Here is a 144,179-nt window from a genome sequence, read left to right as displayed (position 1 = left end):
TTCGCGGCCCCGGATGGAAGAGGGGTGAAGAATGGACACTTGCTGCTAGCGAGAAAGACTGGGACATCGCGGGCTTCTCCTGCAGGTGTCACATAATGGGGTACTGTGCGATGCATGGTAGCCCGTTATGCTTTACCTTTGCAGGGAAACAAAGAGGAAGTAAAACCCATCAGGGTTTACTTCCTCTTTAACCCCAAAAAAGGTTAATTAAATTCACAAGGGATTTTTTTACCACTACTATTCCTTTATATTGGCTTTTAAAAATGTACAAATGCAGCAATTTAGAAATTGGATGAAAGGTTTAGCGCTGGGAAACACTTTTTGAAAGATAAAAAGTGCATTTTATATACATCTATATGGATCAGACCAAAATGAGGGACAAATGAGAGGGAAAGTGGGACAGAGGGACATTGCTCCAAATCAGGGACAGTCCCTCGAAATCAGGGACAGTTGGGAGCTATGGCCTGGTGAGCGGCTCGTCACAGTGCCCACACCAGATCCAGGCATTGACCACTGAGGTTGTTTTTCTGCATGTAGGACACAGCACCAACAGTCCCTCTGTCCCTCTGTCCCCTCAATCATACTTAGGGTGAATCCCCCAGGATGCTCGAACCAGATGCTGATCAGGCAACTACGATGCTGACAAGCAGGCCTTCTCCCACGTGCTCTGCTGTAACTCTTTGCTCATTGTACTGAAGTTTGAAGGCACAATAAAGATGATGATGACACATACACTGGCACTTGCAGAACTTTCCCAGACATGCTGCTCAGCACCGACTGTGCCCAAACAACTGGGAGCAGGTGGCAGCAGGCATTTACTGTGGTTGCCTTTAGTAACAGCAACATCTGTGGCACATATCTCACTGTAGTTAGCAGGTTTAGGACAGTCCTTCCCATCAGCCATGGTTGGACAACTGGCAAACTCCTCTCTGAAGGCACCCACTAGCTTACTCTGATCACCATGGGCAACAGCAGACATCTCTGTGCACACTTTACTGTCTTTAGCAGGATTTTGAAGCATAGAGTCACTTTTTCCAGCTTTTATCAAATCGCTGGAAAAATTTGTAATCCATTGTCATGATCGCCCGATGTGGTTGCCATGGGTAACGATGCACATGTTGTAATCCAAGAGCGTGGTAAAAAGGTTTTTCCTGCACTACCATGTAGAAAACGACAAGTGGAAAGGCTGCATGTACCGGATAGGGTCAAACCAAACCCCAAAAAAATGCAATAGAAATGGGTGTATATATAAATAGTAAAGTGCACAGTGCAAACATAAAACCAAAAGAGATTAATCCAAGATGTGCTAAATATAGATGTGCAACAATGCAAAAAACGTGTAGTACAATCAAATGTGCAAAGTTCTGCAATAAATAGAAATTCATGTGCCAAGTGCAGAAATAAATAAATAAATGATACACCGTAGCGTGTGCCGTACACACAGCACATACACCGCAATGCAAACCTGCCAGCTGAAAAATATATATAACAAAAAGTTCAAATCATTCCTTGGTGTGCAAATGCTGCAAAACAATAGTGAATAATTCCGATGTGTAGATATCAAAGTGGGATGCTTGAGTAAAGGAGGGGTGGTGACTCCTCTTCGTGCAAAAGATCACACACTAGTAAGCAGTGGTCCCTTACCTTATGGTAATGAGGTAACGGCATAGAGTAGGTGCTGGTAATGGCTGCCTCTTCTTATAGTCCTGTGTCAGAGTGTGTTCTCCAGGGACCCTGGTCCCTCAGTGGGTGCAGGGGGAGTAAGAAAAACGAAGGAGGTACCAGATAGTGTAATACTGTTTAGAATACCGATAAGTTTTATTTAAACAGCAAAGGGGTACTCATATAAATAGCAAGGTAAAGAAGCATTTGTCTCCAACGAGCGACGAGCTCATAAGCCTATGTCAGTATCGAGTGCCTGTCCTGTCCCTACGCATGATGTCACACACACACGTGACTTCTTCAGTGGAGCAACGGCTCTTGGCTTTAAACAAACAGTCTCAGGTTGACAGAGCACATAAATCTTTTCCCCGGTTTTCAACCCCTGTACTGGTCCTGGAACAAAGTGCAGTTTCTGGCTTGTTGACAACTCCGGTTGCTAGGGACAACGGCTGTGCAGGTTACCATGGACTATATCCCAGACGAGCCCCCAAATGTAGCGCACCCCCTAGGGAGCTGCAAGTAGAAACGGATTTCCCACCCTGCACAGCCAGGCACACCGCATTTTCACAGCACACTCGAGGCAAGGAACATTCTAGTGCTTTGTTTTGTATTTTTATTAGGGGGTTTAACTTGGACAGGGAGAAGGGTAATATGGGATGCCTAGTTGACTTTAGTAGAACTTTCAGGGAAAACTTCTGTACAGTTATTTACACTCCTTAGCTTCCTCCAGCTCAATACTTGCTTCAAGCACTACAACACCCAGGACCAGCTGGCACTGTTGGATTGGTAGCAAATGCCCTTAACAGGCATGGACCACGGGCACCTTGTTTGTATGTCAAAGTCCTAGTGCCCACCTGTCCTTCTGTGGCTACTGATCCCAGCACCATCTCTTCAGGCACTGCCTGCCCACCTTGCTGCAGCTGCCCCTTTCTTCAGCTTTTTTGGCTAAACTTCCACAGTCCTCCCAGACTGACTCTGCATCCATCTCTGACAGCTTTCATCAAGTCTTCTCAGGCTGCCTCTCAGTTGTCCCCAACTAACACTCACAAGCCCACCTGGTTGTCTTCCTCCCTGGAGATTTGCCCGACAGTGTTCTCCTCTTATTGTCCTTCTCCTGTGCTTCCGATTAGGACACCTCTGTGTGTCATGAAGAGGGTCTCTTCCGCACCCAAGCTCCCAGAACCAAAGTTACCGCCCCAATACTAGGGGGTTACCCTCAAGGGTCTCCGACAGCCTCCTAACACTCTATCTCCAGCTTCCACCCGAACTTCACTGCCCCAGCTGGGCTGACCCTAAGTATCTGAGGGGGCTGCCCCCTGCCAATCCATCTGTCGGGATTGGTCAGGGCCTTCATAAGTACTCCAGGCAGCTCTTCCTCACCTCCACTCCCATTCTTCTGGAAATTTCTCACAAGTTCCAGAAGTAGGGGGAGGTCTCAAAAATGCTGCCTTTGAGTCATTCAGCCCTCCCTGAGTCACTTACCCTGACCCAGAAAAAAACACAGGCTTGACTGCCAGCCAAGCCTAAACAATTTTTTTACACTAACAAAAAAAATATTCTAGCACACTAGAGGATGCTACACACTAGTAGAATTTCATCTGAAAATTTTTGTTTTTAGAACATTTGTTCGAGTTTGTAATTATTAATGGGTCAAATCAACATCCATTTTCAGTCAAAGTGACAAGAAAATTTGAAAGAATAGGAAACAAAATATTGATGTACTTTCAAACAACATTCATCAGGTCATCAAATTACTGATCAGAATTTTTATATGAATGTTCGTACGATGGTCAGTCTGAAATCTACTAGTGTATGTACAGCTTTAGACTTCCCTGCAGATGGACCGTTTTTTTGTCTCATCAAGCACTTTTCCCCTAAATAAAATGTACATGTATACTTTCTATATTTCTATAATGGATACTAAATTGGTATCTGATTAGAAAATGACAATATTTAAAAAAAAAACTTAGAAGTATTTATGCTCTTTTGAACAGTTAGACTATTAATATGCATAACGCATGACTTTTCTGCACAGAATGAGTTAAGATTTCCACAGACATATAAATAGCTCTGTGTGGGGAAGCTAGTTTATAAAAATGAATCAGAGACAGAGGCAGAAGAAAATAAAATGAAATCTAAACTGGTTTTGGAAGTCACAGCAGACGCCTCCCTCGGTCAGAGAGGAACACGAAACCAGCGATAAAGCAACATTAGAGGCTCACCGCAGGAAGGGGAAAAATGTATCTGAAATGTGCGGAAATGGCACAACACACACACAAAAAAAGGGGAATGGAAAAAGAGACGCTAATTCTAATCTAACGGGTTCATAGGTAGGAGCAGCTGTTTGCTCTGAATTACACATACCAAGACAGGTCTGGATGCTACCAAGTTTTCAGGAGATATTTTGGAAGAACATTTAAATATAATTTGAATACAAGAGCCATGTGTATTCTTACCTAAATCTTGGTGTCCCCTTGCATATTTCTTTCAAATCAGAGCCGCAATCCAGTTTAAAATAATTTCTACCCTTTGCAACTGTGCAAAAAAAAGACCAATCAATGGCGCTGTCTCTCTTTTGTACAGGTGGATTGGTCTTGTTCACCACCCCTGTCGTTTTGTACAGGCTGACTATAGAGGGAGGCCCTTTCTGAACTGTTCTTTTGGCTCTGCTCTGTGCAAAGGCTGAGGTATAACAACTTGTAAAAGGTAATACCTATGTTTGCAAAGGCATTTGATATGCAAAAGTTTAAGATATAAATCTGCCTGAAGTGCATGTTTAAAATAGTCCAAATGTTCAAATCCCAATTGTCTTACTTGGGCCCCACTTCGAGTTTGATATAATTGAAACAGCTTCATTTGGAGATTACAAGGGGCACATTAAATGTTTAAACCACAGTGGTAGAAACACCAGAAGATTGCCAGTAAAGGAAATTCCACCATTATTGAGAGCTCAGCAAGCCCTATACAGGAAACTCATGTTTGCCACATGTACTGCATGCACAGCTCAATCTACATTATAAAGATGATTGCAAACCGTTTGTAGTATTGCAGTAGAGCAATTGCATGTCCATACTAAGCTGATCTGACTCTCTTTGACCCCACTGGTGTCCCCTGGCTCTGGAAAATTTTTAGGAAGTGGAAGTGGTAGAAGTATGCACCATACTAAGCACATACACAACACAATATATTTGCCCATGGGACTTTATATGAGGCATATCACTGACAAACAAATGATTAATAAAAGTAAATATCAATGTATTAATCAATACATGCAAACCTCATTACATACATCAAAAACTAATAAAAAAATAAGCTGATGTAATATATTCATCATATATCAGTATAAAATACACATCATAATAGTATTAATGTGCATATTCCTTTCTAGATGTTCCTACATGACCGAATCAAAAAAACTGTATCCAGTATCTCGATATGTTTCATGAATGTCTACTCACTTTCTCAGGAGATGATATTACAAGTACAGTATCTACAGAGTAAAACTTCAAATATAAGATGCTATATGCAAACGAGAAAAGTCCGGACAGCCGCACTCCAGGAAATAATAATCCAAATTTTAAATCAGGAACATATTAAATACAGGACACCATGGACAGAGTGTACAGATGATAGGCTAACGCGTTTCGCACTTATCCAAGTGCTTACTCATAGCTATCAAATATAAGATATTTAGCAAAACTGATCATATCACATAGCATAGCGATTATATCTTAAAAAAGGTGGTATAAAACTATTTCAACCCCAATGGCCGCCATAAGGCTAGATACTTACAAATCAGCTGGAAAAAGATTAAAACATGATAACGCCTCCAAATGGTGCTCACCAGGGATGTCTGCCCCAGGGCCTGTGAAAGTATAACCGTGAGGCCCAGAAAGGCAAATGGAGGGCAGATCCAAAGCAGATAGAATTTAAGGTCAATATAGTCCATGATATCACTAAAGGTAAGTATAGAAAAAATCTATAAGAAAATATATAATGTACATGCATAAATCAAAATATTTGCTCTTCTGGGCCCTTCATTTTTTTGTCAGTGATATGCCTTATTTGAGGTCCCATGGGCAACTATATTGTGCTGTGTACTTGTTAAATAGGGATGGAGGCACACCACTATCTGCACCAGATCACAACCAAAGTTATTTTACCATACTGAGTACACACCACCACACACACCACTCTACACTAGCACACTGAGCACAGCAGTATACACCATACCCAGAGCACCAGAATTCGGGATATTGCTATTATACTTCTTCAGATTATGCAACCACACCAACCCCATTGACATTATGTCATTTTAAATCAGAGTCCACAGATGCACTGCAGTCAGGCTTGGACATAGAAGAAGGGGTAGAGGTTGTTGCATATGGATTTTGTTTTTGCTCTATTGAACCCCTTTGCAAAGGCAATAAAAAAGATATTGCTTAGGAAGCAGTGGCAGAATCACCATGTGAGCAGTATTACCTGCTTCCTAACAAGGGGGATAGTAACCTTTCCCTTTATAGAGGAAATCAATAAAATTATTGATGATGAGTGGAGAGTCAACCATAAAAACCATGCCTCAATACCTGTCTCAATAAACTGTACCTGCTAAGAGAGAGTGATGCTTCCTCTTTCGTGTCTTCACCACTCATTGATGAAATGAAAAAGTCTATATTTGTTCTGAACTACCGTAGCAGTCATATTAACAGTAGTGACAAAGGACATTATTGCTTGAACACTGAATATCAAAACTGCTATCAGAAGCAACACTGACCTGGAAAAAATAAATGGCTTTGCAGGAACTGAGGCTAGCCCAAGAGTTTGTTGTAGAGGTGTTGATAGATATAATTAGGTGGTCCTCAATTACTGCTCACAGGGCTCTTTGGCTAAAGCCATGGTCAGGCAAGTGAGCATTTAGTACTAAGTATAAAATTGATGCGCTTTAAATAAATAGTGCACAATATGCTGCTGCGACTAAGCTTAAATCCAGGAATAAAAAATGCATACATGTGAATAAAATAGATAAATAATTATGGTGCTAATACATGTGTTAAAATTGCCAAAATAAATCTTCAAATTGGTGATGTGACGGTGAATATAAATAAAATAATAATGACACTCTGAGTACAATGTCCAGGCAGAGATAAATAGTGGGGGAAAGTAAAAATAATGAAACAGTTCCTTCCCTTAATCCAGATTGATTGACTCACTGGGTTAGATCGTTTGTATCAGGATATTTCGTTTTTCTTGCATCCCACTTTAGCCATAATACTGCTGGTGATTCGGCTCTCAGGATAAAGGTTTTATGCAAAGCAAGCAAAGAAAAAATAGATCATTGTGCAGTGAACTTACTAGATAGTACATAAGCAAAACAGGGACAAGAGATACACTCACAAAAGGATCCTTGAAAAAGTCACGTGTCAGTGATGCAACGCGTGGGAGGAGCTTAGGACGTTCAGTGCTGCAATACACCTGAAGATTAACAGCAGCTGTTTCTCTATGGGAAACCTCGTCCACAGCGGCTGACTGCAAACTGCATATTTGAATGCTTCTAATAGACCGGGAGTTTGTGAGTGTATCTCTTGTCCCTGTTTTGCTTATGTACTATCTAGTAAGTTCACTGCACAATGATCTATTTTTTCTTTGCTTGCTTTGCATAAAAAGCAGCTTTAATTTACTGATTTTATCATAGCACTAACTATATTGGTATATATATATTTTTAAGCACAATTTATTTATATCACACATATCTATCCACATCAGCGCTTGGTTTTTATTCATTTTTTTTAGCAAGTGAGCATTTAACTTACACTGGTAATGTGGTGATTTTTAAGGTAACTGAAATGGTCTATCAGTTTAATCCTGATAGACCAGAGATCTGAGCTCTAGAGGTTGTCAAGAAGCATGTCCCCGAGAGATATACAGAGGTTAAGTCTTATGAATGAATCGCCTCAAGGCACTTATTGTCCAGGTAGGGACTTTAGGAGAGGTTAGAAAAGTACACAGGTATCTCTCTTTAAAGGAGCAAAACCCAAAGGGCCAGCCGACTTCATAGGAGCCACAGAAGCCCTTCTGAGGTTACACCTGCCTATATTTTTCCAGTGTGAGCAAAGCTATAGCTCTATACTGGGCAGACAGAATAAAGGACACTAGGGAAATTGCTACAACTTCCAGGAACTATCAATGGGCAGTCAAAAAAGCTCCACCTTGAGATTAATTTGTCACCAAGGTGGTATATTTGTCAGAGTAATGTTGAATATTCTGCCAATGCGTGGGGTCCCTACTTCAGAAAAATAGTGTAGTCTGTTTACAGTGAAAATATATCTCATCTTTAATAATAAATCTGTTTCAGAGACTTTGCTAAGGGAGAGGTAGCCTGATTTTTGTCTAACTGTGTTGCCAATTTAACCACTTGCCTACAGGGCACTAACACCCCCCTCCTGCCCAAGCCATTTTTCAGCTTTCAGCGCTGCCGCACTTTGAATGACAATTGCACGGTCATGCTAAACTGTACCCAAACACATTTTTTATAATTTTCTAGAATTTTCACAAATAGAGCTTTCTTTTGGTGGTATTTAATCCCTGCTTGGTTTTTTAATTTTTTTACAAAAAAAAAAAAAAGAAAAATTTTGAAAGAAAAATTTTTTTTACTTAGTTTCTGTCAGTAAATTTTGTAACTAAGTAATTTTTCTCCTTCACTGATGTGCACTGATGAGGCGGCACTTATGGGCACTGATTAGGTGGCACTGACGAGGAGGCACTAATATGCCGCACTTATGGGCACTAATAGGTAGCACTAATATGTGGCACCGATGAGCACTGATAGGCGGCACTGATGGGCACTTATGGGTGGCACTGGTGGGCACTGAGAGGTGGCACGGATAGGGGGTACTGATGGGCACTGATGGGCATTGATGGGCGGCACTGATGGGCAACACTGATGGGCACTGATCGACAGCGGTGATGGGCATTGATGGGCAGCACTGATAGGTGGCACTGATAGCCAGCACTGACTGGCATCGCTAATGGGCACTGATTGGTGACACTTGTGGGCACTGATTGCTGCCACTGGTGGGCAATGGTGGGCACTGATTGGTGACACTTTTGGCACTATATTGTAATCAGTGCACTGATGATCAGTGCCCTGATTACCTGTGTAGATGTCCCCCTGCATGGAGATGCCGCTGATCGGCTCTCCTCACCACACACTCTGTCAGTGTGAGGAGAGGAGTGCCGATTACCGGCATCTCCGTGTTTACATGTGATCGGCTGTGATTGGACATAGCTGATCACATGGTTAAAGAGCCGCGGATGCAGCTCTTTAGAGAGATCGGGGTCACTCCATGTCCTAGCAACATGGTGCTGCCGCGATTGCCGCGCTGCGCGCCTCCGCGGGCGCGCGAGAACGGCCTTTCTCATATGATGGTATCCCAGAATGAGGGCCGCCCTGCCGTCATTTGACGGTGGGTGGGTGGCAAAAAGTTAAATAATAAATGTCCCCTGGGGATTCTACGTCCTATACTAGACCTCAAGAAGTTAAAGTGGTTTATACCCTTACATATTGAATATCCATTGAAGTGACAAGCCTTAGGTAATACAGAGATTAAACAAATCCTCCTACATAAGTTGCACCTGTTTATCTGCAGCCCTCTCTTCTCTACAGCCTTTTAAAAACACACAGATCAAAGGTTTTTTCTCAGCTCCAACAGGCAGGGGGCAGGGATCTGATGTCACAAAATGCACAGCATAGAGCAGAGAGCTGAGCTTAATCTGAGACCTGAGTGGAAGGAAAGGAAACCCCCCTCTATACAGTCTCATAGGGAAACATGCACAGCTGAGAGTGTCAATCACCTTCTGTGTGCCTGGGGGGCCGTCTCCCAAGAGTGTGTGGTGTCGGAATAACCCGTCAGAAGTAACTTCTAATGCAGATAGCAAAGGGAAAAGGGATAAGACAGAAATTACACTTTGTGCTTTGAATTGAGGCTACTACACACTATAGAGGGATATGCTGTCTTAATTTTTAATTTCAGAGATCTATAACCATTTTAAACAAATGCAATTAGGTAGAATCTTTCAAAATGAAGACTACACTCAACTTTACTGTGCATTCAGCTAAAAATTTCATGCTGTCAGTAGATTTATTGGCTGTGTACTTGGACGTCCCCATTCAACAGAACGTCCAAAAGTTTATTTGGTTTGCTGTAGCGGAGAGTCACTTTTAATTTAAATGCCTCCCTCTCACACTATCAACATCATCTAGAACCTTTAGGAAAGTCCTGTTGAAATAAATAGGACTTTCGTTCTTTCAAATTTTTGGATTTTCGAATTTCCGAATTTTCTAATTGTTGAATACCGCATCTAAATGAATGGAATATAACAAATTCTAATTTTTCTGAAGTTACGAATTCATTTGAAATAACGAATTTGTATCATAACGAAAGACCTGAAAAAAAAACAAAAAAAAATTAATGAAACGAAAATGAATGAATTTTTCAGGAGTGCACATGTCTAGAACCCACCCAAGTTTTTAAGAAGTATCTGGAGTTCACCTCTAGATCAGGCATCACTAAATGGCAGACTGCTGTCCTGATCCAGACAAAGTCGATGTCTCATTTGGACTCCTAAGGTCCTGCCATTTAGGAGCCGATATGCCCACAGCCATCGCCGCCACCGCTGTCATTCTCCCAAAGCCAACAGCTTGAGTCAAGGTAGCTGTGGATGGAAGGCGAGACTGCCTGATTTAACAAGTAGGCGATTGGTTGCTAGGATGTAGAGTGGTCCTAACAACCAATCACCAGCTTGCAGCTCCGACTCTGTCTGGACCTGCTGTGCCTCCCGCTCTCGGATCTGTCTGTATAAGGTAGGACAGAAAGGAGAGCAATGTGAAGTGGTACTGATGACAATAATATGGGGAGGCTGAGAACAGTAATGGAGGGGCTGAGGACAGTAATATGGGGGGCTGAGGACAGTAATAGAGGGTCTGAGGACAGTAATGGAGGGGCTGAGACAGTAATATGGGGGGCTGAGGACAGTAACGGAAGGGCTGACTACACACAACTTTACTGTCCATTCAGCTAAAAGACTTCATGCTGTCAGTAGATTTATTGGCTGTGTATTTGGACATCCCCATTCAACAGAACGTCCAAAAGTGTATTTGGTTTGCTGTAGCGGAGAGTCACTTTTAATTTAAATGCCTCCCTTTCACACTATCAACATCATCTAGAACCTTTAGGAAAGTCCTGCTGCCCCCAATAACAGTTCTGAAATAAATAGGACTTTCGTTCTTTCAAATTTTTGGATTTTCGAATTTAGGAATTTTCGAATACCGCATCTAAACTAATGGAACATAACGAATTCAAATTTTTCTGAAGTTACGAATTCATTTGAAATAACGAATTTGTATCATAACGAATGACCTGAAAAAAAACAAAAAAAATAAATGAAACGAAAATGAATGAATTTTTCGGCAGTGCACATATCTAGAACACACCCAAGTTTTAAAGAAGTATCTGGAGTTCACCTCTAGACAGGCATCACTAAATGGTGGACCGCTGTCCGGATCCAGACCAAGTCGATGTCTCATTAGGACTCCTAAGATCCCGCCATTTAGGAGCCGATATGCTCACAGCCATCGCCACCACCGCTATCATTCTCCCAAAGCCAACAGCTTGAGTCAAGGCAGCTGTGGATGGAAGGCGAGACTGCCTGAGTTAACAAGCAGGCGATTGGTTACTAGGATGCAGAGCGGTCCTAACAACCAATCACCAGCTTGCAGCTCCGACCCTCTGTCCGGACCTGCTGTGCCTCCCGCTCTCGGATCTGTCTGTGTAAGGTAGGACAGGAAGGGGAGCAATGTGAAGTGGTGCTGATGACAATAATATGGGGAGGCTGAGAACAGTAATGGAGGGGCTGAGGACAGTAATATGGGGGGGCTGAGGACAGTAATAGAGGGCCTGAGGACAGTAATGGAGGGGCTGACACAGTAATAACGGAAGGGCTGACTACACTCAACTTTACTGTCCATTCAGCTAAAAGATTTCATGCTCTCAGTAGATTTAATAGAGGGGCTGAAGACAGTAACGGAGGGGTTGACTAGAGTAATATGGGGGGCTGAGGACAGTAATGTGAAGGTGGGAATTTTTATGTGAAGGGGAGGGAACTGTGATGTGGAGGGGGAAATGAGGATGCCGATGTAAGAATGGGATTGTGATATGAGGCTTGATTCAGATCTGTGCATGCACGTTTGCGTGTCACACATCACGGGTAGGGCGGCCCATTAAGAAACGCAGGAAAAAAAAGGACTGTCACACTGCTCCAAGCAGCATGGTGCTGCAGCACCATGTGCTTTGGCACAAGCAAAAATGTGCAGTAGGTACCTACGTGTGATGATGCCATTAGGAATGGCAGCCCCACACATCTGCTAAAGTGCAGCGTTTTTCTCTGCGATTTCATGCATGTTCCCCAGATACAGAGATGTGAACCTAGCCTGAGAGCAGAGGGGCTGGGGCCTGTAATGTGAAGGATTCTGTGTCATCGCACAAACATGTGATTCGGACCTCTGCTGGAAGAATATTTTACTGATTGGACCTCCATCCAATTTAATTCAACACCCCTGCTTTGGATCTTTGTAAAGGCTTTTTATTTTTATAATTCCACTCAGAAAAGGCCAAGAAGCAGCAGTCAGGATAATTGTTTCCTGGACTGTAATGCCCCGTACACACGGTCGGATTTTCCGATGGAAAATGTCCGATCGGAGCGTGTTGTCGGAAATGTGTGGGCTCCATCGGACATTTTCCATCGGATTTTCCGACACACAAAGTTGGAGAGCAGGAGATAAAATTTTCCGACAACAAAATCCGATCGCGTCAATTCCGACCGTGTGTGGCCTGTTCCGACGCACAAAGTGCCACGCATGCTCAGAAGAAATTCCAAGACGGAACAGATCGTTCTGGTAAACTTAGCGTTCGCAATGGATACAGCACTTTCGTCACGCTGCAATGTTAAAAATGGTTTAATACAGCGCACTCTCTTCTTCTTTATAATGTGACAAGAATGAAGTAGTTTTGCTGCTCATATTCACACACACTCCTCACAAACTTATTTCGTTACTATTTATCGTGATTCCCTCAATATATTTTGATTTCTCACATCTGACAACATATTTTTGTATATTTTTTATATATTTTTTGTCTTTAATGTAGATTCTTTTTTTGTGTTTGTCTTTTAATTTTTTTTTTTGCGATTTTGATTTGTACTCCCGAAAATGTTTGTGTGTGTTTTTCGTGACAAGTTCCCACAACACCATTGATATGTTGTTCTATTTAATCTGTAGGAGATTGTTTGGTGTTGTTGTCCCTTGTTAATTTCACATTGTATTTTAGAAATGTACCTGAATTGTCACCAACAAACTGTCCTTTTTGGATGAAAACACACACAGGAGAGTAGAATTTACCTAAAAAATTTTATTAAGGGCTCACAACTAAACAAAGAGGGAGGCAACGCTGGAGAAACAGCAGAAGTGGGTGAAGCCTTGGACCCCCAGGGCAGACATCAACTATTTTTACGCAAAATTGGTGGCCTGAGGAGTCCATATCTAAGGGAGGGCAGTCTGGTCCAGAAGTCCCTGACATCATGAACAGCAGCAGATGACATCTGTGTCCCCAGGCTGTGGTCATACGAGAGACTGCAGCTTTTGTCAGACCAGACTGAACCCAGTCATCACTCTCTTGCCTTCCTTCCACGCTTCCTTACACGCGGTGGCTCTGGAGGTGGAGTTGCGGCAGCAAGAGGGGGAGGAGGAGGATGGTCCAACTCAACCACGTCGGTCTTGGGTGTTAGTTCCCCACTCACCCCCTTACGTAGGACTTTATACAGAAGGTCCTCACAGAGCCTGCGTTGACCCTCCTGCATGCCCTGCAATTTGGTGGCAGCCATGCAGGCAAAGGCCTCTTCAGGAGTTGGTAAGGCTCGGAGGGACGCTGAATCCTGCACGGGACTCGGAGTGGCCTTCCTGGCTCGTTTATATGGCAGGCGGATGGGAGGGACCTGAGACTCAGTCAGGCTGCGACTGGTCCCTGGCTTCTCTTGGCTGACACTTAGCCCCGCCTCCTCCTGGCTGCAACTAATCCCCGCCTCCTCCTAAATGCCACATTCCACAACCTCCTCCTGGCTGAGGCCTTCCTGTGTATGAAAAAGGGACATAGTTTTAGTATTTTTTCCATCAATCACACACAATTTTCACCTCCTGACTGTTGCAAATTGAATGTTAACAAATATAACAGACTATCCTTCTGAGCCCAGCAGTTTTCATTCTTGTCCTAATTTTGGGTGCCCACTACTGTCTATTGATATGTAAAACACTTTCAATTAGTGATCAATAATAACATCTAGTAAACATCATTTCTTTATTGCCCAGAAATCTGTAGAACAATACTATACCTGGCTCCAGCTGGGCTCCTCCACTTCTTCCTGGCTGGAAGGCCCAGGTTGGACATCGGAAGCCTCAGCTGGTATGGAAGGAAGCGTGGAAGGAAGAGTGGAGAGGGATTCCCTGACTTCAGTGTGGTCTGACAGAAATCGCAGTCTCTCATAGTACCACAGCCTGGGGACATAAATGTCATCTGCTGCAGCTCCGGATCTCTGTGAATCTGTGACCTTCTTCCGCTCCCTAAGATATGTGCTCCTCAGGCCACCAATTTTGGCTTTTAAATAAGGGATGGTTGCTGTGGGGACCACCGGCTTCACCAACTCCAGCAGTTTCTCCAGCGCTGCCTGCCTCTTCTGTTTGTGATTATAGTGGGGGTGTCTCACTTGCCACAGACAGGGCAGCTCCCTGTATTTGTCAATGAACAGGGGCAGGAAATTGTGGTCGTTGAACCCATCCATTTTCTCTGCAAGACACAACACAAGACAAACCCTAATGTCAGGCAAAACTCCCCTAATCTTGTTACAATATAGGCTTCCATTTGGAAGCAGTATAGGCGCAAGTTTAGATCTTACCTTCGTTATCACGATCGGCGTCTCCGATGCTCCTTCCTCCGCTCACAGATCGTACGTAATACGCACGTGTGTTACGCTTTATACACACTGCGCATGCGTATAACTCCGCCCGCCCCTGACGTTCTTTCTAGTCTATTCCCTGCCCCTTTTCGTTCGGCGCAGTGGGAGAAGAGCACATGGCGGATAGACAGCAGGTGCGTGCTAATTGTAGCAACGAGGACGAGGAGGAGGAGGGAAGGCCGGATCCGGACACGTCCCGATCCAGAAGGAGATTTAAGGACTCAAATATGTCCTTTGGGGAGATGTTGGAGATGGTGGACATCCTGAAGAAGGCCGACTATGATGGAAAGTATGGGCCTTACCCCAACCCCAATGTCCGAAAGGCCAAGATCATGGCGAAAGTGGTCAGGAGTCTGCACCGGAATTTCGGGGTACGACGATCGAAAGATCAGCTCAGGAAGCGGTGGTCGGACCTCAAATTATGAGAACATGAGCAGTACAGAAAGATCCGGAGAGTGCTGCAAAAAAGTAAGTAGCTGTGCTGTGTTCCAATTCTTTTTGTGTTTATTACGTTTGTGCTGCTCCATGTGCTTTTAGGAACTGTTGTACAGTTTAAAATGGCAACTTTCATGTTCATGGGCACATTATTCGTTCGGATCAAACATTTTTCGTTCCAACTATAAAATACCATTGTTTAGCCCATATGCATTTGTCCACCATTTTGACGCCCTATACTTGTCTGCAAAGAATTGGGTTGTGTAGATGGCTTTGTTACTAGAATGAAATGCAAACTAGATTGTGTGTAAGGAGAGGACACTGAGCAGCTGTTTACACATCTGGACACTGGAGCACTAGTGTGGGACAAAAGAACACCATTTTTATTAGGGGGCCACACAGGTGCTCCAGTGTATACTATAGGGGGGTCTCCATTTGTGAAGCTTGTACCAAACAGGTAAAGTATTGCATGTTGACAAAGGGCACTAAAAAAGCTACATCTTGGAACTCTGCTAAAATTGACAATTGTACCCCACTTCCAAGCAATGTTTCATCTTTATAGTTCTGCCATCAAATATATGTGTGCTAAGTATACCATTTTTGTTTTACATAGGGGATAAAAGACTCGGAGGACACCCCTCATCCGAGGAGACCAGAGCCCCCCCCCCCCCCCGGAAGAAGGGGAAATCCCCCCAACACAAGAAGAGCAGGAGGAAGAAGATGTGGTGGAACTAGTCACCACAACAGGTGAGTGTCTGCAACCACAGGCTCAGATAAGAGATGGATGGCGGCATTTTTTTTAAACCTAATTTATTTTGGGGTTCCTCTCTTTTTAGGTGATCGTGAGGTTGTGGATCCAGATCCTTTCACATCCGAAAGTGCCCAGATCCTGATCAGGGAGATCATGGGGTGTAATTTACAATTGGAAATCATCAAGCAAAACATCAATGATGTTATTCCAAAAAATAAAAACATCATTGATGTTTTGGGGCGAGTTTAAAGCCCCTCCAAATCACTTTCTTCTTTTGTGTGCTACAATGTGCAAAATGTTTTTGTGATTTTTCCCAAAGCCAAATTTGGAGGATGCACACAGTGTGTCAACATGTGCTATCTGCCATCATGGGAGATCAATGGGGGCAACCCCTTCCTCAATAATAAAGTAGCTGAGAGGAAGGGCTTGCTCCCCCAAAACACATCCCTTGATCCCCCGTGATGGCAGCTAGCACATGTTGACATTGGTAAATTGGTGTGCATCTTCCAAATTTGGCTTTTCCAAGGGTGATTTCCTCCCATCTGAACGCAATATCAAACACAATTCCTAAATACTCATGTCTGATATTGCCTTCAAATTCTACCAAATGTGACGTTTCTAAGTTCAAGATTTGTGTCTTTTATTGTTGGTTTTACACATGCCTGTTTTATCTAAAATGGACATTTTGAGTTTTGATAATGCCACCACAAAAATTGGTATACCACAAACATGTTGGTTTGTTTGAAAAACCTTTGGTAAATGAACATGTGATTGTGCAGGTATTAAAAAGATTGTTAATCAAGAATGTGTGGATTATTGTTTTAACGCTACAACACTTTTGGGGTGATGTAATTGTTGTTTTCTGAGAAAATGGGGGTTATTTCCTAAGGGCAAATCCACTTTACACTACAAGTGCAGTTTCAGTGCAGTTGCAAGTGCACTTGTAGTGAAATGTGTTTTTGCATTTAGTAAATAACAGCCAACAGTGCTTTGTATAAGGTTACACAATCACGCCATTTTCTGCACTCAAAACATTTCTGTCAGGGTCAGCTAAAACAAACACAAGCAGTAAATGTCCACAAAGAATTTCTTTTTTTTTTATTATAAAAAGGCTTCACAGATTGTCTGGCATATTGATAGCCCCCCTACCCGCAAAGAACTCCAGGTAGCGTAACCGGACATCACGGGCATTCAGGGAGGGCAAGCCAGGACGGCCACTTTCATGCACCGTCAGTGTGGTTTGATGTATGATTCCGGCCTCAGGCCCAACTGAGCCAGCATAGTTGGCCGAATGTTTCCTTAAAAAGTTATGGAGAATACAGCATGCCAGTATAATATGGTTCAGTTTATACTCCGCCATATGGATGGGTGTCATAAATAGGCGGAACCGGCTGGCCAGGATTCCAAATGTGTTCTCCACCACTCTTCGGGCTCTGGCCAGCCGGTAATTAAAAAGGAACACTGGCGAGGTTCCAATCTTAGGCAAAACATATCACAAAATGAAACCCAGTGGATACATAGATTACGTACTCTTAACCCCCTGGGCCTGAATATTGAGCTAGACCTCAACTGTTTTTTATCTAACTGGTAGCTCTATTTTTTAAATATAAGTGTCTGTTGTGTGTGTAGTTTTTTGGGTCTGGGGAGGGAAGGCCCATCAATATATATATACAATGGAATATGATTTCTCCTGCTATAAATATAGTAATTAGCGGGGTATGGTTCATTATGGTAGGAGGAACTGGTTATTTTTCATTTTATATTTTTATTTTTATTTTAATTCATTTTTATTTTAACGAATTTTTAATTAAAAAATTTTATTTTTATTTGTCTATTTTATTCTATTTTTAACCTCATTTCTATTGCATATTATAAAAATGTTTTTCATTAAAGATATGTCCACTGCAAGGTATAATAAGAAAAATCAAAAAATTTAGTAATATCATGTAAGCATTTTTATTTGTTTAAATATCCTGTTGTAACATATATATCTATTTTTCTTTTGTTTGTATGCAACAATAAGCGTTAATGTGATACCCTATATAGGCTGTATAAATATGTTTATTTGTTAGCACAGGGACTGGAGGTGTTGTGTCTTCGGTCACTGATTAAAGTTTTTTCAAGTGCAACAGGATATGATGATATAGGAAGGAATGGGTGATGTTTCACCCATTGGCCGTAATGGGCTGTCACTCACTGAGCATAGTATAAATAACTCTTGGTAAGAACGGGATGTTGAGTCTTTGATAACGCCCTGGGGGAGGGGCGAAACGCGTCGACGTAACATCCTGCCCACGCTTGTAAACCTGAGAACCAGTGACATCACTTCCTGGAGTTGGTGGAACGCACGCCGCACAGCAGCGAACACCGACTAAACTATCTGAATGCCTGCTCTGCACATCGGTTCCGTGAGTAGCGCTTTTATGCGCAGGTGATCTCACGGTGTCATAGGTTTTATGCTATGTGTCTTCTCTTCTTCTTTTTTCTGATGGAATGCGAGGGTTGTGATCTCTAAAGCCTCCTCTCAAGCATTACCGGCATCAGCCTTATCTGTTATTTGGAATCTATTATTTTGAATGAATCAAGTTTGAAATCTGCAGATCGTCATCCTGTGAAGGAACGGTTTAATTTAACAGACTTTATGTTATGATTTATGACTTTTGATTCACATATTCTTTACTCTTCAGAGATTAATTTATTGTCACTCACAAATGTATGGGATTATCTCTATAACAGTCTAGTGACTTTCTAGTCGCATAGCATCCAAGAGTGAATTGATTTAGATCACAAAATTTACGTTTATTGATTTATTTTTATTCACATAGTTTGGTAGTTTTATGCACAGTTCTTGGTACATCTCCATATAATATCCACTAAATGTGGTTCTGTGCAACATCATATGGTATATATGCTTTTTGATATAAAACTCAAAATATCACTTTCTCACAATTATACACTTGGGGAGTTGCCAGCGCAGATTCTTTTTGTTTTATATATTTTCAAAGTGTTAGCACTTTTTTCATCTAGCAGCTGCAACACATGAATTAGTTTTTAATATAATTCATTTATTTGCGAGCGCTGTGTTTTTTATTTATTTATGGTAATTAAAAACCCTCTGTTCCGGGGTGAGGGTCCTCATTGGGAATGGCCGCATCAGGTGGTCCCCCAGCGCAAACGCTTCATCAGCAACGAACACAAATGGGAGTCCTTCAACATTGTCCTCTGGAGCTGGCAAGTTCAAGCTGCCATTCTGGAGACGCCTGTAGAACTCCGTCTGGGCGATGACTCCACCATCGGACATCCGGCCATTCTTCCCCACGTCCACATACAAGAAGTCGTAATTAGCCGACACCACCGCCAACATCACTATACTATTGAACCCCTTGTAATTATAATAGTACGACCCCGAGTTGGGTGGTGGGACGATGTGGACGTGTTTCCCATCAATTGCCCATCCGCAGTTAGGAAAGTCCCACCGCTGGGCAAAGTGGGAGGCCACAGTCTGCCATTCCTGTGGCGTGGAAGGAAACTGTTGAGGAAAAACAATAAACATTACTATTTTTTCACAGAAACATGGCAAGCAGATTAGACACAAACATTATGGGGCAACCTCCAGATAGCATTTAGTAAGGGGAATTTAACAAGGCCAAAGTATAAGGTACACCTATCATATTCCCCCTCCCCCCCTCTCATGGGCCATTTCTAACATTATAGGGGGTGTGTGGAAATCTTGGACAGGTAACCCTCTTCACTTCATTGAGAGATGAATGCCTAAATAATGGGTATTACTTTGAACAGACCCTCCTTAGTTACACTATTGGCAGTCCACTGGACAGGTAAGAAGTGTCATAATACAAAGATATAAATACACATTGTACACATTTGAGGACATTTGGACATTCTGCTATTACCTATCAAGATAATAATAGGATCCCAAAAATTTTAACAGTACCATTGGAAAGTATACAGGCAGGCCCTTGCACTACATGCTTTGGGGAATTCATCCATAAATCTGACCAGTAAAGAGGTGGGTATAATGTGTATGGGTTTGGCAAAGTCAGCAGATAGATGATTGAGGATAGATAGAGAATTGGGATCAGCTGACTTAGCAGTTGGGGGAGGGAGGGTTACTAAAAATTATTTGGGGACACCACAAAAAAAAGCCTCTGGCACTCTGCCTGAATTTAAAGCAAAAATAACATTTCTAAACATTTTAGGGGGTGTTTGGGGTAAAGCACTACTATGGAGCTGATAAAATACATTGTTAAGTGACTACATGAGGTGAATATAGGCCAGGAGACACCATGCTGGGGAGGTTATTGAAGGGCAAATATGTATGAAGGACCTAAAATAATAATTACATAAAAATCCAGCATGCATGAGGACAAAGGGGACATTCACAGCATATTACAATCATGGTAATTAGGGAATGAGGAAAGAAATACAATATATTAGCAAACATTCAATACAATAAAATGTGATATAAAAGGATAAAAATCTTACCTTCATATACTCCTTCTGTAGGACCTGGATGATGGCAGAACAGGTCTCTGGGATAATGATACCCAGAGCCTGGGGGGAGATGCCTGTCGAGAACTTTAAGTCCTGCAGACTTCTCCCTGTCGCCAAATACCGCAAGGTAGCGACCAACCTCTGCTCCGGAGTGATGGCTTGCCTCATGCAGGTATCCTGCCTGCTGATATAGGGGGTCAGCGAAGCCAACAGACGGTAAAACACGGGGTCCGTCATCCTGAGAAAGTTCCTGAAATCATCAGGATTATTCTCACGGATCTCACGGAGCAAAGGCAAATGACAGAACTGGTCACGCTGAAGCAACCAATTCTTGGTCCATGAACTCCTCCCCACCCTGTTCATGGACTGGACTTGTGTCAAGGTCAGGACCCCAACACCAAGCCCCCGCACAGCACGAACTCTACGAGGAGTACGCATACGAAACATGGCTAGAAAACGGTCGGCTGCTCAGAACGAAGTAACAGAACGCACTGAAGAACAGCAAGGCCTGTGAAGAGCGAACTGAAAAACAGTAACGAACGAACAAGAATACAATGACTACTTAAAGTCACGCAGAACTTGCTGCACGCACTGAAGAGCAGATACAAACCCACAAGCACAAACTGAACGGCAGAAAACAATCTGAAAGCCACGAGTCTGAAAAAGCGCGAATCGTCTCTCACTAAACTTTTACTAACACGAGATTAGCAAAAGGAGCCCAAAGGGTGCCGCGCTTGGTTCTGAACCGGCCTTTTCTAGTCTCGTCGTACGTGGTGTACGTGACCGCGTGGTTGGCGATCGGAAATTCCGACAACTTTGTGCGACCGTGTGTTTGAGCCAACATCCGTCGGAAAAAATCCTAGGATTTTGTTGTCGGAATGTCCAAACAAAGTCCGACCGTGTGTACGCCCTATAAGAATGATTCAGATGGCATATGAATTAATAGGAACCCTGTGTCCACACTACAAAAGAAATCGTTCAGTTTACCTGGAAAATACAAATAATACCTATATTTGAATAAACACCTTTCCTGACAGACTCCATGGCAGCAATGTGTGGGTAGGCTCCGCCTCCATAACTACCCCTTAGGACACCTCTCCCATAAATCTTTGCTCTGGACTACTAACCGTGTTCCTTTTTTGTCTTTCTCCGTAGGACCAAGTGTTTGGTTCTCTTACCTGAAGATGATTCCCCTACGATCAGGATTGGCCGAGCGCCAGATGGCACGTCCCTCCAATAGGCCTTGTCTGTTAAGCAGGGAATGGAGTGTATATGCAGAGTAGCGCTGAAGAGCTGGAAGCCTGGACATCGGCAGGCTAGCACGCATGGCCTGTTTGCCTAGCTGTGTGCAGGCGGCCATTATCTGCTATGAAGTCCGGTGTGTGTGTATGTTTTCCTCGGCTCAGTCAATCGTAGGTGGAATGGTGAGTTTGTTGTTCAGCATACATGGCAGCCTTATTTGTATTTGTATATTGTTTGTACCTTCTGTTCTATTTTTCTCCTTGCTGGGTGTATCTTGTCCCTGTGCATGGCGGCTGGTTCTTCCTGCGTTCCAGCCGGCACTCTCTTCCGGGTCCCGGCGTATGCTCTGCGCCTGCGTGGTCCCGGAATGAGAACAAAGCTTTGTTCACGCATGTGCACGAACGTCTCGGACCAGATGCTGTCAGTGATGTCATACGGCGCCACTTTTAAATCCGGGAGAGAGCCTGCAGAGCTCGGGAATGTTCATGGGCTTTGCGGCGACTTCCCTGAGCTCGTGGTTTGGCTCTTCCAGGTAAGCATTGTTCTACTGGACTGAGTGGGTTCTCTGCCTGGCAGCTGATCTGTATTTCTCCCTGCAGTATCCTGCTCTGACGCCATGGATCCTTCACTGCCTCCTGGTGGCCAGCCCTCTCATAGCAGGTATGTCTAAAGGTTTTTTTTTTCCCATGTTCTACCTGCTGGGGAGGGGAGAGAGTTGGGTATTAGGGCACCAGCTAAAACACCTGTCTTCTTTCTTTCTGCTCTGTTTCCACAGCCCTTCTAGGTCCGATCCACAACGTAGTTCCTGTAAGGGAAGTGGGTCCTCAAAATCACACCACCGCCACTCTTCCTCCAAGTCCGGGCATCACGGATCTCCCTCCAGATCCACTCAGCATAGTAAAGACCCTCCTCACACCCACTCATCTTGCTCCAGTAAAGGGCCAGAAAAATCAAGCTGGGGGTGCAGGGCTCCTGTCCCTGTCGGCAAATCCCTCTGTGACTACTGTTTCTCTAAAGCAGCAGATGAAAGGGAGGGTGCAGACCAGCATCTTGAATCCTTGGTGAAGCGGGTCGTAAGGGAGTCTCTGCAAGAGAGGGAAGTTTGTCAGCCTCGTGACTCATCAGCAGAGCCACCGTGCTCTCCAATGGGAGAAGGGCAGGTCCACGAAACATGGGAATCCTCCCAACCGAGCCGCCCATCCACTCCACCCTCGGAAACATCTCGAGTCAGCTCCTTTGGTGGACGCAGCTCTGATGAGACTAGTCAGATATGTAAGTCTTCCTTTGGAAGACATTGTTTCCTTTAAAGATCCCTTCGAGAGGTGGATTGACTCTGATTTGAAGAGGATCTACCTGACAGCGTCTTGTCGTAGCCTCAGTATCTAAAGCCATGGAGACCTGGGCAGACAGTGTTGATGAGACCCTAAGAGGCATCTCCAGTGATGTGGCCAGAGGTTTTCCTATCCAGGAGATTAGGCTGGCTTCCGCCTTTCTGGGGGAGGCTTCCATTAATGTCATCCGTCTGATGGCCCGAGTTAATTTGGCAGCTGTCTTGGCATGTCCTGCCTTATGGCTCCGTCTGTGGATGGCGGATACGGCTTCCAAGCAAGCTTGGTGCTGAATTCCCTTTGAGGGAACATCTCTTTTTGGCAACAAGCTTGACAGTGCCATAGGTGGTAAGTCGGGGTTCCTCCCTCAGGATCAGCGCTTACAGAGCCAAAGACGCTCCTTCCCGAGAAGACAGAACACTGACCGAGCCAGAGAGGCACGCAGTTATAGGCCTGGCTGGGAGTTTTCATGATCCTGGAAAGCCAGGCAGTCCTCTTTTTTAAAAAATCAACAAAAAGTGGTCATTCCAGGAACCAGGATTCCACTAAGTCCTTTTGAGATTGGGCCCGCTCAGGCATGCCAGGTGGGGGCTCGTCTTCTCCACTTTCATCATGTCTGGCCTCAATCCGGGACTATTGGACCGTCAAAACAGTCTCTTCAGGTCACACCTGGGTTTTCAACAGTGTTCCCAAAACTCAGATTCATTCCTTCAACTCTGCCAGGTTCAGAGGAAAAAAAATGCAGATCCTATTAGCCTATGTAAACTGTTTATTGGAGCAAGGTGCAGACATTCCTGTTCCAGTCGGCGAGCGAGCAAAGTGCATGACTTCTCCCCTATTCAAGGTGCAGAAAAAGAACGGCACTTTGAGGCCAGTCATAGACTTGACCCATCTCAACCACTTCATCCGGAAAGAAAAATTCAAGATGGAGTCCTTAATTACAATTCAGCAATCGGTTCATCCAGGAGACTGGTTGGTGTCAATCGATCTGAAAGACGCCTACTTCCACGTCCCGGTGGCAGTGGACTTCCAGCAATTCCCCTCGCTCTTACAGTTCACCTGTCTCCCCTTCGGTCTAACAACGTCACCTCGTGTCTTCTCCAAGGTTTTGTTGGCTGTTGTTGCTCTTCTTCGAGTCAAAGGGGTTCATCTTCATCACTACCTAGATGATCTACTTCTCTCAGCTCAAGACAAGGGTCAACTTTTAGAACACAGGAGTCTGGTCATCTCCACGTTTCAAGAGTTTGGGTGGCTCCTGAATCTGGAGAAGAGCCACCTGGAACCAGCACAATTCCTCGTGTTTCTCTGTGCTCTCTTCTACACTGTGGAAGGCACTATCTGGCTGCCCGAGGAGAAGATTGTAGTAGCTTGAGACAGAATTCGCTCAACCCTCGCTTCGGCTCACCTCTCCGCTCTCCAGAGGGTAAATGGCACTATGGCGGCCACCGGAATTCCTACAGCAAAAGCTAGCGCATCCACCTTACTCCAGCCATGAGAGTGTTGGTGGCTCCAAGGGAAAAATCTCCGCAATTGCCACTCGATTGTCCCCATCTCTTGGGTCACGATAACCTCAGATGCCAGCAACCGGGGCTGAGGGGGGTAATTGCTCATCAGAAGTGGCTCAGGGAAGATGGAACTCCCCTTCTCTGGGGATTGTGTCCAACATCCTGGAACTGGGAGCTGCCTTTCAGGCACTTCTTTAATTCCGCCATCTAATAGAGAACTCTTCAGTAATGCTCAGGTTGGACAATACAATCGCGGTGACCTACATAAGGAAGCAGGGTGGAACTCGCAGCTGGTCCCTACTACAGGAGGTGGAACCAATCATGAATTGGACCCAAAGGTACTTATCCAACATCTCAGCGGTCTGCATTCCTGGGATCCAGAATGTACAAGCGGATTTCCTTTCTCGTGTTCAAATGAACAACAACGAGTGGTCTCTCCACAAAGAGGTGTTCGATTGGCTCTTGACCCTGGGAGTGTCTCCAGAAGTCGACCTCTTTGCATCCCCATGCAACTACAAGCTGACCAAGTATTATTCGAGGTTCTGAGATCCCTAAGCGTATGGGATAGATGTTCTCAGAGACCAGAGGAGATTTCACAAGGCCTACACCTTTCCTCCAGTACTGTTTATACTCCAGTTCCTTCGTAGGCTCAGAACAGAGATGGTAGAAGTCATAGCGGTGACTCCTTTCTGGCCCAACAGGCCTTGGTTTCCCCTTCTAACACTCCTCAGTTATCAAGACCCAGTTCCCCTGCCTCTCAGACTGGATCTTCTGTCTCAAGGCACAATCCTGCACCCCTGTCCTTCTCACCTGCACCTCAGGGCTTGGTTCTTGAGAGGGGAATGCTCGAGGCTCTAGGTTGTCCAGAAGAAGCTATTCCAATCCTTCTTAATGCCAGAAGGAAAAGCACCAACAGGGTCTACGAACGAATATGGTCTAGGTTCACAGATCACATGGCTTCCAGGCCTAATCCTTGTAACTCTCCGACAGTCCAGGACATCCTTAGTTTTCTACAAACAGGCCTTGACCTGTCCCTATCAGTTAGTTCTCTTTGGGTACAAGTATTGGCCATCTCGGCATTCACAGGACTTTCATGGGCGAATCATTACCTGGTTCGCCAGTTTTTCAAAGGTGCGATCAGGCTTAGATCTCAAAGGAAACCGAGGTTCCCCAAATGGGATCTCCCTCTTGTTCTGGATTTCCTTTTCAGTCTTGGATCAGATCCTGATAAACCTCTCTCAGTGAAATATCTCACACTCAAGACAGCCTTCCTAGTAGTGGTTACATCAGCCAAAAGAGTGTCTGAAATCAGAAACTTGGGTTCGAAGGAGTCTTTACTAACTTTTTCTCCAGGTAGAGCAGTGTTGATTCCCATGTTGGGGTCAAACCCTAAAGTGACTACAATTTTTCATGAAAATCAAGAGATTGTGCTTCCCACCTTTAGATCCCCGAAAAATCAGGTTGTTCATCCTCTTGATGTGGGAAACACGCTGAAACAGTACCTGGAGGTCACAGCTCCGTTTAGGCAATCAGAGTTTCTTTTCATCCTTCTCCACTGGAAAAATAAAGGAATGCGGGCCTCAGTTAGATCCATTGCTGCTTGGATTGTACAGACCATTCAAAGCGCTTATATGGCAAAGGGCTTGGCTCCTCCAAAGGCAGTAACGGCTCATTCAACTCGGAGTATGACCTCTTGGGCAGCTTCTCGACATGTCGCTCCGAAATAATCTGCAGAGCGGCTTCCTGGTCCTCTATTAACACATTTGTATCTCACTACTGTGTTGAACCAGCCACCTTGTCTTCCGTTAATTTTGGTTTGCAAGTACTGTCGGTTGACAGTGTTAAATAAATATTGTTTTTCTTTGCTCAACATTTTGTCCACCCGGGTGTGTTTGGTGAGTTATTTCCCACACGTTGCTGCCAAGGAGTCTATCAGGAAAATGGAACATTTCCTATCAAATACTTACCGTAATTTTCCTTTCCTGATAGACTCCATGGCAGCAGGAGTTCCCTTCCAAATGTTTGGAGTAGGCTAGTTACGGAACACAGTTAGTAGTCCAGAGCAAAGATTTATGGGAGAGGTGTCCTATGGGGTAGTTATGGAGGCGTAGCCTACGCACACGTTTCTGCCATGGAGTCTTTCAGGAAAGGAAAATTATGGTAAATATATGATAGGAAATTTTCAATTTTTTCCCACTTACGCGTGGACCATATTTGCCTGCATAGGGATGCACGGTGTTCCATGCACCCCCATATGCATGCAGTCCCATTCATGTAAATCGGGATGCAGCAGCTGCACGGACAGCCTTGCGGGTGCACAGAGGCAAATGCTTCCATGTCTGCATCCCTGTGTGTGCAAACATGGCTCCCGAATGGACATACACTTAAGCACTTAAGGACCAGCCTCGTTTTGGATTTTAGGTGTTTACATGTTTAAAACAGGTTTTTTTGCTAGAAAATTACTTAGAACCCCCAAACATTATATATGGGTTTTTTTTCTAACACCCTAGAGAATAAAATCGTGGTTGTTGCAATACTTTTTTTTGCACCGTATTTGCGCAGCGGCCTTATAAGCGCACTTTTTTTGGAAAAAATTCACTTTTTTGAATAAAAAAAATAAGACAACAGTAAAGTTAGCCCAATTTTTTTTATGTTGTGAAATATAATGTTACACCGAGTAAATTGATACCCAACATGTCACGCTTCAAAATTGTGCCCGCTTGTGGAATGGCGTCAAACTTTTACCCTCAAAAATCTCTATAGGCGACGTTTAAAAAATTCTACAGGTTGCATGTTTTGCGTTACACAGGAGGTCTAGGGTTAGAATTATTGCTCTCGCTCTACCGGTCGCAGCGATACCTCACATGTGTGGTTTGACCACCGTTTTCATATGCGGGCGCTACTCGCGTATGCGTTCGCTTCTCGTCGGGAGGGGGGGTTTTTAAGAACATTTTTTAAATTTTTATTATTTATTTTACATTATTTTATTTATTTTTACACCGTTTAAAGAAACAAAAAAAAATTGTGTTACTTTTATTCCTATTACAAGGGATGTAAACATCCCTTGTAATAGAAAAAAGCATGACAGGACCTCTTAAATATGAGATCTGGGGTCAAAAAGACCTCAGATCTCATATTTACACTAAAATGCAATAATAAAAAAAAAAAGTCATTTAAAAAAATACATTGAAAAAAATATGCCTTTAAGAGGCGTGGACGTCGCTTCCGCCCAGCTTTGTCATGGAGACGAGTGGGTGCCATCTTAGCCTCACTCGTCTCCAAGCACAGGAGGGAGATGGACGCGATCGCCTCCACCGCTACCGACGACTCCGGTAAGCGGCGGAGGGCACCGGATCGTGGCGGGGGGCCCTCTCCTGCCACCGATAAAAGTGATCTTGCGGCGAATCCGCCCCAGGGACCACTTTTATCAGAAAGAGGACCGCCGCACGAAAACGGGGATCCCGGGGTTATTGCAGCTAGCTGCTGCCATAACAACGATATCCCCCTTCAAAGTTTGGATGTACATCCAAAGTAAGCTAATATAAGTGAGGCCTTAAAAGCAACCAATGTGATAAGTGTTCTGTATTCAAACTATGTAAAACACAGCCAATTTCTAATTTTTATTCTAAAAAATCAGCATTTAAACATTTTTTCCCAGAGAGCATCTAGTTGTACATTTTTTCCTTTAGTGCTATAAACAGAACTGAAAACATTGACCACCAGCAAAGAGCTTGAAATCTGAAAAATTACACAAATAATGTGTATAGTGGGTTACACTGAAGTAACAATAATAGAAGCTCAAATAATATTGTGTAATGTATTGTTTAACACTTACCACTAACAATACCATGTACTGTTCTGAGCCAACCTGCTAGCTTGTGTGGGTATATTCTCACACTTCAAAGACATGCTGGTAGGTTAATTGGCTCCTGTGTAAATTGGCCCTAGTAGGGGTGTGGCCTGGCTCAGGATGTGATTGGTCGTGTTCCTGTGTAGCTCCGGTCTCTCCCTATACAATCCTGCTCCATCCTGATCGACCATTGTCAGCAGTCAAATTCTTTTTTGTCTAATCCCTCTCGGTGTGTCTCCTGCATCATCGGGGGGGCATTTTGGTGGATGGGAAAGCGGCGAGTGAAGAGACAACCCCCGGTAAAGATGAGCATCGCCACCCGCTCCTGCCAAGATGGCCGCCGCAACACCGTCCATGGGCCCAGCTCATCTCCAGCCTCCACTCCAGATCTCTTTGGAGACGGCTAGGACGGGTCCCCATCGCCCTCCCCTGAGATTCCGGACCCTGCAGCCGTGCTGTTGCTATCGACCCCGGGCTCAGAGGTCGCGGATGGCGACAAGGAACCCACCCTGGCAGATGTCCTTGCCATTCTCAAGGTAAACTAGGACGCCCCCTTCCTGAAGGTCACCCCCCACGTACAGTGGTGATCCGTCTCCTTAATTACAGGGACCATGACTCCATCTTGGGGGCTGCCAGGCGGAAAGGAAGTCTCCGCATTAATAATGCTGTGGTGTCACTCTTTCCAGACTACTCTGCGACAGTCTGCAACCGTAGAGCCAGCTACCAGCGTGTCAAGCAGAAGCTCCGGGAGCAAGATATTCAGTATTCCATGCTATTCCCTGCCACCCTTCAGATCACATACCAGGGGAAAGCTCATTTCTTTCAGTCCCCGCATGATGCCATGTCCTGGTGGGAATCACTACTTCGCCCTCCTAAGCCTCCTGCCTGATGCGGATCCCCACATTTTGTTGGCTCCACTGCTGTAACAGAAGTTTCCTCCCTCCTCTGGGATCTCCCTTTTTTGCATTATATTTTTTGCTTTTTTATTCATGTGAAGTTTTGTTTTGTTGCTCAAACATGTGCTGACTTTGGAGGATCATACGATCATACTTGTCTCCGGAGGGAGAGTACCAAGTCTCGGTTTTTAACCGTGCCTGAGCTGCCTTGGGGTTCAGTCCCCTCCATTTTGTTTTGGGAATATTGCTGTTGAACACTGACTTCTTTTTTTTTTTTTTTTTTTTTGCTTTTGAACTTATTTTTTTTCTTGCCTCCTGTTCCAGGCCATGTGCCTCAGGCATGGTACAAGTTTAGGGTATAGGCCCACTCCCCTTTTTTGGAGCTGGGCAGGGAATTTATTGCCCCTGTTGGGTAATGAACATGCTAATGTATGTAGTTGTGTGGTTGTATGCATGGTGTATGTATGGATGGTTGTATGTCTAGCAATGCGGCCCTTAATTTTCTATGTGGCTATGACCAAGGGTGGGAAGCCCTCTGAGACCCCCCCTAACCCAGCACTTATAATACCAACCCCATGTCTGACGTAACCATTTGTTTGTGGAATGTCCGCGGGCTGAACTCTAAATTTAAAAGAGCATCTATCTTTGAGGCCCTGAAACATAGTAAGCCACATGTCCTATGCCTCCAGGAGACTCACTTAATGGGGTCCAAAGTGATGGCACTAAAAAAACATTGGGTGGCCAATCACTATCAATCTACCTACTCAAATTATGCCCGGGGGGTTGCTATCCTTATTCGTAAGGGGTTGCCCTTCGTGTGTCATCAAGTTGTCTAGATCCCAAGGGGCAGTATGTTATTTTACATATATCAATACATGGCACATCCCTTATTTTGGTCACGGTATATCTCCCTCCCCCGGTCACGGCTGCAATGTTCTCTGATCTTAATATTCACTTTGCTAACCTGCCTAATTGCCCTATGCTTATCCTTGGGGATTTCAACTCAGTCTTGCAACCTGATTTAGACTAAAGCCCCTACAATCTGAATCCGGGTTGTTTCGTGCGTGGCGAAATACTTATGGATATGTGGGTTTGTGGCGCTGGAAATTTCCAGAGGCCAAAGTGTACTCCTGCCAGTCTAGGTCCTATGCAGCCCTTTCTAGAATTGATTATGCTCTGGCCACGAATGATTTTTTACCTGACGTTCGATCCATAGTGTATCTCCCCCAGACGGAGTTTGACCATTCTATGATACAGGTGGGTTTGACTATGGGCCATAGACCGGCGTTCCAAACCTGGAGACTCAGCCCTCTCTGGATCTCTACACCGGAGATATCTGAGGGCATCCCGACTGACATGACTAATTACTGATCTCTTAACATGGACTCTGCTCCTGTGGGTCCTGTTTGGGATGCCTTTAAGGCTGTGGTCAGGGGTTCCTATATTTCTAGAATTAAGTGCTACAGGTCCGTCGGGCGGAGGACACAGGAGGATCTTCGAAAAGCTTTGGAGGAGGCCCGCGCCCATCATACGGGTGCCCCCTCCTCTGAAACTAGGGGCATGCTGACAGAGGCCCATCGGGCTCTGCAGTTGCACATGGTAAACTTGACCAGGAAACAGCAGTTGTACCTCTCGGCTCGTATTCACGAGCATGGGGGGAAAAATGGCAGGCTCCTTGCATATCTTGCACACGCGGACTGTCAGGAAGCCGCGATTGCCACAATTCAATTGCCAGACGGGTCGACTACATCTGACGCACTGACTATTAATCAAACTTTTGCGGATTTCTATGCCACACTGTATAGGGGCATGGATATCCCTTCAGAAACAGACTTTATGGGCTTCTTTGAATCCCTTGACCTCCCGGCGCTCAGTGACTCTCAACAATCCCTTTTAGATAAACCCATTACACTGGAGGAGGTCACCAAGGCCATATGCCTTCTACCCTCTAATAAAACTCCTGGCCTGGATGGGCTTCCTTCGGGGTGGTACCAGACACATATAGAGGTACTGGCTCCTAGGCTCCTCAAAATGTTTCAGGACATAGAAGCTTCCTGATTCTATGAATGAAGCACTCATTGTGGTTATACCCAAGCCCGGTAAGGATAGACAACAATGTGGATCCTACCGGCCTATCTCACTCCTGAATGGTGATGCAAAGATTTTAGCAAAAATACCTGCCCTCAGACTTCAGTCAGTCATCCTGTCCCTCATACCTCCGGACCAATCCGGTTTCATGCCTGGCAGGAGTGCATTTTATAATATCCGCAGATTGTACCTACATGTCCATGAGGCAGCACGTGCGAAGCGTTCTGGTTTAGTCCTGTCCCTGGACATATTGAAAGCTTTTGATACTGTGAGTTGGTCTTTCCTATGGGAGGCTATGGCACAGATGGGTATTGGGCCAAATTTTATCCACTGGGTTTGATTACTATATGCTGACCCGAAGGCTAGGGTTCGCACAAACATGGACATCTCTGCACCATTTTCTTTGAACCGGGGTACTCGGGAGGGATGCCCTCTCTCTCCTCTGCTGTTCGCAGTAGCCATTGAGCCATTAGCTCTGGCAGTGCGGCAGACGTCTGAGATTGGGGGTATCCGTTCTGGCCCGCAAGATGATGCCCTGGTATATCTGGATGGTAGGTAGAGCTCTTTTACTAAATTACTACAAGTGGTGGAGGAGTTTGGTGCGGTCTCGGGGCTCCGAGTGGGCTGGGAAAAATCCCAGGCCTTTGCTATCGATCCCCCTTCTCCTTATGATTATCTGCAGAGGTCATGTATTCAACTAACACCCTCCTTTAAGTACCTAGGTATTCAGATACATGCCGACCTCCCTAGATATGAAGAACTCAATATCGCCCCTATAGTCCATCAGATGACGGATAAATTCCGTACCTGGTCGTTACTGCCCCTCAATCTAATTGGTCGTATAAATATATTTAAAATGATTTTTCTACCGAAATTTCTCTATAGCTTTAGGGCTTCCCCGGTTTTCCTCACCAAAAAATGATTTGCAAAACTTGACTCTGCCCTGTTTACTTTTATTTGGAACGGTTGCCAACCTCGTATAGCCAAATCTTCTTTACAAGCGGCCAAGGCCGTAGGCGGCTTGGCTTGCCCGAACTTAAGAAATTATTTTCTCGCTTCCCAGCTCACCAATATCCATGATTGGCTGCATTCCGATCCCCAAACTCCTGCCACGGCTTTTCTTTTGTCATTATTTGCACCTCCTACCTCTTTAAAGGATGAATTGCATAGATCAAGGAAAACAGGTGGCTTATGGCTTGGAGGGAGGGGGGAAAGACACTGACACAATCCCAAGTGGATATTTCGCCACAGGCTCCCCTGTGGCGAAATCTGAATATTCCTAAGCTCTCTGGTCATCCGGACTCGACGTGGTGGGCCCATTTTGGAATCACACACCTCTTTCATATATTTGAGGAGAATACCTTACTGCCTTTTGAATCCATTAGACTTAAATATGGCCTTGACAACAAATTTTTCTTCAAGTACCTTCTATTACGACATGCCCTTAGGACACAATTTGGTTCATTGACCATAGAGCTCAAGGAATCCTCTATTGAGGACCTTCTGTCATTCCCAGAAATAAACAAACTAGTGACGACCTTTTATGGGCGCATCCAGGTGATGGGTGCGGATCCCTTTCAGAATTCTCAACGTAAATGGCAGATGGTTATGCCTGAGCTTTCTGAAGAGGATTGGGAAGAGGCAGTGGAAATATGTTTTCAGGATATCATCAGCACAGCTGATGTCCTGATACAATTTAAGTTTATACATCACTTACACTATACACCTGCTAGGTTGGTTACAATGGGTCTGGGTCAAGATATTGCATGTGCTAGATGTAACATGATTGCTGACGATTTTTTTCATATGTTTTGGACATGTTCTGTACTTACAACCTTCTGGAAGGATTTGTTTTCTTTTTTCAACCGTAAGCTGCATATGTTGTTGCCTCATACTCCGGAGTTTGGACTTTTGGGGGTATTAAATGATCATGTTCCTCGCACTCATGTTAGAACGTTGATATGTATATTGTTATTTTACGCACGTAAGACAATTTTGTTGCATTGGAAAGATACTGCCCACCTCTCGGCCCAAGCTTTTTTCCGTATTGTTCATGGGACCCTCCCTAAATTTAAATTAATATATCAAAGTAGGGCATGCCCTAAGAAGTTCACCAAAATATGGCAGCTGTGGCTGGACGTCTCAGGGGACTTCTGAGGGGATGTCCTCTCCTCACAGTTATCTCAGTGATGTGGTATGGTGATGTGATCCAGTAAACATTATTTGACATATGTCTATATGTAGATGGAGATTCACATATGCTCTTAAAAAAAGTTTACTCCCTTTGGGTTTCTGGAAATGTACCGCACTAATGAGGTCATGTGTGCTAGATGTGTGAATGGGTGTGAGTGTGAATGGATGTCTCTTTTATTGTTAGGGGTTTTAATGTTTTATACAGACGTCCTAATCAGTGATCTTTTTTATATCCGAATTAATGTGCTGTTTACACCATACATGTACGTACGGTCAGTCTGTATTTGTTTTTTGATTTTGTCTTTCTTTTGTTGTCTAAAAATGAAAATAAACACCTTTAAAAAAAAAAAAAAAAATTGGCCTTATATGTTCGTAAAAATTAGCTATGTGCATTTGTTATCACATTCTGCATGCTAGTCCCACGTCTAAGTGCTTGAGGAGGGTTGACAAGAGACCCAGTGACCTACCTCATAAAAAGTTAGCTAAGAAAATTCTATGGAAAAGACTTTCAGGGATATCAGACATGGTGCCTAGAAAGCTGGTCCATAGATTTGCCAAGAGTTGTATATTACTGAACAGATATATATACATACTCCACCAAATCTGCTGTGCTGGTGCTACAGTGCCTTAAAAAAGTATTCATACTCCTTAAAATTTTCCACATTTTGTCATGTTACAACCAGAAAGGTAAATTCATTTTATTGGGATTTTATGTGATAGACCAATACAACGTGGCACATAATTGTGAAGTGGAAGGAAAATGATTAATGGTTTTCAAAATATTTTACAATTAAATATGTGAAAAGTGTGGCGTGCATTTGTGCTCAGCCCCCCCTGAGTCAATACTTTGTAGAACCACCTTTCGCTGCAGTTTCAGCTGCAAGTGTTTTTGGGGTATGTCTCTACCAGCTTTGCACATCTAGAGAGTGACATTTTTTTCCAGTCTTCTTTACAAAATAGCTCAAGCTTTGTCAGATTGGATGGAGAGCATCTGTGAACAGCAATTTTCAAGTCTTGCCTCAGATTCTCAACTGGATTTAGGTCTGGACTTTGACTGGGCCATTCTAACACATGAATATACTTTGATTTAACCCATTCCATTGTAGCTCTGGTTGTATGTTTAGGGTCGTTGTCCTGTTGGAAGGTGAACCTCCGCCCCAGTCTCAAGACTTCTGCAGACTCTAACAGGTTTTCTTCTAAGATTGCCCTGTATTTGGCTTCCCTGTCCCTGCTGAAGAAAAGCATCCCCACAACATGATGCTGCCACCACCATATTTCACGGTGGGAATGGTGTGTTAAGGGTGATGTGCAGTGTTAGTTTTCTGCCACACAGCATTTTGCTTTTAGGCCAAAAAGGTAAATTTTGGTCTCATCTGACCAGAGCACCTTCTTACACATGTTTGCTGTGTCCCCAACATGGCTTCTCGCAAACTGCAAATGGGACATTTCTTTCAACAATGGCTTTTCAATTTCCACTCTTCCTAAAGGCCAGATTTGTGGAGTAAACAACTAATAGTTGTCCTGTGGACAGATTCTCCCACCTAGGCTGTGGATCTCTGCTACCATGGGCCTCCTGGCTGCTTCTCTGATTAATGCTCTCCTTGCCTGGCCTGTCAGTTTAGGTGGACGGCCATGTCTTGGTTGGTTTGCAGTTTCCATTTTCGGATGATGGGTTGAACAGTGCTCCGTGAGATGTTCAAAGCTGGGCAAGGGAAGCCTGGAGACCAGATTTAAGATGAGTACTGCTGCCCTTTCAATTATATCTAAAGTATACAGTGGTGGCGGAAAGTATTCAGACCCCCTTAAATTTTTCACTCTTTGTTATATTGCAGCCATTTGCTAAAATCATTTAAGTTCATTTTTTTCCTCATTAATGTACACACAGCACCCCATATTGACAGAAAAACACAGAATTGTTGACATTTTTGCAGATTTATTAAAAAAGAAAAACTGAAATATCACATGGTCCTAAGGATTCACACCCTTTGCTCAGTATTTAGTAGAAGCACCCTTTTGGTCTAATACAGCCATGAGTCTGAGGTCCTGAGCCCTCTGGAGAAGGTTTTCGTCCAGGCTATCCCTGTACTTGGCCGCATTCATCTTTCCCTCGATTACAACCAGTCGTCCTGTCCCTGCAGCTGAAAAACACCCCCACAGCATGATGCTGCCAACACCATGCTTCACTGTTGGGACTGTATTGGACAGGTGATGAGCAGTGCCTGGTTTTCTCCACACATACCGCTTAGAATTAAGGCCAAAAAGTTCATCAGACCAAAGAATCTTATTTCTCACCATCTTGGAGTCCTTCAGGTGTTTTTTTAGCAAACTCCATGCAGGCTTTCATGTGTCTTGCACTGAGGAGAGGCTTCCATCAGGCCACTCTGCCATAAAGCCCCGACTGGTGGAGGGCTGCAGTGATGGTTGACTTTCTACAACTTTCTTCCATCTCCCGACTGCATCTCTGGAGCTCAGCCACAGTGATCTTTGGGTTCTTCTTTACCTCTCTCACCAAGGCTCTTCTCCCCCTATAGCTCAGTTTGGCCAGACAGCCAGCTCTAGGAAGGGTTCTGGTCATCCCAAACATGTTCCATTTAACTATTATGGAGGCCACTGTGCTCTTAGGAACCTTAAGTGCAGCAGAAATTTTTTTGTAACCTTGGCCAGATCTGTGCCTTGCCACAATTCTGTCTCTGAGCTCTTCAGGCAGTTCCTTTGACCTCATGATTCTCATTTGCTCTGACATGCACTGTGAGCTGTAAGGTCTTATATAGACAGGTGTGTGGCTTTCCTAATCAAGTCCAATCAGTATAATCAAACACAGCTGGACACAAATGAAAGTGTAGAAGCATCTCAAGGATGATCAGAAGAAATGGACAGAACCTGAGTTAAATATATGAGTGTCACAGCAAAGGGTCTGAATCCTTAGGACCATGTGATATTTCAGTTTTTCTTTTTTAATAAATCTGCAAAAATGTCAACAATTCTGTGTTTTTCTGTCAATATGGGGTGCTGTGTGTACATTAATGAGGAAAAAATGAACTTAAATGATTTTAGCAAATGGCTGCAATATAACTAAGAGAGAAAAATGTAGGGGGTCTGAATACTTTCCGTCCCCACTGTATGTCTGGTATATAAGGTAAATTGAAATGGTTATATTGTTTGCAAAATTCTGACCATCGTTTTATGCATATGGGTACATTTATGTTATTTAAAAATACTGTGCTGCGCTAAACAAAGTAATTATGGTCCAAAGATTAGTGAAATACTAAGGATCTATTTAACATTAAAAAAAAAATTCAAAACATATAAAAGTGAAAAAATGTCCACTTGTAACTCAAAGTCTATGTAATGAGCCCATTCCTCGCTGAGAAATCAAATCGGTGCATTCTCCACCAGTGTGATAAACTGTCACCAAAAACGAACATATAAAGGCTTACCAAAGTTCCATGATCTCCTAAGTTAAAAAATAGAGAGGTCATAACTTGCATGGATGGAAGCTCCCTGGCACACTGTAGGACACAAAACATGATAGTAGATTAAATGCAAAGCCACCCAAAGATGTCAGATTGTTCTCACATTAGGGGTAGAGAGGACCCCCAGGGCTGGTTGACAGGACTTCCTCGGATGCCAAACTCCCTTGCAGTTACCACTCAAAAAAAGCATAAAAGGAGACAAATACTCCAAGTAGTGTGAAAGAGATACTATAACTTAATTAAAAACTAGAAACTGCACTTACACAGAAAAAGGCAGATACAGCACTGTATAATCACATTAACATGAAGGACACCTCCAGATCGTGATCAAATATGATGTTTTCAAAGGACTCACATTTATATTATCGAGCAATGCTGCCTAAGGGTCGGTTCACACATGGGCAACACGACTTTAACGCGACTTTGTACCGCGACTTCAACGCGGCTTCAGCGCGACTTTGGCACGACTTCGGCAAATTACGAGGCGACTTCAAGTCGCCTCCATGACGGGCGACTTCGCTGGCGGCCCCCCCACCATACCAGGCCGCATGCCCTCAACATGGGGGGTGCTTTGGGGCATGGGGGGCGCAGTGTGCGCCCCCCCCAAAGCACCTTGTCCCCATGTTGATGAGGACAAGGGCCTCTTCCCGACAACCCTGGCCGTTGGTTGTCGGGGTCTGCGGGCGGGGGGCTTATCGGAATCTGGGAGCCCCCTTTAATAAGGGGGCCCCCAGATCCCGGCCCCCCACCCTATGTGAATGAGTATGGGGTACATGGTACCCCTACCCATTCACCTAGGGAAAAAAAGCGTCAATAAAACTAACAGTACACAGGTTTTTAAAATAATTTATTAGGCAGCTCCGGGATCTTCTTCCGACTTCGGGGGTCCTCTTCCGACTTCGGGGGTCTCTCCGCCGTCTCCTCCCGGTGTCCGCATCTTCTGCCGGCTCCTCCGCTATCTTCTGCAGCTCAATTGCTAGCGGTGGTCCGGACTTCTGCCTTCTTCTTTTCTTCCAGAGATGTTGACACGACGCTCTCTCCAGCTGGAATGGTCTCTGAACGCTCCGCAACGGACTTATATAGGCGGTGACCCCGCCCCCTTATGAGGTCACTGTCCCAGGGCATGCTGGGGCTGTGCCGTCATAAGGGGGCGTGGTCATCACCCGGTGACCACGCCTCCTAAAACGTCACAGACCCAGCATGCCCAGGGACTGTGACGGCATAAGGGAGCGGGGTCACCGCCTATATAAGTCCCTTGCAGAGCGCACAGAAACCATTCTGGCTGGGGAGAGCGTCGTGTCAACATCTCTGGAAGAGAAGAGGGAAGAAGATGATCCAGAGGTCCGGACCACCGCTGGCAAAAGAGCGCCAGAAGATAGCGGTGGAGCCGGCAGAAGATGCGGACACCGGAAGAAGATCCCGGAGCTGCCTAATAAATTATTTTAAATACCTGTGTACTGTGTTTTTTATTGACGCTTTTTTCCCTAGGTGAATGGGTAGGGGTACCATGTACCCCATACCTATTCACATAGGGTGGGGGGCCGGGATCTGGGGGGCCCCCTTATTAAAGGGGGCTCCCAGATTCCGATAAGCCTCCCGCCCGCAGACCCCGACAACCAACGGCCAGGGTTGTCGGGAAGAGGCCCTTGTCCTCATCAACATGGGGACAAGGTGCTTTGGGGTGGGGGGGGGCCGCAGCGCGCCCCCCTCCCCCAAGGCACCAAACCCCCCATGTTGAGGGCATGCGGCCTGGTACGGTTCAGGAGGGGGGGGGGGCGCTCGCTCGTCCCCACCCCCATTCCTGTCCGGCCGGGCTGCGTGCTCGGATAAGGGTCTGGTATGGATTGGGGGGGACCCCCCACGCCGTTTTTTTGGCGTAGGGGGTTCTCCTCAAGGTCCATACCAGACCCAAGGGCCTGGTATGCCCCTGGAGGGGGAACCCATGCCGGATTTTTATTTAAAATTTGGCGCGGAGTTCCCCTCAATAGGCTGAAGTCGGATCAAAGTAGTACAGGGAGTACGCTCTGAAGTCGGAGCGACTTCAGTAGTGTCTATTAAGACGCTAGCGTTAACTCCCATTGAAACTATTTCTGGAGCGACTTGGGGCGACTTGAGGGCGTACAAGTCGGATCCCAAGTCGCCCCAGTGTGAACCGAGCCTAACTAAACTGACTTCAGGGGAAACCCTGCACCACAGCGTACTTCTCCTGGCACCTTTGCATAGCAAGTTACAGAGGTAACTTTGAGCATCGCTTTTACCCCATTAAATACCTAATAATGCCATGGTTTTACGTTGCATTTACATGCAAGAAAACAAAACTTTTCATGAGCATGAAAATAATACAAGTAAATTCTAAGGGAGCCCTCTGTGTCTTCCTATACTGGCAGCAATGAAATCTTTCTTTTTCCTGTAATTAGGAACTATTTTGTGCCTGTTAGGGTAAGAAGGGGGGGGGGATATCTCTGATAACAGTGGTGGACATTTTTGAAGGGTCAGTTTGTGTGGCTTTCCTGGAAAGTATGTGTTTTGGTAGCTACAGAAGAAGTATGAACCCCCCTTCCTGCCCTGGGGACACGCCTCCTCTAACTGTCTTCTCTCCCAACCAGGGTTTTGTGGCTGGTCCTACTGTCGCCAGTTAATTAAATTGTTTCCTCTGTGGTAAAGAAGCACATCCAGTGGACATGTTATTTCACTGCCAAATATCCTGGCACAGAGGAACAAAGAAAACCATGGGCAAGCTGGCAGTTTTTTTGTACCATACATTTGTAAAAATACATTTATATGCAACACCAATGCAATCATTTGTATCGAAAAATAGGAAACATGGACAAAATCAAAATCAAAAGAAAGCACAATGTACGTTATATGCAGGATATTTCATTCTGTCAACCAAGCAGGGTCATAGGGACAACAAAATTAATGTAGTGTTACAGGGCGATGCTCACATGTGTTTCTGCCAAGTGCCAATAACAGACATCAGCTTGCAGCTGGTAAGCATCTGTAGACAATAACTTTCGCAGAGATCCCATCTTTTTTTTTTTTATCTTAAGAGATATGTCTATATTTTATCAGTAAAACAGGTCACACAGGGGGAGATTTACTAAAACTGGAACGCTCAGAATCTGGTGCAGCTGTGCATGGTAGCCAATCAGCTTCTAACTTCAGCATGTTCAATTAAGTTTTGACAATAAAACCTGGATGCTGATTGGTTTCTATGCAGAGCTGCGCCAGATTTTGCTTGGGGCCCTGAGTTTAATGCTCTCAAGTGGCACTATATGCAAGGGGTTTGCATACTCTACCTGTTTTTGTATAGGTTTGTTCTGGATGCTTACATTTTCTGAAACATAGCAAAAATAAATCATGCTAGGCTGAATGGAAAAAAAGGCATAGCAATCTCCTTTCCTGTCGCATCATGGCAGCATACACTTTGGGTTGTGACTCCGCCCCCACAACCTGATAGGACCACATAGCTATAAATTGTAGAGAGGGCCCCCGCCCCAGTATTCTCTTATTTTTCCTCACCTGTCAGGACCAAACTGATTAAGAAGCACCCCCTTACCGCATTCGCCCCAGCCAGGTTCTAGCCTCTCCTGGGTGGAAGTCCTTACCTGTACAGCCTCTAAACGAGCTAGATGGAAGGAACCCCGCTCTGGTGATCTCGGGGGTATGTTGCGGCTCCAATATAAGCCTTAAACAGGCTTAGTTGTTGTGCAGCGGTCTCCAGGTTCTTTTGCTCCACTTTTTGTCTTCTGCTGGGCATTGTAGTCCCTCTGGTGCTGTCTATGGCTCGCCAAAAGTCTCGGCGCTTCCGCGCATGCGCAGTGCGCACCCTCAGGGCGTCCTTTCGGTTTTGCCAGTATCCAAGATGGCGCCGAGCGGCTCGCGCCGCTACTGCGCATGCGCGAGCGGGTCGTGACCTCGGCGGCCATGGCGGCAATTTTAAAAAGCTCTGTTTGTCATTCTGGGCTCTCCTTGTTTCCTGAGAGACTTCTGACTGCTGTTTTTTTCAGACTTGCTGCATTCTTGACCCTCCCCCGGGTAAGTGTCTGTTACCTATGCACTGTCTTTTGGGTCTGTTTGCATGCTCTTACCTTCCTGTATCCCTCTCGGGTGCTCACCTTCCTTTCCTATGGAGGCCGCTGCCCCAGCAGATCACCATCAGCCTAATAGGTAAGGGGGGGGGGTTCCAGTGGTAAGTAGAGAAGATTGAAAAAGAGAGCAGGATCGTACTAACGCTGCCTAATTGGTCAGCCCTGTCAAGTCCGCAAGATCATCCAACTCAAGGCGAAGAGAGTCTTCGCACAGGAGAAGCCGCTCCGGCCATAGACGCAGCCACTCACGCGGAAGAAGTCGTTCAGGCCACAGGGGAAGCCGTAGAAGGAGTCGATCCTATTCAAGACATAGCCATTCCTACCACAGAAGATCCCTGCACGAAGACACCAATCTTCTGCGCACCCTTCCCGCCCAGCCGGGAACGCTTGCTGGGTATGCGGGGCCACAGCCCTCCCAGATAAACTGGCTTGTCGCAGGTGCATGGATGAAGCCACCAGGGAGAAAGAGCTGGATTCCATAGAAACCACTACAGTCTCTACTCCCCAAGTCTCAACTCCTGATGTAGAGTTTACGGCCCATAGCGCCTCACCTACCAATCCCAGTACATCAAGAGATCAAGAATTCCCGTCGGATGATGAGGAGCTGGAAGCATCAGCTGGCTTTGATTTTGCGCTCATAGAACCGTTCGTTAGATCGGTCAAGGAAGCGATAAACTGGGAGGAGCCTAAGGAGGTACAGCAGAAACAGAGGAAGTATTTCCCAAATCTCAAGAAAGTTCCGGAGGCTTTCCCGTTCATCAATGAGTTAGATGAGCTGATTAAGGAGGAGTGGCAGAATCCAGAAAATAAATTTAGTCTTTCCAACAGACCTACCAAATTATACCCACTCAAGGAACCCAAGGTATCCCCTTTGGTTTCTCCTCCAGTAGTAGACGCATCTTTGATGCGTCTAGCCAGGCACGTGACGCTCCCCATTGAAGATGCAGTGATGTTCAGAGACGTGCTCGACAGGAAGGTTGATACAAACCTTAAGAGGGCTTACCTGTTCGCAGGAGGGTCCTGCAGACCAGCGGTGGCATTAGCTGCGGTCGGAAAAGCTATCTCCAGCTGGTCTTCGGCTACGGCAAAACTCGTCACTGAGGGCGCAGATCAGGAGCAGATCACTATGGCCTTACAAGAACTTAGCCTTGCGGGAGATTTCGTGGCGGAAGCCTCCGTGGATACTATTAGATCCGCATCAAGGTCCATGTTAGCTACTGTGATGGCCAGAAGGGCGCTATGGCTTAAACCCTGGTCAGCTGACCCTGCCTCAAAATCCAACTGATGCAGGATTCCATATGATGGGGTAAACCTCTTCGGGACGAAGCTGGATACTGCAATCTCTAAGGTGACAGGCGGGAAGTCGGGTCTCATACCATCAGACAGAAGGCCGAAACAACAGAGGCCGCCTCCCTTCAAGCGTAATCTCCCGGAGAGATACAGGGATGCAAAATCCTATAGACCCAGGAAGGAATACAGAAGGAGTTGGAAGAACCCCCAGACGTCCTTTCTCAAATTCCAGAAGCCCAAAACCCCTGCCTCCAATGACCAGAAGTCCTTCTGAAGGTTCGCCCGCCCAACCAGCGGTAGTGGGTGCCAGACTCACAAAGTTCAAGCTGGTTTGGGCGGGAATGATAAAAGACCCATGGACGGTGTCCACCATTCATTTCGGGCACAGGTGGGCATTCAGAGGTCGCTCCCCAAGAGATCAATTCTGCTCAACCAGACTTCCTCCTTCTCAAGAAAAAAGACTATCCTTAGTCCAGTACATTCAGGATCTGCTCCAAAAACAAGCAATAGTGGAGGTACCGCTATCTCAAAGAGGCAAGGGTTTCTATTCCCCACTTTTCTTAGTGAAAAAGAAGTCAGGGGACTTTCGTCCAGTCTTGGATCTAAAAAACCTCAACCGGTCAATACAAATAGAAACGTTCAAGATGGAAAGTCTTCAATCAATCCTCCAAGCAATAAACCTGGGAGATTGGATGCTGTCAATCGACCTCCAGGACGCATATCTACATATCCCTATCCATACCGAATTCCAAAAATTTCTCCTTTTTACCCTAAACCATCGGCACTTCCAATTCCGAAGCCTCCCGTTTGGGATCTCTACCGCACCCAGGACATTTACAAAGGTCCTATTACCTGTAATAGCCCACCTGAGAAAAAAAGGGGCTGAGGGACCACCATTACTTGGACGACATCCTACTTTTCTGAGACAGCCAGGACTCTCTCGTCCAACATCGGAAAATTCTGGTCTCCACGTTACAGTCCCTATAAATTGGCTGATAAATTGGAAAAAGAGCAACATCCATCCCACACAGAGAATGGTCTTTCTGGGGGCCGAACTGGACACAAGGGAGAACACAGTGGAACTTCCACGGGAAAATTCCCCTCCTAATACAAAAGGTGAAAAGGGCAATCTCGGCTACAGTGCTTCTGGCCAGGACATGTCTCAGTATCCTGGGCTCCCTAGCGTCTACCATTCCAATGGTCCAATGGGCACAATGGAACTCAAGGCCTCTCCAGATCTCCTTCCTGCGCCAGTGGAATGGTACATCAATGTCCCAGCCAATCTTGATCTCTCAGGAGGTAAAACAATCATTGAGGTGGTGGACAGAACCTCACAACTTGAGAAGATGCAAGCATATATTCACTCCTCATCAAGAGACGTTGACCTCAGATGCCAGTCTGCAGGGATGGGGAGCTCACTATCAGGACTTCGCGGCTCAGGGCCGCTGGCCTTTCAGGACACAGGACTCAGTGTCAAATGTTCTGAAAGATGAAGAGATGAAAGCAGCGTTTCAGGTTCTCCTGGCCTTCAGTTTTCACTTGAGGGAGAAACATGTCCTTCTGAGGATGGACAACAAGGTGGCTGTCACTTACATCAACAGGCAGGGGGGCACCAGAAGCAGGTCCATGATGCAGGAGGTCCGTCCTGTTCTAGAATGGGCACAGCTGAATCTGTTGGACCTAAGGGCGGTTTATGTTCTGGGAGTCCAGTACATCTTGGCCGACTCGCTGAGCAGGAATTTCTCCTCCAACAACGAGTGGTCTCTGAGTCCCCAAGCCTATGCTCTCATATACCGGACCTGGGGTTCACCAGAGATAGACCTAGCTGCAACTCCGGAAAACACAAAATGCCAGAGATTTCTATCAAGGATACCATTTCCTTCGGCGGAGGGGACGGATTGCCTCCAACACCCCTGGAATTTTTCCCTGGGGTACATCTTCACTCCTCTCATAGCGAGATTCCTCCTGAGGCTCAAGAAGTCAACGGCATTGGTGGTAGCGGTAATTCCTTTCTGGCCGAGGAGGCCATGGTTTACTACCCTCATGCAGCTGAACACGGCAGATCCCCTGCCTCTCCCGTTGTCGATGGACCTGCTCTCCCAGGGTCATCTTCTTCACCCGAACCCGGAGAAGCTACATTTGTTGGCCTGGAGACTGAAAGGGCTAGGTACCTAGAACAAGGCTGTTCCCAGAAGGTGGTGGATACCTTACTCCAGGCCAGAAGACCTACCACCAACAACACATACAGACGGGTCTGGGAGAAATTTGTCTCCTTCACTCAACAGCAGGGTTGGGACTCGTCCTCCCCGTCGGTGTCTCAGGTTTTGGAGTTTCTTCAATTAGGCCTAGAGAAAGGCCTTAGGTCAAGCACCCTGAAGGTCCAGGTGTCGGCCCTGTCCGCCTTGACAGGAGTTAAATGGGCGCAAGATCCTCTCGTGATTCAGTTCCAAAGGGCCTGTCTAAAACTGAGGCCCCCCAGAAAACAGTCCTTCCCAGTCTGGGATCTTTCAGTCGTTTTGGAGGCACTATCCAAGGAACCCTTTTTCCCAATGGAGAGCATATCCCTCTGGGATCTAACGCTGAAAGTTTCATTCTTAATAGCCATAACATCGGCAAAGAGGGTGTCAGAGATGCAAGCTCTAATGGTTAGTGAACCATATCTGGTTGTTTTTCCAGACAGACTAGTCCTAAGACCTTCGGATCGTTTCATCCCCAAGGTATCCTCATCTTTTCATTTCAACCAGGAGATTAATCTTCCAGCACTCAGCAAGGATCAGGGAGATCCTCACCCATTAGATGTCAAAGGTAACGTCTTGGAATATCTCTCGGCAACCAAATCCATCAGAAAGTCGGAGAGCCTCCTAATCATTCCGCATGGATTCAGGAGAGGTCAAGCGGCATCCTCACACACCATTGCTTCATGGCTAGTAAAGACCATCAAGAGGACTTATTCACTGAGTAACCATCAAATACCTGAGGGCTTAAGGGCACACTCCACCAGGGCAGTGGCAACCTCCTGGGCGGCATATTGTAGAGTCTCAGCGAAGACAATTTACAGAGCGGCTACCTGGTCTTCCAGGAACACCTTTATGTCTCATTATAAGGTGGATTCCGCTCGCTTATCCACAGTGGATTTCGGAAGATCGGTTATCCAGGCCAATTCTTCTATTCTTTGTTAATAAACTTAGTTTGCATTCCCACCCAGTTTTGCGAGTTATTCCCCAAAGTGTATGCTGCCATGATGTAACAGGAAAACGGAAAATTGTATACTTACCTTTCCGTAATTTTCCTTTCCTGTCACATCTTCATGGCAGCATACAATCTCCCACCCTTCTGAGGTGATATATACGGAGAATACTGGGGCGGGGGCCCTCTCTACAATTTATAGCTATGTGGTCCTATCAGGTTGTGGGGGCGGAGTCACAACCCAAAGTGTATGCTGCCATGAAGATGCAACAGGAAAGGAAAATTACGGAAAGGTAAGTATACAATTTTCCGTTTTTGTATCCACATCTTGCCAAAGATTTAGAGTGTATAGTCACAGTAAGACCCCTTTCTCACCGAGCCGCATATAGCGTCGGCGGTAAAACGCCGCTATTTTTAGCGGTGTTTTACTGTCGGATTTGCGGCGCATTTCGCGCTTTTAGCAGCCGAGAAAGGGTTAAAACCGCCCGCAATGTGCTGCAATAGCGCCGTTTTGCCGGCGGTATCCCAGCGATGCCCCATTGATTTCAATGGGGAGCAGCAGTGGAGGAGCGGTAAACACACCACTCCTTCACCGCTCCAAAGAAGCTGCTGGCAGGACTTTTGCTGACGTCCTGCCAGCGCACCGCTCCGGTGTGAAAGCCCTCGGGCTTTCACACTGGAAACAATGGAGCAGCTGTTTGAGGGAGGATTGCAGGCGCTATTTTTAACGTATAGCGCCTGCAAAATGCCCTCGGTGTGAAAGGGGTCTTAGGGATGGATACTTTTTTTTAAGTACTTGCCGATACCAATTACTGATACCTATGGCCAATATACACTTATTTGGATTTTTTTATACCAAAGACATGTAGCAGAATACATTTTGGCCTAAAAACCCAGTGGTGATCAAATACCACCAAAAGAAAGCTCTATTTGTAAAAAAATTATATAAATGTATCTAAAAAAAAATAAAGAGTGCAATAAAAAAAAAAGTAGAACTGGTCATGGGTGTGTATGGACTTCTGCAAGGCACTGCACAGCCCAAAGTGAAAGAAAGGCCCTTTAGTGAAGGTTTGCAGGTGACAGCCCCCATCTATCAGGGACAATCAAAGGCTGGCATCAGTTCTGATCTGCTGCTCCAGAAAGCCCCTAGAAGAGTGTTGTGATTGCACAACACGTAATTGTTCCATGCCTCTTGCCCCTGTGCACCCAGCAAAGTTTGTGTGTGCAGAGCCTGTAGGACTCGCACAGCTGCAATGACAGGCAGCGATGGAAGTTTCTCCTGAAGAGTGCAGGGCAGAGAGAAGTGCATGGTCCTGTCCTAATCCCCAGTAATACAGTGCTGGCTCAGGGCATGTAGGCTGCACACGGCTTCAGGCAGTTGGGTAAGAAGGACATGAACGGAGAGCAATGACTCCCAGCACCGGGAACCCAACCCACACATGCAGCCAGCTCCCTCTGCAGCAGGGATGTGCACCGTCCGCATATACTTTCCACTCACCACATTGAACTGTAACCCCGAAGCCCACGGGACTCAGGTTCTGGTATCTCTCTGGGCACCTCCCACCAGGGTCCTATTCAGTTCCTGCCAGTAGAATCCTGGGGGTGTGTTGGTGGACATTGCTGCTGCAAACCCCGGCTCTCATGAACACTCGGACAGCTGAAATGTCATTGGTTGTTAAGGACGCGGGGGCCCCACTCTTTAACAACCAATAATTTCCGGCATTCTTTTCTTTACATTTCAGCTGTTAAAGGGGAAATCTCATTGACAGCTGAAAGAACCAAGCCAGAAGGTATCAGTTCCGGGTATCGGAGCATCTGTACCAGTACCGATACTCATGCAAATGCTTAGTATCAGCACAAATACCAGTATCGGTATTGGTGCAACCCTAGTCACAATTATTCAAACAGTTGACATTTATTAAATGAGACTAGATAGACTGTATTTTACATAAACATGCAGTTGAGTCATTTTTTTACCACCCCCCAACTGCTCCCACTTAACTGGTTCCCGACCGGCTCATGCAGATTTACTGCCGCACAATGGCTCTCCTGGGCGAAATCCTGTATATATATATATATATATATATATATATATATGTTTCCCTTTAAGAGCCGTCAGAGGACGCGCGTGACGGCTGCACAGCAGTCGCAATCACCGCCGGCCAAGTGCGATCGTGTGCATGAGTGCCAGCATGGGGATTTGTGTGTGTAAACACACAAATCCTTGTGCTGTCAGAGGAGAGGAGACATGTTGTGTGTTCCTACTAAGTAGGAACAACGATCTGTCTCGTCTCCTAGTCAGTCATATCACCTCACAGTTAGAACACACTGAGGGAACACACAGTTAACCCGTTGATTGCCCCTAGTGTTAACCCCTTCCCTGTCAGTAACATTTACACAGTAATCATTGCCTATTTATAGCACTGATCACTGTATTATTGTCAGTGGTCCCAAAAATGTGTCAAAAGTGTCCGATCTGTCCGTCGCAATGTCGCAGTACCTCTAAAAATCGCAGATCGCTGCCATTACTAGTAAGAAAAATAATAATAATAAAAATGCCATAAAAATTTCATAAATCCCATAGTTTGTACACGCGACAATTTTTGCGCAAACCAATCAATATACGCTTATTGCAATTTTTTTTTTTTTTACCAGAAATATGTAGAAGAATTTATATTGGCCTAAACTGCTGAAGAAATTTGTTTTTAAAAAACATTTTTGGGGATATTTATTATAGAAAAAAGTAAAAATTATATATTTTTTTTTTTTCAAAATTGTCACTCTTTTTTTGTTTATAGCGCAAAAAATAAAAACCGCAGAGGTGATCAAATACAATACCACCAAAAGAAAGCTCTGTTTCTGGGAAAAAAAGGACGCAAATTTAGTTCGGGTACAGCATTGCACGACCATGTAATTGTCAGTTTAAGTGCCAAATTGTAAAAAGTGCTCTGGTCAGGAAGGGGGTAAAATCTTCCAGGGCTGAAGTGGTTAAGCTGCAAGAGCAAATCAGGGAGTATATGCTGCTTTGCATCAAAACACAGCAAAAACGATTTGCCCTGTCATGTTTGGCAGGTATTACCACCTACTGAAGGTGATCCACTCAACTGAAGGGTGCCGCACCACTATTCAGAGGGCAATGTCAGTGTAAACAAGCCCTAAGGACTTGTTCACACCATATCCAGTGACCTGCATTTTCCTGCCCTGGATAAACACAGGTCACTGCAGGGGGACATAGAAGCTATGGTTTTCTATGTACCTTGTTCACACCTCAATGCTGTGTACATTTGTAGAGCAATGCATTTTAATGCAATGCAACTGAAGCAAAAAAAAACTAGGAACTGGGAATGATGTGAAATGTTCATCAACTGTAACCCCTTGCCGCTGCGTGTAAACATATATGCAGCCTCACTGAAGTGGCTTTCTGGTTCCCGATCAACTGAACACTGTGATAGCCTCTGACTGGCTATCAAAGTGATCAATCACTGTTACGCCCACCCCCTGTGTATGCTTTCTCCTCTGAATGGAGAGAACGATACATTGTATCTTTCTCTCCTTGCTAGAGAAGAAAAATGTAAATAAACACATGTGAGTGGTGTGTTAAAGTTGTTGTAAACCCCCCCCTCCAAAAAAAAAACCTGCCAGACAAAGGCATAATGAGCTAGTATGCATAGCATACTAGCTCATTATTAAATACTCACCTTAGATCGAAGCCCCCATAGCGGTCTCCGTACACAGCTCTGGCCACGACATCGCTCCCAGAGTTACTTCCAGGTATCGTGATTGGCTAGAGCCATGAAGATGTCACATGCGTGCGGGAGCTGCCGGTTACAGCACACTAGCTGAATCCATTGCTTCAGTGCACATGTGCCGATGACGTCAGCACATGCTGATACAGGGGATATCTCCTAAACAGGTGCAGGTTTAGGAGATATCCAGGGTAGCTACAGGTAAGCTGTACTTACCTGTAGTAAAAAGTGGTCTGTAAGGGTTTACAATCACTTTAAGAAAAAAAAAAAATAGCGCACTGCACCAGTATACAGTAGTGGATTACAGTTTTTTTAGTGAACTTTGATAGGGCTTATTTTCGGGGTAGGGCTTATATTGCAGCCCGCCCTGATAATCGTACTAGGTCTTAGGGCTTATTTTTGGGGAAACACGGTAGCAGAGCCCTGAACTATTCAACGATCAGCTCTGTAAGTCTCTAGCTATGAGGAGAGGGGGTGTGTCCCTTTCCTCTAATCAGCTGTCTTGGCTGTATGCCCAGACTTCACTGCATTGTTAAACATGAAGAGAAAATCTCCTAACATGATCTGAACTTTCTAAACAGTATATAAAGCTGAAGACAGCAGATATACATGTAAAATTTATGTAGGGAGATTTGTTTCATACCTGTGTATCATCTGAGGCTGTTCACTTCACTGGGTATACAGTATGTGAGGGTTTACATCCACTTTAATTCTGAGATATCTACATCTTTTTCAAATGATGGGCTGCCGTTTTGGTTGTTCTTACTCATCAGGTCTGCTCCAGAAATCCTGTTTGCAGATTTAGAACATTTTAAAACTAAATTTAAAAAGAATTCAAATTTTGTGTAGTGCCCTCCTATAGTTAGCCTGCTAGACTAAATTGAGTTTTTTGCTTCACTGTAGTGAGTGGAGCAGTGATCTATTGGTTTTGTCAGTTCAGGGTTTCCTAAGTTGGGTTTTTTCCTCCTATTCCTCCCACCTGCTTCTGGAAGATGTTTCCAGAGTATAGGGTGGGGTGCAGAGGCGGCTCTCTAATTAGGCAAATTAGGCAGTCGTCTTAGGCCTCGCCCTCACAGGGGCCTCGCGGCCGCCTAATTTTCTGGGTTTGTGTGTGGGAAAGTGGAAGGGAATGTCCCCAGGCAGTGTCCCCAAGCTGGCGGGGAGAGCGGGCCGGACAGGTAAAGCGTTTTTTTGTATGCAGCGCTGCTGCTGTGAGTTGTAGGGGTGGAGGCGGGGCTGCCGGGCCACTGCTGAACACTGCTGAGGTAGGGGCGGACTGGGGAACAGGGAGGCCTCTGATGCCTCGTAAAAAAGGCTGCTTGCTCTGCACTGCTGTAGACAGGTGTGACACCTGCCGGCCACCGCTACCATGTGTTCTATCTGAGTGGTGCACATAGCGAGTATGCTATGTGCACCAGCACACAAAGTCCAAAGCAGTCACTTCTGTGAGGCGGAGTGATCTCCGCCCGACAGGAGCTTTCTAGTCCCGCCCGGCGTGATGTCATTCACAGGCCAGGAGGCGGGATGAAAAAGGCAGAGGAGAGTGAGCATAGCTCCCAACTGTCCCTGATTTCGAGGGACTGTCCCTGATTTGGAGCAATGTCCCTCTGTCCCTCTTTCCTCCTCATTTGTCCCTCATTTTGGTCTGATCTATGTAGATGTATATAAAAATCACTTTTTATCTATCAAAATGAGTTTCAGTGCTAAAAAACAATTTGTGTGCTACCCCTTGATACTTACCTGAGTCCTTTCCCAGTACTGTGCACAGGAGCCTCAACTCTCTAGGGTCTCTTTCTCCTTATACACTCCGCACTCCTCTCATGTACATACTACCCGCCATCATACCCTCCACTATTCTTTTCCTACTCAGGTTTACTGCCATTGTAGAATGCCATCATAATAGCATCATGGACAAAGTAATGCATTGGGGCCCCTACTAGGGAGATGGTGACCTGTGGCATACACAGTGCACCACAGAAAACAGTAAGTGTGGCTAAATTATGCTTCATATTGGGCATGGCTTTTTAGTTTGATTAGAAATTTTAGATCAAATTTTTTTACAGTTTTTTTATTATAGATTTTAAAATGTTTCATGTTTTTTTGGTGAGTTTTTTGTATTCTTTGGTGAGATATCAGGGGTCTAAACAGAGCCCTGATATCTCACTTTTGAAACTGAGAAAGGGACTGAGAACCCAGTCCTTCTCTGTAGCCTCAGCTGTACTGCTGTTTAATGAACAGGAGGCAGAGGCTCCTGTTAATTCATAAACAAAAACATAGTAAACACAGTTTACTATGCTTCAGTTATGAATGAACACAGCGAGTGATCAGCACCGATCACTCACTGTGTTCATTTAGATAAGGAAGGGGTTTTTAAATTACATTTACCAGCCCCTTTTCCTGGCCTCCATCCTAAAGATCCCCTATAGCAGTCAGCGGGAGAGAAGCCAGCAGCGCTGTGTGTGTGTGTGTGTGTGTGTGTGTGGGGGGGGGGGGGGGGCACACAGTTATTTTTTATCACTTTTATTATTTTTCCCATTATGGGCGTGAGTGACCATAATGACCAGGATTAATATTTATTATGCCCTGGCCAACGCCTGGAAGGAGGCATCCAGAAGGTGGCTGTGGAGGTGAAAGATGTTTGGGAGGTCTTTTCAGTGTTCTTTCCTCTCCAAGGAGGATAACAGTTCTCCTGGGGCTCCTGTCCCTGCGAGATAGTTACTGAGAAAAGCATTGCAGGTTGGGTCTCAGCAGGAGCTGGGCTGATGGCCTAGAGAAGACTGCTAAAGGATTATTTGTTGAGTGGGTACTGTCCTAAAATCTGGATCTGGGGTAGGCTCTTTTATCTCCCTCACTGAGAACCTACCTGTGGATGCTGTGTGGCAGACAGCTCCTGGACATTGTGAGTAAAGACCTTGCTGTGGACTCGGGTGTGCAAGTGCTAGAGGGGAACTAAGGGCCAGAGGATGTTATATAGACTGGGAGTGCTCTTATACAGTCTTAGATATATTGGCCAGCCTCTGTTACCTTCAGGAAAGACTGCTTAACCAAGAGACCACCTTCTGAGCCAGAGTAAATAGCGGAATCTCCCGAATATCTTGAAAAAGAGATAAAGAGGCTTTCGGAGAACCGAAATTACCCAGTTCAGATCCCACAGCGGTAGAAGAACCGCACTGGTGAAAACAGACGTCTAGCCCCTGGAGAAAGGTTTGCACCAGGAAGTGCGTGACCAGGAGACGCTGAAGAAAATCACCCAGGCCCTAACCAGGCCGGACCCTGCTTAGCCTCCGAGATCGGGCGGCTTTAGGGTGATGTGGCCGTAGGGCCTGACACCTGGGCCTTGATGGCACTCAAGGCCCCTTTTCTCTATCCCCCCATCAGCAGTGTTGGAAACCGCAGCACCTGCCTCATCACAGCCAGGCCATTGAAAATCAGCGCCTCTAAAAACAAGATGGAAGAACGGTCCATAAGACAGTAGGTCCCTCCTGAAAAGCAGTCACCCAGAAAAACGCTGGTGACCAGGCGCACCTGGTTGGCGTACCCAGACCACCGGGACCCCTCCGGATCCAATAAGATGACCGAAATCACCACAGCCATGATCCTGCCAAAAGGCCACAGCAAAGGCTGGAAATAAGGAAAGGGAAAGAATAAACGTGGGTCACTAGAGCCGCCAGAAGATCCTGTGATCTTGCCAGAAACCTTGGTACCGTCCTGTTGAGCCAAGACGCAAAACAGATCTACCTCAGGCGTGCCCCAGCGGAGACCAATACGATGAAACGTGGCCCAGTGAATAGACCACCCCGTGGTCCAACCCTAACCAACTGAGGTATTCAATTTACAGTATTCCACTCCCGGAAAACGTATGTCAGAAAAGGCTGGAACGAGACGCTCTGCCCACCAGAGGATACTAGCAACAGGTAGGGCTGCAAACAGCCTATTTTTGCCCGCCCTGGCGAAGGATATACACCACCGCCGTTGCCTTGCCTGACTGGATCCGTACCAGGAGCCCCCGAAGTCGATCCTTTCATGATCCCAAACTAGTCTGTTTGCATGCAGTTCCAAGATATCACTCGGTAGTCCGGCTTTCACCAACGTCCAACAACCCTGAGTAAAGCTCAGTCCTAGGACCTCTCCCCACCTGGCCAGACTGGCATCGGTGGCCACCCTGTTCAATACAAGGGGAGAAAGGATTTACCTCACCGAAGCACTGGAGAACAAAGCCACCAGACTAGGGAAAACTCTGGTTTCCTGACTCAGCCGAATCCAACTGTCCAGAGATCCTGGGTGTTTGACCCATCATGCCAGGATCTCCCCTAAGGGAGCTCGTATGGCACTATGCAAATGGAATAGCCACAAAAACATAGATAACATCGGACCCAACACCCACATGCAGACCTGCAGAGGAGCCCACCTGCCGCACAGCAAATAAAAGACAAAGCGCAATGTGCTACTTCCGGAGTATTGTCCAGGAGAAGCCCACTCTGTCCCGAGCTAGAGTCCGGTCATGCTCAGATAATCCAACGATCTGGCAGGGCCAAGCAGGCATCCGATAGCATAGACTCCCACACTGGAGCGGTGCGCTGGCAGGACAGTAAAAAAAGTGCTGCTAGCAGCATCTTTGGAGCAGTGTGTATACCGCTCCTCCACCACTCCTGCCCATTGAAATCAATGGGCAGCGCGGCTATACCGCCGGCAAAGAGCTGCTGCAGCAGCGCTTTGCAGGTGGTTTTAAGCAACATAAAAGTATGGTTAAACCAGGGGTCTTCAAACTACAGCCCTCCAGTTGTTCAGGAACTACAATTCCCATCACGCCTAGTCATGTCTGTGAATGTCAGAGTTTTACAATGCCTCATAGGACGTGTAGTTCTGCACAGCTGGAGGGCCGTAGTTTGAGGATCCCTGGGTTAAACCATCAAATAATATAAATGTGCAGTCAAATAGACTCAAAGGTGGAGCTCACCTCTCACCACATCCCAAAAACAAATAACGAGAAAATATGGACCCCAAAAGAGGGGTGGTGACCCCAGGGATTTTATGGGTGAGGGGGAGTCAAACAGTAAAGAAAAGTATAAAGGTGAAAGATGACAGAGTATATACACCTTCATGAGTTCTTACATAATCACACACATAGGTTGGACTTGATGGACTTGTGTCTTTTTTCAACCTCACCTACTATGTAACTATGTAACTATGTGTAGAACCTGTATGTAAAGGATCTTTTGCAGTTTGTGTACATTGGATTGTTTTTAATTTTCTACATCTTGTGATATTTTGAATAAAATTTACAGCTTTTATATATACTCTGTCATCTTTCACCTTTATACTTTTCTTTACTGTTTGGCTCCCCCTCACCCATAAAATCCCTGGGGTCACCACCCCTCTTTTGGGGTCCATATTTTCTTGCAGGTGGTTTTAACCCATTTTTGGCCGCTAGCGGGGGTTAAACGCGCCCCGCTAGTGGACGGATACCTCTACAAATACGCTTGGCATTTTTGAATACTTTCTATTTATTAAAACTGGCGCTTTTAAGATGCTAGTAATGCGGAAGTGATGTCATGACATTGTTTCCGGGTTACTAAATCCAAGACCCGAACAAAGCAATCGGGTTTGTTCAGGTACCTGAAATAGTACTAGATCCAAGACCCGAACAAAGCAATATGAAAGCACCTGAAATAAATAAATTGCACTCGACTCTTCTTGGCGCCGCTCACAGTCATGCCCAGTCCCGCCCTATGATGGACATAACACAGGTCCAATGGCGGGACTGGGCATGACTGTGAGCGGAGCCGAGCAGAGCCCAGTACACTCGGCTATGTGTATCTCGGCTCCGCCCAGTCACTGTGATCTTGGCGGCGCTCGTTCTGCTCTGCCGAATCCCTGCGAACTCCGCTGCGCCATTTTTAAATCTACACGCTATGTGTATGTCGGCGGCGATCGCCCCGATCGATGAAAATTAGCGGGGATCGGCGTATAACACGCACCCACGATTTTCCCTTGATTTTAAGGGGGAAAAAAGTGTGTGTAAATACGGTATCAGTTTACATGGATTCAGCTGTCAGTGGGATTCCCTGCTGACAACTGAATGTATAAAAAAAAAAAAAAAAAAAAAAAGGACAATGAACAGTTGAGGGAAAAAAAAAATCCATACCATTCCCTTATCCAAGATGACTCATCAGTTGTTAAGGACGTGGAAGCTGCCTGTGGTAAGGGTGCCAGCTACTGCCGGTGATAAATTACAGCAGACTTTCACTACTAAAATACTGCATGACTTCATAAAATAACGAATGCAGTATTTTAGTAGAGTTATTTATTGAATGGCAACAAATTTTTTGAAATGCTTGAGCGGTACCTTACTGCATACTCGGATGCAGTAAGATACTGCTTTTTTGAATGGAGCCCACTGTCTCTTGTGTCTTAAAAATGCTACCTGTCAGTGTTTTTTTTTTTTGCTGTATTAAACTTAAAACGAAATATTTCATATATTGCAGTTTACCAATCATTAGATGTGGTGGCTGTGTTTGTTTTCTTATCTTAGGCTTTCTTCCCTCTGTTTTCACCTGGTGACCTGGGCAGTAACACTCCTACTGTATTAGAGAGCCTCCACTCTGGATGAATGAGTACAGGGGGCACATTTGGACAGCAGTATTGTCAGTCTGGGTTGAGGGGAGTGTGAGATGTACTAGCGGATTAATATTTGCTAACACAGGGATTGGGGACACAGGCTGCACTGGTGGACCCAGGCTGCATTGGTGGACACGGGCAGGCTGCATTTTTGGGCACGGATAAAGTTGTTAATATTTATTTTGAATTAATTCTGCATAAAACATTTAAGTGTAATTTCATGAAATAATTTATGATGGCCTGTTTAGGGGTGGAATTAGGGGCGGGGAAAGGTAGGGTGGGGCAACTGGTGGCGAGTAACCCTTGAGGCCTGGCTGGTAGCTCAGGACTTGAAATGTTGAGTTCTGTATATAAAATGCACTTTTTATCTATCAAAAAGCGTTTCCCAGCGCTAAACCTTTCCTCTGATTTCTAAATTGCTGCATTTGTAAATTCCAAAACCCAATATAAAGGAAAAGTAGTGGTAAATAAAGCACTTGTGGGTTTAATCAAACTTGTTTTTTTATAATTCTCCTTTAAGGGGGCGTGGTAAGGGGTGTGTCCTATGCCTGCATACTTTTGCTGATAGGTGTCCCTCATTCCCATCTCAAAAAGTTGGGAGGTATGATAGTCAGCTATCTGAATTAACATTCCTATTCCCCAAATCTAAGACCAGCTATTCCTCTGAGGTAGACTGGGGTAGAGCTCCTTAGGTAGGCTGTGTATCAGTGCACACTATAGTGTGGTCACAGCAGTGAGGGCACAGGACACGAAACCCCCCTCCCCCATACTATCTCTCCTTCCTTCTCCCAGTGCGCCGGTGGATGACGACACGGCACAGTCACATGACACGGCGCTGTGTGTCTCCTCCGGTCACATGGTAGTGACGTCACTCAGCTCCAGGATTCGCCGAGCAGGCGGCGCGGGATTGTGAATGCGGTGTCGGCGCTGTAGTGCAGGTGACGGCTGATAGTCTGTGGCTGGCGGCGGCGGTAGTGAGTGAGCGTCCCCCATGGCTGAGTGCAGGCAGAAGGTGTACAGGCGGCTGCTCAATATGACTGACTGGGGAGGAAAGGCTCAGAGCGCCTGTCTGTACTGGACTGGAGGGAGCAGGCCGGACTCACCATCACAGTGTAGGGCCCCTCAGGCTCCTGCTTCTGTATCAGTGATTAATGGCAGCCATTACCAGCGTTTTGAAGCTGGCGGTGTAATTGTTGGGGCCTCATCCAAAAACCAGGCGGATAAAGTCAGCATTGCAGCTGGACAGTGCGGTACACACAGCCGCCATGCTTTGTGGCGTTGCATACATTTATACTCCATGTTGTGATTGGCAGAAACACGCGCTTTAGGACTTGTTCACGCATGCCGCTAACATGGCCACTTGTCTGAAAAGTGATCTGTGCTAGTTTCTTTTCAGAGGGCATCTAACAGGAAGTGCAGAGGTGATATGTTGCCTCATCACCTGTTTTAACCCTTGAAAGTAGCGGTCCACCGATTTTTCAGGGCTGATACTGATTTTTCAGCTGATTTTTAGGGCCGATATTCTGTAGAAATAAAAAATGTAAACATCCCTTGTGACAGTAATAGGCAGTGACAGATACTCTTTATGGAGGGATCGGGGGTCTATAAGACCCCTTTCACACTGGGGCGCTTTGCAGGCGCCACATCGCTAAAAATAATGTCTGCAAAGCGTCCTGAAAGAGCCGCTCCTGTCTCTTCAATGTGAAAGCCCCGAGTGCTTTCACACTGGAGCGGTGCGCTGGCAGGACAGTAAAAAAAAGTCCTGCTAGCAGCATCTTTGGAATGGTGAAGGAGTGGTGTGTATACCGCTCCTGTCCATTGAAATCAAATAATATATGTATTTATATATATAATTCTATTGAAAACATACACGTGTTTATACATAGTTTGTTTATTCATTGCACTGCATTCTAATTTACTTTATCTGTTTTTTCCCATTTTTCACTTTCTAGTTCATGGCGATTTGGACAATGAATTTTTTTAATTAACTAAATCAATCATGTGCCTGCATTTTTGACAAACAAATTTGCAAATACGTTTTTTATATATATACATTTCTTTTTCATACACATACACATTTTTTTAACTTATGTATTTTCAAACTTTTTTCTTTCTGTTGCTTATATACCATTAACATGGGGGTTTCCATTGTAATGCTGGCCATACACTACAGAAAATCGGCCGAACCCATTTTCGAAAAACGAACGTTTGACTGTGACTGCAAACGATCGTGCCATCATGTAATGACCGATAAATTGTTCAGTGGACATGCATAAATAATTTTTGTTCGTTTTTTTTACATATACCTAGTGCAGACAGTTCGGACGGGAAACACATTAACCTTGCAATTTATCGTACGTTCGGCAGAAATTTTCCAAACTTCCCGTTCGTTTTTTTTCCACAAAAACGTCACAAACGATTATTGATTTGTGCCCATTAACTTGCCGAAAAACAAACAAAGTGTCTATACGAATGATTTTTCGGATGATTTTTCGAATAGTGTATGGAGAGCATTAGGCTTGTTCGTTTGGCAGCAGGTGCCGAGATCTCACATAGCCGGCTTCCAGCTGTCAGTGATTCGTGATCACATGGTCTTTTAAAAAAGCTTTATATATGTTTTTTATTTCTATGTTTGTCAGCTATGAGTAAGCACCCGCTATGAGTGTGAAACGCGTCAGCGGAGCTCTGTACATTCCTACTGTAGTGTCTTGTATATCCTGTGACCCAGCTTTTTAATAATAAAGGCATTTGTTATTCAGTCCGGTGTGCGGTATCCAGACCTCTTCGTCCACTTTAGCGCGGCTATACCACCGGCAAAACGCTGCTGCACACCCTGCTAGCGGCCGAATACCTCTGCAAACTCAATAGTAAAGCGGCGCTAAAAATAGTGGCGCTTTACCGCTGCTCCCGCCCCAGTGTGAAAGGGGTCTTAGACCCCTCTGCACTTGAAAGTATTCAAAACGCCAAGCTTGGCATTTTTGAATACTTTTTATTTATTAGAACTGGCTCCTTTAAGATGCTAGTAATACAGAAGTGATGTCATGACATTGTTTCCGGGTTACTAAATCCAAGACCTGAACAAAGCAATCGGGTTTGTTCAGGTCTCAGGCCAGCCGGCGGACGTGCTTTATAAGTACCTGAAATAAATAAATTTATGGTACGTCGTTTTAACAGCGCTGGGCTGTGGAGGGGGTGGGTGCGGCTGGCTCAGGCTTTCAGCAGCTCACTGAGAGGCTGAGCCGAGTGCCGATCCAGGCATGTGGGTGGATCCCGACTCCACTGTCACAATCTTGTCTGAGCCTGGACCGGCTCTGTGACATTAGCCGACAGCCCACTCTCTAACTAACTAAATGTGTGAATAAAAAAAAAAAAAAAAATAGTTAAAGCCTTATTAAACCAAAAAGCAAATCTTTTATTATAGTGGTTTACCAATTCTTAGATATGATGGCTGCATTCATTTTCTTTTCTTTCCTTTCCTTCTTTTCTTTTCATTTTCTGGTGATCCGGACAGCAAGTTCTGCTGTTTTTCACAGTACAAACCCTCCACCAGAATGTATCAGTTTACATGGATTCAGCTGTCAACGGGGTTCCCCGCTGACAGCTGAATGTAAAAAAAAAAAAAAAAAAATGCCGACAATGAACAATTGAAAAAAAAAAAAAATCTATACCATTCCCTTCTGGTCTGCACGACAAAATGTAAAAAGAAAATGGCATCAGGTCACCCCCCCCAAAATCCATACCAGGCCCTTATCCAAGATGACTCATCGGTTGTTAAGTACGCGGCAGCTGCCCGCTCCTTAACAACCAGATATTTGCTGCCGGTTGTAAATTACAGCAGACTTTCACTACTAAAATACTGCATGACTTCATAAAATAACGAATGCAGTATTTTAGTAGAGTTATTTATTGAACGGCAACACATTTTTTTGAAAAGCTTCTGCGGTACCTTACTGCATACTCGGATGCAGTAAGATACTGCTTTTTGAATGGAGCCCACTGTCTCTTGTGTCATAAAAACGCTACCTGTCAGTGTTTTTTTTTTTTTTTTGCGGTATTTAAATTTAAAACCAAATATTTCATATATTGCAGTTTACCAATCATTAGATGTGGTGGCTGTGTTTGTTTTCTTATCTTAGGCTTTCTTACCTCTATTTTCACCTGGTGACCTGGGCAGTAACACTCCTACTATATTAGAGTGCCTCCACTCTGGATGAATGAGTACGGGGGCACATTTGGACAGCAGCATTGTCAGTCTGGGTTGAGGGGAGTGTTAGATGTACTAGCAGATTAATATTCGTTAACACATTGAAGCCAAACTCCAACAACAGTTTTGTTTTTTCTTTTGGGATTAAAGTTTTACATAAAAGCTGATAACCCCTTTGTGCCGGCGCCTCCCAGCCCTTTAAGGGATTTCAGATGCTGGGAGGCAGGGTGGGGTTTATGATCATGTGACTGCCATCATTGGCTGTCACATGATCAGAAAGTGCCCCTTTATATCAGGTGTCCCCATCACGGTGCCACCTTACATTAGGTATGCCCATCGCATCAGATGTGACCATGAGAGTGCTCCTTTACATTAGGTGTCCCCATCTGAATGACCCCCCCCCCCCCCAACCTATGTTCATGTAACTGCCATCATTGGTTGTCACAGCGGTCACATGATCAAAAAGTGCCCCTTTACATCATGTGTCCCCATCAGAGTGCCCCTTTACATCAGGTGCCCCTTATTTCTTTATCGTACATCATGGGACACAGAGCCTAAGTTAATAACTTTATGGGTATATAGGCACCTTCAGGTGATGGACACTGGTATACCCAATCCAGGAAGTTCACTCCCTATATAACCTCTCCTTCCAGGAGCACATCAGTTTTTTCTCCAGTGTCTAAGGTGTTGGTCATGAGTGAAGATGCGCTCTGAGGAGCTCCAGGAGGGATCCATGCTTGATTTAAATAGCCTCCATAGACCACTGAGGCTGAGGTTTTGCCTGTAACGCCTCTCTGTAGGGCTGGACCCAGGGCTTTAGTCATGCTACATTACCTAAAAGCTTTCCTAATGGGGTGCTTTTTACAGGTCCAAGGAAGTGGAACCCTGATAAAAAGGGACCCGGTCCTTGAAGGTTTGCTAAACGCAGCCCGCCGTGATGGCTGAAGGTTGGATTGACTGTTAATTCAGCAAATCCTGCGGCGGGGATAAGGTAAGGGAAGAAACGTAGAAACTAAAAAGTCCACCTATGCGTTCTTTAAGGGAAAAAAATGTTGTTATGCCTTAAATCTCCACTAGAGGGAGTGTATGCACATACCTTAATTTGTTGTCTTCACTTCAGCTCAGTGTCAGTCTGTGTGTGGCTGCAGCAGCTTGTGCAGGGGGATTCCTCTCAAAGGTAAGAGATCTGCCGAATTCTTTTCTCCCCCTGAAGGGATCAGAAGGGTTAGGGAGACAGCTGTGGTTGTTACCCCCCTTGTAATACCCCCGCCCCCCTTCCGCTGTGGGTGCGGAGGTCCCGTTTTTTTCTGCATTTAAAGTTGTGTCCTCTGCCTGCTGTGTAATACACTCTGCCCCTCCCCCTCGTGTTGAGTATGCGGACCCGAAAGCCGCCCGCGCTTCAGCGCGTGAATACTTTTCAAAAGAACAGGAGAGGGCGGGTTTACGAAAGGGGCGGGGCCTAGGCGCGGAGCCGTGCAACGTCCATGAGGACACACGGAGGCTTAAAGGATCAGCTGGAGGCAGTCTCTCCTCGGCAACAAGGAGGAAGCAAGCAACCTACACTGGGACACAGGAGTGGTGGGGCACGTAAGGGTGGCAAGTAGCATTCCGGATACAGGACGGACATTTTTCCCAGCACTAGGCTGAACTTAATAGCGGCTTTACTGTCATGACTATGTTCAGCGATTAAGTGCAATTTAATAGTGCCTCTACTTTTGTGCTTAGGACTATGCGTACCAAAAAAGACAGCACAAAGACCAAAAAGGTACCAAAGGTTTCACTCCCAGGCGCTAGGAACTCCAGTCGTGTCTCCACGCTGTCACCCTCGCCTGAAATACCAATTATGGCAAGCCAGGGTGAGCCATCGGAACAATTTGATGGTCATCTGCTTCTCACATATCAGCCCCTGTATACGTGACTAAGGATGTCTTTTCCTCCACCCTGCAGGGCCTGGAAGGAAGATTAACAGTTTTAATCGCATCCTCCATTCAAATAGATAGGAAGCGTGCTAGACCCCCCCCCCCCCCCACTTCAGACCCTTTGCAAGGGGAATGGTGGGCACAGGATGAGGTGTTACCCTCAGGCGATCAGGAGGAAAGACAAACCGATGATTCCTCTGCGGAGGAAACAACGGTAGATGAACCTTTTTCAGCCTCGCAACCTCAGAAATTGCTGATACACTCTTTTACGGAGGTGGTTCTTTCTACTTTCATGCTACCCCTAACGGAGTCTGCTGAAAGCTCAGTTTCTTCCTTGGGTTCCTTAAAACCTTCACAGCCTTTGCATGCGTTTCCTGTGCATGCATTACTAGAACAGCTTATTTATGCTGAATGGGATCATCCGGATAAGCATTTTCTCCCTCCAAAGAGATTTTCAGTTCTCTATCCCATAGAGGAGAAATTCACCAAAAAATGGAAGGTACCAGCAGTTGGCGCTGCGATTTCCAGTGTGAATAAAAGTCTAACTTGTCCAGTAGACAATGATCAAATGCTTAAGGATCCAACAGATAAAAGGTTGGAATTCCTTTCCTTAGCAGGTGCCGTTACTCAGCCTGCAGTCGCTGCAATAAGCGTCTGTCAACTCCTAAAGGACCAATTTAGACAGGCCCTTAAAGAGGTTCCTGCACAACAAGCCCTTGGAATTGGCCGAACTACCAAAAGCATTATGCTTTGCCATAGATGCCATTAAAGATTCTATCCACCAGGTGTCCTGCCTTACGCTTATGCTAGTGCATATGTGTAGAATTCTGTGGTTAAAAAACTGGTCAGCTGAAGCACCGTGTAAAAAGCTCCTGACTGGGTTCCCTCTTCATGTGAATCGGCAATTTGTGAATGATTTGGACAAATACATCCAAACAATTTCTAGTGGGAAAAGTACTCTTTTGCCAGTCAAAAGAAAGTATTAAACACCCTTCAATTAAACGGGCTCTTTCTCCTGCGCCAGGGGCTTCTGCCTCTAGGCAGTGGCGACGGCCTCCGCCGTCAGACTCTAGAGGAAAACCTCTGGGTCAGGCCCAGGCTCAAAAGAAGTCTTGGGACCGGAAACCTGCAAAGCAGAATCCTATAATCTCATCATGAAGAGGCACCCCCTCGCCAGTGTGGGGGGGAAGACATCTGCAGTTTTCAGAAGTCTGGCAAGAGGAAATTCAGGACAGATGGGTCATCTCCACGGTAACTCTGGGGTACAAGCTGGAATTTCAGGATTTTCCACCATCTTGTTTCCTGAGGTCAAACGTTCCCAAAGATTCAGAGAAAAAGCAGTCTCTGTTTCGGGCACTAGACCGATTAATGGCTCAGGGGGTGATCCCCACAGAAGAGCGAGGTTTGGGGTTTTATTCAAACCTCTTCACAGTACCAAAACCAAATGGATATGTCAGACCCATTCTAGATCTAAAGAATCTAAATCAGTTCCTGAAGATCCGCTCCTTTCTCATGGAGACGACCAGGTCAGTAGTTTCTATCCTACTAGGAGAAGAACTTCTGGCGTCTATCCACATCAGGGATGCATATCTGCATGTTCCTATATTTCCCGCTCACCAAAGGTTTCTGCGGTTCGAAGTAGAAGAGCTGCATTTCCAGTTTGTAGCCTTGCCCTTCGGGCTAGCTACAGCACCTTGGGTGTTTACAAAAGTCCTGGCCCCACCTCTAGCCAGGTTAAGGGCACAGGGCATAACAGTCTTGGCGTGCTTAGACGATCTATTGCTAATAGACCAGTCGGTGGCTCGTTTAGAGCAAAACGTGTGCATTACAACCAGTTACCTGGCAAGTTTGGGTTGGATTCTCAACCTAAAGAAATCTTCCTTAAAACCGATAAAGGCTGGAGTACTTGGGTCTGATCATAGACATAGCCCAGAAAAAGGTGCTCTTGCCTCAGGCAAAGATCAACTCCATAAGAGAGCTGGTGCAGATGGTCAGGTCAAAAGGCAATCCCTCCATTCGCTTTTGCATTGGTTGCTAGGAAACATGGTGGCTTCATTCGAAGCAGTTCCCTATGCCCAATTCCATTCAAGGCTGTTGCAAAACAGTATCCTATCTACTCGGAACAAAACAATTCAAGCTTTAGACTTGCCAATGCGGCTGTCCCCAAAGGTGTCCCAAAGCCTCAGTTGGTTACTAACCCAGAATCTGCTGAAAGGAAAATCCTTCAGACCTGTTACCTGGAAAGTGGTAACGACAGATGCCAGCCTTTCATGCTGGGGAGCAGTACTAGAAAAGACAACTGTACAGGGACTGTTAAGAGCTGAAAGAACCCTGCCCATCAGTATCCTAGAGGTTCGGGCAGTGCGTCTGGCTCTAAACTAGGTAAAACAATAGCTGCGCTAAAAAATGATCTTAAGTGTGATTGTCACATTAGTAGTGATAATGATAAGTGCACAAAAATATATGATAGTAAAAGAAAAAAGAGTGGCAAGAAAGTCCAAACAATATGCCATATGCTGAATTCAAAGTACAAAAGTGCAATCTTCCGTCACCAGTGGTATTTGAAACACCAAACTAAATGTGCGCTTATCAGAGGCAAGCAAGAAAGAGCTTGTGGCTGAAACCCAGCCAGGGCCTTTCTAGGAGGTATCAGGTAACAAGCTCCCAGGGGACACTGATCCAGGAACGGCATACAATCACTAGGTGGAAGTAGCCCTCCGGTGCCATGACATCTCATAAACAAAGCTTCCCTCAAGACACAAAATGGCGCCCGTGCCACCTCCTTGTTTCCATCTGGCTCTAAAGGCCTGGACTTCCAGGTTACAGGATTGTCCTGTCAGGATCCAATCTGACAATGCCACAGCTGTGGCCTATATCAATCACCAAGGGGGCACCAAGAGTCTCTCAGTGCAGAGAGAGGTGAACCATATTCTAACTTGGGCAGAAAGGAATGTTCCGTGCCGGCAGTCTTCATTCCAGGAGTAGAGAATTGGCAGGCGGACTACTTGAGTCGCCAGCAGTTATTCCATGGGGAATGGTCTCTTCACCCCGACATATTTTGGACTATTTGCCAAAGATGGGTGACTCCGGACGTAGATCTTCTAGCGTCCAGATTCAACATGAAGTTAGTCAACTTTGTGTCCAGAACAAGGGATCCACTTGCATGCACAACAGATGCGTTGGTGACCCCGTGGGATCAGTTCTCACTGATCTATGCATTTCCCCCTATTCAGTTGCTGCCTTGACTTCTTTGTAGGATCAGGCTGGAAAGAAAGCCGGTAATTCTGGTAGCACCAGCATGGCCCAGAAGGTCATGGAATGCAGAAATCGTAAAGATGGCAGTGGAGGGTCCATGGTCCCTCCCACTATGGCCAGACCCACTCTCACAGGGGCCGATATTCCATACTACCTTACGGTCTCTAAATTTAACGGCTTGGCTATTGAAACCCACATTCTGAAGAAACATGGGCTTTCCGGGTCAGTTATCGCTAGCCTGATTAATGCAAGGAAGCCAGCTTCCAGAACCATATATTAGAGTCTGGAGGGCTTATGTTTCCTGGTGTGAATTCAAGGGTTGGCACCCTCGGAGGTGTATCACAGGCAGAATTCTTGCCTTTCTACAATTGGGGGTAGAGATGAAATTGGCCTTGAGTACTATTAAAGGCCAAGTCTCAGCCTTATCGGTCTTATTTCAAAGACCGCTTGCTACACATTCTTTGGTCTAGGGTTTTATGCAAGGGGTGATGCGGCTTAATCCGCCAGTCAAACCTCCTTTGAACCCTTGGGACTTGAACTTAGTTTTGTCAGTGTTACAAAAACAGCCATTTGAACCGATACAGCATATTCCCTTAGTCCTTCTGACAAGGAAGCTGGTGTTCTTGGTTGCTATATCCTCAGCATGGAGGGTTTCGGAATTGGCTGCTCTTTCGTGTAAAGAGCCATACTTGATTATTCATAAGGACAGAGTGGTGTTACACCCTCGTCCAGACTTTTTGCCAAAAGTGGTCTCAGGTTTTCACCTAAACCAAGATATTGTCCTGCCATCGTTTTTTTCCAAAACAGTGTTCCAGGGAAGAGAAGTCACTACATTGTCTTGATGTGGTGACAGCAGTGAAAATCTATTTAAAGACAACTGCTAAGATTAGAAAGACTGATGTCTTATTTATTCTGCCAGAGGGTCCTAAGAAAGGACAGACAGTGTCGAAATCCACTGTCGCTAAGTGAATTTGGCTAGTTATAATTCAGACTTATAATTTAAGGGGTAAGATTCCCCCTTTTCAAGTCAAAGCGCACTCTACCAGGGCGGTTAGTGCTTCTTGGGCAGTGCATCACCAGGCCTCCATGGCTCAGATCTGTAAGGCCGCAACTTGGTCTTCAGTGCATACATTCACCAAGTTTCATCAAGTGGATGTAGGAGGTATGAGGATATTGCCTTTGGGCGCATTGTGCTTCAGGCAGCAGTATAGGTCCTCAAGTCTGGGGGTACCCTGCGGGTTGTGTCTCCCTCCCCTCAATAGCATTGCTATGGGTCATCCCATTAAGTTATTAACTTGGGCTCTGTGTCCCATGATGTACGATAAAGAAAATAGGATTTTTATAACGGCTTACCTGTAAAATCCTTTTCTTGGAGTACATCATGGGACACAGGTCCCTCCCCTCTTTTTGGGGTTTAAGTATATTGCTTTGCTACAAAAACTGATTTGCTCCTGGAAGAAGGAGAGGTTATATAGGGAGTGAACTTCCTGGACTGGGTATACCAGTGTCCATCACCTGAAGGTGCCTATATACCCATTAAGTTATTAACTTAGGCATTATGTGCTCCAAGAAAAGGATTTTACGGGTAAGCTATTATAATAATCCTATTTTTATGTTGAGGGGCACTCTGGACATATTTTATGTTAAGGGACATGCTGATGGTCTCATTTTGTTGTGCCCATTGGCGTGCCCCCTAACATAAAATGTGCCCATCGGCGTGCCCCTTATTTTATGTTAAGGGGCATGTTGATGGGCACATTTTGTTATGCCCATCAGTGTGCCCCTTACGAGAAAGTGTGCCCATCAGCATGACCCTGTAAATATCCTATCCCACATACCTTGAGGGCAGGCAGGAAGCAGGAGCTGGAAGAGGTAGCAAGCAGCAGGGGGCGGGAGCTGCGCCGGAAGCCTTGCTGAAGGGGGTGGGGTGCATATATGACATCACATCATACCTTGTGGCAGGCAAGGAGTGAGAGTCGGGAGCCACGAGATAATAGGCAACAGGGGTGGGTGCGCACGTGACATCACGCCTTACCTCGCGAACCAGCAGGGAGTGAGAGCCTGGAGCCACAAGACAGTAAGCAGCAGGAGGCGTGGCGCACACGCGATATCATTGGTTACTGGGATACCAGAGGTCCTAGCAATCAATGACTGTTGAGCGGCGGAGGTTTGACACTTTACACTGGCGGCCTGACGGTGCAGACAGGAGCGTCGCTCGGTCTGTGGGCCACCATTTAATGAAGGCTGACTTAGTGGAAGTAACCCAGATGAAACTTGCTCTTTTTGGCCTGTACTGGTCAGAGATTGTAAGGCCTTGTTCACACAGACCTTAGCATGTACTGCAAGATTATCTCCAAAAAATTTGCAACATTTTTGGCAAACTTTGTCCAACTTTGTAAAAGTGTCAAAAAAGACAAGTGTTTTTCTTCTTTTTTTTTTTTTTACATTTTTGAATAAAGTAAGGGAGGGTTATAACCCCATCATTTTTTTTTTTTTTCTTTTGCTTACTGTACAGGGTCACATACTGTTTTTTTTTGGCTGCACTTAGACTTTAAACACCAATCAAAACAAAAGGTGCTTTCTGTTATTTTAAATGGCAAGTTCACCTTTACACTCATTTCACCACAGTGTTCCTAATGTATTAAAATGATGTGCTCTGTTCCCCAAACAAAATCTATTCTGCTGATTGCACCATTGTGTCCCCAATCCATCAGGCAGATGGCAGGATGCACCCAGTGCTGGATACACAACCCTGGAAATCCACAAATAGGCACTCGTGAAATCCCTCACCTCCCACACATACAAAGCCACTCTCCTGCATTCATTGAGCTGCAACAGAGTGCTGATTGCACGGGTTTGTATGTGGGGAGCAAGACCACGCCATGAGTCGTGGATTTCTGGGGCTTCGTATCTGGCACTGGGTATGTCCTATCTGCAGGACAAACTGGGTAGGACATGTGTCGGCAGCTGAAGAGGTGGGCATTTGTTTAGGAAAGGAGCACAGCATTTTAACATATTGGGGACACTGTGGTACATGGGGACCTTTTGAAGAAATGTGTGTGAAGAAGTTTCAAACTGCTGACGCTTACTGAAACCTGATAGAAGCTTGTTTAAAATGACAGCCATTTAGATATGTGTTTTAATATCCTCAAACTGGAGCTTAATAGCACTTTAAAAGCTTCAAAAATGCTGTTTGAAGCATCCTGAAAGTTTATTTTTAAATACTAAAGCCCATGTGAGCAAGACCTTATCCATTTTTATGTAATCCTGATAGCATGATGTTTATGTATTTGTTTTCTGCACTGAGTTCAAGCAGGAGATGCAATGGCCTTATAGCTTTTGCACTCATAGGGAGAAAACGCATATAATGAAAAAAAAAAAATTATATATACACACACACTCAGATTTGTTTTAAACACTCCTGTCCTACTAACACTTAAGGCCTCATGCAGACATTTGGGCAGTGAATTCCTGCAGAAAGAAACAGTAGATTCTTGCGGTTGGAATTACAGGTGGTTTTGGACAACTGCAGCCGGGAGGCCTGTACAAACCAATGACTGTCACTGTGGCAGAGTGTATGTACAAATAGTTTTCAATAGTTATGTATGTGTTGCGACAACATAGATCTTCTGTTTGTAAAGACCATTGAAGTACCCAATCTGATCAATGAAAAATATACTGGTTGTGTATGCACCAGAATAAATATTTTTTGCTGGGCACATTGTATAATTTTATAGCCATTTCAAGAATCGTGGAATGAAAAATAACGCCGGCATCACTAAATTTGTTGACTTTTAAGTTACGTACAAATAATAAGAAAATCGTATGAAAAATACAGATTTCGGAGCGATCGTACGATAATCTGATTGATAGTACAGAGATTTCGAGAGCCGAACAGGACAGTTCATCCGATTATTTTTTTTGATCGGACATGCATGAAATTTTTTTTCGTTTAATCAGTACAGTTGTCGTTCTAAAATGCAATACAAATACACTACAACACGTGACATCACTTCAAATTTTTATTCTATCATGTGAGAATTTTCGTGACTTTAGTAAACGCTTCAGGTTGGAGCTGAGATTAGCATGTAAAAAAAAACGGACGACCATTCGTTCGATAATCTCATCATGTGTACCAGGCATTAGTATAGCGACACCCTTTGAGGTAGTATTATGAACAACAGGCTTTAGTACTTCAGAATTGTTCCTAGACATTCTAAAAGATAGCAACAAACAAGATGTGCTTTAACTGCAGACTTTCAGCTTTAATTTGAGGGTATTTACATCCAAATCAGGTGAACGGTGTAGGAATTACAACAGTTTGTATATGTGCCTCCCACTTTTTAAGGGACCAAAAGTAGTGGACAGATTAACAATCATTCATCAAACTTTCACTTTTTAATACTTGGTTGCAAATCCTTTGCAGTCAATTACAGCCTGAAGTGTGGAATGCATAGACATCACCAGACGCTGGGTTTAATCCCTGGTGATACTCTGCTAGGCCTCTACTGCAACTCTCTTCAGTTCCTGCTTGTTCTTGGGGCATTTTCCCTTCAGTTTTGTCTTCAGCAAGCGAAATGCGTGCTCAATCGGATTCAGGTCAGGTGATTGACTTGGCCATTGCTTAACATTCCACTTCTTTCCCTTAAACTCTTTGGTTGCTCTCGCAGCATGATTTGGGTCATTGTGCATCTGCACTGTGAAGAGCCGTCCAATGAGTTCTGAAGCATTTTGCTGAATATGAGCACATAATATTGCCTGTAACACTTCAGAATTCATCCTGCTGCTTTTGTCAGCAGTCACATCATCAATAAATACAAGAGAACCAGTTCTATTGGCAGCCATACTTACCCACGCCATGACACTACCACCACCATGCTTCACTGATGAGGTGGCAAACTTTGGATCATGAGCAGTTCCTTTCCTTCTCCATACTCTTCTCTTCCCATCACTCTGGTACAAGTTGATCTTGGTCTCATCTGTCCATAGGATGTTGTTCCAGAACTGTGAAGGCTTTTTTAGATGTTGTTTGGCAAACTCTAATCTGGCCTTCCTGTTTTTGAAACTCACCAATGGTTTACATCTTGTGGTGAACCCTCTGTATTCACTCTGGTGAAGTCTTCTCTTGATTGTTGACTTTGACACGCATTCACCTACCTCCTGGAAAGTGTTCTTGATCTGGCCAACTGTTGTGAAGGGTGTTTTCTTCACCAGGGAAAGAATTCTTCGGTCATCCATAACAGTTGTTTTCCGTGGTCTTCTGGGTCTTTTGGTGTTGCTGAGCTCACTGATGCGTTCTTTCTTTTTAAAGATGTTCCAAACAGTTGATTTGGCCACACCTAATGTTTTTGCTATCTCTCTGATGGGTTTGTTTTGTTTTTTCAGCCTAATGATGGCTTGCTTCACTGTTAGTGACAGCTCTTTGGATCTCCTATTGAGAGTTGACAGCAACAGATTCCAAATGCAAATAGCACACTTGAAATGAACTCTGGACCTTTTATTTGCTCCTTGTAAATGGGATAATGAGGGAATAACACACCTGGCCATGGAACAGCTGAGCAGCCAATTGTCCCATTACTTTTGGTCCCTTAAAAAGTGGTAGGTACATATACAAACTGTTGTAATTCCTATACCGTTCACCTGATTTTTGATGTAAATACCCTCAAATTAAAGCTGAAAGTCTGCAGTTAAAGCACATCTTGTTCGTTTCATTTCGAATTCATTGTGGTGGTGTATAGAGCCAAAAAGATTAGAATTGTGTCGATGTCCAAATATTTATGGGCCTGACTGTATGTCTTTAATTTTGTATATCTTTCTTGTCATTTGCAGATCCAGCAAAATGTGTTCTTTGAATTTGTTCCCTCTACCTCTTCCTCGTGGAGATATGATGCTGTATGAACACAACAATAAAATGATGCCATGGCATACAAGTAGCAGCCCACCCTCTTCCTTTAATACTTCAGTAAGTGACTGCAGCAATAGAAGTAATATATTGAAAATTATTTAAACTGGACACTTCCAATGTACTGTGTGGTTACTCTTTCTGTAAAATCTTGAAATGAAGGAAGCAGGCGAGGGCAGCAAAGTGAAAGTTGAGATGTAGGAAAAAGTGGGTTTGGTTTTGGGGATCCTGTGGGGTACAGTTGCTCATGGTGTTTATACAGCCTCTGATGCAGCTGGTCAGTGCCGGCGAAATCAGTCTGGCCTTTCCACAGCTGAGCCACTTATGGATGCTATAGACTGATAAGTACTACAAACATGCACTATTGGTTTGTCCCACATATGCCACGTGGATTTGGAACTAATATTATGGCTGTGTTATGTGTGATTGGACTGTATGGACTTTCATATGGTCCTATTAGTGCCCTGTCGTTTTGTTTGTTCCTGGAATGAGCGATAAATTCACTAGAGCAGGTGTGTTGGACTTGCATATATCGTCCTTTCTTATGACTCACCTTGCAGCACTACAACCATTGTCACTGTGAAGTATTTTTTGTCAGCATCATCGATGAGGGTTGAAGTCTTTGCAAGCAAACATAGTATATGGCTACATATCCATTTATTTTATTTTTTTTGAAGTAGAAGAATCGGTAACAAACTTACCAATTTAACAGATATTACTTCAAGCCGTTGTACCGGGGTGATGCAGCTGCAGGCATCACCCCGGTACCGTTCTTTAGAGCGGTTAATTGGCTTTCTTGTAATCGGCCGTTATTACAAGTAGCGGGAGACACCCCCGCCCCCCCGAGCGACCAGCCAGCTGGCCAGAGACCTGAACAAAGCCGATTGCTTTGTTCGAGTCTCGGATCTAGTAACCCGGAAGCAATGTCATGACATTGCTTCCAGGTTACTCTCATTCTAAAGGCATCAATTTAAAAAAAAAATAGAAAGTTTTCAAAAACGCAGATCTTGGCGTTTTGAATACTTTTAAGTGCAGTGGAGGGGTTTGGGTGTCTTATAGACCCCAGATCCCTCCATTAAGAGTACCTGTCACTGCCTATTACTGTCACAAGGGATGTTTACATTCCTTGTGACAGCAATAAAAGTGATAAAAAAAAAAGTAAAGAGACAGTGTAAAAATAAAAACTTTAAATCTACAGAATATCGGCACCTGATATCGGCCTTAAAGGCAGCCGACAAATCGGTATCGGCCCTGAAATAACTATATTGGTCGACCCTCTAGGCTACACCCCACCACCTGATATATATCACACCAGTGAACAGTTGGTCCAGTTGGCTTCTTAGGCCTACACACCAGTATTTCATTTACAGCCCTCAGTGGTGGAATTCCACACTATATCAGACTTATACAGCCATTTCATCTGTATGACTCATCCTGCTTTCCAATGGGACTAACTTCTGTTTCTAGATCTATTGCTAGAATACATGCGCGTATATATGGGACACTGCTTACACTACCACTAGCATACTTTTGTTTTAGTAGATTATGGATTACTTCTGTTTATAATCTGCATAATCCTTGGCCAAGGATCTTTAAGCTACAATCTTTTAATGTTTTTCAATAAAACTTGGTTTTTAGGATTCTAAATCAGATGTGTTCTTGTGTAGAATGCCTCTGTAATAAGGGGGTAGTAGTCAAAGTCTGGCTGCTTTCATTCTAAGGTGTGAACCTAATGGTGTTAATTCCCGCCAGCATAAATCATATTAGAGTGGTAATTGTTTATTGCAGGTAGTTCCATCATTACCGACAACAGATTACTTTAATATCTATATGCAGCTGTTGGTCTGTAACATTACAACACCATTGATTATATAGGTTGGAGTTCACTAAAAAGTCGCATAGCGACTTCCGAACTGTCTACAGTACAACTTGCATGATTTTTAAAAGTGAACTATAGACAGAAAATACAAATCAGGCAACTCTAATATACGTCATTAAATGTATTTTTTTTTTTTTTTTTTTTAAATGTAAGTACCTGAATGAACTGATATAAGTCTTTTGCGGTGCCTGTATAGCAAAGTTGGAGTGTAAGAGGAAGAAGCAGAACAAGGATCCAGTCTAAGTGCTGACATGAAACATGCTAATAGGAAGAGAAAGCAGAGTAACAAGACTAGCCTCATCAGTGTGCGGCTTCTCCATTTGCTGTCTAGGCATAGGCTGGAGGTGGGTCCATGAAAACCTGGGCTTAGAGTGGAAATGGGTTGACTGATGTGATCAGACTGAGGGCTGAATGCTGCAGAAAAGTACTGTAGGGACAATCTCTAGAATAAATCTAGTTATGTTATTTTTGTTAATGGGCTTTTCAATTTATTTTGTTTTTTACTGGAGTTCAGGTTTAATCTTCTGAATTTCGTATTTTATTTATGGTTTTTATGCTAATTATTTTGCCACAAACACAACCACTGTGTTCTTGTCTTTGTAGCTGGTAAATGTTCCAGAAATTACAATTCCTCTAGATTCAGTGAAGGTTCCAGGTAGAATGGAAATGAACAGCAAAGCGGCATTTATTCATCATAAGGAGAGCGTGTGGAAGAGATGCTTGAATTCATGGTATGTGAGCTTGCCGAACTTTGATTATTATCTTTAAGGCGAGATTCACACTATTGTTTGCTGTGGTGCACATTTGCGCAGGGAAAAGGTCTTTGTCTTTGTCCCTTTTGTAAAACCACAGCTGCATGGAAACCACATGGTGCTTTGGTTCAGCGCGTTTCTGCGTAAACATGCTGATTTTCTCTGTCTGCTAAACACCAGCGTGCCTACGGTTGCGGAAACGTGTGTGATTTACACGCATTCCCGCACCTGCAATAATGTGAAACTAGGCTAAGGTCATGTCTCTATGTTGGCTATTGTGGGCTATGTTACACCTGGGATTACTTTTAGGAAACTTAAATATCAACTCCGAGCAGCTTAAAAATGGGGTTAATTGCTCATTTAAGTCTAGGGCAGGGTATTAAAATAAAATTCACGGAGTTCTGATCTGTAAAATTTTCTTCCAACCGAGGTCTGAACCGTCTTTTTGTGCGATGACTCCGATCATTCACATCACAGCTCCCTTCCTTCATATCACAGCCCCCCACGGCTCTGCCCCCTATTCACATTGCAGCTCCTTTCATCTCTGCTACCCCCATTTACATTGCAGCCCTCCTCAGCTCTGCCTCCCCACACACATTACAGCCCTCCGCAGCTCTGCTCCTCCCATTCACAGCTTTGCCCGTCATTCACACTACAGACCCCCACAGCCCTGTCCCCCCCCCTTTTTTTTTTCAAGCGTCCCAGCAGGCGATTGGTTGCTGAACTACATCCTAACAACCAATTGCCTGCTGGGACACTTGAAAAGTTAACTCAGGCAGTTCCCACTCTCCATCCAAAGATACTTTGTTTCCCACTCTGTCTAGAATTACCCGCGGCTGCCTCCCACTCTCCACTCTGCTGTGCTAATGAAAGTGGCGGCTGAGGTGAAGAACCGGCCCCTAAGTGGAACTATGGCGGTCCTGATGAGACAGTAACTTGGTCCGCACCTGGCCTACGGTTCGCCTTTTAGTGATGCCTGGTCTAGGAGGAACAAAAAATTGAAATTTTTTACCCCATCCTTTGATCCTCCCTGCAACCTCTTGTCCCTGCGCTCTAGGTTTCCGACATCAATAAGACCAAAGTAGGGTCCAAAGCCCTGCAATTGGACATGTTGATTCCAAGGGACAGTCCACTGCTGGAGCTCCATCTGACAAGAGTGGAGGATCAGGTGCATAAAACTGTTCATCCTCTGTACAAGACAAGCAGTTAACCCTTCCAGTGAGAGGGCGCAATGGATTGTGGGATACATGTTTTTAAGGAGAAAAACCTCCTTCATCAGTCTCTTTGACAGCTGCTTCCAGGATTGTTTTATTTGAAATATAAAGGAAATATGAGATCTATTAATGATGATAAAAATGTATGATAACTAAATGGATGAATGAAAAAGTCATAGGAAAAAACAATAGAGTCAAAAGGTTATTCACAACACCATTAATTAATGCACATGATAGAAATGCAAAAGAAAAAAATCATAATGAAAATAATAAAAATCGTACAAATTATTTAAAAATGTAGTATTGTGTGTTTGTAATAAAAGTTGGTAAGCGAAAAACAACAAATGAATACATTAATTTAACAGAGGATTCCATATGTGCAGGTAAAGGAAACAGTGTGGATCGTAAATAGACATTTATGATGTTTATAAAAAAAAAAAATTTTAAAAAGTGCTACAGTCATGGGCAAAAATATTGGCAGTCCTGCATTTGTCAGATAATGCACCCCTTCGCCCAAAAAATTGTTGCAATTACAAATGTTTAGGCATTCTCATGTTTGTTTTTTTTCTTTGTATTGGTATGACCCAAAAAAGTGGAGAAACAAGAAGCCAAATCTGACACATTCCACGCCAAACTCCAAAAATGGACTGGACAAAATTATTGGCACCTTCTCAAAATTATAAGAAATAATTGCATTCCAAGTTTGTGATGCCCCTGTAATTTGTAATTAAGCTCACCTGTATTAGTTAACAGGTGCTGATATATAGAAATCACACCAGCAACCTGTTAATATTGTAAAAAATTGACTCAACCTTTCTGTTGAGTGTCTGTGTGCCACATGGAGCATGGAGAAATGAAAGGGCAGCAAAGAATTGTCTGAGGATTTGCGAACATAAATTATTGAAAGCATGGACAATCTCATGGTTACAAGTCCCTCTCCAGAGATCTTAATGTTCCTGTGTCTACTGTGCACAACATTGTCAAGAAGTTTACAGCCCATGGCACTGTAGCTAATCTCTGTGGCCGAAAGAGAAAAAATGATCAAAGATTGCAACAAAGGATGTTCGAATGGTGAATAAAGAACCTCAATCAAAGACGTTCAAACTTCACGCTCGCTCCCTGCTCTCCACACGTATTAACAGACTTAAGCGATCATCGCAACTTATTGTCCAACAGGCCACAGAACACTTACAGGTGCTGGAGGAGGCGTTCCACCGGGACCCCTCGCCTAGTACTGCCAACAATCTCAAGACTCAGACACGGCAGGTCTCCCAATTGCATATTGAGAAGGCCAAGCAGCGCAACTTTTTCTGTAGGCAAAGGATATTTGAATATGGAGAAAGATCGGGCAAACTGCTTGCATATCTTGCTCACTTAGATTTGCGACCCCCGGTGGTGGTGTCGTTGACCGACCCCGGGGGAAACTACATCACTGATCCGCAACAAGTAGCGGAGGATTTCGCAAGATTTTATCGTGCACTTTACACCTCCCGGGTCACTCACACTCCCCAAGATACCGAAGACTACTTAGAGAGAATTAAATTCCCTAGGTTGACTGATGTACAACGTGAACTTTTAGAAGCTCCCATTACTAGGGAAGATATCTCTGAGGCTATCTCCTGTTTGGCTGCATCTAAGGCTCCAGGGTCAGACGGCTTACCACTTGAATTCTATGCCACCTACTCTGAAATTTTAACCCCTAAACTTCATGATTTATATAAATCTATATTTGATACGGGAATCCTACCCCTCTCTATGAGAGAAGCCCAAATTGTAGTAATCCCTAAGCCTGGTAAGGACCCCAAATACCCGGAATCATATAGACCCATCTCCTTACTACAGGTCGACATTAAAATACTCGCCAAGATTCTAGCCTCCCGCCTTAATCAAGTCATTCTTTCCCTGATTCACCCTGATCAGACAGGCTTCATGCCAGGGAAGAACACTGCTATGAATATCCGCCGGCTATTTATGAATCTCCAGGGCTCCCACGACGAAGTTGGCTCGAGGGTCGTGGTGGCTCTAGACGCCGCCAAGGCTTTCGACTCAGTGGAATGGAACTACCTATGGGAGTGCCTCTCGAGATTTGGACTTGGCCCCAATTTTATCCGCTGGGTTCAACTCCTGTATCAGTCCCCGAAGGCCAAGGTGCTCGTAAATGGCTGGCTCTCTGATCAATTCTCACTAGAGAGAGGGACCCGACAAGGCTGCCCCCTCTCCCCCATGCTGTATGCATTGGCTGTGGAACCGCTGGCCATCATGGTTCGTGCGGACACAAATATCAGAGGCCTCAAGATAGGGAATCTGGAAGAAAAGATTGGGATGTACGCAGACGATACGCTCCTCTATTTAGCCGACTCTGGTCCCTCCCTCATTGCAGCCCTCCACTCCATAGAGCAAATTGGCAGTCACTCGGGCCTAAGTATTAATTGGTCCAAATCCCAGATCCTCCCGATTGACCATTTCCCCCCTTCACTCACATCCCCCCCTCTGACGCTCTCAAGGGTTTCTGTAATTAAGTACCTCGGAGTGCAAGTTACTAGATCACTTACAGACTACACACTCTTGAATATTGAACCCCTGTACACTCTGATCAAGACTAAGACACAAAATTGGGCTCGACTACCCCTGGGTGTCATGGGACGCATCAGTCTAGTCAAAATGATACTTCTCCCAAAAATACTTTATCTGGTGTGGCACGCTCCCCTATATATACCACAAAAATTTTTCAAAACAATTGAGTCTATTCTTAATTCGTTTATATGGGGACACAGCAGACACAAATTATCTTGGAGAATACTTAAGAACCCAGTGACATTGGGAGGAGCTGCCCTTCCAGATTTTCAGGACTATTATCTTGCCTCCCAACTGTCCCATTTCTATCATTTTGACAAGAGCGAGCTACCAAGATACCAGCTACTACTCTGTGAACACCCTGATAACCCAGCTCACACCCCACTTCAGTCAGTCCTTAGGGCCCCATCGACAGGGCATACCCCCCAACACAAAGCGGGCATGTTGACACATCATCGGAGGGTGTGGCGGTTGGCACTTCAGAAACTTGGGACCCCACAGGTTCACTCCCACACCCCCCTATGGTTCAACACACGCCTGCCTGAGCTGTTGTCTATCCCAGACCCTACGGTTTGGATATGCAACGGGATCTTGTACATACACCAGATCATGACCACCACAGGACTTAAAACATTCCAAATGTTAAAAGACGAATTCTCACTTCCCAATCACCTCCTTTTCAGGTACTTACAACTCCGCCATGCTATACAAACTCAGTTTGCTGGTTCTAACCCATCCCTTACAGTCCCCTCCATAGTTGACACGATCACAGGTGCTGAGCCTGCCAAACTAATCTCCACTCTTTACTCCGCTATCCGTCTTCCAGACTCCACAGCCTTGGCCTATGGTGCTAAGACTAAATGGGAGGCGGACGTTGGATTGATTGAGGATGAGGACTGGGACGAGATCTTGGAAGACGCGAAAAAAGTCTCCCCTAAACTGTCAGACCGCCTAACACAATTGTATATTATACATAGGACATATTTGACCCCTCAGAGGTTAGCGCGTTTCAAACCCATGTATAATCCAGGTTGCCGTTTATGTGACCACACCCCAGGCTCTTTCTACCACCTTATATGGTCCTGCCCAACTATCCAAGCATACTGGATACAAGTGATTCGCTTCCTACACGACCAGATGGGCTCTCCGGCTACTCTAGACCCTAAGATGTGTCTACTCGGTTTGCTACCTGAATTAGACACTGACAAACCCCTCCGTACCTTTCTACATGAAACACTATTCTTGGCGAGAAAAGCGATAGCCCGCAATTGGATGCAGGCCCTACCCCCTACAATACAGTGCTGGAAAAAAGAAATTAACGACACTCTCCCATATAAGAAACTGATTTATATACATAGAGGATGCCCACATAAATACGAGCAGGTCTGGAACAGATGGTTAGAAGACGGTGAAACATGTACTTGAAACGTTGTTATGTTCATCTCTTATTTTCCCCTCTCCTCTCCCCCATTCTTTTTTCTTTTTTGTTTTTTTCTTCCCCCTTCTTCTCTATGGTGTACTGGCTTCATGTCCGGTGGATATTCCACTCTATATTACGTGGATAATTTAATGTGTTCATGTATGTACTACTGATTTTGCCATGTTGGCATATATTATTTTTATGTACCAAGCATATATTTTCTTAATAAAGTTGTTTTTTTCCAATTAAAAAAAAAAAAGAACCTCAATCAACTTCCAGACAAATTCTGACCTTCAGGCACAGGGTACAACTGTGTCAGCTTGCACTTTATGTCGCTATCTGAATGAAAAGGGACGCTATGGTAGGAGACCCAGGAGGACCCTACTGTTGACACAGAAACATAAAAAAGCCAGATTGGATTTTCCCAAAACTTACCTGAGGAAGCCATAATCCTATTGGGAGAATGTGCTGTGGACAGACGAAACTAAATTACAGCTTTTTGGTAAAGCCCATCATTCAACCAGGCACTGGATGTCTTGACCATGTGCAAGGCATTATAAAATCTGAAGACTACCAAAGAATTCTGGGGTGCAACGTAGGGCCCAGAGTCAGAAAGTTGGGTTTCCGTCAGAGGTCATGGGTCTTACAGCAGGACAATGACCCAAAGCACACATCGAAAAGCACCCAGAAATGGTTTAAGACAAAGCGCTGGAGAGTACTGAAGTGACCGGCATTGAGCCCGGATCCAAATTCCATAAAGCACCTGTGGAGATATCTCAGAACAGCAGTTGGGAAAAGGAACCCTTCCAATCTGAGAGACCTGGAGCAGTTGGTGAAAGAGTGGTCCAAAATTCCAGTAGAGAGGTGTAAAACTCATTGATGGTTACAGGAAGCGATTGATTTCAGTTATTTTTTTCCAAGGGGTGTGCTACTAAATATTAAGGGTGCCAATAATTTTGTCTAGTCCATTTTTGGAGTTTTGCGTGAAACCTGTCAGATTTGGCTTTTTGTTGACATTTTTGTGTCATACCAATCAGGGGCGGATCCGGGGGGGGCAACGGGGAAATTGCCCCCTCTGAGAAATGCGGCTGAGTGAGCCGGCGGGCAGCTCCGTAAGTGAGAGAGCCGCCGGGGCGGCTCCATAGGTGAAAGAGCCGCCGGGCGGCTCCATAGGTGAGAGAGCCGCCGGGCGGCTCCGCAGAGACAGGCAGTGGCGTTGTAAGGTGGGTGTGGGGGGGTGTGGTCCGCACCCGGGTCACACCCACCAGAGGGGTGACACCCGTAGGTAGCGGCACGCACCGCTAACACCGCCCACGGCTGACCTGATCTGCTTCTCAGGTCTTGCGCTGTGTGCCTCAGCGCAGCGGACTGAAGCTGCCTCCCCCTCCTCTCTGTTTACATCCACACAGGAGGAGGAGGAGCCCGAGGGACACGGCTGTGTGTATCGTCCGCGCTGTTCTGAGGTCTATATTAATGGGGGCTCTGCACTGAGGGGGATTCTATACCAATGGGGGGCTCTGCACTGAGGGGGATTCTATACCAATGGGGGGCTCTGCACTGAGGGGGATTCTATACTAATGGGGGCTCTGCACTGAGGGGGATTCTATACTAATGGGGGCTCTGCACTGAGGGGGATTCTATACTAATGGGGGCTCTGCACTGAGGGGGGATTCTATACTAATGGGGGGCTCTGCATTGAGGGGGGATTCTATACTAATGGGGATTACAACATCTCTCTACTGCCTGTCTCTGGGACACAAGAGACCACCTTAGACAATCCGCAACATGTGGCAGGCGACGTGGCAAGTGACAATCTGCATCTGGTGACAGGTGACATGGCAAGTGACGCACTCGGGGCTCCCACTGATTCTGCATTATGGTGAGTTAAACTATTTAATTTTTTATAACAATGTAATAATAGTAGTAATGCACTTCAATCATCCTGACACCATAACAACCATGGTGCCGTGATGATTGAAGCGCCAACACCAGCCATTTCCCCGATAGATGTACCCCAAAAAAATATATTTTCTGGCAGTGCCCCTCCGGAGACTAGACTCTGGATCTGCCCCTGATACCAATACAAACAAAAGAAATAAACAGAAAGCTTAAACATTTGTAACTGCAACAATTTTCTGGGCGAAGTGGTGCATTATCTGACAGAAATGCAGGGGTGCCAATATTCTTGGCCATGACTGTAAGTTGGAAGTACAATTTGAGATTTTTAAACGGGTGTAGCTATTGCAAATAGTCGGGCCCTATGTGTAGTAAATTGATGCATACACAGAATGCAACAAAAAAATGAGGAGCACATGAGGGTGGCAAAAGTAAGGAGTTAGGGAACCAAAAAAGAAGCAAGTACCTGGAAGGCTAGGCATGACCATAAAGTTGAGGACAGCTTCCCATACATAGAGGCTGTGTTTTATAGGAATGGACTGAAGAGGTAAGCCTGGTAAGAAGGTGCTATGTTAAAGGATAGTATGACATCTACCTCTTTTGCCACCCTTATGTACCTTCTCATTTAATGTCTCAAATTGTGCTTCCAACTTGGCACAGTTGTATTTTTTTTTTTTTTATATTAACATACATGTCTATATACAGTCCATACCGAGCTTCCTTTACTTGCACATATAAGGCGCAGCCCCACTGCAAGGCATATTCTTTGCATACGCTTTTATTCTTTTCCTCCCTGTTCTACTTACTATGGCCATTTTCACTAAGGGCAGCTGAATTCATCTTTACTGTCTTAAATTGTGTACCTGCCTCCTGCAACATGTGCCAGTGCACATCATCTGGGGGGGAAAGCACATGTGAGGCAGAATGTGGGGCAAGGGTTACATCACCAGTGCCTCAATAACCAGGATGTGGAAAAACAGTCATTGTAAGTGATCTTAGGGAAAGGTCAGCTTTAAGTGTGACAGCAACATGCTTTTACTTGGTCATTAATACATAAGTTGGGTGTAGTACAAGATCAATCTTCCATTTGTTAACAAGCAACCTGAAGAATGTTAGACACTTTATACTTGACATAAACTGTTCATGTTCTATTCCTTTCCAGGAAGCAAATGGGACTTGCTGGGATGCTTGAGGAGATATCTAACTCAGAAGGAGAAGGTAAGATCCATGCCACAAAACCGAAGTGCGAAATCCTTATTTGTACTCTTGTTCTGGGTCAGTGAGTCAAAATGCCAGACAACTAGACTGTAGAAGTGGAGGTCGTCAACGGAAGGTGTCATTATTCTCTTCTCTATACAGAATCTGCTGCATGTTTATGGAATAAAAAAAATATTATTTTTTTCCAGTGTGTAGGTTTTGCAGGTTAGTTGGCATCCACCATTATTTGTGTTGTATTTGCATTTTTTTTTTTCTTTTTTACAGTGCCACAATGTTTGTGTCGCGTGTCCTGCTGTTGCCTTGCTTTATGTCGTTGGTTCTCTTCTTTCCATGGGTCGCTATTCCCACACCTGTCGGTAAGTTACCCTGTTGTGGATATGCAGCTGCATAAGGCTGAGTCTCATAAATCATAAACATAATAATAGATCTGTTGCGCTTAGTAACCAGTCTAATTACTGAGAGTGAATTTACACAAAGTGCAGTGACAGGTGTTGTACTACATTGTAAAACACCTGTCACCAAAAGGACTCACAGAAGACAATTGTTTTCTGTATGTATGATTCACACTGCAACACAACTTAAAGCTGTGGTAAAGTGAAGCATGCTGCATTTTATTGCAGTGCACTGTACAGAACCGCATGGAACTGTACAGCAGCCCATTGCGCTGCTGTACAATGACATTAAGTGTATGTTTAAGTAAGTGTACACTTCAAACAAAGTTTGTACAAAAAAAGGGAGCTGTGTAATGCGCTGAATTACACACCACACTGCCCCCTACTGCAGTCGGAAACAGCTGCTGGAAAGGTAAAGTGCTCTGGCAGCTGTCTGTTCTAGTGTGAATTCGCTCTTGTTCTACTTATCTATTGAAGGCTAATGTAGAGAATATAATTCCTGATTATTTGTTGTTGGTAATTTTTAAACCATTATCTATTATTTAACTCCTTCCCGCTGACCATATGCATATATGCGGCCTCATGGAAGTGGGTCTTTTTCCATGGGGCCGCATATATGCGTATCTCTCTTTGTGCTGGAAGCACGCTGCACAGCGCTCTCGCCAACGATCGGGCCCAGGACTCCCGGTTTCAGGTCACTTAAATGCTGTGATAGCCACTGATTGGCTATCACAGTAAACTGAGCCCACTCCTGCATTTACTTCCTCTTCTGCATGGAGAGGAAGATGCGTTCTATCTTCCTCTCCTTGCAGGAGAAAAAGATGTAAATTTTAATAAAAAAAGCATGTAAATTTTTATAAAAAATTTATACTGTTGGGAAAAAAGAAAAAAAATAACCAGATCAAGGTTTGTCAGGGTTATTGTTAGGGTCTTTGGGGTAAAAGGTCACAGTCATCATATTTTGGGTAGAATGTAAAACAAAATATTTTAGTTAGTATATATGTCAGTGTGTTTTTTAGGCAGGATTAAAAAAAATGCACACCATTGTTTCTGGGCCTAACTACATGTTCAAGACAACAACCAACAAATGTGGTATCGCTGCAATCGTCAAAAGCAGGAGAATATATTTTGGGTTGTTTGGTGGTAAATTATGGCAATAGCAAGAAATATACAGCTAAATTTAAAAAAAATATATATTTTTTTTTTTTACTATTTTGGGCAAATTTTTTCCTTTTGATAATAAAAAAAAAAATCGGGAGACGTCCATTATGATTTTCCACCAAAAGAAAGCCCAATTTGGTATAATCCACCTAGATACGCATAGTAGTTGTGATTATGTACAGTTTCAGTACACATGTCAAAGTTGCAAAATTGCGCTTCGGCATTAACATGTGTTTTACTCTTAGGCGGGAAGGGGTTAAAGGTTTTTAATGTTTAAGATATAGGAAAAAAAGGCCATCTAAGTAACTAAAGTTTGGGATGGGGGGGTTGCTTATTTTTAAAAGCTGTCTTCATGCCAGCTATATTTTGACACAGAAAACTTGTAAGCACCAGATTTACCCAGGCAATAATTGCCTAGATTTACCCAGCAGCCTGAAAAGGTGTTGCATGCCTATTGGGTTTTCACAAACGGCATGCTAAAGGTGCTTGTCACAGCTAAAGGGTTTGGTTCCTTTTTTGTTTTTTATTTTACTAAGGAAGTGCATTTCAGTGATTACATATAGGAAAATAGAACCACTTCTTGCCCAAAAACTACAATACAATATAATTATAACCTTTGTACAGTGTGGTTAACGTTACCAAGGGACAAGCTTTTCATACCTTTTAGGTAGTCCTTTGCAACGCACATGTGTGAATATATGGCTTCTATGTACATATGTAATATATTGTATATCACAGTTACCCACTGTTCAGCTGGGGTCAACAGCTGATGTCAAGGAACAGTGCTTGATAATGATTTCACACCTGTAAAAATCATTCATGGTAGGGCCAAAGCCAGGATTTGATATGTTATGATTTCTAAAACTTGAAACAGTTGTTCTAAATTAAATTTTATGTATCCACAGATGAAAAGTGAAGATCTCACAGCAGAATTCTCCCAAGGTCGTTACTGGTATGTATATCCTGAGAAGTGCCTTGGCTGAGCGATGGTCATACCTTTCATGGTAAAACATATTAGGGGGCATTCATAATAGATGTCGTAAATGCACCTAAATTGTTGGTGCTTGCGCCCCATTCATGTACCTGTCAGAGTCTGGCACAGAGGTTGGAGTGTCTATACCGGACACTCCTTCCTCAGTGTGCTCCCTCTCTGAACACTGCACTGACGAAGCATGGCTGAGAAGTTTTGTAATAAGGGTGGGCTAAGCCTAAATTGCAGTAGTTAGGACTATCTGAATTTGTTGCTTGCCTTAATTAGGTACAGGTAGATCTAAAGAGAACTACTGCAAGAAAGGGGCCATTGAAATGTTATTCAATTCCCCAGATTGTGCCTTGGGCCCAATATCAAAGCTTCATTGAAGCTTGCAAGACTATTATACATTTGCCTCGTTTGTAACTTCAGTGAGACAGAATTGACAGTTCAAAGTGCAGATCTTTATATAACTCTAAAATGTATTTCCTACATGCTCTTTTTGCACAACTGTAATATCAACACATGACATGCTTCAAATGAATAGAGGTCTCAAACTGGCATCTTGATCATTATAATCAGTGCTGTTCAAAATGGCAGAGGATTGCAGCAGCCAATACAAAGGGCTGTTGCTATTGTGACCGGAAGTATTAGTTCTGCCTTTTTATTTTGACAACGTTGATGTTCTATTGCTTGTTCTGTTTTCTAGGACCACTTGTTCACTTAGAACTTTAGCTTGTCATCCTCACACAAACAAGTTTGCCTTGGCACTTGTAGATGACTCCATTCGAATATATTCAACAGGAAGGTAAGGAATGCAGAGAAAGATGGAGGGTTAAATAGGACTGTAGTCATTGTAGAAGTCTGATGTTTAAAAGGAATCATTTGTTTTTTGTAATGTGTGTTGAGGCCTTGCTTTATCGCCAAACCGTTCCAGATTTTTCCTGATTTAAAGCTGCATTAAATCCAAAACCAAAAATTGTATATATTGCAACATACACATCATTGGATGGAATGGCTGCATTTTTTTTTTTCATTATTTTCACTAGTTGTACTGACACCGTTTTTTTTTTTTTTTTTTTTTTCTTTCTATCTACGAGTACCGATACTTGTGCTCAAGTACTTGCCGATTACCAGTACCTTTGCGGTGCGATTTGAGCCCATGCATAATGCATGGGCTCAAATCGCACTGCAAAGAATCACATGCAATTTGAACAGGAATGCGGTGTGATTACTCTCTGAATCACCTGCGGTTTCCCACACCGCGCCTGTATAAACCTAGGCTGAAGTCACTCTGACGAGCCCGGGTTCACACAGGAGGGGTGGGGGAAACCGCATTCCTGTTCAAATCACATGCAATTCTTTGCAGTGTGATCTAAACCCATTTATTTTGTATGGGCTCAAGTCGCAACGCACAGGGATCGAATTTGGGTTTCGAAGCATTTGTACGAGTACTCCGTGTGATTTTTTTTTTTTTTTTTCTGGGCGGATGTCCTGTTGCTAGGCAGATTAGAAAAAAGTCTAATCATGATTACTTTTTTTTTCTAATCTACCTAGCAACAGCAGAGAGAGAAACAACAGGAAAAATACCGTATTTATCGGCGTATAACACGCACTTTTTTCCCCTTAAAATAAGGGGAAAATCGTGGGTGCGTGTTATACGCCGATCCCCGCTATTTTGTGATGTGTCGGAGCGACCTGTGTTATGTCCATCATAGGGACTGGGCGTGACTGTGAACGGCGCCGAGAATAGCCGAGAACCCTCGGATATGTGTATCTCGGCTCCGCCCAGTTACTATGTCCTCGGCGGCGCTCGTTCAGTTGAACGAGCGCCCCCGAGTCCCTCCGAACTCCGCGGCGCCATGTTTAAAAATACAAACTAAACGTTTGTATGTCGGCGGCGACAAGGCTGCACGGACCACTGGGGGCAAAGCTGCACTGGGGGCAAAGCTGCACTGGGGGCAAAGCTGCACTGGGGACAAGGCTGCACTGGGGCAAAGCTGCACTGACAAGGCTGCACTGGACACTGGGGAAAGGCTGCAGATGAACATTTAAATGTAAGTTTTTTTTTTTCCTTAAACTTCCCTCCTAAAAGTTTTTTTCCTTAAAATTCCCTCCTAAACTTGGGGTGCGTGTTATACGCCGGCGCGTGTTATACGCCGATAAATACGGTAATTATTTGGTTTATTTTTATTTGTTTGTTTTTTTTCTTGCAACAAAACTGGTGGGGTGCTGCCCTAGGAGCCCCTATGGACGAGCCTCCACTGCATGCACCTCCTAAACCTCACCATAAGCTTGCCCTTCCATGTTGTATTTGTATACCCGGTTGTTGTGTAACTGATTGCTGTGAGGCTTGGCAGTGTACAAAGCTCAAGAAGCCCATTGTCACCGCCAGTCACGTTTTTCAACATCATCTACTATACAGCACAAAATATAGTCTGTTCAGTGTTACGTCACTTCCCTGTAATGTAAGCATCCTGACTAGTTCTTTGCATAGATTGGTTTGAAGTGCTGGCAATAATTAGCCTCTGGTATGGCATATTTCATTTGGCTACGTATTGAGTATATTTTCAAAGATTTCATAATGTTTTGAATGCACAAAAGTTTAAAACTTTTGTTTCTAATGTCCACTGTAATTAAAGTAAACCTTACTTATTAAGTAAAAATGTGGGAACAGGCAGGAATTTGAATACAGAAGATATATACCATGTCTCTTCTGCATTAAATTAGTCTTGCCTGTTTGTTCACACTGTTCACACTTTCGGCATCTGTTTTGGTAATTGGGGCCGTTATTAAAAACAAGGCAGTAGGATATATCCTATCGCTTTCCATTCAACTTTAATCTCACATATTGTGCACTGCTCTGTCCATCCTAAAGTGCTGCAAAGAGAAGCAGAAGCTGTGCACAGTGGGAGCACAAAGTGCTTGGTATATTGGCTTGTAATATAATCTTTGATGAATATACAGTTATGTACATAATAATGAACCATGTGTGGATTAATATACTGTGCTGTAATTCCTGTGACTACGTCTTATGTTTTAGCTCAGTCACACCCATCTTAAAGCATCGTCTACAGAAGGATGTGGCCAGCATGGCGTGGAAGCCTTTGTGTGCATCTATATTGGCTGTAGCCTGCCAGAGCTGTGTAATTGTGTGGCATGTAGACCCCACCTCTTTATCAACAAGGTATCAAACTGATCATGCTAAATTCAATGGGCATTTTTTATTGATCACAGCCTATGTATACGTTATGAGAAATGTGAAACCGTGGATTACTTTAGGTTTCTTGTATGTTTGACATAAATATAATATATGAAACTAGAGACATCTCTGGCATTGTATGTATATTGCTTTCATTTTTCTTTCTTTCTTTTTTTTTTTTTTTTTTTTTTTTTAATATTGCTTTTAAATATCAGCATTTTGTATACCACATCCATGATCCATGCATCTATTTGTACTTCTCTGATTTGTGGAATTCTTCTTTTTTTTTTTTTTTTTTTTTTTTTTTTTTTTTATAGTGGTCTGTGTGCTCTTAGATAAGCAGATTTCTTGTGAGTGAATTTGAAATTTATATTGTCTATACCTTCATTTCTCTCCAATTGTATGATCTAAACAGACCAGCTAAAATGATCCCTCCAACACTTTACCAAGGTGCAGCGCAGTTGTGAGAGTGCTGTCATAGAGCTGGGTCTGTGTGTGGGCAGAGCCATTAAACAGGTACATTCAGCCTGCCCATACGTGGTTCGAATCTCAGCCAGTTCAGCAGGAATCGGCCTAGATTCCAACTGTCTATGGCCGGCCTAACTGCTTACAGATCCTGTCTTCCCCATTCAGTATTGTCAGGGTATCTCACTGAGGGCTATAACTGTGTAATGTTGGCTTAGATGTTTTTTTCTTTTTTTTATTAAGTTTATTGATTTCTGTAAATCCATTAGGCCTTCCTCTGGCTGCTCACAGATCCTTTCACACCCAGGTCACAGTCCAGTCACTAGTGTTTGTTGGTCCCCTAAAGGTGGGGTGTTGCTGTCTTCATCTCCTGTGGACACAGCCATGTTGGTGAGTAGTAAAACATGACTCAGTTTAGTATAGTATATGTGCATCATCTACTTTTTAGATATTTGTATGATATATATATATATATATATATATATATATATATATATATATATATATATATATATATATATATATATATATATATATATATATATATATATATATATTACATATATATCTATCTAATTAAAGTGTGTGTGTGTGTTAACTTTAGGTGTGGGATGTGTCTACTGAGACCTGTGTACCACTTCAGAGGGTTGGAGGAGGGGGCGTTACATTCTTGTCTTGGTCTCCTGATGGCAGCAAGGTGCTTTCTGCAACACCATCCCCTGTGTTCAGGTAGGGTGTGTTCTGAAGTTCTTGGTATATTGCCATTGATTAGTATTACAGTGCTACTATTTTACAGGGTATGGGAGACTCAGATGTGGACATGTGAGCGATGGCCAACACTTAAAGGCCGTTGTCAGGTATGTTTTCTAAAGCTCAGCATATGTTTCTCTCCTGATGCATTTCATTATTCATTTGGCTTGATATTTGGCTAATAGATTCTCTTGTCTCTCCTTCACCCCCTAGACTGGCTGCTGGAGCCCAGATGGAAGTCGCCTACTATTTGCAGTCCAAGGAGAGTCTGTAATATACAGTCTGTCCTTTACTGCTCCTGAAGGTAAAGTGTTTTTACGTGCTATAAAAAATTGTCTGTCCATATTTATTTATGAGCTAGATATAAAGTAGACTAAGCCTAGGTTCACACATATGCAAAGTGGGAACCAGTGCGATTACAGCGCCGGTTCCCGCATCGCATCTCTCCCGCAGGCAGTTCACACTGAGAATCCGATTCCAGTGCGGGCGACAAAAAAAGTCCCTGCACTATTTTCCTGCGAACCCAATGCAAGATCAGCCATACAACTTTATGGCTGAACTCGCACTGCACAGACATCGCATGCAATTGGCACCGCAGTGCGGGTGCGAATCACATGCAATGTCTGTGTTTGCACAAGTGTGAACCTGGGCTTAAAGTGATACTAAAGTCTAAAAAAAAAAGGATATACTTACATGATCCTCTGTGCTGCTAGACTCATCCCTGCAGCGTCTTCTCCCCTTGTTCCAGTAGGCCATAGCCCTGCGTTGAACAGGATGACACTGAGGGGCAGTCCACCATCAGTGCGTGGGGGACTGCCATCTGCTGGGGAGTGGAAAATCGGGTAAGTTAAACTGCAAAAGCTCTCCAGATGCAGCCCCACTGCAAGGATAATTTTCTCCAAGCGTCTTCCAGGACAGCCCATGAGACCTTGGGCTCCTCCTACCAGGACAGGAAACACGTCACCCCCACCAGATAAAAGGGTGGTCCTCCAGGCCCATGTCCGTTATTTGTGTTTCCTCCGGACGGGGGGTAACATGTTCATGGAACCTGCTCCCATAGGCCTTATAAGCAGGGGCTTTGTATGGCTATTTTCTGGGGCATATCACTTACCTCTTCCTCTGCCAGAAGCAGCACACCGCTGGGGAGGTTGGCTGTGCTGCTGTTCCCTGTCCTCAGTGCCTGGAGAGGGTCAGGACCGGTGTGAGGTCGTGCCCCTAGCGCAGTGCATTGCACTATACCTCAGCTGAGCTTCGGTTGTCCTTCCCTGCCGACAGCGTGGCTGATCTGAGCAGGGAATGGAGGAAGCAGCAGCGCTCGAGGGGGCGGAGCTATTGCGCTCCAAGCTGGCCCACAGGAAGTGCCTGGAGAGGGTTACTTCCGGGGCATATGACCTCATCATCGGGCGTCGGAGACGAGGTTCCAGTCTTCATAAACGGCGCGAACAGAGAACGCTGGCTACTGGTGTTTCTTGGTGTTAAGCAGCCAGGCTGTGGATGACCAAGAGGGGCAGAATGGATCCTCCTGCAGTACCTGCACAGGCAGTGGATGCAGTTCCCAACACCAGCACCTCACAGGTAAGCCTGGGGTGTTCTGTCACCACCTTGCTATCCCTGTGAGTGTTCCCTCCCCCTCCCCCCTCTGTAGTAGTGGGTGTAAGGGGACACATTTCCTCCCTCCTGCACGTGGTGTTACGGAGTGATTGGGTGGCTTTAATTACATTGTGGGTCATTTATTTTTGTCTTGCAGACCAAGACTCAGGACAAGGCCCAAGCGCAGCCACTTAAAAGGAAATGTGCAGTTTGCGCAAACAAATTGAGCTCCTCATGGAGCAAAGCAGTTTGTCGCTCCTGTATAGAAGGCCTAGTAAAGGATGACCCGGTTGCCTCTTGCCAGAAGATGCTTACTTTTGTTAGGGATTAGCTTGCGTCCACCTTCAGTTCCTAGAACGCTTATTGACAAGCTCCAGACTCCAGCAGAGAGTCCGTCTTCACTGAAGGCGTCAGTAAGCACTCCGCAGCAGGCAGAGAGTGAGGACTCTGAGGCTGAGGTCAGATCTACCCGTTCTTCTCTGGAAGAATCAGGGTCAGATACAGAGCCCAGAGATAGAGAATCCACTCGAGGCTCAAGATTTAAGTTATCTGTTGAGGATGCAGATGACTTATTAAAGGCTATCTATACTACCCTTGAATTAAAAGAGGAAGAGGTTCAGTTATCCAAACATGATCTTATGTATAAAGGATTGCATAAGAGAAAATCGAGAGTTTTTCCCGTTCATAGTTCTTTGGTTGATACTATTAAACTGGAATGGGATAATCCTGAGAGAAAAAATTCTTCTCTAGTAACCTAAAAAGGAGGTTTCCTTTTGATGAGGACACTGCGCAGCTATGGAATAAGAATCCCAAGTTAGACGCACCTCTTTCAAAGGTTTCAAAAAACTCGGACCTGGCGTTCGATGATATGGGTACGCTTAAGGATCCGATGGACAAGAGGGGGGATATCCTCCTCCACAGAGCCTGGGACTCAGCAGTTGGAAACCTGAAACCAGCTCTGGCTTCCACTTGTGTGGCCAGAAATCTGGAGGTTTGGTTGACTCAGATTCAGTCACATCTGTCAGCAGGTACCTCCAGAGAGCAAATTTTAAAGTCTTTTCCTCTCCTATTTCAGGCAGTGGGTTTTTTGGCAGATTCTTCCGCTGAGTCGGTAAGAATGTCAGCCAGGACTTTCGGCTCTAGTGAACTCGGCCAGGAGAAGCCTTTGGCTTAAGACCTGGTCAGGGGACTCGGCCTCCAAGTTGCGCCTTTGTGGCCTTCCTTTAACTGGCGATCATTTATTTGGCCCAGGTCTACAGGAGGCACTGGAACGCACGGCTGATAAGAAAAAGGCGTTTCCAGAGAAAAAGAGTTCAGACAGCCAGAAAATTTTTTCGTGGCCAAAGCAGGCAACAGAGTCCTAGAGAAAAGGACAGCAGGCCGAAAAAGCATTGGACTGGGCACAAAGGCAGAGGCAAAGGGGAAGTGCTGTTTAACCCTCCTCAACAGCCCGCCAAGCCGCAGTGACTTGTGTTCCCCGGTGGGAGGGAGATTGAGGGCCTTCATCCCACAGTGGGCAGCAGTCACTCTGAGCCCCTTCGTCCTGGACCTAGTGACCAACGGGTACAGGCTGGAGTTTGTTCACCAACCACCAGAACGTTTGTTGGTCACATTTCCTCCACAAGATCGGGAGAAAGTGAGGGCTCTGGGTCTCCAGATCGGAGACTTATTAGATCAAAAAGTACTGATTCCTGTTCCTCGATCGGAGCAGGGCAAGGGATTCTATTCCCATGTATTTGTGGTCAGAAAGCCAGCAGGAAAGTTTCGACTTATCCTGAATCTCCGGACCTTAAACAAGTCCATCAGATACAAGCATTTCCGTATGGAGACGGTTTTTACAATCAAAAACCTACTATACCCAAACTGCTTTATGGCCACGTTGGACTTAAGGGATGCTTATCTTCACATCCCTATCCATCCAGCCTTCCAAAAGTTTTTGAGATTGGCAGTGAAGACTGGTATGGGGACCCGACATTTTCAATTTCAGGCCCTCCCCTTCGATCTTTCCTCAGCCCCACGCATCTTTACGAAGGTGTTGGGGGAAGCGCTGGCTCCACTAAGATTAAAGGCAATAATGGTTATCCCTTACTTAGACGACCTCCTGATAGTGGCAAAATCATACCAAAGGCTGTTGGAGGATCTCCAGGCTGTACAGGACTTCTTACAGTCCCTAAGCTGGCTAATAAACAAAGAAAAATCGTCCTTGATTCCGGCCCAGAAAGTAACCTATCTGGGTTACGATTTTTGCTCAGTGAACCAAAGAGTTTTCCTTCCTCAGGAGAAGATTACCAAAGTGTTCCAGACTATGTCAGCATTGCAGACCAACCAGTCGGTCTCTCTGAGACAGGTGTCGAGGGCAGTGGGTCTTATGACCTCATGTTTTCCCGCAGTACCATGGGCGAGACTCCGTCAGCGTCCGTTACAAAGGTTTCTTTTAAGAAACTGGGATGGGGACGTAGGGTCCCTGGAGTCAAGGATCTGGCTTCCCGACAGGATAAAAAGAAGCCTGTGGTGGTGGAGAGCTGGTCAGCACCTAGCAGGAGGTCTCCCATGGTCCTTTCCCATTTCCCAAAGGATTACCACGGATGCGAGTTCCTGGGGATGGGGGGCCCACCTCAGCAATGCAGTAGCACAAGGAGAGTGGTCCCCAGAGGAGGCAAGGGCCTCATCCAATCAAAGAGAGCTGCTTGCAGTCCAGAGAGCCCTCCAGTCTTTTCAGATGGAGATCAGGGGTCACAACCTCCAAATTCTGTCAGACAATATAGCGACAGTCGCGTATATCAACAAGCAGGGAGGCACGAGAAGCCGGAGGCTTCAGTCCATTGCCCAGGAGATCCTTTCATGGGCAGAGGGGAATCTAGCCTCTATTTCTGCTGTACACCTGAAGGGGACAAACAATTGCCTGGCAGATTATCTCAGCCGTCACAGGATAGACCGAGACAACTGGTCCCTTCATCCCGAAGTCTTTGCAGACCTCACCAAGAGATGGGGTTATCCCGTAGCGGATTTGTTCGCAAACCGAAACAACCGCAAGACGGAGATATTCTTTTCCATGAACCCAGCAGACCAAGCCTTGGGGATGCATGCTCTGGCAAACCCGTGGCCTCCAGGCCTATGTTATGCCTTTCCGCCAATCAGACTGATTCCAGAAGTCCTCCGGAAGTTTCGGCTGGAAGAGACAGATCTAATTCTAATTGCCCCGTTTTGGCCCAAGAGGCCATGGTTTTCCCTGCTACAGTCTCTGGTTTCAGAGCCTCCGTGGAGTCTTCCGAAAAGGGAAGACCTATTATTGCAGGGTCCAGTATCACACCCCCAGGTGGTTTCCTTAAACTTGACGGCCTGGTATCTGAAGAAAAGATACTGAGCGCCCAAGGGTTCTCTGACAAAGTAGTCAGGACTCTCGTTAATTGCAGGAAGCCGGTTACTAGAGCCATATATTCCAAAGTTTGGAAAAGGTTTAACTCATGGTTATCTGAAAATGATAGATTAACTCATGATATTCTGTCTATTTTGGAATTTTTCCAAGAGGGTGTCGACAAAGGTCTTTCTGTCAGTACCTTAAAAGTACAGGCGGCAGCTATTAGTGTGTTCCTCCAGTTTTCTCTCCTGGAAAATCCCACTATAGCCAGATTTTTCAAATCTATCTCTAGGGCCAGACCAGTAGTAGTGAGAAGTTGTCCAACGTGGGATCTGTCCCTAGTACTTCAAACTCTGGTAGAATTTCCGTTTGAACCTCTGGAAAGTATGTCAGTTAAGTTACTTACATTAAAAACTGTGTTCCTTATAGCTGTTACCTCAGCTCGTAGGGTAAGTGAGTTGCAGGCCATATCAGTAAGGGAGCCCTTCCTCACGATTTTTGAGGATCGAGTTGTGTTACGAACCGATCCAGGTTTTTTGCCCAAGGTGGCAAGTACATTCCACCGATCTCAGAACATTGTATTGCCAACCTTTTGTAGTTTGCCACAGGGTGACTTAGAAAGAAAATTTAGTTTTCTAGATGTAAGAAGGATTCTCTTGGTCTATTTTGAGGTCACGAAGACCTTTAGGAAAACTGATGCCTTGTTTGTTCTCTTTTCTGGAGTTCACAAGGGGAATAGTGCATCTAAAGCCACATTGGCTAGATGGATAAAGCAAGCCATCTTGGAAGCTTACAAAATTAGGGAGGTCCCTACACCTTTTGTTACTGCGCACTCAACTAGAGCCTTGTCTACGTCTTGGGCTGAGAGGGCTGGTGCCTCACCGGAACAAATTTGCAGGGCTGCCACTTGGTCCAGTTACTCGACCTTCATTAAACATTATTGCCTGGATCTCCTATCAGCTCAGGAGCAGGCGTTTGGTTGTAAGGTCCTTCAGGCAGTTGTCCCTCCTTAGACTGGTAAGTTCTGGCTCATCGTCTCATGGGCTGTCCTGGAAGACTCTCAGAAAAGGAGTTAGGCCCCTTTCACACGTGCGGACCGTATGTCCGTATTTCATCCATCCGTTTTTGGATGAAATACGGACATACATGCATCCCTATGGGATAGCGGGTGTCAGCGGATGTACATCCGCTGACACCCGATGTTGTCCGCCTCCGCTCTCGTCCGATTCTGCGGACGGAAGAAAATCCTATTTTTCTATCCGTCTGCAGAGCGGATCGGAGGAACACGGACAGACGGTCCGTGTTCCTCCGATCCCCCATAGGGGAGAGCGGAGCGATATATAATTTTTTTTTTTTTTTACTTAGTGTTAACCTAATAAAAAAAAAAAATTGAATCCTGTTCCCTTAAAGCGTGTTATACTGCATATTGCTTGTGCTGTGTATTTTTTCCCCCTGTAACACCTAAAAAACCTGGCTAATTCTGCCAGTTTCTACCCTCTCCTCTGTAATCTGACCACGGTGTATTGTGGCTGCTGAGCCCTGACACAGTGGTCAGTTTACGTGCCTCCGTCATCCACAGCTCTCCTGTCGTCCTTCCTGCCTGTTAGTTCCTGTGTCAGGGGGTCAGGATAAGCCCGCCCCCCCCCCCCCCCTTGCTGCTGCTGAAATAAAATAACATTTTATAGTTTTATACAATCCTCCTTGTCTCCTAAGGATATGTCCCCCTGTGTGTGTGCTCACGTGACCCACCGACTCTCTCCTCTCCTCCAGACTGATGTCATCAGGGGAATCTTGGCCCCCACCTGCTGCATCTGTCAGACGGGGAGAGCAGAGAGCCAGTGGGTCACGTGAGCAGCAAGCGGCGCTCTGAGATAAGGTAAAGGACAGCTTATTTTAATAAAACACACACACAGTGGGGACATATCCTTAGGATACCAGGAGGATTGTATAAACTATGAAATGTTATTTCAGGAGGGGGAGGGGCAGTCCCTGACAGAGGAGCCGACAGGCAGTGAGGGAGGGGGGGGGGAGGAGGGCTGGAGACCTGCGGATGACAGAGGCATGTAAACTTACCATGGTGTCAGGGTTCAGCAGCCATGATACACCGTGGTCAATTTACAGAATGGAGGGTAGAAGCTGGCAGGATCAGCCAGGTTTTTTAGGTGACCAGAGCTTGTCACATCCAGGTTCATCCTAGTTTGGGGCTGCCTCTACTCCCCTCTGCTGACACCCACCACCATGGATGTCCCAGGCACCCAGGAGGGACAAGTAAGCCCAGGATACATAGTATTTGTGTGTGGGGGGGGGGGGTAGCAGGTTACCACACACGTGGAATCCCTTCCACAAGGTAGAAGGAGAATGCAAATCAGGAGTTTGTGAACATGCTGGCATTGCTGCCATCTTATGACATACATTGGTGGCAGTGAAAGGGTTAAAGAGTGATTGCTAAGCTGTTAGCACGTAGGAAATATAACACATCCTACATAAAAGTGAATCTGAAAACTCAGGAATGTATGTTGATATTGGCTGAAATAGGGGAAAGACCAAGAAGTAGAGGCAGACTGGGAACAAGCTACAAAAAGCCTAGCTCCTTCTAGGTAAACTCATTACACTAAAAATAAGTCTGAGACATGGTCAGTCAGTAAATATTTGCTGGCACACTTTTATTTTGTCAGAAGAGCGCTGATCTCACATCACTCACCTACTCTGCTTGATGGGGCTTTAAAACTTGATTTTCAAGATGTGGAAAGTGTTAATCCAATCATTTTATTTGCATTGTTAGAACATGTAAAGATTCAGGAATTTGTCAGAACAGTTGTTTTAAACAACTGTGTTGAGGTTTAGATATTTTCCCAGTATTGTCCAAAAAGAGCATATCTCAAAGGGTAACTCCACTGTTGAGAAAAAATTCCCCTCTGGGTGATCAATGTACATTGTAAGGATTTTACCAAACTTCGTTGATTCCTACCTGTTTCTACTCTTAAGAGAAAGCTGTTTGGCAGTGGCCATCAAATTATATAATTCTTCTCTGTGAGTGCTGGGTGTGAGGATTTAATCTGGTTTATGATCTGAATTTTTATAGTATGTTGGTATTAGGTTAATTCTGATTTTGGGCAATGCTAGAGAAGTGGTCTACTATTTGCATTTTGGTAGATTAACCGTTTTTTTTTTTCAATATGCATTATTTATTCTATGTTGCATTTTAATAGTATGGATGGTTTAGTAGAGTATAGTTTTAATTTAGTTTTATTTGGTATTAAATGCTGTTGTTGGTAATTTTATTGTGTCATTGTTTCTTCTTCCATTTGTTATGTTCTTGTGTTGTCTTTGAATGTACCTGTATCCTAATAATTTCCATTTTGGGATTAATAAAGTATTCTGAATGTGAACATCTTTTGGATACATTCTAAATGGGAGTGAAATTTTTATTAATGATCATCTGATGCACATTCAGTGTTCTAACGCTGTTTTCAGACTAAGGTGCTTTACAGGCACTATAGCGCTAAAAATAGTGCCTGTAAAGGGGCTCTCCTCTCACTCCAGTGTGAAAGCCCGAGTGCTTTCACACTGGAGCAGTGAGCTTGCAGGACGGTAAAAAAAGTCCTGCAAGTAGCATCTTTGCAGTGTGGGTAGGAGCGGTGTTCACTGCTCCTAAAGCGCCTGGCCCATTGAAATCAATGGGCATCGCCACTACAGCAGTTTTAACCCTTTTTCAGCTGCTAGCGGGGGTTAAAAGCGGCTGAATAGTGCCAGTAAAGTGCCACTAAAAATAGCAGCGTTTTTCCGCTGTCGCCCCCAACGCCCAAGTGTGAAAGTAGCCTGAGGAGGAGAATGGCAGGGTCTGCATTCCTTTAGAAATGATTAACCCTTTGGGAGCATCTTGCCAAAAAAACAAAAAAGTTTTTGTTGCAGAGGATGCCTAAAATCTGACTAGTATCTTCTTGTAGACTTCTGGGAGAATAATCAAGTCAATCAGGAAATTACATTTCTGGGGGCGTTCCATACACACACAGTGAACGAAACACCGCCAGGTTGCCATACTGCATTGAGTTTTACAAAAAATTACAGTTCTGCAGATTGAAAGATAATTTTATTAACATTCAATCACAATATATGGCATATGTGTTTATATATATTTTTATGTGCTATATTTTAATTGTACATCACAGGACAAATACAGTGCATCTGGAAAGTATAAGTACTTATAAATAAGTATTTGCAACCTTTGCCATGATACTCAAAATTTAGCTCAGGTGCATCCTGTTTCCACTGATCATCCTTGAGATGTTTCTACAGCTTGATTGGAGTCCACGGGTGGTAAATTCAGTTGATTTGGACATGATTTGAAAAGGCACACACCTGTCTATATAAGGTCCCACAGTTAACAGTGCATGTCGGAGCACAAACCAAGCCATGAAGTCCAAGGAATTGTTTGTAGACCTCAGAGACAGGATTGTATCGAGGCACAGATCTGGGGAAGGGTACAGAAACATTTCTGCAGCATTGAAGGTCCCAATGAGCACACTGGCCTCCAACATCCATTAATGGAAGAAGTTTGGAACCAATAGAACTCTTCCTGGAGATTGCCGCCCGGCCAAACTGAGCGATTGGGGGAGAAGGGCCTTAGTCTGGGAGGTGACCGAGAACCCGATGGTCACTCTGCCAGAGCTCCAGTGTTTCTCTGTAAAGAGAGGAAACCTTCCGGAAGAACAACCATCTCTGCAGCACTCCACCAATCAGGCCTGTATGGTAGAGTGGCCTGATGGAAGCCATACCTCAGTAAAAGGCACATGACAGCCTGCCTGGAGTTTGCCAAAAGGCACCTGGCGGACTCTGGCCATGAGAAACAAAATTCTCTGGTCCGATTTAAAAAAAAAAAAAAACAATTGAACTCTTTGGCCTCTTGGCAAGCATGTCTGGAGGAAACCAGGCACCCAATACCATGTTTTCCAGAGGAAGGAACTGGGAGACTAGTCAGGTTGGAGGAAAAAGATGAATGCAGCAATGAACAGAGACATCCTTGATGAAAACCTCCAGAGCGCTCTGGACCTCAGACTGGGGTGAAGATTCATCTTCCAACAGGACAACGACCCTAAGCAAACAGCTAAGATAACAAAGGAGTGGCTATGGGACAACTCTGTGAATGTCCTTGAATGGCCCAGCCAGAGCCCAGATTGAACATCTCTTGAGAGATTTTAAAGTGCACCAATGCTCCCCATCCAACCTTGTGGAGCTTGAGAGGTCCTGCAAAGAATGGGAGAAACTACCCAAAAATAGCTGTGTAGCATAATACTCAAAAAGACTTGTGGCTGTAATTGACGCTAAAGGTGCTTCAACAAAGTATTGAGCAAAGGCTGTGAATACTTTTGTACATGTGATTTTTTTTTTTTTTTAGTTAGATTTGTAAAGATATCAAACAAACTTCTTTTACGTTGTCATTATGGGGTATTGTTTGTAGAATTTTGAGGAAAATATTGAATTTAATCTATTTTGGATTAAGGCTGTAACGTAACAAAATGTGGAAAAGCGCAGTGAATACTTTCCGGATGCACTGTAGTTCATATTCATGACAACTTGGGATATGCTGCCACCTTCAGGTGAATGGACAAAAAAAAAAAAGTCAGGAAATCCTGCCCAGGCAAAGAAAAAAAAAAAATACTGCCCCCAGCTCAAGCTAAGCCTTGGTTCATTTTGTTAGTGTTCTTAGTTGATGTACCTGCTTCCTTGTGACTCTGAAGATCTTTTGCTGGGCTTTGTTCCATTGCTTCTGGCTTGTTCCTTACACCTCTGATGGAGGAGGTGGGCCTTATTGCATCAGCCAGTAGGCCAAGAGGCAACTGTACCTACACATCGCATTCAAGATTAGGGGCAGCTTGTAATTTGTGCAGGTCATTGCAGGATACCGCAGGCAGTGTTCTCCACTGTACCTGGTGAAATCACTGGCAGGGTACTATGCATGGCCAAGACAGTGATTGCCCTAGGGGGGAAGTCGAGTCCGTGAAACCCTGTGGGGCATGCCTGCTGTGTTGGGTGAAGTCTTTGCCTGCTGGCCATGCAGCTGCACAGGAGTGTGCCTCTGTGTATCAGTAGAGCGACGTGGCAGTTCCCCCGGCAATTTTTTTCCTGTACATTGTGGCTGCTGGACATTTTTCTACTATGGAAAGTAGTGGTGGCAGAGCTTAGACATTGTACACTTCCAGATGTTTTCATTGTTTTCACTAGGTATTAGTGTAGTATATTCCCTGTGTTGGTTTGCCCTACCTTGTAATGATGGTACCACGTGTTGTGGCTGCATTGTGTAGGGTCATGGCTGATCGATTCACCTATATACATGTATTGTGCATGCCTGTCCCTAAGGTTCAGATCTAATTACTATTCAGTTCTCACCTGCAGAGCACCTAGACTGAGAGCCCCAGGGATTGTGGGATACATAGTTTATTCACAGGAAATGTTATTTCTCAGTCTATAGAAAGAGGTCATCATTTAACCTGTGCAGTGCCATGCAGCATGCCTTGCTTAAACACAAAGGGAAACTTCTGACACAGGAATGTGAAGATTTACTGTACTATAGAATTTGCTTACAGGGCAGAAAATGACATCATGAGACAACAGGATCAGTGCACATATCGTGTAGGTAAATAAACTCAAAGTGCAGGTAGGAAGGTTTATAGAGGCTTTAAAAGGGGTGGCCTTACAGGTTCACAATTACATTATTGTTCTCCTTTGCCATTTTCTTCAGTACTGGACACAACACACATGCATTTGAGCAGCCTGATCCTACTCTGCATATGGAGGTTGAATCACATTGCACTGGAAGTTAGCCTGCTTAAGCGCACTCTGTTTAAGCTGTTTAGATTTATCTGAAGTCTACAGCTTAATTTTTAATTCCCTCTTTGTTCTGCTTAAAAGAGAAGTATGGGTTTATTTTTTATTTTTGATTCATACTTACCTATGTGGATGGAGCATCGGAACGATGCTGCAGCTGTCCCCTGCCGTCTCTGCACTGAGAACTGAACATCGCAATGGCTCGGATCTCACAGATCCTAGAGAGGAGAGCTGCAGACTGTCAGTGTCTCTCCTCTCTGCTTCTCCCAGGCTCATTGGAGCAATGAGCTGTGTAGGGGTGGGGAGCGGCCGTCTCAGTGGCTCGCTGTGACTGCCAATCAATCAAGGCGGCTGGCGTATCAGGACTTGGGAAGTTGGGATGACGCGCTGCCTCGACTGATGGCAGTGATGTCAGCGGAGAGTGTCTCCGCTGTGTATGGGTCACAGGAGTGCAAAACGAATTGCACTCCTGTGACCCTTAGGAGAAGCCCAGCCTAAAAAGCTCAGGCTGGACTTCTCCTTTAAGGGTCCTTGCATGGTTCTCAATTCCCTATTTATGGGGATTTGTCAGCTCATTTCGCAGACTTATGGTATCAATAAAAGTTGCACTCACATACATCCTAGGAAGGTATTGTCTTGGATCATCATCTGCTCATCTGGAAGAAATGGACCCTGAGACCTGGATTGTTTCTGGAATGTGAACCCTTGATCCACGCAGGAAAAACGGTATACAGAAGAAAACACTAATACACCCTCAACTGCTTCCCTCCAAAGCCAGTGAGCCTGAATGGACAAGGAATGGCTGCTGAACTAGCTGACAACCAGGCAGGTGTGATGTGCACACCCTTAATACACACATACTTAGTGTCCATTTCTTTCGGATGAACAGGTGATAATCAAAAACAATATATTTCTAGGATGCATGGGAGGGCAACTTTTTTTAGTGTTCATTTATTGTGCAAGATTCTTGTGCTTCCCTTTCTATTATGTATCACACATTACCTTGTGTGTGCTTTTTTGAGAATGCTGCTTTGATATATGCGGATTTTTCCCTATTGTTTTTCCTCATTGCTCGCTACAAAACAGAGGCCTAGCCAAGCATGGGAGGAGTTATGCCTGGGTTTCCTGCCTTTTTTTGCCAGTCTCCATTCACCTAAAGGTGGCAGCATAAACTATGTAGTTAGAAATGTGAACTATTCTGTGTCCTATGATGTACTCAAGAAAGGGATTTTGCAGCTAAACCAAAAATTCTAATTTGTGTGCAAGCCTTTTTGGATAGTAATTATGCGCAAAGTGTTTACAATTATTTGAACTTCGCTGTTGGGATACTGATACACACAACTTTTATTGAACTTAAGAGATCTTTAAATTGAAACTATCATTTTTAGAAAAATAGTTTAATTACTAGTTCAGTTCACATTCCAGGGTGTGTTTTATGTTAACATGGTCCATATGATATCACTAAACAGGTGAGATGCACTCCTCTGTTGGTGGAAGTCGAAGTGCAACAGTGGTCGCTGATGTATCTGAAACTGTTTTTGACACAGAGATGGGCGAAATCAGGTGGGTATAAGATATTAGGTTTGTTGAACATCCCTAGTTCTAAGAAAATACAAATCTTCCATAAACCTGTGTTGCAGAATTGGCGGTGAAATCCAGTCTATGGTTTGGGATCCGAGTGGAGAGAGGCTTGCTGTGCTGCTGAAAGGTTAGTCTTGCTGATATAGACTAACCTGGATTTGAGCCCATTATTGAATTATGTGTTTACATTTCAGTACTGTCTGCCTTTTGCAGAGATCCCCAATGATGATACAAGTGTATCGGTGATTGCTGTTTACAGGACAAAGAACAGCCCCATATTTGAGCTGCTTCCTTGGTAAATATCTTACTAATGCTGTGAGGGATGTAATCTACTAGACAAGCATGGTTTAATCTTATTGCTTTTATCTGTGTGTCAAAATATGATATCAAAAAAATGACGGTAAATTGATTTTACTGCCTTTTTAGATGTGACATTTTTCTATATTAGGCCATGAGCACTTACTGTTATGATTTAAAGGATAAGTTCACCCTTCAAGAAAAAATAACAATAACAAAAAATGCACGTAATTTTGCAGGAAAAAAAAGTGCAAGCAATTTTTTTTTTTCTCTACAGGAGCATGTAAAACGTTGCACCCCTGATTAGTGGATCAGGGGTGCAATGTTAGTCTTCTGCAGGCATGCCCTGCAGCTTTCTGCCCGTACCTTCTTACTGGCTCTCTGTTTGAAAGCTGTAGGGCTTGTGAATGAACTATGAGAGCGCTCATCAGCTTCATTCAGAACTACAACCTGTCAGCTGCAGTAGCTGATGGTAGTTGTAGTTCATTCATGCTCGGCCATCCCTCTGTCATGCTCGGCCATTCATCCATCTATACTTGGCCATGCCATCCATACTCAGCCATCCCATCCACCCCCTTCCATACTCTGCCATACCCAGCCATACTCGGCCGTGCAACATCCATGCCACTACAGTGCCGCCCATCAGTGTCTCACAAAAGTGTAATAGGTAGTCAAATTAGATTTGACATTTATGCCCCTAGAACACCTGATGGTGCTTCCTGCATGTTGGGCCTCTGTATGTGGTTAGGCTGTGGACAAGTCTCCCACATGTGGTATTGCCATACTCAGTAGGAGAATCTATTTTGGGGTGTAATTTTTGGTATGTACATGCTATGTGTTAGAAATGTTGTATAAATGGACAACTTTGTGTAAATGAAAAATGCGTTTTCATTTTCTTTGCACATTTTCCAAAAACTTGTAAAAAAAAAAAAAAAAAGTGACATGTTTAAAAGACTCATTATGCCTCAAAGATTATACGTTGGGGTGTTTTCTTTCCAAAATGGGGTAATTTTTGGGGTGTTTCCATTGTCCTGGTGCTCCAGGGCCTTCAAAAGTGCAAAAGGTAGTCAAGAAATGATATGTGTAATTTATGCTCCTAGAACACCTGGAGGTGCTCCCTGCATGTTGGGCCTCTGTATGTGGCCAGGCTGTGTAAAAGTCTCACATGTGGTGTCGCCATACTCAGGAGAAGTAGTAGAATGTGTTTTGGGGTGTAATTTGTGGTATGCTTATGCTGTGTGTGAGAAATAACCTGCTAATATGACAATTTTGTGAAAAAAAGGAAAAAAATCTTGATTTTGCAAAGAATTGTGGCAAAAAATTACAACTTCAAAAAACTCACCATGCCTCTTACTAAATACCTTGGAATGTCTACTTTCCAAAAAGGGGTAATTTTTTTTGGGGGGGGGGGGGGGGGGTTATATGTACTTTCCTGGCTTGTTGGGGTCTTAAGAAATGAGATGGGCCATCAGTACTTCAGGTGTGATTAATTTTCAGAGATTGGCACCATACTGTGGACTCTCTAACTTTCACACAGACCAAATAATATACACTGATTTGGGTTATTTTTACCAAAGATATGTAGCAGAATAAATTTTGGCCAAACTTTATGAAGAAATATTACTAATTTGCAAAATTTTATAACAAACAAAGAAAAACATTTTTTTAACAGAATTTTTGATCTTTTTTTCTTTTATAGTGCAAAAAATAAAAAACCCAGTGGTGATTAAATACCACCAAAAGAAAGCTCTATTTGTGTGAAAAAAAGGGCAAACATTTCATAAGGGTACAGTGTTGCATGACTGAGTAATTTGTCATTCAAATTGTGAGAGCACCGAAAGCTGAAAATTGGTCTGGTTAGGAAGGAGGTTTAAGTGCCCAGTGGTTAAAAAAAAAAAAAAATCTTATGCATGGAGGTCTCAGTGAATAGACATATCCTTCTGGTATAATAATTCTGAAACCCTAACATAAATAATTCTTTGTCTCCAGCACCTTCCTTCCATGCAGAGTGGGAGAGGATCCGCACTTTATGCAGTTTCATCCGTGTTTCCCAAAGGGGGCACTACTCACTGTGGTAAAGTATCTGTCTTGGCCTTTGCTACGTATAACTTATGTATGTTAGAACTCCACAGTAGTCTGACTACCTCTTTTCTTCTCCAGCTCTCAAGTTCTGGTCGCCTGTTCCATGTGCCCTTCTACTTTGTCAATGCACAGCATCCGCGGTTTATTCCAGAGACTGAAACCATGTTGGTAGCAGATGATGGCAGTGCAAAAGACACACCTTTGCTTTTTACACACAACTAAATGTTGTCAAATCAATTTGCTTTTGTTTTATGTGCTTTATATTATACATAAGCACTACAATGTTTAGATTAAAAAAAGGAGACTATAGTAGTTAAGAGAAGTATGGCCAAAGCTTTTTTGGCTTTACTTCTCTTGTGAGTCACAGGAGTAGATATTGCCATGGTCCACTCAACTCTTTTGATTCTCAGCACATGGCTGATATCTAGCCAGCTCAGATATTTAATTTGCTGACTTTAAATGTAGCTTCAGGTCACAGAACAGCACTGGTTTTATTTGCAAGTCCAAAACAAAAAGTAACGTTAAAATAAACTGCTTCAGCTGCCGCACCTGTGTACTCTACAAGGCCTGAGTCTCTTGGATTAACAGTTACTTTGTCATACCATAAATCATCATATAGATTTTTTGGGAGAAAAAGACTTGAATTGTATTGTCTTCCTTTTTTGTATTCCTTTTGAGTATACGAAGGACAAAAAAGTTTACCAGTTTTATAACTATTGTTATTGTGATATGTCTCATTTTGTAAGGACAATAAAACGGTTTCTTGTAAAAAGCATTGTGACATTGTTTGCAAATAAAATAAAGGCCATTTTAAAATGTATTTTTTAATGTGGTTATTCTGTTAAGTAAAATGATTTATTTTGCAATGAGGGAAATGGGAAGGCCTTAAAGCTTATTTCCACTTTTGCAGTTTAATAAAAACCCCACTGTATGTTATGTTTCCATTCATACAGCATGCCTAAACAATTTTTTTTACAATTAATTCTTTTTTTAGATATTTCTCAGGAGGAGGTGTCATTTTTTTTTTTAACAAAAAATGTGAGCTTGTCCCAGGTCTGTCCTCATTACAGTATAATGCAAGAAGTCCAGCCACTACACCTTTAACCCTTTGTTAGGACAGACAGTGCTCAGATCTAGTTACAACTGTTAATGAAGATTGCCCTGCACAGTATAGACAGGGTAATTATGGCAAACACAGCTGCCCAGCCCTCTCATAAACAAAGAAAATGTCCTAAAATTTTCCTTGCTGGAGGTTCCACAATAGAGCATCTAAAAAAGATACGCAGCCCTGGGTTCCATATGGGGTACTTTTCAGAATCTGTTTTGGTACACGTTCATTGCAGAGCACATTCTAAGTCTAGAGTTATTGGCATCGTCTCAGCGCTTGCCCTGTCTGAAGGCTCATATGCTCTTACCAAATAATTAGTTTTCTAATTGTATATCATTCAACTTCAAATCTCCTCTGTACTAATCAAATTTGCGATGTTCAAATGCTCATGCTATTTGTTATCCAAAAAAATACGTGATGGTGTAATAAACTGGATAAAATTAAACCTCCATAAATTGTGCTCAGATTTAAGCCTTAGGCTACAGAAACTGAGTCGCCCAAGTCCTTGACTGATGAGCTTACCCCTGCGTTGCAGTCTACTGCTATTACTCTATTGAGGGCTAGACAGGCTCCCCAGCTCCAATGCCTGCCTCTGCCTCCAGGCATTTAGAAGCTCTTAAAGGGCCAGGAGGCAGTAATGGAAAGGGAGTTAACTATGGCAGCTACACGCAGCGGGGGGGGGGGGGGGTCTTTAAAGCTGACCTCCAGGAAACAAGCCAAATACACAAATGAAATACATATAAGGCAGTGGTTTCACTTCAAGGATGTTTCTGTCAATCGATTCCTGAGATTTACACAACTCGGCACACACAACACAGCCCTGTCTGGCAGGGGACCTATTAATTCTCCACTGCAGTTAAATATCATTACGCCCCTCCCCCAGCCCACGACTGAACAGTTTAATGGTGAAAACATCAGACTGATGAGGCTTTACAACCGGCTGGCCGCTGAGCTTTGTGAATGTCAGTCCAGCCTTCTAGGACCTAAGGGGAAATTCCGGTGAATCCCACAGAAACTGGAGCCTGTCAAAACCAGGTACCCACTGAAAGTGAAAGGAGAAGCAGCACAGTGATGGGCTCATCTCTGTCACTCTGCTCACTCCTAGCCAGCACATGAACTGATTGGCTACTTGTGCTGCATCTTTCGCTCACATTTCAGGTCTGCTGTACTGGAACTGCAAGAGGCTGATACTAGGTCAGATTCAGGTGCTTACACTGCTTGCTTTAAAAAAAAAAATAATGAATTTCAATGGTGTATTAAAGTAGAATTTTATGCCAATCATAACTACTCTTAAAAACACTCCTCTCCTAACCCCTATTCTGACTAACCTGTGTAAGAAAGATGTATATACTTTATTTGCAGGCCGCTTCTATAAGGTCACGTAATCTCTCCTGTGTGAGCCAGTGCTGGCTGAGTGGAGAGGAGAGCGCCCGATAATGGCTGGTAAAGTCTGAGAGTGATGACATCACCAGTAGGCTCCTATGGTCTGTCCGTCTTCTGCACCTCCTCCAGCCGCCGCTATCTGACACTGGAGAGACACATCATATGACCTGACCAGAGCGGCCTGAAGATAGGTAAATACCTCTTTCTTACACAATGTTAGTCAGCATAGGTGTTGGAGGTGGGAGGGAGCATTTTTTAATAGTAGGTAGATTTTGCCTGCAATTCTACTTATTATGATTACAAAGCTGCAATAATTTGTGTCTATTATCTTTAGCAAGGGTTCAGCGTTAAAGTAGATCTCATTAAAAATAAAAATTATCACTTGACATGAATCAGTATGACACAAGTCAGCTATTAGTCAAATACTCAATACAGGGCACGTTTACCCCCTTCCTGCCCAGGCCAACTTTCAGCTTTCAACGCTGTCACACTTTGAATGACAATTGCGTGGTCATGCAACACTTTACCCATATAACATTTTTATCATTTTTTTTCACACAAATAGAGCTTTCTTTTGGTGGCATTTAATCACCGCTGGGTTTTTTACTGAAAAAAAAAACCAAAAATGTTAAAAAAATAAAATAAAATCTTATTTACAAAATTTTCTGACAAAAATAAAGTAATTTTTCTCTACTGATGAGACAGCACTGATGAGGAGGCACTAATATGCAGCACTGATAGGCGGTACTTATGGGCAATGATAGGCGACATTGATGGGCACTGAAAGGCTGCATTGATTGGCATTCCTGATGGGCACTGTTGGGGCTGCACTGATCATCAGTGCTCTAATTCCCTTCCCTGTTATGGAAATGCCGCTGATCGCCTCATCTCCTTACACGGTGTCCGTGTGAGGCAAGGAGAGACGATAACCGGCATTTCCTTGTTTAGATGTGATCAATTGTGATTGGATACAATTGATGATACATACATAAAAAATATAAAATTAAAATAATTTATTGCACAATCCTATTGGACTTTCCATAACTTATGAAACATGTTATATCAAAGAGCAATATTGTAATACAATCAAGATACTCACATATTGAATATAAGTAATACAATAAGCATTACAATTAATCAAGGAACATGATTCATATAGGGACGCACAAATGGATAATACAGATCATCAATTAGATATGTTTGGTAAATAAATTCATAAATTAGACATACATCAATTGGCGATGGTAAACATTTAATTGAGATACATGATAGTAAGCCAGACTTTTCTTGGCACCCTTGGATTGAAAGACTTGATGCGTTTCATGGCATTGCAGCCACTCATCAGGTGTATGATGCACAATTAGGCCTCATGCACACTGTTGCTGGTAAACGGAGGTTCAGAGGCAGTTGGATGCCTTTTTCAGCTGCCCCTGAACTCATCCAATGTTATCTTATGTGTACATGTACACAGGTTCGTTTAATGTCGTTTTTAGGCAGTTGCATTTAGAGCCTTTTCTTTGAAGGCAAAAAAAATGAGTTCAGACGCCGACGTTTCAGACGCCAAACGTGTCTAAATGCGGTAACAGTGTTTAGATGCGTTTTTGTTTAGAATAGTTTTTAAAGGTGCCCTTTATTTTTACATTACAAAACTTAACAATGATAGCAAATGATGAAAAACCACAACATTTTTTTTAAAAACTTGTAATTGCTTGCAATGCTTCATAGACCATTTATATACCTCTGAGCCCATGATCCAATCCAATACACCACTAGCATTGCTGTTAGCCAAAGTAGAATTGGAATTATGACCTATATGTTGTTAGATTTGAACAAGATGACCCCACCATTGAGCTTGACCCCTGACTTGATCAAACATAGTTGCATGAAATGTAATATCTGGCTTTTTTTAATTTCCTCACATATGCTCATTATGGGATCCATAGTAAAAGCACCGAAATTGAGGTAGATACAAGTACACCGCTGCTCTCTTAGTTGCTGCTACTCACTCTGGTCTCACAGAATGGCTGAAATGGTTAAATAATACTGTTTTTTGTGCTTTGAGAGGGTCTTATGATATCTTAAATAAACATTCCTAAATGTGAAATTGCACTAAATGGGCGTTTTTAAACACCGATTTCAAGCTGTCAAAAAAAAAAAAAAAAAACGTTCAGAAGAGGTTGCCTCAGCGTCCCATGTACATTAGACTTTAGACTGAACGGTAGATAGATAAATAACTATTAGTGTATATATAAGGCCCTCTGAGAGAAAATCTCAAAATAACTTGGTTACTTAGAAATCCCAAGCTAAGCCCAGGTTCCAAGTGGATAACATGTAGTAACCTCACTCCAGAGGGGAGACTTTTTAGCCTCCATCGTTATAAAGGACACGTACCTAACTTTCAGCCTCATCAGAGGTTCCTACGTTTTGCAGTAGAGGAACGTCACTTTCAGTTTGTGGCTCTACCCTTCGGGATTGCTACAGCTCCCCAGGTGTTCACAAAGGTCTTAGCACCAGTACTGGGTCTTTTAAGGGCCCAAGGGATCCTGGTGCTCGGGTATCTTGACGACAACCTGCTCAGAGATCGCTCAGTACAGGCTCTAGAACAGAGGATAATAGACACAGTGAGGTATTTGAAAAGCTTAGGCTGAATCATAAATACCGAAAAGTCAGCCTTGAGACCAGCTCAAAGTCTAAGATATATTTAGGTCTGATTCTAAACACGGTCCAAGCAAGAGTATTCTTGCCACCCGTAAGGATCTGTGCCCTGAAGGATCAGGTGCGTCAGATAAGGGGCACCAGACAACCCTCCATTCGGCTCTGTATCAGTCTTCTAGGGAGGATGGTATCCTCCGAGGCAGTGCTCTATGCCCAGTTCCATTCCAGGCCTTTACAACAAGACATCTTGTTGGCTTGGAACAGAGGAAGAAAAGCCCTGGATTATCCAATGTGCTTATCTCCTCAGGCATGCTTAGGACTAAACTGGTGGTTGCAGGATCAGAACCTGAGAAAGGGAAAATCCTTTCTCGGTAACTTGGAGAGTACGGACTACAGATGCCAGTCTCTCAGGCTGGGAAGCGACCCTAGATGGGCTCACAGCTCAGGGGAAATGGTCAGGGACAGAGCAGACCCTGCCCATCAATGTCCTAAATTTACAGGCAGTACGTCTGGCCCTGCGGTCCTGGACAGTGGAGCTTCAGCTGCCCCATCAGGCTTCAGTCAACAATGCCATGGCAGTGGTCTATATAAACCACCGGTACCAGGAATCGTTCAGCTCTGAAGGAGATGAACTACATACTAGCCTGGGCTCTGCCAATGACATGTGCCAATGATATCGACAGTCCATATTCCGGGAGTAGAGAACTGGAAGGCAGATTATCTCAGCTGCCAGATCTGCCCGGGGGAATGTTCCCTACACCCAGATGTGTTCCAGGAAATTTGCCAACGTTGGGGATGGCTAGAGGTCAATCTATTGGCATCCAGGTTCAACAACAAGCTACAGCAGTTTGTGTCTTGAACAAGAGATCATCTGGCAATTGGAGCAGATGCTCTCATAGTTCCATGGAGCCAGTACTCCCTGGTTTATGCTTTTCCTCCCAAACTCTCTCCTTCCACATTTGTTGCGCAGGATTCAAAAAGAGGGGGTTCCACTTCTTCTGGTGGCACCAGCCTGGCCCAGAAGGCCCTGGTTTCTGGAGATTGTGAAACTGATGATAGACGGGCCATGGACGCTTCCACGTCGCCCTGATCTACTGTCTCAAGGTCCTATATTCCACCCCAATTTACAGTCTCTAAATTTGACGGCATGGCTATTGAAGCCAGGGTGTTAAAGGGCCATAGCATCTCGGGACCAGTGGTTTCTACTCTAGTGAATGCTAGAAAAGCTGTCACTAGGAAGATTTGTCATAAGGTCTGGAAGACTTATATTGCATGGTGTGAAGCCAGAAAATGGCATTCTTGGAAATATGTGATTGGGAGAATTCTCTCTTTTCTACAGTCAGCTGTGGAAATCAAATTGGCTTTGAGTACAATCAGAGGTCAGGTTTCGGCCCTATCAGTATTCTTCCAAAGGCCTTTAGCCTCCCATTCACTGATCTGAACCTTTATGCAAGGGGCAACTCGCTTGCTTCCCCCCATTAGGTCACCTATCCTTCGGACTTGAACTTGGTGCTGTCTGTGTTACAGAAACAACCATTGGAACCTATTAAGGAAATTCCATTAGACTTGCTGTCACGCCCTTTCATGCAGGGAACCATACTTGATCCTTCACCATGACAGTCGTGTTACAACCTGTTCCATCCTTTTTGCCAAAGGTGGTGTCAGCCTTCCATTTAAATCAGGACATTATTTTGCCTTCTTTTTTCTCTCAGCCTCGTTCGGCGTAAGAGGCGACTGCATTCTTTGGACGATGTCCGGGCAGTCAAGGTTTATCTGTCTAGATCTTCGGAAATCCGAGGATAAGACTTTTTTTTTTTTTTTTTTACCAAAAGGACTTAAGAAGGAGCAGGCAGCTTCCTGTCAGGGCTGGCTCAGCCCTTCCTTCTCTGAGCTGGCCGCTCAGCTGTCGGCTAATTGCCAGCTCTCATCTCTCTCCACAGTTAACCAGCTGTTGTGGATCTGCTCGTCAGTCCCGTCTACTTAAAGATCTCCAGCTCATTTCATTCCTGCCTTCGCCTTGATCACATCACAAGAAACCATCTCCTGCGTTCCTGTTTAAAGACGGGCTTTGCTGACATCCCTTCTGGCTCCTTATCCTGCTTGCTGTTCCTCTACTTGGATCTCTGACTTCTGGCCTGGCTGATTACCCGATCTGGTTACTGAACTCTGGCTTGGCTGACTACCCGATCCGGTTACTGGACTCTGGCTATGCTTTGACTTCGCTTACTCTATTTACCTTTTTATTTTTATTAATAAACAAGTGTGATTTTACTGTACTTCTGTCTCGGTCTGGTTCATGGTTTCTGACACTTCCAAAGCTTCCATTGCCAATTGGGTCCGTCAATAGGTCATTCAGGCCTACGGTCTGAAACAAAAAGCTCCTCCCTTTAGGGTGAGAGCTCATTCTACCAGGGGTGTAGGAACCTCCTGGGCTTTTTGCCATTAGGTATCTGTGGCTCAGATTTGTAAGGCTGCTACCTGGTCTTCAGTGCATATGTTCACAAAAATTTTATCAAGTGGATGTTCCAGCAGCTGAGGATTCGGCTTTCGGCCGCAGTGTACTGCGGGCTGCTGTATAAGTTCTGATGGCTATTGTTTGGCAGGGTGTCTCCCTCCCCTCGAGGCTATTGCTCTGGGACGTCCCAGCAGGTAATGAATATTAGCCTGACTCTGTGTCCCATGATATATGAAAAAGAAACTAGGATTTTTTACGTCATACTTGCCTGTAAAATCCTTTTCTTTGAGTACATCATGGAACACAGAGATCCCTCTCCTCTTTTTTGAGGATTTAGAGCTTGCTACAAAACTAAAGTACTTCCTGTATGGTAGGGATTATATAGGGATTTACTTCCTGTCTGAAGACCTTTGGTCTACGAGTGTCCATTCACCTAATGCTGGAGTATAACCCAGCAGGTAATGAATATTAGCCTGACTCTGTCCCATGATGTACAGAAGGGGGGAGGATAAGCAGGAGGAAGATGGGTGCAGACCGGTACCTAGATCTTTTCATAATTGGTTACAGGCATTTTGTATCTATGCTGGAGTGATGGCCGAGAAGCACCCGGAAGTGTGCGGTGGTCTGTTCCAGCATTTGGACCATATTTTGGAATCCTATAAAAATTTTGGGGGCTGGGGTGTTGTGTGTTTTTTTTTTTTTTTTTTTTTTTATGAGTCATTTAGGCAGAAGTTAGCTATTCATCCTTCGCTCAAGTGGGGCATGAAGGACGTGGGCTTGTGGCTCAACTTAATCTTGCCCCAGAAACAGGTCATTCCTAAACAGAGTACCGCTGTCCCCACGCAGGTGGTATAGAGGAAGGGCTGTTGTTGCGTTTAACAAGCAGCAATGCCGGTGGAACGCTTCATGTAAGTATAGGCATGAATGCGCTTTTTGCACAGGAGCACACCCGGTGTCCAAATGCTTTAGGAAGAATGCTACTGCGGGGTCTACACCAGGGCAGAGGGATTTTTTTTCCCAAGGGCCTGCACTTCAGTGAGGCTGGAAAAAATGCGCCCGTGGCTGGACAGATATCCAAACAGGGAGAAGGCTCATTCTCTCATTGAGGGTTTTCACAGGGCTTTCCCTTGCCCCCCTTTGCAGGTGTGGGGTGTACGGTGGTGAATAACCTTAAGTCGGTTGACAGCTTTCCCCAAGTACTTAAGGATAAGGTGTGGAAGGAGATTGCTGAGGGGGGTGTGGAGGGCCCTTTTAGGGACCCACCATTCAGGATTTTTCGCTTATCCCCGTTGGGGGTGGTTCCTAAGAAGGTGCAGAATTCTTTCCGCCTTTATTCATCACCTATCCTTTCCAAAGGGTCACTTGGTAAACGATGACATAGATATGTCATTACGTTCAGTTTCGTATGCGACGTTTGAAGACGCAATTGTTAAAATTAGGTTGCGTGGTCCGGGGGCTTTAATGGCCAAAGCCGATATAAAGTCAGCCTTTTGCCTATCTCCCCAGTTGCTTTTAACTCCCTTGGCTTTCATTTTGACGATTGTTTATTTTTTTGACAAGTGTCTTCCCATGGGTTGCTCTTTATCGTGTTCGTACTTCGAGGATTTTTCTACATTTCTTCATTGGGTGGTTTGTTTTCATTCGGGAGTAGACAGTGTGGTTCACTACCAGGATGACTTTTTATTTGTTGGACCGGTGGATGGTACACAGTGTGCAGGATTGCTGCGGGCTTTTCGGTTAATGTTGCAGTCGTTCGGCGTGCCGTTGGCGGAGGAGAATACGTGTACACCTTCATCCTCCTTGGAGTTCCTGGGGATTCACATAGATACTGTTAGGATGGAATTGAGTCTGCCTGAGGCGAAGGTAGGGAAGCTGAGATTTTTGTTGGCATGTTTTCTGCAGAAGAGAAAAATGCTTTTAAAGGAGATGCAGTCGCTATTAGGTATTTTAGCTTTTGCGAGTAGGATTATGCCGGTAGGCCGCATTCTCTCACGGCGGCTTTCTCTTGTTATTTCAGGACTGAAGTCGCCAATTGCCCATATCAGGTTGACCAACTCCCTGAAGGAGAATTTGCGGGTTTGGGCAAGGTTTTTGGAGACTTACAATGGGCGGTCCTTGTTTCAGCAGGATTTTGTATTTGCCCTGGACTTTCATTTGTTTACTGATGTGGCGAGTTCGAAGGGTTTTGTGGCAATCTGGAGATCACATTGGTGTTGTGCAGCTTCGCTGGATTCCTGGATAAGCCAGAATGTCACCAAGAATGTGGTGCTTTTGGAGCTGTTCCCGATTTTGGTTGCGATTGAGCTGTGGGGTAAGTTTTTTGCAAACAGGTGGATTTTGGTGGAGACGGACAATAAGGGTGTTCTTTTTGCGGTGAACTGTCTTTCAGCTCATTGTGGGTTATTAAAGTGTTGAGACAAATGGTTATTTTGTGTCTTAAATACAATATTTGGCTGAAAGCTAAGTACACACTGGGGAAATTGAACACTGTTGCTGACTCTTTATCATCAGAAGCAGACGAAGAGAGCACGAGGTGTCCAGATCACGTATGGATGCTGGTATGAGGTTGGCGGCTGAGGCTATCGTGGGATAGGTGGCGCCTAAAACTTGGGCGGGTTATTCGGCAGCTTGGAGGAATTGGTTATCATTTGCCAGCGGTACCGGTTATAATGGCAGCATGCCGCTGGAGGGTGGGATTTTGGCCTTTGTATCATGCCTCATGCCTCATGCAGAAAGGTCTTTCCAGCAGTCTAATGAAGTCGTTGGCAGGTATCTCTTTTTTCTGTCTTTTGAAAGGTTTACCTTCATGTATGTCTTATTTCTCGGTAAAGCAGGCAATTAAAGGGTACAAAAGGAGGACCTTTGTGTCGGATAGTAGGAGGCAAATTTCCTTGGAAATGCTTGGTGATCTTTGTACAGCGACCTCAGTAGTTTGTTATTCCGAGTATGAAGCTGTGTTGTTCAAAACAGCTTTTGTACTGGGATTTTTTGGTGCATTCCACATTTTGGAACTGGTGCCGGGCTCAAAATATTGCTGCTTGGGCATTCGTTATGATCAGGTGTTGGTGGAGCAATCAGCGGTTCACATATGGCTCAAGCGTTCAAAAACGCACCATGTGGAAAGGGGATCTTGGATTAACTTATGGGCGCAGGACGATGCGGTGGTGCTCCCAGGATCAGTAGTAAGGCAGTTATTGGGGGTTAGGCCCCAAGGAGGTGGGCATTTCCTCATACATTTAAACTTAGTACCTCTGTCGAAATGCCAGTTTAATTTTATCTAGCAAAAATGCCTTAGGTTATTGGGTTTACAGGGCTTAAAGGGGTTGTAAAGGTAATTTTTTTTTTTATTTAAAATAACAAACATATCATACTTACCTTCACTGTGCAGCTCGTTCTGCACAGAGTGGCCCCGAACCTGGTCTTCTGGGGTCCCTCGGCGGCTGTTTCAGCTCCTCCCCGCAAGCATTTACCACCTTAATGCGAGCTCCCTCGCATGGTGGTGAGTGCTTGCGGGCGCGCTCCCGTGATACAGCCGGCGGCTATAGCAGCTCGCTGTATCACTCGGCCCCGCCCCCCGGCGCGCCGCGTCATCGGATGTGATTGACAGCAGAGCGAGCCAATGGCTGCGCTGCTTTCAATCCATCCACTGCAGCCAATCAGCGACCAGGCTGAGCTGCAATGAGGACGAGCAGCGAAGATTCGAGGCGTCAGGTAAGTAAAACGGGGGGGCTGGGGGCGGCGGTACTGTCAAAAGTTTTTTCACCTTAATGCATAGAATGCATTAAGGTGAAAAAATTTTTATCTTTACAACCCCTTTAAAGTTCTCTTCCCATTCATTTCAGATAGGGGCAGCTTTGGAAACAGCCAGAAGGGGCCTGGAGGATTCGGCCATTAAGGAAATGGGGAGGTATAAATGTTTTAGATTGTATATCAGGCCTACTTTGTTTAATTCGCCAGACTTACACCAAACGTATGGATTTTGCGGCATTCCTTTGTGCACTGGGTGCGTAAAAGAGCAGCTCAACATCCTTGTTCTTTAACAGGTTGCTGCCCGCCCACCGTCAAATGACGGCGGAGCAGTGCAGCTCTTGTTCTGGGACGCTGTCCCAGAACGCCCACACTCGCACAGCACGGCGATTGCAGCCACGCCGTGTTTATAGGACATGGCGCGACCCCGATCTGTGTAAAGAGCCGTGTCTGCGGCTCTTTAACCATGTGATCGGCTGTGTCCAATCACAGCCGGTCACATGTAAACACGGAGATGCCGGTAATTGGTTCTCCTCACCTCAAACTGAGAGAGTATGCGGCGAGGAGAGCCGATCAGCGGCATCTCCTCACGGGGACATGTAGGAATGTAATCAGGGCACTGATCATCAGTGCCCTGATTAAAATATTGAAATACAATGTCACAATACAGTGCCCACCAATGCCAGCATACAGTGCTCACCAGTGGCAGCAATCGGTGCCCACAAGTGCCACCAATCAGTGACCATTAGCCATGCCAGTCAGTGCTGGCAATCAGTGCTGCCTATCAATGCCCATCATTGCTATCCATCAATGCCCATAAGTGTTGCCCATCATTGCCACCCATCAGTGCCCATATGTACCGCCTAATCGTGCCTTCTATCCATGCCCACCAGTGCCGCCTATCAGTGCCTGCCACTGCCGCCTATTAGTGCCACATAACAGTGCCACCCCATCAATGCCCACCAGTTCAGCCTATCAGTGCCCATCGGTGTCGCCTCATCAGCGCACATCAGTGAAGGCTAAATTTTTGGTCTTTTTATTTTTTGTAAAAAATAAAAAACCCAGCAGTGATTAAATACCATCAAAAGAAAGCTCTATTTGTGTGAAGAAAATGATAAAAAAATTTGTTTGGGTACAGTGTAGCACGACCACGCAATTGTCATTCAAAGTGCGACAGCGCTGAAAGCTGAAAAATGGCCTGGGCAGGAAGGGGGTGTTAGTGCCTGGTAGGCAAGTGGTTAAACTTATCATTACAGCCGGAATCCTTTAAGTTGCTTTGGAAGGGTGTGCAAGGCCTTCAGTGGTTTCAGTTACACTTTCATTTGACAAGGTTATTTCAGGTGTGGCCTCCGCCCTCCATTTTGGTGGTTCATGTAGGAGGTAATGATTTAGGGAACATCAGGATTTTAGACTTGTTATTCATGATAAAAAGGGATCTTCATCGCATCAAGATTACTTCCCCAGATACTACTATCATATTTTCATAAATAATTCAGCGCCTTTCTTGGCTGTCCTTGCCTCAGAGGAAAGTGATGGAAAGTATGAGAAAAAGGGTGAACAGAGCCATGGAGAAATACATGCCCGGCATTGGTGATTTGTCATATCGGCATGTGGATTTGGAGAGTGGGATCCCCGGGTTTTACAGGGCTGATGGGGTTCACCTCTCGGATGTAGGTGTGGATTTATTTAATTTGGGATTACAGTCAGGGATAGAAATGGGCGCGGTGGTGGGGGGTGGGCCGGTCTTGATGTCAAGTCCGGCTGGTGGGGACTGTTTGTTATATGAAGAAGGTTGTTGACTGGCTGTCCGAGTTCTGAAAACTGGCCAGTTTAATAATTTGTTAATATTATTATGAGAATAAAGTAAGTGCAACTGGATGTTTAGATGTTAAAACAATAAAAGGTGCTGTGGCCAAATATTTTGCCAAAATGTGTGGTGTGGTTATTTAGCAGTATCCGGGTGGTGGTTAAGGTGGGAGGGTGTGTGGCCTACAATCTCATAATTTTTGAATTTACCAACCATGTCTAATTGATGATCTATATTATCCATTTGTGCTTCCCTATATGAATCATGTTCCTTGATTAATTGTAATACTTATTGTATCAGCTATATTCAATATGTGAGTATCCCGATTGCTTTACAATATTGCTCATTGATATAACATGTTTCATAAGTTATGGAAAATCCAATAGAATTGTGCAATAAATTATATTCATTTTATATTTTTATGTATGTATCATCAATTTTAATGACAAGCCTCATATAAAGTCCCAGTACCCCTTTTTCCTTTTTTTTGTCTCAATACAGTAGGGATGGAGGCTTGCCATTATTGGTTGTGTTGGGTCACACTGATCACATAGGTAAAGAGTCTCGTCATCGGCTCTTTACCGAGATCAGGGTTGCGCCGTGTCCCAGGGACACAGCGTGACGCTGATCACTGCACACCCCCACAGGCACGCAAGCATTGTGAGACTGGGGCAACGTCATATGATGCCATTCCAGAACGAGAAAGCCACCCCGCCCCAAAGAAATAAAAAAAAAAATAGAATGGTCATATGGTTTCTGGTCACCATGAACAGTGTGTATGTTTCACATTTTAGAGACTGCAGAAAATCTATTATTTTCAGTCACACAGACCCTGATAAGATGATCAGGCAGGGAAAAATCACACTGCAGCAAAACAATTCATGAAACAATGCAGCAGAGCAATTACTGCTGACACAGCTGCACACAAACATTTATAAACTGTATACAGAAACAAGGTTTTTTAATACATTAATGTGGTTCTAAAAGCAGGTGTTTTTTTTTATGAATGCATTCGATGTATTAAGGTAAAAAACCTGCAAGCAGCTCCCTCACCCTCTCAGATACTTACCTGAGCCCAATCTCGATCCAGCGATATGCACAAGAGCAGAGGTTCCCTCGGTTCTCTCCTCATTGGCTCAGACACAGGAGCGATTGGCCAGTGAGGAGGGATCAGGGGGCGGAGTAAGCAGGTAAGTATGGCATGTTTGCTATTTTAAAAAAAAGTTTGCCTTTAGAATCACTTTAACATAACATTGACAAAATGATTTGTCTGTCATGACAGAAAAAGGTAAGTTGACATTGCTGACCTCTCCTATTGAATACTTGCTGTCATGCTGACACTCTAGTTCTAATTTTTTTTTTTTTAGATTAGTAGAAAAGTGTTGCTGTAACAATGTGTAGATCTAGGCTTTCAATCATACATCAGTGTTTTGCCAGTTTGGTGCTGTTGGACAGCTTTAGTAATGTCCAGAAGCCAAGCACAGCAGCTGTCAACATAAAACTGGTGTTAAGGGTCCTGTAGTGGATCATATGAAGAACTATCCTGAGAGGGAATCAGACACGTTAATAGTGGAAAGCCCAGGATGCACTTGCATATCCCGTAAGAATGCTCTGTAACTGGAAGTGTTGGTTCTGGAGCTTGCTAGCATACGTTTGAACAATATGTTTTCAAGACAATGCCACCAGTCAGAGACTTTACCCACCAAAGTATTGGCTACTAGGATGATGATGAAATATATTGAATTCTAACAGAGTGTGACCGATTTGTTTATATAGGCCAGTACCCAGATGCTCAAGATTGGGCTCATTCACACTCAAGTAGTGTCAGTTTATCTTTTGGGGTTTGTGGACACAAACATACTCATAAGAATCCTTATTCTCCAAGTGGGTAAGAGGTCAACCACTGATGAGATAGCATCTGAAGTGGATCAGTTTTGTCTGCCTGCATATTAATGGGAGAGGCACTCTGTTGATGGTTTTCATATGTGCCATGTCCAGTCTTTTGAAGCTCTTCATAATTATTGGGTTTAGTGTAACTGGGTGATTGTCATTCAGACATAGCACTGTTCTAATTTAAGCAGTTTTAAGGCATGTGGGGACAGTCGCCTGAGAAAGGGAGTTATGAAAGATGTCCATCAACACCCCTGAAAGTTGGTGTGCACAGTACATAAGGCCTGAAATGTCCAGGCCTGCAACCCACAGGCCACATATACTTTCTTTCTGGTTTGTTGGTGGAGAAGTGAATAATTGGCCTTCCTTTTACTTGTATTAATGTTTCTTGCTGCCTGGGTGGGTAAGACATAAAAAATTAGCTAATGTAATATGGTCAGAAACTTAGCGAGAAGAATTTGCTAAAATTGGAGTAGAATCTAGAGCACCTGTGCATAGTACCCAATTGTTTTCTAACTTCAGCCTATTCAGTTAGACCCCTTTCACACTGGGGCATTTTTCAGGCGCTAAAGGGCTAAAAATAGCGCCTGTGCTCCCCAGTGTGAGAGCCTGAGTGCTTTCACACTAGGGCTCTGCTCTGACAGGACCTTAAAAAAAAAAGTCCTGCAAGCAGCATCTTTCGGGCTGTGGAGGAGTGGTGTATACACCGCTCCTGTGTAAAAAAGGGGTAAAAATACTGCGCTAAACCCAAACAATCTTAAACAAAAGAGCAGCTAACACACAAACAAACCAGGTCTGATGAGAAATATAACTCTAGCGCTAAATAATAGTGTCAAAGTAAATAAGTGACAAAATATATATATATATATATATATATATATATATGTATGTGCATCCAGAACACCTCAAGTGCAAGGGCAAAATGTATACATAGAAATGTAAAAAGTAAATATGTGACATCAAAATAAACCCCAAAGTGCTATGGAGTAATGGCAATAAAAAATACCAAAAGTCCACATATGAAGTGTCCAATGGTTAGGGAACTTTATCTTCAATCTTCAACCAAAGAAGAAAATGAACCAAAAGACAGGGAAAGACATTCAGTTAGGATGGGTACTCTTACCGGATCAGTTGGACGCACATACCATACGGCAGTGCGTCTAAAGGGCTTTGGTATACTGGATCCCCAGTGGTGAGGTGATGCAAGACTGGACGGTGTCTTGCAGGCCACAGACTCCGATCTACATGAGGTTGGGGTATGGTTCCAAACGAAAATTCAAAAGCTGTCGGCCGCCAAACCGTTCCAAAGGGAAGATGGTCCAAGGATGGTCATCAATACTCAGGCATGAGGAAAAAGGAAAAAAAAAGGGAACTCCACATGGTATGGGTCAACCAAAATGGGTTTATTGAGGAAAAAATACCATGTAATGTATAAAAAGGTATAAAAAGTGATCACAAAGGTATATAAAATGGCAATGTGGGAAGCAGAAGGCGCTGGCCCAACGTGTTTCGACTAACAAGTCTTATTAAAGCAAAAAATATATATGGACACCGTCCAGTCTCGGCATCACCTCACCACTGGGGATCCAGTATCCCAAAGCCCTTTAGACGCACTGCCGTATGGTATGTGCGTCCAACTGCTCCGGTAAGAGTACCCATCCTTCTAACTGAATGTCTTTTGGTTCATCTTCTTCAGTTGAAGATTGAAGATAAAGTTCCCTAACCATTGGACACTTCATATGTGGACTTTTGGTCTTTTTTATTGCCATTACTCCATAGCACTTTGGGGTTTATTTTGCTGTCACATATTTACTTTTTACATTTCTATGTATCCATTTTGCCCTTGCACTTAAAGGTGTAATGCATATACATATTGCCACTTATTTACTTTGACACTATTATTTAGCGCTACACTTATTTTTTGGTATACACCGCTCCTCCCTATTGAAATCAATAGGCAGTGGCACTTTTAACCCTTTATTCGGTCGCTAGCAGGGTTTAAAAGCGCTGCTAATATTAGAGGCGCTTTACTGCTAACGCCCTCCGCCCCAGTGTGAATGTGCCCTTAGGCTTTGAAAACCAAAGCTAGAAGCTGATTGATTAGCAAGCACAGCTTCTCCAGTCTTAGTTTATTCCTCTCACAGTGCCTTTCCACATTCCTTTCCCACCTGACTCATCCCAAACACCTCACATGGACTGCAATCCATGCTCACACTGTCATTCCCCTGGACCTCTGTGGTGATAAGGAGGAGGAGTAAGCATTGTTCTCCCTACCCAGCTTTTTCAGACATTTTCTGGCTGTATCTAGGACAGAAAACTTCCCCACAGTGACAGTTCTTGTGATCACTGGCATATCAACTATCTTCTGCCATCATCTCCGAGGGCTCACAACACATCCCATCCTAAGATCCCCCCATGCTTACACTCTGCCCTCCTCCCCCGTTTATAACACATGGATTCCTCCCCAGCCAATTCACAGCCCACATTACCCCTTCTACACAGAGCATATCCCTAGCAAATCACAATGCCCCCAACCAACAGCAGATCTCTGCACATCTCCCAAGCCCCTTCCTTGCTCACAGCCCAACTCATTATACAGCCTACTCTGTAAGCTCGCCCTGCCCACATTCCTCCACAGCCACCTCACAGTGCACACCCCACTCCAGACAACACACCTCCATTAATATCATGCCACTGAAACCAGCTAGCAGATCCCCCTTTCTCTCTGAGCGCAGCACACCTTATACTCACAATCAAGCTACTTGTGGCAAGACACATTATATAAAATAAATAAATAAATGATTGTCTATGATTTTACTACTGGTTAATTTCCTGGCAAAAAATTAAAGCCACTTCATCATGTCTATAATTTTTCGATTGTACCACATTGTAATAATGTTGTCTGTTTCTTTTTGATTTTACAGGACTAAAAGAATACTACAGTCCATATGGACAACACCATATGCAGTATCTTTTCTTAAGGAAGTTGAGGAGCTTTATGACAACTAGCAGAAAGAAGCCTATAATAAAAGGCACTGATGACATTTAAAATGTAGATAGGATCTAGCAGCATTAAATTGTACCGAATCTACAGAAATCATCAGGTAGAATAAAAGTCCTTAAAACTTTGTAAAAGATAAAATAAAAATAGAGAGACCAGGAGAATAAAGAAACAAGTGGCATTTGGACCCATGAAGATGAAACTCTGCAAATTCTATGCTGTATAGGTATTTATTTAAGGCATAGTAAGGCCCATCTCATTTGTCCAAAGGTGCCATGGTCTTAACAGTTACCCCACACTGGGTGGCCCCTAGGTTTCCAACTTTCATAGAAGGGTGTGAAACATGTAAAGTAGCTAACCCTTAGAGACTTGTGAAAACGTATGCCAAACATTAGCTTGCAGCTTTTTTATATTTTCCAACAATTGTAGATTACTTGCACTTTATTACTTGTAATAAGATGCTTTTATCCCACTGGTTCCATGGATGCAATGGCACACAAGAAAAGTCCAGTTTTTTCCCTTGACCCTGTTGGTGTGTGGTTATCTTCACTAGATCATCTAGGTCTAGACACCTATCCAACTGGACCTCTGATGGTGGACATTGCCTCCCAAGCTCTCCCCAGGCAGACCCATCAATCCTGAAAACTGGATAATAGTCTTCAGGGTTTGAGGGGAACACTGTCAGGACTTAAGGGCCTTTGGGACTCCAGTACCCCACTGCTACAACTTTTTGAAACTACAGTGCCTTGCAAAAGTATTCACCCCCCTTGGCATTTTTTGTGTTTTGTTGCCTCACAACCTGGAATTAACATGGATTGTTTGAGGATTTGCATCATTTAATTTACAGAACATGCCCACAACTTTGAAGATGTTTTTCTCACCTTGTCTTTCAGGACCTCACCTAGACAGAACGCAGCTCCACCCACTTCCCAGGAGACACTGCGGTCATTCCTTTAAAGCCTGGACACTTCCACCATGGCCTCAGTTGTAGTGTTTCCTCCAGCCATAGTAGAAGCGCTGCAGGGGACCAGGGGTGTGCTGTGCTCTCTTTCAGGTGAGGTGGGTTAAGAGTATACCTGTGTTTTCTTTTTTGTGTCAGATGGTCAGCCCAATACCTCCCTGATGGGTGGAGGGTATTCCGGTGCCTTCCATTTCTCGAGCCCGGTGTGGGCAGAAGGCTGGTGGGGGTCCCGCTCCAATAGACTGGAGGGCGCAGGCTGGGAGAATCTCCATGCTGAGCCTCTGGATCTGCGCTTGACCGGTCTGGTCAGGTGATGTCACTGCGGACGGGTAGGGACTTCTGGTGGTGCGCGGTGGCTTCCGGCCGTTGGAGCGCAGAAGCGGGAGGCGGCCTCAGTGGTGCAATTTCCGGAAAATTTCAGAATAAAAGGGGCCAACAGCTACCAGACAGCTGCTGGGCACTGGAAAGATGGAGCCAGAGCAACCAGCAGTGGTGGTGGGAGCAGGAGCCACGTGCACCAATCAGAGCCAGGTAGGAGAGGCAGTGGTCTCTATTAATCCTGGGCTATGTATGTTTTATTTCCCTCTCTTCCTCCTCTATGGGGGGAGAGAGCCTGCCTCACACTACACAGGTGACTTCTCTGGGCAGTGTGTGTTTGTTTTACAGCGGTGATTTTGTGGGGTATGTCTTTGTACCACTGTTTGTAAAAATGCTGTGCATTAGATCTCCTCCCCAGCAGATCTCCAAATTGTTTGTTGGCTTGGTGTATTTCAGACTAAATCTAAAGAAAAGACTAAACATGTTTCCCCTCTCCCTAAGAAATGGTGTGCTTTATGTAAAGCTTCCCTTATGGAGGCTTGGACCAAACTGTTGTGCAAAACTTACATAGCAGACTTGGTCAGAGAGGAGACTTCCACTAAAGCACTCTCTGCCCAACCTAGTGAGATGCTCACTTCTTTCCGGAAGGAATTGGAAGATACGTTTCAGTCCTTCCATTCCTATCTGGACAAACGTCCGGTAGCGCAGTTCTCCACCCAGCGCTCTCATTCCCTCTGCAGCCGGAGAGTGGTTAGTAAGTCTGAGGATGAGGAGAAAAGTGGGTCTTCAGGGTCAGATGAGGAAAGCGAGGACAAAGAGGTATCTTCCTCTCCTTATAGGCTATCTTTGGAGGGGGGGGGGGATCTTCTAAAAACGATACATACGACCCTAAATATTAAGGAGGATAAGACCCAATTGTCCCTACATGACAAAATGTATCAAGGTATGGATGTTCCCGGTGCATAAAGTGTTGACGGAGTCTATAAAGAAAGAAAGGAAGGACCCAGAGAGGGCCCCCTTCTTTTTCAGGTCTCTTAAAAGGAGATTTCCCTTTGATGAAGATAGCGCGCAAGTTTGGAACAAGAGACCTAAACTTGACGCAGCTTTCTCACAGGTATCACAAAACACTGACTTAGCTTTTGAGGACATGGGTGTCTTAAAGGATACTATGGACAAAAGAGCTGATTCTTTGTTGAAAAAGGCTTGGGATTCTACACTGGCTAATCTCAAGCCAGCAATGGCATCTACAGTGGTGGCCAGGAATTTAGAACATTGGTTGGAACAACTAAAGGGCCATATTGAGGCAGGTACCTCTCGCAAAGATTTATCGGATACTCTTCCTACAAAAGGCAGTAGGCTACATGGCGGATGCCTCGGGTGATTCAGTGAAGATGTCCGCAAGATCTTCAGCTTTAATTAATTCAGCTAGAAGGGCTTTGAGGGTAAAGACCTGGTCAGGAAATTTGGCCTCTAAAATAAAGTTGTGCGGCCTACCCTTTGAGGGGGATCTAGTACTCAACCCCAATCTTGATGCTGTTCTAGACAGAACAGCAGATAAGAACAAAGCATTTCCAGCCAAAAAGAAAGTTGCACCGCAGCCTAAAAAGAATTTTCATCCTTTTTACCAGCCCTGGGACTCAAAGAAAACAGGACAAAAGAGACCTTGGAGGCCACAAAGGGGTCGAGGGAAGTCTGGGGTGTTGTTTCGTCCCCCCAGCCAGCCAGCAAAAACCCAGCGACGGACTCCTGACTGTGGGAGGAAGGCTTCAGTCCTTTTTTCCAAAGTGGGAGGGGGCGACATCCAGTGCGTTTGTTCTCAAAGTAATTTCTGAGGGTTACGCACGGGAATTCTCGGAAAGCCCGCAGTCTCGTTTTTATATGACTCAGCTCCCCAGAGATCAAGAGAAGTCAGCAATATCACTCTTGCAGGAATTCCTTCAACAAAAGGTGATCATCTCAGTGCCCTAGGGAGAGGAAGAACTAGGGTGTTTTTTTCTATTGAAGAAGCCATCAGGAAAATTCAGGTTGATACTGAATTTAAAGATCCTAAACAGGTCCATCCGATACAAAACATTTCGTATGGACACAATTTATTCGGTGAGAAAATGCCTTCCTTCTAGCCTCCATAGATCTCAGGGACGCATACCTGCATGTTCCCATAACACCGACGTCACAGAGATACCTGCGTCTGGCAATCGAAGCAGGGGGAGTGGTGTCACACTTTCAGTTCAGGGCTCTCCCGTTTGGTCTCTGCGCTTCCTCAAGGAACTTCATGAAGATCATGGCAGAAGCATTGACAGCACCACTCAGGTTGGAAGGGGTATCATATCTGGACGACCTTTTTTGTTCGCCAGCTCAGAAGACCTATTATGCAGGGATTCGAAAAGGGCACAGAGCCATTTAGAGAATTTGGGTTGGATTTTGAACAAAGAAAAATCAAACCTAATTCCTTCTCAGGTGATCATTTTCCTAGGTTATCAACTTCAATTTCTGGTGTTTCAAAAAATTACTCTCCACAGGAGAACTTTTCTGTTCTGGAATTTTTCCAGGATGGAATAGAGAAGGGTTTGGCAGCAAGCACCTTGAAAGTTCAGGTAGCAGTGTGCATGCGCGCGGGCACGGGAGCAGACATGTTCTGACCTGCTCCGCACGCCGCCGGCCTTTCAAAGCTATAATAAGCCGGAGGGACACCGCAAAACACGCTGCCTGTCAGGGGATCAAGCGATGAATCGCAGAGGAGGGGGCACAGCAAAGAAAAAGCCCCCACAAGCAAGTTATTCGTTCCGCTCGGGGAACACAGCAGCACTGACCCCCCCTTCCAAGATGGCGACCGGCCGGAGGACAGAGACACACACAGCAAAGCAGATGAGCGGGGCCCAGAAAACTCAATCCCCCCCTGCACAAAGAGCCTCCTTTCAAAATACTGCGGCTGCAGATATGGATGGCACACGGGACCCCTTCTCCCAGTCACAGGAAGACACGATAAGGTCACAGAAGGGTGAGTCCCCACACTTTTCTCTTTCCCTCTCCCATACTTATCAGGGAGAGGGAATAGATGGTGCAATCTCCCCAGCGTCCTCTATGGAGAGGAATATGGCTGAAATAGCTGAACTTGCCCTAAGCCAAAATAGCACAGTGAGTGAACAGCCTCCCCCACCCCCAGCACCATATTCAGGAGATTCTGTCCTCCTTGCTCGCTTTTCAGCATTATTGCAACAAGAATTGACTAAAGCCTGTCAATCAATCACTGCCGAAATGAAGCATGATTTTAATGATATAGGAGAAAGGCTGGATCATATTGAATCTAAAATGGATGGCACAGTGCGGAGAGTTAACCAGAACTCAAGCATGATATCCTCATTACAAGAGCAGTTAGATGAAGCCAACGCCAAAATTGAAGATCAAGAAAACAGATCCAGGTGCTATAACTTCCGCATACGCGGACTACCAGAAATAGTAACAGATTTGGAAGAAGCAGTGCATACACTAATGCAAGATTTGATTCCAGACATCACGCCACAACACATGGAAATTGATAGAGTTCATAGAGCACTGACAGCCCCAAGACAAGACGGCCCCCCGAGGGATGTGATAGTCAATCCACACTTTTACAGAATCAAGGAGCAAATAATGACCGCAGCACACGGTAGGAATGAAATCAACCTCATGGGTCACCCAATACAGATCTTCGCGGATATTTCACAAATGACTATCCAAAAGAGACGGGCCCTAAAGCCATTATTGGCGCAGCTCACTAACCGTCAAATTAAGTACCGATGGTCATTTCCCTTTCGTCTGTCATTTACTTTTAAGGGAAAGACATATTCCTTTGCCAACTTTCCGGATGGAGAAGACATCCTTATGGGCCTCCCAGAGATCCATCATCCCCAAAATCTCAATCAGAATCGGATCGCCCAGTCTCACCTCTGTGGGAACAACATCGCCCACGATATTCTTCAAGAAAACAACACCCAGCAGTTGGACCTGACGGTTGACGGAACAGAACACCCTGATGAGAAGCATTTCTCCCTTTTTGTTTCTGCAGTGACAGATGATATCACTGCACGGCTCCCCTTGAGGGACTTGGAACTCACACGGTTGGCTACGGTTGAGCCAGTTCAATATGTCTTCACGACATTAATGAGACTTCCTTATTCCTGAAGGGACATAACCTCCTCCCCTTATTGAGAGATTTGCTTAAAATTCCTCTACCAACATTTGCCAATTTAAAATGAAGGTGTTACAAATTACTTGCAAATGATTCCCCAGTTTTGTTTAGTCGAGCTTAGCGAGACTTCAGTTAATATAGAATATTAATCTGACTGTTACGATTACTAATTTCTCAACTCTCTTGAAACGAAATGACATGCCTACTACGACTTGTGTGATCTATCTACTAATTGAATATGGCTTGTGTATACTGAATGGATCAGATATCCAGGTGTGTTTTGTTTTTGTTTTTGTTTTTATTTTATTTTATTTGTGACTGTTTTGTGTTTGTTGGTTTGTGTTGAACCTAAAATCAATAAAAATATCTTTAAAAAAAAAAAAATATAGAATATTAGTCCATTAGATTTGATAGAATTCCTTCCTTACAGGAACAATATTTTATATAGAAAGGATCGGGGCGGAACCGCATGCCACTTTCTAGCGAGCTTGCCGTCACCAGTTAGGTGGCGATAACCTCGCTCTATTAGCTGGAGATTATGATCTCCTGGACCTTGATGTATATGTCCTTAATTTTATATCAGATGCTTATGCACTTATTTTCTAGGGGGACGGGTGGACAGTGGTCCAGTTCATCTTACCCCAACATAGTTTTCTCATTTTCTCTCTCTTTTTCTTTTCTCCTTCTTCTCTCCCGGAGTGCACCCCTACAGCCGAAAAATGACGAAGAATCATATCAAGACACCCTCACTCGGACGGAGATGGCAAACTACAACGGGCAAGTACAGACTGTCGAACCATAATGCTAAGTTCATTAGTACACAAATCCCATACTCGCATTTTAACGCACAATGTCCAAGGTTTAAATTCCCCCACAAAACGTGCCAAAGCTTTCCAAAATTACCATAATTTGAAAGTAGACTTCCTACTTCTCCAAGAGACACATTTCTGGCGCATCTCAGCTCCCCGATACCTAAATTCTAGATATCCCACTTTTTATTTGTCAAATGGCCCAGATAAAAAGAGAGGGGTGGCGATTTGTATCGCTAAGGGAGTTCCATTTACCCCTAACATGGTCATTAAAGACAAGGAAGGGAGATATATCATGGTTGTGGGAACAGTTAATGAAAGTGCCCTCACACTCATATCATATTACGCGCCTAACACGGGTCAAGTAACATTTTTCGAAAATATGCTGAAAATTCTGCTCCTGCACATACAAGGTAAAGTAATACTGGGGGGAGACAGTAATGTCTCCCTAGATCAAATTTTGGATAGGTCTAATGTACACAAACCCGTTGTGAAACATATTCCCAAACAAGGCGTCAAACTAGCGCGGATGCTGTATTCCCATGATCTGGTGGATGTATGGAGAGACTTTCATCCCACAACCAGAGATTTTACACATTACTCCCAAGTCCACAAAACATATTCCCGTATAGATCACTTACTCATACAATCCTCATTACTGCCGTCGATCACTTCCACTGAAATAGTACCCAACTCATGGTCAGACCATTCACCAGTTCTAATGTCACTATCCGACCTTTGGATGAGACCACAACCCTCAACCTGGCGCCTTAATGCTTCACTACTTAACCACTTGACGACCGCCTCACGCCGATTTACGTCGGCAAGGTGGCACGGACAGGCAAAATCACGTACATATACGTGATTTGCCTTCCGCGGGTGGGGGGTCCGATCGGACCACCCCCCGGTGCCCGAGGCGGTCGTCTTTTGTCCCACGGCGATCGGAGATGAGGGGGAGGCCATCCGTTCGTGGCCCCCCCCTCGCGATCGCCGCCGGCCAATCACATCATTCCTTTGCTGCTGTATGCTAAACAGCAGCAAAGGAAATTATGTCATCTCTCCTCGGCTCGGTAATTTCTGTTCCGGCCTGAGGAGAGAAGACAGGTATGTGAGTGCACAAACACTACACAACACAGTAGAACATGCCAGGCACACTAAACACCCCGATCCCCCCCCAATCACCCCCCCCCCCCCCCCCGTCACAAACTGACACCAGCAGTTTTTTTTTTTTTCTGATTACTGCATTGGTGTCAGTTTGTGACAGTTACAGTGTTGGGACAGTTAGTATTACCCCCCTGTAGGTCTAGGATACCCCCCTAACCCCCCCTAATAAAGTTTTAACCCCTTGATCACCCCCTGTCACCAGTGTCGCTAAGCGATCATTTTTCTGATCGCTGTATTAGTGTAGCTGGTGACGCTAGTTAGGGACCTAAATATTTAGGTTCGCCGTCAGCGTTTTATAGCGACAGGGACCCCCATATACTACCGAATAAATGTTTTAACCCCTTGATGGCCCCCTAGTTAACCCTTTCACCACTGATCACCGTATAACTGTTACGGGTGACGCTGGTTAGTTTGTTTATTTTTTATAGTGTCAGGGCACCCGCCGTTTATTACCGAATAAAGGTTTATCCCCCTGATCGCCCGGCGGTGATATGCGTCGCCCCAGGCAGCGTCAGATTAGCGCCAGTACCGCTAACACCCACGCACGCAGCATACGCCTCCCTTAGTGGTATATTATCTGTACGGATCAATATCTGATCCGATCAGATCTATACTAGCGTCCCCAGCAGTTTAGGGTTCCCAAAAACACAGTGTTAGTGGGATCAGCCCAGATACCTGCTAGCACCTGCGTTTTGCCCCTCCGCCCGGCCCAGCCCAAGTGCAGTATCGATCGATCACTGTCACTTACAAAACACTAAACGTATAACTGCAGCGTTCGCAGAGTCAGGCCTGATCCCTGCGATCGCTAACAGTTTTTTTGGTAGCATTTTGGTGAACTGGCAAGCACCAGCCCCAGGCAGCGTCAGGTTAGCGCCAGTAGCGCTAACACCCACGCACGCACCGTACAGCTCCCTTAGTGGTATAGTATCTGATCGGATCAATAGCTGATCCGATCAGATCTATACTAGCGTCCCCAGCAGTTTAGGGTTCCCAAAAACGCAGTGTTAGCGGGATCAGCCCAGATACCTGCTAGCACCTGCATTTTGCCCCTCCGCCTGGCCCAGCCCAGCCCACCCAAGTGCAGTATCGATCGATCACTGACATTTACAAAACACTAGATGCATAACTGCAGCGTTCGCAGAGTCAGGCCTGATCCCTGCGATCGCTAACAGTTTTTTTGGTAGTATTTTGGTGAACTGGCAAGCACCAGCCCCAAGCAGCGTCAGATTAGCGCCAGTACCGCTAACACCCATGCACGCACCGTTCACCTCCCTTGGTGGTATAGTATCTGAACGGATCAATATCTGATCCGATCAGATCTATACTGGCGTCCCCAGCAGTTTAGGGTTCCCAAAAACGCAGTGTTAGCGGGATCAGCCCAGATACCTGCTAGCACCTGCGTTTTGCCCCTCCGCCCGGCCCAGCCCAGCCCACCCAAGTGCAGTATCGATCGATCACTGTCACTTACAAAACACTTAACGCATAACTGCAGCATTCGCAGAGCCAGGCCTGATCCCTGCGATCGCTAACAGTTTTTTTGGTAGCTTTTTATTGAACTGGCAAGCGCCAGTGGCCTAGTACACCCCGGTCGTAGTCAAACCAGCACTGCAGTAACACTTGGTGACGTGGCGAGTCCCATAAGTGCAGTTCAAGCTGGTGAGGTGGCAAGCACAAGTAGTGTCCCGCTGCCACCAAGAAGACAAACACAGGCCCATCGTGCCCATAATGCCCTTCCTGCTGCATTCGCCAATCCTAATTGGGAACCCACCGCTTCTGCAGCGCCCGTACTTCCCCCATTCACATCCCCAACCAAATGCAGTCGGCTGCATGAGAGGCATTTTCTTTATGTCCTCCCGAGTACCCCTACCCAACGAACCCCCAAAAAAGATGTCGTGTCTACAGCAAGCGCGGATATAGGCGTGACACCCTCTATTATTGTCCCTCCTGTCCTGACAATCCTGGTCTTTGCATTGGTGAATGTTTTGAACGCTACCATTCATTAGTTGAGTATTAGCGTAGGGTACAGCATTGCACAGACTAGGCACACTTTCACAGGGTCTCCCAAGATGCCATCGCATTTTGAGAGACCCGAACCTGGAACCGGTTACAGTTATAAAAGTTAGTTACAAAAAAAGTGTAAAAAAAAAAAAAATATATATAAAATAAAAAAAAATAGTTGTCGTTTTATTGTTCTCTCTCTCTATTCTCTCTCTCTTGTTCTGCTCTTTTTTACTGTATTCTATTCTGCAATGTTTTATTGTTATTATGTTTTATCATGTTTGCTTTTCAGGTATGCAATTTTTTATACTTTACCGTTTACTGTGCTTTATTGTTAACCATTTTTTTGTCTTCAGGTACGCCATTCACGACTTTGAATGGTTATACCAGAATGATGCCTGCAGGTTTAGGTATCATCTTGGTATCATTCTTTTCAGCCAGCGGTCGGCTTTCATGTAAAAGCAATCCTAGTGGCTAATTAGCCTCTAGACTGCTTTTACAAGCCGTGGGAGGGAATGCCCCCCCCCCCCCACCGTCTTCCGTGTTTTTCTCTGGCTCTCCTGCCTCAACAGGGAACCTGAGAATGCAGCCGGTGATTCAGCCAGCTGACCATAGAGCTGATCAGAGACCAGAGTGGCTCCAAACATCTCTATGGCCTAAGAAACCGGAAGCTACGAGCATTTTATGACTTAGATTTCGCCAGAAGTAAATAGCGCCATTGGGAAATTGGGGAAGCATTTTATCACACCGATCTTGGTGTCATCAGATGCTTTGAGGGCAGAGGAGAGATCTAGGGTCTAATAGACCCCAATTTTTTCAAAAAAGAGTACCTGTCACTACCTATTGCTATCATAGGGGATATTTACATTCCCCGAGATAACAATAAAAATGATTAAAAAAAAAATAAAAATGAAAGGAACAGTTTAAAAATAAGATAAAAAAGCAAAAAAATAATAAAGAAAAAAAAAAAAAAAAAGCACCCCTGTCGCCCCCTGCTCTCGCGCTAAGGCGAACGCAAGCGGCGGTCTGTCGTCAAACGTAAACAGCAATTGCACCATGCATGTGAGGTATCGCCGCGAAGGTCAGATCGAGGGCAGTAATTTTTGCAGTAGACCTCCTCTGTAAATCTAAAGTGGTAACCTGTAAAGGCTTTTAAAGGCTTTTAAAAATGTATTTATTTTGTTGCCACTGCACGTTTGTGCGCAATTTTAAAGCATGTCATGTTTGGTATCCATGTACTTGGCCTAAGATCATCTTTTTTATTTCATCAAACATTTGGGCAATATAGTGTGTTTTAGTGCATTAAAATTTAAAAAAGTGTGTTTTTTCCCCAAAAAATGCGTTTGAAAAATCGCTGCGCAAATACTGTGTGAAAAAAAAAAAATGAAACACCCACCATTTTAATCTGTAGGGCATTTGCTTTAAAAAAAATATATAATGTTTGGGGGTTCAAAGTAATTTTTTTGCAAAAAAAAAATAACTTTTTCATGTAAACAAAAAGTGTCAGAAAGGGCTTTGTCTTCAAGTGGTTAGAAGAGTTGGTGATGTGTGACATAAGCTTCTAAATGTTGTGCATAAAATGCCAGGACAGTTCAAAACCCCCCCAAATGACCCCATTTTGGAAAGTAGACACCCCAAGCTATTTGCTGAGAGGCATGTCGAGTCCATGGAATATTTTATATTGCGACACAAGTTGCGGGAAAGAGACAAATTTTTTTTTTTTTTTTTGCACAAAGTTGTCACTAAATGATATATTGCTCAAACATGCCATGGGAATATGTGAAATTACACCCCAAAATACATTCTGCTGATTCTCCTGAGTACGGGGATACCACATGTGTGAGACTTTTTGGGAGCCTAGCCGCGTACGGGACCCCGAAAACCAAGCACCGCCTTCAGGCTTTCTAAGGGCGTGACTTTTTGATTTCACTCTTCACTGCCTATCACAGTTTCGGAGGCCATGGAAAGCCCAGGTGGCACAAAACCCCCCCCAAATGACCCCATTTTGGAAAGTAGACACCCAAAGCTATTTGCTGAGAGGTATAGTGAGTATTTTGCAGACCTCACTTTTCGTCACAAAGTTTTGAAAATTGAAAAAAAGAAAAAAAAAAGAAGTTTTTTCTTGTCTTTCTTCATTTTCAAAAACAAATGAGAGCTGCAAAATACTCACCATGCCTCTCAGCAAATAGCTTGGGGTGTCTACTTTCCAAAATGGGGTCATTTGGGGGGGTTTTGTGCCACCTGGGCATTCCATGGCCTCCGAAACTGTGATAGGCAGTGAAGAGTGAAATCAAAAATTTTCACCCTTAGAAATCCTGAAGGCGGTGCTTGGTTTTCGGGGCCCCGTACGCGGCTAGGCTCCCAAAAAGTCCCACACATGTGGTATCCCCATACTCAGGAGAAGCAGCTAAATGTATTTTGGGGTGCAATTCCACATATGTCCATGGCCTGTGTGAGCAATATATCATTTAGTGACAACTTTGTGCAAAAAAAAAAAAAAAAGTGTCACTTTACCGCAACTTGTGTCAAAATATAAAATATTCCATGGACTCAATATGCCTCTCAGCAAATAGCTTGGGGTGTCTACTTTCCAAAATGGGGTCATTTGGGGGGGTTTTGTGCCACCTGGGCATTCCATGGCCTCCGAAACTGTGATAGGCAGTGAAGAGTGAAATCAAAAATTTACACCCTTAGAAATCCTGAAGGCGGTGCTTGGTTTTCGGGGCCCCGTACGCGGCTAAGCTCCCAAAAAATCCCACACATGTGGTATCCCCATACTCAGGAGAAGCAGCTGAATATATTTTGGGGTGCAATTCCACATAGGCCCATGGCCTGTGTGAGCAATATATCATTTAGTGACAACTTTTTGTAAATATTTTTTTTTTTGTCATTATTCAATCACTTGGGACAAAAAAAATAAATATTCAATGGGTTCAACATGCCTCTCAGCAATTTCCTTGGGGTGTCTACTTTCCAAAATGGGGTCATTTGGGGGGGGTTTGTACTGCCCTGCCATTTTAGCACCTCAAGAAATGACATAGGCAGTCATAAACTAAAAGCTGTGTAAATTACAGAAAATGTACCCTAGTTTGTAGACGCTATAACTTTTGCGCAAACCAATAAATATATGCTTATTGACATTTTTTTTACCAAAGACATGTGGCCGAATACATTTTGGCCTAAATGTATGACTAAAATTTAGTTTATTGGATTTTTTTTATAACAAAAAGTAGAAAATATCATTTTTTTTCAAAATTTTCTGTCTTTTTCCGTTTATAGCGCAAAAAATAAAAACTGCAGAGGTGATCAAATACCATCAAAAGAAAGCTCTATTTGTGGGAAGAAAAGGACGCAAATTTCGTTTGGGTACAGCATTGCATGACCGCGCAATTAGCAGTTAAAGCGACGCAGTGCCAAATTGGAAAAAGACCTCTGGTCCTTAGGCAGCATAATGGTCCGGGGCTCAAGTGGTTAATGACCCCATAGTATACGCTGAACTAGAGAAGGACCTCCGACAATACTTCATTGATAACCATCCTAGCGCCACCTACCCCGGCATTAATTGGGCAGTGCATAAAGCCACTATTCGTGGTAAGCTGATTCAAATAGTCTCCAGAAACAAGCGAAACAATATGCAGAAGATACAGCAACAGGAAGAAGAATTACATAAAATAGTCCAGGAACAAAAAGCTAACCCTCAATTAGACTTACGCCATAAAATAGATATAGCACGGTCAGCACTAAATTTTAGTCTCACAACCAAGGCTGAGAAGTATCTCCGCTGGTCTAGACATCGCTTCTATACCAGGGGAGATAAACCTACAACCCTTTTGGCAAGAAAACTTACCCCCCGTCCATTCAACTCTGCCATGCCGAGAATTCGGACGAGAGAAGGGAAACCTACCCAAAATCCCCAATTGATAATATAGGAATTTTCTAGGTTCTTTACTAAATTATACAACAAACCTATCTCATTTCCTACAACCAGAGCAGACAAATTTTTCAATGATATTTCATTACCACAAGTTGCACGAGAACATATAGAGCTAATGGAAGCAGATTTTACTGAGGGGGAAATATTAGCAGCCATTAGGTGTCTGAACCCTTCAAAAGCACCTGGCCCGGATGGTTTTACGGGACATTATTATAGAAAATACGCGGCCATATTCACCCCGCATCTATGTTCTTTTTTTAATGCAATACGGAAAGGTGACACATTAGGTACATACGAAAATTAAGCCCTCATACAAGTAATCCCTAAACCGGGGAAAGATCATGGGGACCCTGCCAATTATCGCCCTATATCGCTAATCAATACTGATCTTAAATTGATGACTAAAGTGTTAGCGACCAGAATGAACACCTTCCTAGCTAATTATATCCATCCAGATCAGGTGGGATTCGTCCCTGGTCGACAAGCCCCAGATCAAACCTGACGGGTGATAGATATTATAGCTGCGCTTAATTCCAACTGGGATAATTTAGGGATACGGAAGGGTATGCTACTTTCATTAGACCTTTGTAAGGCGTTCGATTCGGTCACATGGGAATACATATATTACGTATTAAGGAAGTACGGGTTTGGGCCCCATTTTCTAACAATATTACAGACATTATATAATACACCTACGGCTAGAATCCAGATAAAAGGCTATAAATCACACACAATAATCATACATAGAGGAACAATGCAGGGATGCCCTTTATCACCTATACTATTTATTTTAGCATTAGAACCCCTAGCGATCAAAATAAGATGCAACAAGGACGTAAGAGGCATACATTGCGGAGATGGCGAGCAGAAATGCTCTCTGTTCGCCGATGATATCTTAATGTTCATCTCCTCTCCGATCACTTCTCTTCCCAACCTATTCCAAATCCTACGACGCTTTTCGGTGTTCTCGGGTCTTACAATTAATCATTCCAAATCCGAGGCCTTAAATCTCACGTTAGAACAGCAGACAGTTCAACAACTACAAACGTCATTTCAGTTCAAATGGCAGAAAGATAGACTCCCATACCTAGGTATATTTCTAACCCCCACCATACAGACCCTCTATAAAGCCAACTATCCTCCTCTGTATGGAAAGTTAACAACAGACTTATCAAGATGGGCTGTTAGCCCCCCGTCATGGTTCGGCAGACTGTACTCCATAAAAATGAATCTTTTACCAAGAGTGTTGTACTTGTTTAGGACTCTTCCGATTGCTATCAACAGATCTGACCTTGAGGTGTTTTAGAAAAAAATAATGAAGTTCATTTGGGGGAACACAAGACCTAGGGTGAATAAACTAACTCTCTATACCCCCAAAATTAAAGGAGGCCTGGGTGCCCCTAATTTGATTAAATACTTCGAGGCAGCCCAATCGGCCCAATTCATTTGCTCCCATTCTGGGACACCAGCACCGTCTTGGATGAAAATGGAATCAGCTCCTTATCCAACAAAACCCATCAGCCACATGATGTGGCTTAACATGAAAGACAGACCAACATTAATGTGCCCTACGCTATCCTTCTCAATGAGTTTGTGGGACAGACTACAAAAGCCCTTTGCTTTCCGCTCCACACATTCTCCCATGGCCCCCTTGGTGGGAAACCCAGATTTCACCCCGGGTCTTAATCCCCAAAGCTTATCATGGTGGACCAATAAGGGACTGATACGCATAGCTGAGATGTGTGACCATAAAGGTATACTACCGAAACAAGCACTAATAGAAAGGTATCATCTACCCAACACAGAGTCTTATCGTTACCTCCAGATAGTTCACTTCCTGCATACTCTACAGAGTAAGACTGACATTCTGTCTTCCACCCCAATGGAATACCTATGCAAGTCTTATGATAAACATAAAGGCCACATATCACTAATTTATAGTATTCTGACTTCCAAAACGGGGAAATTACCCTATATGCTAAGGTAGGAACAAGATTTGGAGGTGGCGATGGAAACTGATAAATGGTATAAAATGGCACAGATGGCTTCAAAAGGTTATATTAATACCTCCCTGATAGAAGTGAACTACAAAGTTATATTAAGGTGGTACATGGTCCCGGCGAGAATCGCGACATATATAGCTGATGCCTCTCCTTTGTGTTTAAGAGGATGCGGCAAAGAAGGTACAATGTACCACACTTGGTGGACCTGCCCCAAGGTCAAACTCATATCTTTTATATTTACAGCATCTAGAATAGCGGTGGCGGGAGCCTGGAGAAAGCCCCTGATCCCTTTTGAAATGGTTAAAGCAAAATTAACGTGGATCATGATTAATGAACGCCTTTCGGCAACTCTTTTAGATAAACAGAGGGCTTTCGACAGGATTTGGGAACCATGGATGTCCTATTTGTCAACAGGTTTTGAAAATTAATGGATCCTGAGAGGGATCCCTAGGGGTGCTTTTAACCTGAAATTCTCCCTTACTCTTCTCTCTCTCTTCCACTTTTCTCTTTATTTATCCTATTCTTTCCCTTTTACTGCCCGTCTTCTTTAATACTCTTTGCAGGACCTCCTGCCTACGACTGTTGTCATAGTGACAGATACGAGAAATCTGAAATGTGAGTGATAAGGAGGGGGGGTGTGGGGCGGGGATCCCCCGTCCACAGTAAAGACCCCAATAGGGGTGGGCGTTCGGGTCCCGGCGGCGCACCTCCTCTCCACACAATACATAGAGGTGGGAAATAAATGCTTGAAATGATAAATAAATATAATAAGTAAAATATATATCCAAATGTACTATGTTTGGTATTTAGCCTGGGTACGCATGTGGGTTGGAGACGTCTGACCGTGTGGGTACAGGCGACTGGGCGTACCCACCTCACATAGTGAAAAGTAACAATGTATGATATGGAATGTTCGTAGGAGTCCTGTAGACCATATAGGCTGAAATATGTCCCCCCCCCCCCCCATTCTTTTCCTTTTCTCCCACTTAATTTCAAAATGTATGTGTTGTGCAACTTGTACATGTTATTCTTTACATTTTTCAATAAAAATCATTGAAAGAGAAAGTTCAGGTAGCTGCACTATCAGTTCTTCTAGAGAGGTTATCTTTAGACCCTTGGATCATTAGGTTTTTCAAGGCACCAGCTAGAACTAGACCAGTTCCATTTAAGTGTTTTCCCAAATGGGATTTATCAGTTGTTTTGCAGGGTATGACTAGAAGACCTTTTGAACCACCAGAAGAATCCACAATTAAATTGTGGTCCTTAAAACTAACACTGCTGATAGCAGTCACCTCAGCTAGAAGGGTCAGTGAACTTCAGGCGTTATCTATCACTGAGCCTTTCTTGACAGTTTTCCCAGATCGGGTAGTACTGAGGACAGACCCGCGGTTTTTGCCGAAGATTGTTTCAGTCTTTCACAGATGCCAAGAGATAATTCTACCAACATTCTGTCCAAATCCAACAGGCCCTAAAGAAAGAGAATTTCATAGTCTGGACATAAAGAGATGCATTTTACGCTATCTAGAGGTAACAAAGGAGTTGAGAAGATCCAATTCTCTATTTGTTTTATTTTATGGGTTAAGGGTTACGGAGCTTCTAAAAGCACGATTGGTAGGTGGCTTTGGATAGCTATCCACAATGCTTATAGGGTCGTGGAAATAGAACCTCCCACAGGGGTAGTAGCTCATTCAGCTTGAGCTGTAGCTACATCCTGGGCGGAATGAGCTGGAGCTTTGCCAGGGCGAATTTGTAAGGCAGCCACATGGACGAGTTTTTCCACCTTTACTCGTCACTATAGGATGGAGCTGCTCTTGGCAGCAGAGCAGTCGTTTGGCAGAAAGGTCCTGCAGGCGGTGGTCCCACCCTAAGAGTAAATACTCGTTTATCATCTCCAGGTGCTGTCCTGAAAGAAGAGGCGAGAAAACCTTAGTCTTTCAGGACAGCGCCAATGACCCTCCCTTGGTTATAAATGTTAATGTGTTGTGGTTGCTATGTTCTCCTTTTATAATTTCAGCATGGCTGGAGGTACTCGGTAACAACTGAGGCCATGGTGGAAGTGTCCAGGCTTTAAAAGAATGACTGCAGTGTTTCCTGGGAAGTGGGTGAAGCTGCGCTCTCTCCAGGTGCTGTCCTGAAAGACTCGTAGAAATACCGCTACTGGTAAGTCTAACTAAGGTTTTTTTTTTTTTTATCGTGAAGCAAACAACAAATAGGACAAAATAACAGAAAAAGTCAATGTGCATAACTATTCACCCCTCTAAAGTCAATACTTTGTAGAGCCACCTTTTGCGGCTATCACAGCTCCAAGTCGCTTTGGATAAGTCTCTATGAGCTTGCCGCATCTTACCACTGGGATTTTTGCCCATTCCTCCTTGCAAAACTGCTCTAGCTCCTTCAAGTTGGATGGTTTGCGCTTGGGAACAGCAATCTTTAAAGGGGTTGTAAAGGTAATTTTATTTTTTTTAAAAAATAACTAACATGTCATACTTACCTTCACTGTGCAGCTCGTTCTGCACAGAGTGGCCCCGAACCTGCTCTTCTGGGGTCCCTCGGCGGCTGTTTCAGTTCCTCCCCGCAAGAAATAACCACCTTAATGCAAGCTCCCTCGCATGGTGGTTAGTTGTTGCGGGCGCGCTCCCGTGATACAGCCGGCGGCTATAGCCGCTCACTGTATCACTCGGCCCCGCCCCCCGCGTCATCGGATGTGATTGACAGCAGCGCGAGCCAATGGCTGCGCTGCTTTCAATCCATCCACTGCAGTCAATCAGCGACCAGGCTGAGCTGCAATAGAGATGACGAGAACGAGCAGCGGAGACCCGAGGTGTCAGGTAAGTAAAACGGGGGGGCTGGGGGCGGCGGTATTGTCAAAAGTTTTTTCACCTTAATGCATATAATGCATTAAGGTGAAAAAATTTTTACCTTTACAACCCCTTTAAGTCTGACCACAGATTTTCTATTGGATTGAGGTCTGGCCTTTGACTTGGCAATTCCAACACATTTACATGTTTCCCCTTAAACCACTCAAGTGTTGCTTTAGCAGTGTGTTTGGAGTCATTGTTCTGCTAGAAGGTGAACCTCCGTCCTAGCCTCAAATCACACACAGAGTGGTACAGGTTTTGCTCAAGAATATTCCTGTATTTAGCACCATCCAACTTTCCCTCAACTCTGACTAGTTTCCCAATCCTGACTGCTGAAAAACATCCCCACAGCATGATGCTGCCACCACGTTTCACTGAGGGGATGGTGTTCTTTGGGTGATGTGTTGGGTTTGCGCCAGCGCTTTTTCTTTGATGGCCAAAAAGTTAATATTTAGTCTCATCAGACCAGAGCACCTTCCTCCATACATTTCGGGCATCTCCCACATGCCTTTTCGCAAACGCAAAACATGCCATTTTGTTTTTCGCTGGAAATAATGGCCTTCTTCTGGCCACTCTGCTATAAAGCTCAACTCTATGGAGTGTACGGCTTATTTTCGTCCTATGTACAGATACTCCAGTCTGTGCTGTGGAACTCTGCAGCTCCTCCAGGGTTACCTTAGGTCTCTGTGCTGCCTCTCTGATTAATGCCCTATTTGCCCAGTCCATGAGTTTTGGTGTGCGGCCATCTCTTGGCAGGTTTGCTGTTGTGCCGTGTTCTTTCCATTTGGTTGATAGATTTGATGGTGCTCCTAGGGATCATCAAAGAGTTGGATATTTTTTTTTTTTTATAACCTAACCCTGACTTGTACTTCTCAAGATTGTCCCTTACTTGTTTGGAGATTTCCTTGGTCTTCATGGCAGTGTTAGGTTAGTGGTGCCTCTTGCTTAGGTGTTGCAGCCTCTAGGGCCTTCCAAAAAGGTATGTATATGTAATGACAGATCATGTGACACTTAGATTAGAGGTCGACCGATATGGGTTTTTCTCTGGCCGATGCCGATATTTAGAAATCGCGGTGGCCGATGGCCGATGGCCGATATGTGATGCCGATTTTTTTTGGGCCGATATATTTGGCAGATTTTTTTTTTCCTTTCTTTTTTCCCTTCATCTCATAAAATCTAACAGTTAGACCCCTTTCACACTGGGGCGTTTTTCAGGCGCTTTTGGGCTAAAAATAGCGCCTGTAAAACGGCTCCCCTGCAGTCTCAGTGTGATATCCCGAGTGCTTTCACACTGAGGCGATGCGCTGGCAGGATGTAAAAAAAAAGTCCTGCAAACGGCATCTTTGGAGCGGTGTATACCGCTGCTCCACCACTCCTGCCCATTGAAATGAATGCGCACCGCTGCTGAAGTGCCTGCAAAGCGTTTTGGCAGCGGCGCTTCAGGGGCGCATTTAACCCCTTCCTCGGCCGCTAGCTGGGTTATAAGCGCCCCGCTAGCAGCCAAATAGCGCCTCTAAAATGACGGTAAAGCGCTGCTAAAACTAGCAGCGTTTTACCATCAACGCATGCCTGCTCCAGTGTGAAAGCAGCCTTAAGTAATACAGACATTTTTTTTCATTTAAACATTAAACAAAACAAACCTTCAATCAGTTCACTTGTATGTATAATTTAGAAAAAAAAACAAAATAAAAAAAAAAAAAATCTTAAATAATAAATACACAAAAACAGGTAATCAAAACTTTTGGACGAAAAAAAATGGGTTAACTTTACTGCTTAGGTTTTTTTTTTTAATTCATTACTGTATTTTTTTTTTTTTTAAATTGCGTTTGAAAGACCGCTGCGCAAATACTGTGCGACATAAAATATTGCAACAATCACCATTTTATTCCCTAGGGTCTCTGCTAAAAAAATATATATAATGTTTGGGGGTTCTAAGTGATTTTCTAGCAGAAAATACAGGATTTTTACTTGTAAGCAACAAGTGTCAGAGAAGATTTAGTCTTTAAATGGTTAAACTGAGAATTCCTACACGGAGTTCAGTCTATTGATAAAAAGAACCTGAAAGATACAATGTATCTTCTTATCAGACTTGGCAGGCTGCCCAGAGGAGGAGAGAATCCTCTCCACAGATAACCTCAGGAAACTTGCATTAACTTCTATTACAGAAGTCATTTGCAAGTCACGGCTGAAGTTATAATCGGCCTTTTTTATCGGCCGATGCCGATTAAGTAAAAAACGCCAAATATCGGCCGATATATCGGCCGGCCGATATATCGGTCGACCTCTAACTTAGATTGCACACAGGTGGACGTCATTTCACTAATTATGTGACTTCTGAAGGTAACTGGTTGGACCAGAGCTTTTTATGGGCTTCATAACAAAAAGGGGGTGAATACATACACACATGCCAATTATCAGTTTTTTTTGATTTCTGAAAAATAGTTTTATGTATATATTTTTACTTTACTAACTTAGACTATTGTGTTCTGATCCATCACATAGAATTCATATTAAAAAAACAAAAAAAAACATTGAACTAAAGGCTGTAATGTAACAAAATAGGTAAAAAGCCAAGGGGGTGAATACTTTTGCAAGGCACTGTAAAGTAGACATTGAAGGTTTTTCTATCAGTCATTAAGGGTCAACTTTTTTGATTGTCAATGGACAGCAAAACAGCTGTCTCTTAAATGACAAAACAAAGTGGAAAAAGAAGGTAACGTCTACCCTTTTGTCTTCTAGGAAAGCTTCCATGAGGTCTACATATCGAGTTTGGCAGAAGTTTAGATTGGTGGTCAAATTGGTTAGTTGAGGCAAACAAACAATCTCTTTCCTTTTCAAACATGCTCAGTTTTCAAAAAGCAGGACTTACTTACAGGAAAAGTTACAGCACTGTCAGCCTCAACACACCACCTATGGTATACAGAAGCACTGTAGTTCAATTCTTGAGGGCAGCCATCAAGATAAGACCTCTGATCTGTCATGTATTTCCAAAGTGGGACTTACCGCTGGTTTTGAGAAAGTTAATGGATTACCTTTTCTATCCAGATAGTTCCATTTGGCACCTTACCCCAAAGACTGTCTTCTTTGCA

At 44.4% G+C, this 144,179-nt stretch overlaps 1 protein-coding gene across 1 annotated transcript; it reads left to right on the top strand.

Annotated features, from left to right (window-relative positions):
- Positions 1 to 56,724: 56,724 nt before the first annotated feature.
- Positions 56,725 to 105,651, top strand: AAAS (aladin WD repeat nucleoporin). Its single transcript, XM_073613587.1, has 17 exons — positions 56,725 to 56,863; positions 71,133 to 71,265; positions 73,688 to 73,815; positions 82,103 to 82,158; positions 82,423 to 82,514; positions 84,617 to 84,663; positions 85,391 to 85,489; positions 87,725 to 87,868; positions 88,618 to 88,738; positions 88,953 to 89,077; positions 89,145 to 89,205; positions 89,312 to 89,402; positions 102,341 to 102,434; positions 102,512 to 102,579; positions 102,666 to 102,747; positions 104,739 to 104,823; positions 104,910 to 105,651. Exons 2-17 carry the CDS (start codon positions 71,143 to 71,145, stop codon positions 105,051 to 105,053), a joined length of 1,560 nt encoding a protein of 519 aa, XP_073469688.1. The 5' UTR covers positions 56,725 to 56,863; positions 71,133 to 71,142; the 3' UTR covers positions 105,054 to 105,651.
- Positions 105,652 to 144,179: the final 38,528 nt, after the last annotated feature.

This window comes from Aquarana catesbeiana, linkage group LG02 (assembly GCF_042186555.1).
Source record: "Aquarana catesbeiana isolate 2022-GZ linkage group LG02, ASM4218655v1, whole genome shotgun sequence".
In the NCBI taxonomy this organism is placed as follows: Eukaryota; Metazoa; Chordata; class Amphibia; order Anura; family Ranidae; genus Aquarana; species Aquarana catesbeiana.
Note: the sequence above shows the minus strand (reverse complement) of the source record. Positions and strands in the feature narration are given on the sequence as shown.

Excerpts from the sequence above, each read along its gene's own strand:
- AAAS (XM_073613587.1), top strand. The coding sequence starts at position 71,143 with ATGTGTTCTTTGAATTTGTTCCCTCTACCTCTTCCTCGTGGAGATATG. Across the intron at positions 84,664-85,390 it reads TTCTCCCAAGGTCGTTACTG|GACCACTTGTTCACTTAGAA; the intron begins GTATGTATATCC and ends TCTGTTTTCTAG. Across the intron at positions 89,206-89,311 it reads CACTTAAAGGCCGTTGTCAG|ACTGGCTGCTGGAGCCCAGA; the intron begins GTATGTTTTCTA and ends TTCACCCCCTAG.